At 30.6% G+C, this 140,993-nt stretch overlaps 11 protein-coding genes and 1 long non-coding RNA gene across 31 annotated transcripts; 7 read left to right on the top strand and 5 right to left on the bottom strand.

Moving 5' to 3' along the window:
* The first annotated feature begins 10,769 nt into the window (after nt 1–10,769).
* LOC114164379 (heparanase-like protein 3) lies at nt 10,770–14,974 on the top strand. The gene is made up of 9 exons (XM_028049030.1): nt 10,770–11,428; nt 11,938–11,974; nt 12,098–12,281; nt 12,389–12,534; nt 12,813–13,043; nt 13,136–13,325; nt 13,491–13,616; nt 13,969–14,068; nt 14,345–14,974. Exons 1-9 carry the CDS (start codon nt 11,183–11,185, stop codon nt 14,699–14,701), a joined length of 1,617 nt encoding a protein of 538 aa, XP_027904831.1. The 5' UTR covers nt 10,770–11,182; the 3' UTR covers nt 14,702–14,974.
* Nucleotides 14,975–17,219: 2,245 nt separating this feature from the next.
* LOC114164125 (putative ALA-interacting subunit 2) lies at nt 17,220–25,698 on the top strand. Of its 5 annotated transcripts, XM_028048658.1 has the most exons (10): nt 17,220–17,487; nt 18,354–18,403; nt 18,485–18,649; nt 20,612–20,673; nt 20,759–20,833; nt 20,941–21,057; nt 21,662–21,732; nt 23,364–23,661; nt 24,420–24,709; nt 25,224–25,698. In XM_028048658.1, exons 3-10 carry the CDS (start codon nt 18,571–18,573, stop codon nt 25,324–25,326), a joined length of 1,095 nt encoding a protein of 364 aa, XP_027904459.1. In that variant the 5' UTR covers nt 17,220–17,487; nt 18,354–18,403; nt 18,485–18,570; the 3' UTR covers nt 25,327–25,698. The 5 variants fall into 5 exon arrangements, with proteins under 5 accessions (XP_027904459.1, XP_027904456.1, XP_027904458.1 ...); XM_028048655.1 differs by lacking the exon at nt 18,354–18,403; XM_028048657.1 differs by lacking the exon at nt 18,354–18,403 and having other exon boundaries at nt 18,434–18,649.
* A 25,063-nt stretch (nt 25,699–50,761) lies between these two features.
* LOC114163317 (CBL-interacting serine/threonine-protein kinase 23) lies at nt 50,762–58,479 on the top strand. 3 transcript variants are annotated; one of them, XM_028047556.1, is made up of 15 exons: nt 50,771–51,522; nt 55,087–55,149; nt 55,266–55,337; nt 55,453–55,560; nt 55,784–55,864; nt 55,950–56,003; nt 56,094–56,219; nt 56,563–56,652; nt 56,756–56,875; nt 56,963–57,091; nt 57,289–57,405; nt 57,523–57,579; nt 57,670–57,744; nt 57,909–58,005; nt 58,115–58,479. In XM_028047556.1, the coding sequence occupies exons 1-15, from the start codon at nt 51,331–51,333 to the stop codon at nt 58,132–58,134; spliced, it is 1,401 nt and encodes a 466-aa protein (XP_027903357.1). In that variant the 5' UTR covers nt 50,771–51,330; the 3' UTR covers nt 58,135–58,479. The 3 variants fall into 3 exon arrangements, with proteins under 3 accessions (XP_027903359.1, XP_027903358.1, XP_027903357.1); XM_028047558.1 differs by lacking the exon at nt 58,115–58,479 and having other exon boundaries at nt 50,762–51,522; nt 57,906–57,980; XM_028047557.1 differs by lacking the exon at nt 55,087–55,149 and having other exon boundaries at nt 50,769–51,522.
* A 1,309-nt stretch (nt 58,480–59,788) lies between these two features.
* Nucleotides 59,789–61,064, top strand: LOC114163318 (transcription termination factor MTEF1, chloroplastic). Its single transcript, XM_028047559.1, has one exon. It carries the CDS (start codon nt 59,984–59,986, stop codon nt 60,890–60,892), a length of 909 nt encoding a protein of 302 aa, XP_027903360.1. The 5' UTR covers nt 59,789–59,983; the 3' UTR covers nt 60,893–61,064.
* Nucleotides 61,065–61,841: 777 nt separating this feature from the next.
* Nucleotides 61,842–66,688, bottom strand: LOC114163316. 5 transcript variants are annotated; one of them, XM_028047550.1, is made up of 8 exons: nt 65,745–66,566; nt 64,734–65,256; nt 63,809–64,338; nt 63,620–63,678; nt 62,996–63,091; nt 62,693–62,869; nt 62,534–62,582; nt 61,842–62,436 (listed from the first exon to the last, which is right to left on the bottom strand). In XM_028047550.1, exons 1-7 carry the CDS (start codon nt 65,791–65,793, stop codon nt 62,541–62,543), a joined length of 1,476 nt encoding a protein of 491 aa, XP_027903351.1. In that variant the 5' UTR covers nt 65,794–66,566; the 3' UTR covers nt 61,842–62,436; nt 62,534–62,540. The 5 variants fall into 5 exon arrangements, with proteins under 5 accessions (XP_027903351.1, XP_027903352.1, XP_027903353.1 ...); XM_028047551.1 differs by having other exon boundaries at nt 61,842–62,536; nt 65,745–66,688; XM_028047552.1 differs by having other exon boundaries at nt 61,842–62,582; nt 62,996–63,085; nt 65,745–66,688.
* A 7,816-nt stretch (nt 66,689–74,504) lies between these two features.
* On the bottom strand, nt 74,505–78,600 carry LOC114164293 (putative pentatricopeptide repeat-containing protein At1g19290). 2 transcript variants are annotated; one of them, XM_028048902.1, is made up of 2 exons: nt 75,255–78,600; nt 74,505–75,171 (listed from the first exon to the last, which is right to left on the bottom strand). In XM_028048902.1, exon 1 carries the CDS (start codon nt 78,329–78,331, stop codon nt 75,767–75,769), a length of 2,565 nt encoding a protein of 854 aa, XP_027904703.1. In that variant the 5' UTR covers nt 78,332–78,600; the 3' UTR covers nt 74,505–75,171; nt 75,255–75,766. The 2 variants fall into 2 exon arrangements, with proteins under 2 accessions (XP_027904703.1, XP_027904702.1); XM_028048901.1 differs by having other exon boundaries at nt 75,263–78,600.
* Nucleotides 78,601–82,269: 3,669 nt separating this feature from the next.
* LOC114195977 (phytochrome E) lies at nt 82,270–87,421 on the top strand. Of its 5 annotated transcripts, none has more exons than XM_028086433.1 (4): nt 82,281–84,703; nt 85,032–85,848; nt 86,030–86,326; nt 86,797–87,421. In XM_028086433.1, the coding sequence occupies exons 1-4, from the start codon at nt 82,684–82,686 to the stop codon at nt 87,038–87,040; spliced, it is 3,378 nt and encodes a 1,125-aa protein (XP_027942234.1). In that variant the 5' UTR covers nt 82,281–82,683; the 3' UTR covers nt 87,041–87,421. The 5 variants fall into 5 exon arrangements, with proteins under 5 accessions (XP_027942238.1, XP_027942234.1, XP_027942236.1 ...); XM_028086435.1 differs by having other exon boundaries at nt 82,285–84,703; nt 85,041–85,848; XM_028086434.1 differs by having other exon boundaries at nt 82,290–84,703; nt 86,033–86,326.
* A 1,277-nt stretch (nt 87,422–88,698) lies between these two features.
* On the bottom strand, nt 88,699–95,928 carry LOC114162403 (protein MEI2-like 5). Its single transcript, XM_028046273.1, has 13 exons — nt 95,561–95,928; nt 93,433–93,475; nt 93,200–93,343; nt 92,635–93,104; nt 92,298–92,456; nt 92,083–92,199; nt 91,833–91,984; nt 91,450–91,541; nt 90,352–91,303; nt 90,185–90,269; nt 90,020–90,088; nt 89,612–89,791; nt 88,699–89,386 (listed from the first exon to the last, which is right to left on the bottom strand). The coding sequence occupies exons 2-13, from the start codon at nt 93,461–93,463 to the stop codon at nt 89,252–89,254; spliced, it is 2,586 nt and encodes an 861-aa protein (XP_027902074.1). The 5' UTR covers nt 93,464–93,475; nt 95,561–95,928; the 3' UTR covers nt 88,699–89,251.
* Nucleotides 95,929–104,224: 8,296 nt separating this feature from the next.
* Nucleotides 104,225–106,410, bottom strand: LOC114162667 (PLASMODESMATA CALLOSE-BINDING PROTEIN 4-like). The gene is made up of 4 exons (XM_028046622.1): nt 106,205–106,410; nt 105,113–105,661; nt 104,905–104,944; nt 104,225–104,815 (listed from the first exon to the last, which is right to left on the bottom strand). Exons 1-4 carry the CDS (start codon nt 106,260–106,262, stop codon nt 104,500–104,502), a joined length of 963 nt encoding a protein of 320 aa, XP_027902423.1. The 5' UTR covers nt 106,263–106,410; the 3' UTR covers nt 104,225–104,499.
* Nucleotides 104,465–106,837, top strand: LOC114162668. The gene is made up of 3 exons (XR_003599276.1): nt 104,465–104,545; nt 106,274–106,351; nt 106,441–106,837. It is a non-coding gene; the product is annotated as an uncharacterized LOC114162668 (long non-coding RNA).
* Nucleotides 106,838–117,290: 10,453 nt separating this feature from the next.
* LOC114163769 (CTD small phosphatase-like protein 2) lies at nt 117,291–132,310 on the top strand. 5 transcript variants are annotated; one of them, XM_028048077.1, is made up of 10 exons: nt 117,291–117,379; nt 118,389–118,637; nt 119,911–120,038; nt 120,759–120,858; nt 123,771–124,286; nt 125,484–125,821; nt 126,516–126,660; nt 126,827–126,884; nt 130,989–131,046; nt 131,935–132,310. In XM_028048077.1, the coding sequence occupies exons 2-9, from the start codon at nt 118,478–118,480 to the stop codon at nt 131,026–131,028; spliced, it is 1,485 nt and encodes a 494-aa protein (XP_027903878.1). In that variant the 5' UTR covers nt 117,291–117,379; nt 118,389–118,477; the 3' UTR covers nt 131,029–131,046; nt 131,935–132,310. The 5 variants fall into 5 exon arrangements, with proteins under 5 accessions (XP_027903878.1, XP_027903874.1, XP_027903875.1 ...); XM_028048073.1 differs by lacking the exon at nt 126,827–126,884; XM_028048074.1 differs by lacking the exon at nt 130,989–131,046.
* A 2,320-nt stretch (nt 132,311–134,630) lies between these two features.
* On the bottom strand, nt 134,631–136,055 carry LOC114164831 (agamous-like MADS-box protein AGL82). The gene is made up of 2 exons (XM_028049605.1): nt 135,957–136,055; nt 134,631–135,797 (listed from the first exon to the last, which is right to left on the bottom strand). Exons 1-2 carry the CDS (start codon nt 135,987–135,989, stop codon nt 134,790–134,792), a joined length of 1,041 nt encoding a protein of 346 aa, XP_027905406.1. The 5' UTR covers nt 135,990–136,055; the 3' UTR covers nt 134,631–134,789.
* Between the last annotated feature and the right edge of the window lie 4,938 nt (nt 136,056–140,993).

The raw sequence follows: 140,993 nt of genomic DNA, 5'->3' as shown, positions 1-140,993 counted from the left end.
TAAGTTAAAATAATTATTAAATTTACATATTAAATTATTCAATTATAACTAATAATTCAAACTTAATTTGTAGGTGTTAATGATTTAAATTACAATACTATTATATATTTATACATTTAAAATATATAATCTAAAAAATTAATATTTTTAATTATTTTTTATTTTATTTTATTTTTTTAAAACGGGCCAACGGGCCAGGACGGGCTGACCCGTACTTTGGCCCGTCAAGTTGACGGGCTGGACGAGACGGGCCAGAACGGGCTGACAGGTTGAAATCTTCAACCCAGCCCGTTCTTTTTAGCACGGGCTGACGGGCTGGCCCGTTGGGCCCAGTCCGTTTTGCCATCCCTACTAATAAGTAAGCCGGGTTGGATTGACTCACTAAGTAATCAACCCAAGTTGGGTCGAGCTAGGCGGGTCGGGTTACCCGTTTTGATAGCTCTAGGAATATTAGCTTATTAAAAATTAATTTTAGAGAATCTTTAATAGCTTATTAACAAGTCCTTTAATAAAAAATGATTAATGACTACAATTTAACTACAAAGATTTTAGGCTTAAATACCTTTTTGATCCTCATTTTCGTAGTGTTTGTTGTAGATGGTATTTTGACAGAATGTTTAAAATGATTCTCATTTTTACCGAATGTTTAAAATGGTCCTCAATTTCGCAATTTGAGTTTTATTTGGTCCTTTTCTGTAACGTCGTTTAAATCATTAACGAAGCATTGTACAGGTGGCACAATTTGTATTAAGGTGTGTTACGTGTATTGTACAGGTGTGATAATTAGATATTTGAGGATAAATAAATGAGCTAGGGTTTTGGTAAGGAATGTTTGGGCAATTGGTGAGTTTTGACAATCTTGTTCCTCCATTCCCAATTGGTGTTGCTGCAATCTTCTTCTTCATGCAATTCCATTATATAGGTATGTTACGGTCCTAATCTTATTCCTTTACCTCTGGTTGTAATCGTTGGAGGCAACCGTGTTGTATCACTTCGTGCACTATTGGTGGTTCAACGAGAAATGGATTAACCCCGATTTGTAGCTGCAGAGAGATGACAACTTTGAGGATGACAAGATCTCCAAAGAATATTGGTAGAAAATTTTGGGTACAATATGCTTTTATTGTTGTGTTAATAATAAATTGGTTTTAATTTTTGGTTTATTGATTTACAGAGTAGTGGTTCCAATAATATGGACTGCAACTTTTTCAAATGTCACACCGGGTAAATCTTTAACCCTCCCCCCTCTTACTAGGACTACATAATGTTCTTGTAAATTATGGCCAATACCGAGTATATAAGAGTAATTTCAAATCCAAAGGTTAAGCGTACTCTGGCAACTTTACGTAAGGCAGAGTTTGGTTTTTTGGGTGTAATAGTGGAAAAGTTGACAGATAAGTCACCCTTACTGCCACTCTATAGAACCGTACATGAGATTTTCACTTCATATGGCTCCTTATTCAATTTTTTTTGAAGTCATTGGATCTGTTTCCTAGTTCGGTTTGAGAATCTCTCCCCTTCTTCTATTCCGTTTCGAAGAGTAACTAGGACCAATTCAGTCACGTTTTTATGTTCCAATTGAACACTTTCCTTTTTATTATTCTCAAAGAAGAAGATTTTTTCTTTCTTTTTACCAAACATATGTGGATCCAATCACGATCTTCTAATAAGAACAAGAAATCTTTCACGATCAATCCTTTTGCCCCATTCTTCAATAATCAGAAAGATCCTTTTCAATCAAGTTTTCATTTTTTTCGTGGTGGTGTTGATGAAAAGGATGTCATCATCATGACACAAATGAGGCAGATTAATGATTTGGAGAAGTCATTGAAGGTTGTTGAGAAGATACTACAATTAGTAACAGGGTTCACTTGTGTTATTATTTAATTATTCGTACTGTTATTGTGTGTAATCTTTTAAAGTCCAATGTGTTTTGTACTATTGTTAAATGAAGAAATGAATTAGTTTGATTATGTTAATATTAGTCCCAACATGTTCAAAATGACATTTTAATCTGAGCATTGAAGTAAGTGATATTGATCTAAGCTTGGGAAAAATTAAATTGATCTAAGTCTGGAAGAAGTTAAATTCATAACATTAATTCATCCTCATCAAAATGCACTACATCAATGTTTGGCAAACGTGAAATTGAACGAAGTTTAAGGAAAGTCAAAATGCAGTACATCAATAATGAATTCTACATTAGAAATTCCAAAAAATAACTAAGACGTTTGTAGTTGCTATCATAACCTCCTCCTAATCTGTAATTTCATCATAAACTGCTGAGATGGTTCTTCTGGTGTTGGTAGTGGTGCTACTTGACTCTCCACTTCATTCCTTGGTGGTTAAGTTGTTTGAGTTTCAGCAGTTGGTGAATTCTCAGCAGTTTGGACATCTGGTGCAGTCTCAGAAGGTGTTGTAGTCTGCTGTTATGTTCAATCTGACGACATATGCTACATTTTTTCTATGATCTCCTTTGCTCATTTGTGCGTTATCCTTTTTGTGCCCACCTACAAACACAAACTACACAAAATCATGGAAGTAATTTAGAAACCATGCAGAACATCACAACAATCGAAAGACAAACAAACCCCAAAATAGAATTACGAAAACCCTAACCACGAGCAAACACAACCCAGAAAACCATAAACCCATTTACCTCGTTGATGATGATTAACTGGAAAATTGAAATGAAGAGCGCAACTGCAATCCAATGATGAAATGACAAGTATTAGCTGCTTCCTCTGCAAATCCGGGCTCAAGAAAGACGAAGATGAAGAAATTTTCCTAATTGCAAAATTTTCCCTAAATTAAAAAATTAACATTAATTAGCCATATGTACAGTACACCTAACACACCCTAATACAAACCGTGTCACCTGTACAATGCTCCGTTAATGATTTAAACGACGTTACAGAAAATGACCAAATAAAACACGAATTGCGAAAATGAGGACCATTTTAAACATTCGGTAAAAATGATGACCATTTTAAATATTTTGTCAAAATGAAGACCATCTACAACAAACACTACGAAAATGAGGACCAAAAAAGTATTTAAGCCAAGATTTTAAAAGAGGATAAATTGTTAAACATCATGGTTAGGGATGTAAAAAAAAATTTGTACCCACAAGTATCTGCGGATAAAACTCGTAATAGGTAGGAAAATGATATTGTAAATAAATACCCGCGAGTAACGAGTATGAATATTTTTTATACACACATTTTAACGGAATATGTACGAATATCATAGTATTTATATCCGTAAATACTCGTACCCGCTATACTCTAATTTAAATTAAAAAATATTAAAAAAACATGAAAACATTAACACATTTATGTCGTATCATATTGAAATAGTTTTAAATCTAATTGATTAAAACTAAACCAAATCAATTATATCATTAACCTTAATTTTCAAATTAGTGTATTTTTCAAAAACCTTGATTTAGTATATTATTTCATCAACCTAATCAATTAATTGCGAAATCATCTTAGTTTCACTAATGATTATTTCAAAATCTAATTGATTATATTTCAAGAGTATTACATGTAATTTTTATTAATTGATCATCTGTTAACCAATTCAATTAAATTGTTCATAGAAAATATTTTATCTTTTAAAAAACAATGGAAAAAAGTTCGAAAATCTTTACACTCAAACTCTTCATTTACTTCATGTAACAAGATCCAAATAAATATAAACTACAATATTAAAAAATAACAATGAAATAAATCTAAGAACTAAAAATTCAAACAATACAAAAATAAAGAACTATTTTAGTGATCACTAACCTATTACCTATCACGTTTTGTAATAAATTTTCTAAAAATATGTTCTTACATTTTTTTTCTTATTCTTATACTTATATCATCATTTTTCAAACTATCATAAATATATATTTGTTTTCTAGTATACTTGCAATTGAAGAATTGATACTTGAAAAACACGTATAAAAAATGTTATCCAGTGAATAAAAAATAATATTAGGTTTCGTGGCTGGAAAACAAAACTGCTTCACTTTCAATAAGTATCCAATCACATACTAAGCCATCAATGGTGCATCATGCCGTAAGCCATCAAATATCATCATACACTCAAAAAATCTTAATCTTAATATCAAAAATTCATTCAAGAACTTTTTTTTGCATACTCTTAATGTGAATTTTTTTTATTTCATTACTATTATTTTTAATTAACTGAAATATATTTTTAGTATGTGTAAAATAAGTAAATTTTAATCTTAGTCTCCATAAAAAAAAAAAAGCCATTCCTATAAAATTTATACCCACTAATTTAATTGTAAAATTGAGCATTTTACAATTTAAATTGAAAATATATAATGAAAAAGCATGGAAATTGGAACAATTCAAGGGTAAAAGTAAAAAGCATGTTCATGAATCCTATAAAGTGGGATGGCAAATTGGTCCATCTGCCGTATTATTTCGGCCCGTTCTTCATTACGGTGACAAGGACAAGGTGATATTATTATCCAACATATTTTTAATTAAAATAATAAAAATTACTTGTTGTTTTAAATTAATCATAATACATTTTTTTGTTAACAATAAAATCTCACATCTTTAATACATAAAGACAAATAAATAAAGTAATTATATAAGATAATAACCATGTCTTACAATTAAAAAACAAAATCTCAATTGAGAAATAATAAAAATTTTAAAAAAGTCAATAAACAAAGAAAATTTATGATTCAATGTACAAATTTATGAAGGACTTCATACTTAACTAAACCATTGTTTTTTTATTTCAAATTTGAATATCGTATAAAACTAAAGATTTAATGCAGTTATAACAGCTGAAAGATTTTTCTTTTAAGGAAGTATAATAAAAAATACATTAAAATAAATCATGAAATAAAAGCTAAATTTATACTTGAAAAATATATGATATTAATGAGATCATAAATGGAAAATACACACTCAATACACAAACAATACTACACTAAAAAATTAAAGAGAAAAAAAAAATTACAAGTTACGGATCTATAATTTGCTTCACATTGTCCTATATGCAAAACGGATTATACAAAATGACAAATTTATTATTTAATCTTACACGCTTGAAAAGTTATGCAAAATCAGTTTACTAGTTTTTTTTTTTAATTCAGTAATAATATATTTTTTTTGGTTAGTTAAATTTCAACTTTTGTTAATTTTATTTAATTTAATTTCTTTTATTAACAATGTTTAAATAGTTTACGATAGAATGCACGATGTGGCGAATTAGTCTGACATTATCCGTTTTATTTATGTAATATTTGACGTGAATTTTTGTTTTCAAATGCAAAAAGTTTCTTCGTAGTCGAAAGCTTCTTTCTACCTTTCTTCCTTTTATCAAAAGCTTATCCGTGGTGGAACATTGATGTTGTTGTTGAAGTTGTGGATTCTGCACTAATGGTTCCAGATTTCACCAAATCACATTGGATTTGTGATCTTTCCAAATTTCATAAACCTCAATTTCATCTCAGATTTCATAAACAAATGGAAAGCTTGTAAAAACAGACAACATTAAAGATACTTGATTTGTTGGAAAGACAGACAACGTTAAAGATACTTGAGTCAAACTTATATAAACAATTGAATCATTTTAATATAAAACTTTAAAATGCTAAAAAATTTATTTATATACATCATCAACCTATTATAAATTACTATATTAACATATAATAAGTTAGTTAATTTTTTAATCTTTTTTAAAAAATCATAAAATTAAAAATAATTGATTTTTCCTCAAATTATACTTACAACAACGGTGTAAGACTTGGATCCAATTTTGACTCTATCTTCAACTCAGTTTTAAGATAATAAATTTATAGATCTTTATCATTTATATATATGGTGGTCAATTTTTTTTATTTTTAGTTAATATATGACTTAGATTGGTACTTGGAATTTCAACACTATTTATATAACTTCAAAATATTGAACTTGTATTGTAACTTATAACAAGAATTATTTTAAATTAGATTGATTTGGACTTTCAACTCAAAATCTTAAGATAATATATTTATACGTTTTCATTTTTATATCAACTCAACTTTCTTATTTTTATTTAATACAAGAATTAGACAAATACTTGAATTTTGAACACTATTTATATAATTTCAAAAACTGTATTACTAGTATAACTTATATAATTAGAGTTATTTCAAATTAGATAACAACTCAGCTAACTACACCTCGAATTGAGTCCTTTCAATTTCCAAAATTAAAAGTTTGGTTTAGATAATGAGAAAGGTGGTGGTTGAAGATCTTTATTATGAGTGGAAGTAGTGATGTTGGTGTTGTTATCCATTGGCCTGCAAAAGCTAAAAAGACAGTACCTTACTTCCTCCACAATCCCTTTTTTACGTTCCTTCAAGAAACCAAACTCTTACCCTTTCCACCAACCAACATCATCTTATACTTATATTCTAAACCTTCCTTTCATTCATATTTTTCATACATGGATAGGGAAAATATGTATTTAAAAAAGTTTAAGAGGTCTTTTATGGCATTAAAGATGGACCACTCGGTAAACTTTATCATGGAAAAATTTTTGGATGGTCTTTCATGTCATATAATGTGATCATAAAAGATTTTAAATATTTTCATAACCTCAATGATCTTTATAAATATTAAAGAGAGAGTAATATAGCAACAAAAGTTATTTTAAGTAGGTGAGATCTCTCGTATCAATAAAGTTATAATGTCCTAGCTAATAATCTAAGAAGTGATACTTAATGTCAAATCGTGAAAATTTAAACCATTTAACTTATTCAAGTTTTTTTTCTTTAGGGTGAAATATAATTTTAGTCTTAGAACTATAACGTGAAATTGAAATTGATCATTGTATGAAACTTTATTATATTTATATTTAAACTTTAAAAATGAATGAAAATAGTTCTTTTAACTCAATTACGTTAGATATTTTTGACGTTTCAAACATGTTTCATGCTAGTATTTGAGTTGTTTACACTATTTGACACGTTCTTATATTAATGTCAATTGAAAAACATGTTTGACATGTTAAAAAAATCTAATTAGGTTAAAAAGACTAAGTATTCATTTTTAAAGTTTGAGAACTAAAATATATCAAAGTTATAATCATTGACGAATTCCAATTTTATATTAAAGTTCAGATATTAAAAACATATTTAACTTTTTTTTTATCTATCCTTATCATAACGTCTTTATTATTTTATGATTTTTAATGTATTTTTATGTCATTTTTAAATTTTGAAAAAACTATATGATAATATACAGGTGTATATATAATTATCAATATGTAAAATATAGAAATATTTAAAATATGCAATGCTTAAAACATTTAGAAAATACATTTAAAATAAACAAGTTTGCACCGAGTATAAGTATATCATGATATATATATATATATATATATATATATATATATATATATATATATATATATATATATATATATATTTGTGAAGCATGTATTTTTCTGACATACCTCAGATCCCATAGGCCAAAGTTGTACTAATATCTTATGCTTACAAATGTCAAAGTATTTCACAAAGTAAATTACATAGAAAACGTAGTTTTGTGAATATTCATGATAAAAGTATCTAAGCTCGTTCAAAACTATCTATTGGACCTGTTTTTAAGTATGATTATAGAAGAAATTATAATCAAAATTGTTACGTTATTAAGAATTAGGGTCAATTAAACAAATGCATACAAGTAGATCATGATTTAAAACATCAACCATACAAAACACAAATCAATCGAACAAACTATATATAGATTAATTTCAAAGCACTATACAACAAACTTCATCTCCAATGGTAACTAATACGAAACAAATATATTTCTTCGAAAAAAAACTTTCTTACTAAAGACTAATACCTAATAAGATGGTGCTAAAACTCAATTGAAGTCATTAGGCAAGTGATTTCAACTTGTTAGGTGATACAAACAAGTAGTATTGCTTAAGCATTGGAATAACATTGAAATAGTTATCACTCAAATCTTATGTGAGCATTTGAGTAAGGGAGAGACAAAAACAATTCTTCTATTTGTGGTTTAATTGATTAAGCAATGTCATGTCACTCAAAATGAGAAGTTTTTCATAATTTTAGTAAACAAGATTATTCCAATGAAAAACCCTCAAGCAACATCTATTTGATAATGAGAAGATGTTGATGATTACTACAAGAATTTTCACAATTATTATAAATTTTTAATGACGAAAATAAATTCATCGATAAATCTAAATTTATTGACAAAATTTATCGACGAATTTTAGAATTTAAATTATCATCTGTAATTTAAATAAATAGGAGGAAGAGGAGGGGGAACCAAAAACGATAAAGGAGAGAAGAGTGAGGAGAGGAGGAGAGGAAGAGAAAGAATAAAACTAGATCACAATATTTATTAATGAATTTTACTTACAACTGAAATTTATCGACCATTTTACTAACATATATTTTATTGTTAGTAATCCATTAACAAACTTGAATTATTAACAAATATTTGCTATTATTGACAAATCGATCAGTAATACATGATTTATTCACACATAAAGGATGATACACACATGCACTCATCTAATAATCTAAAGTGACCATATGTCAATCCAATAAAAAAATTATCATAATTGATTTTTTTAATGTTTTTCTTAATTAATAAATGAGTTAATTATGTTATATGATTACAAAATACAATTATCTTAACTTATATATTCTTATCTATCTAAATTATGTTAATTAATATTTTTTTACGAGTTTAAAATAACTATGATCAATAAGAAAAACCAAAAAATTATGATTAGAAAATATCATATATTTAAAACTAAACATATACTTTTTTAAACGCATTATTGTGTACATCAATCCGTCGTGCATGCACAGCTGCCTCACTCTTTTTTAATAATAATAATAATAATAATAATAATATATAAATAAAAAGAGATATATACTATATTTGAGAAAAACAAAAGTGGATAAAGAAAAGTTAACTGTATGATTCAGATTTACTCATATACATAAAAACATATATGTTTTTATAGTTTCTGCAATTGATTCGCTGCCCACGTTTTTGTATTCAAAGTGTCATGTGATTTTGGTCCCCACTCTGTCTCTTAATCACATTCGCATCTTACTCTTAAGATGCTAAACTCTCAAATATTGTTAATCAATCAAATCTAAACCTAATTTCAAAACTTAACCATTACAATCATAACATTTCTTCAACGTAAAAACGTAAGTAATAATGGATATTTTAAATAAAACTAAACTTACATACATATATACACGTATGTATTAATATTAATAACGTTGTTAGTCTATTAAAAAAACAATCATGTTATGAAATAAAACGAATAACAGAGAAGAAACAATAGAGAATAGAGAATAAGGAGCAACTCATCTGTGTTTCTATGTTCTTCTCATTATTTGTAAGATGCGCTCTGGTGTACAATAAGTACAACTCAAATGGCCTTTAGCATCGTAATGATAATATATATATTCATAATATTTATTGCTGCATTCACTTCTGGGAATGAAGCAGATTAGGCGGATCTCATGATCAAAAGCTTTATTGCTTTGTCCAGCCAGCCATACATAGGCATGAAATAAATTCATAATATTTGTGAAATCTCTTTTCACAATATTTTTGTCGCATGAGCAAATTAATTGCTTAGATGCTTTATTTCTTTATTCAATGGTATCTCAATATCAATTGCATATAAATGTATTTCAACATTTAAAATTCCAATATAAGGAATTCTTCCTTGTAATATCCAGAGTCACAAATCCAAATTTTGCAACTTTTCGCGTGTTTAGAACTAGCATATAACTTAATAATAATAATAATAATCACCGTTATAATAAAAATAAAAATAATAAGACGAAGATGAAAATTGATAAAGTTAAATAATTCTTATCACAAGAGGAAGAATATAAAGTAAAATTATAATTTGAGAAAAGATTAGAAAGAGCCTGGATTGAGACACGCATAACACTGTCGTTATAAAGAAAAAGCTTCCACTAGTCCTTAATTGGTTGGAACATCGTGCTGAATGTCTGTTATTCCTTTTATTTCATAACAAGTCAAATATTATCTAACTGAAAAAAAAAATGAATGTTGTTACGATTACGGTTTATAGCAATAAAAGAATTATAAGTTTGATAAATTAATGAGCTTAATTACTATAATTAATAGAATGACAGTGCTTTATATTATAATGCTTTAAAATTATATGGGTATTGACCCACTTCAGCTACATCTATACTTTGTATATAAACAAATTTGTCTTTTTTGTTACATTTGTTTTTAATCTTACTTTTTAAATAATATTTTTTTAATTAAAATAATTAGTTGATCAATTTTATAACTATTTTATTAATTTGTTTTTCAATTTAATCATTTTTTTAACTATACAAATATCTACAAAATAAATAAATAAAAACACACATCACATACACATGTATTTTTACAATGTTATAATATTCATTCATTATTGAATAAGGTACACTTGCTTCAAATATATATATATATATATATATATATATATATATATATATATATATATATATATATTATAACTTTTATTGTATATAAAAAAATGCACTAGCAGAATATTTATCAATTGTCGTTGAAATTTGAGAATTTTTTTTCCTAATTCCATTTTTAATTTCTTCTCCTATTTTTACATCATACATTCAGACTCAGACAACACTTAATCTTAATCTTATCTTTTCTCCTATTAGCTCTTCATGCTACACCATTAATTCATATCTTTGCAGCATTAAGGTCTTAAAAGAACAAATACTGCAGATTATCATTACTTTAAATACCAAATAAAATTTCCAAGTGTTGTGTTTGTTTTTTTATGCAAAGATTTTGTGAAATTATCTTCATGTCTTTCTAAACTGATACTTTGAGCCGGCCACTGAATCTATAAGAGCCAAATCTCTGGATTAGCAATGTACAAATACATTAACTGTGTTTGCCCAATGCCTTTATAAACAGAAGCCTCTGCAGCATAGGAAAGTGGTGCCGCTAAGTTACCAATTTCCTTTACATTTTTTCAGTGTCTGTCAGTGTAGCACGTGACTCTGCAGTGAAATCTTCACTTCTCCCTCCCATGGCTTCCTCATTGTTCTTTGATGCATGAGCTTGGATAAAGATATTTACTTTGGCTGATTCTGGAAATGGGTTCTCGGATTCAGCTTCTGGGTCTCTGCTTTTGGTTTCACTTTGCATGCTTCAGCTTCAGTTTTGGTTCCAGAGTGGCTTTAGGAGGAGATGCAACTGTGAAAGGGACTGTTGCCATTGATGACAGAGCTGTGATTGGAACTATTGATGGTGATTTTGTCTGTGCAACTTTGGATTGGTGGCCTCCTGATAAATGTGATTATGGTAGATGCAGTTGGGGTCTTGCTTCTCTTCTCAATCTGGTATTTTTGCTTTCTTTTCTTCTTTTTCTGATGGCTGATGAATTTCTGGAAGATTGTATTTTTTTTTTTTTTGGCTACTTTCCTTTGTTAACATTCTCTGCTTAATGATTTTTTTTTGTTATTTTTGAAATGATGTTTGAATCTATCATGCATGTCTGCGATCTGCAAAGTAATTCCAGTAGAAAGAGAGAAATAATTATGTCTATGTTCTAAATGAATATTTCGTCAATTTGTGATTATTGTTTGTGGTGGTGAACAAGGTGATAAGATTCTCATCAAATCATGATGAGATTGTAGTATATACCTTTCTTTATTTGTTCTTAATAATCGATTTTTATTGACTCTGGCTTCCTCAAAGGTTTATGGAAATTCACATCTGGTTTGTGATTCTAGACTTCATTTTTTCAAAAGCGTGTTCATTTATTGATTAATTGTTTTAATGAGTTCACAAGCTTCCGCTTACAGTACCTTGCAAATCTTATACATCTTTTAATTATCATCTTTTTCAGGACCTCAACAACAAGATTTTTCTTAATGCAGTGAAAGGTAAGATATAATTTACATCTCTATTGTAATTGAATTTGGCAGGGATCCAATTCTTTCGTTGCTTTTTAATTTATTAGATGAATGCTTTGAGTTTTGAAAGCTTATCAAGGTACTGTTGTGCAGCCTTTTCACCTTTGAAACTCAGATTAGGTGGAAGTTTGCAAGACAAGGTAATATATGGCACTGAAGATTACCACCAACCTTGTACTCCTTTTGTTAAGAACACTTCTGAGATGTTTGGTTTCACGCAAGGGTGCCTCCCAATGAAAAGATGGGATGAACTCAACTACTTTTTTAAAAAAGCAGGGTAAAATTGAACTCTCACTGTGATATGCATGTGTGTTTTCAACCAACAAGATTCACCTTGTGGACAAAAAACACATTTCTAAAACATTTTTGAACTGTTTATTTCAGGGCTAAGATCATTTTTGGATTAAATGCTCTTGCTGGAAAATCAATTCACGGTAATTCTGCAACAGGACCTTGGAATTCCACCAATGCTGAGTCCTTCATCAGATACACGGTTCGAAATGGCTATACCATTTATGGATGGGAACTTGGTAAGCATATGCTGTTCTTATTACAATTTCCAAACCATAGTTACATAATTCTCTCAGTAACTATGTTTGCTGTGTACCGAATTCTCTGTACCACAATCTAAATACCAAGTTTTCTTTGAGGAAATTCTTATGGAAATCACTATCTTTATCAAAATTCTCAATGGCATGTTCTTCAATATTTTTATGTTGAAGGAAATAGATTTGACAGTTTCCCTAAAGAATGAATCATTCTGTTGTTCTATATTAAAGCATACTGAGCACTTGCCATTGATTGGCAGGCAATGAATTGAGTGGCAGTGGAGTTGGAACAAGCATTACAGCAGACCAATATGCTTCTGATTTTGCTGCTTTACGAGACATAGTTTACAATGCATATGCAAATACTGATTCTAAGCCACTAGTCATTGCACCTGGAGGGTTCTTTGATGCAACCTGGTTCAAGGAATTTATAACTAAATCTGGAAAAACTTTGGATGTGGTCACCCACCACATTTACAACCTTGGACCAGGTACTCCTCACCAAACAGGCAAATACTCATTATATCTTTCCACTTTCCATGACTTCGATTATATTTGAAGGCTGCTTTATCTCAATGTACAGGAGTTGATGAACACCTTGTGGAAAAAATTCTGGACCCTTCCTTTCTTGATAAGGAAGCTAGCACATTCAGTGGTCTCAAAAATATACTTGCAAGTACAGGTACCTCAGCAACAGCATGGGTTGGTGAGTCAGGAGGGGCCTACAATAGTGGTCATCATCTTGTATCAGATGCATTTGTTTACAGTTTCTGGTTAGTGACAAGCACCCTTTATTAATGAGGAACTAAAATCTCATGGAAGAAAAACTTACTAAATTTTTATGGTTACTAAAACTGAGTTTTGAGATATGTTAAAGAGATCAGAAACATATTTTAGCCTCAGAAATATTTTGGCTAATGTTATGATGTCACAAACAGGTATTTAGATCAGCTTGGCATGTCAGCTGCTTATGACACTAAAACATATTGCAGACAGAGTTTGATAGGAGGAAACTATGGTTTACTCAATACTACCAATTTCCTGCCAAATCCAGACTACTATAGGTACTAATAATTGACTTTCATAGTCTTGTTTATTTGCTCAAGTCATGAGATGGAAAAAAGGCCATATGACCACTTTGCAAGGGAGACATGCATTTTTCATGTCATAATTTCCATGTTCAAGAATGGGGAACATAATTGTGGACCCACATATGCATGGTTTACTTCATTATTATGAATAATTCTTCATGAGCTGAAATGAATCCACCAAATGTTCCATGCTTCATTAATTACTTGACACATAGTTTTTTGGCTTATACGGGAAGGACCCCACTATTCCAATAATACAATAGGTGATCCTTTTTCAAATAGATCCATACTATGTTTCTATGGTAATGTTCTTTTTTCTTTACAGTGCTCTTCTTTGGCATAGACTCATGGGAAGACATGTACTGTCAACTACCTTCTCTGGGACAAAAAAGATAAGAGCTTATGCACACTGTGCAAAGCAATCCGTGAGTAAATTTTTTATACACACACACATATACACTGGATAAACTTGTGAGTAAATACTTTGCAAGAGAAGAACAAGATTAAATAATGCAGAATTTAAGATGAACTTATGAACAAGTTCATTTAGATAAGTTGTATAAAAGTTGAAGTACAGAAGCTGGTTTTAATTTCTGTGATTGCTTTCTTATTTACGTATGTTTTGAGAATTTATCCCAAACAAAACCATAGAGACACAAACACACTATCTACGAAATGTTATTCATAGTTCTATCTTACAGAAGGGAATCACAGTACTGTTGATAAACCTAGACGGCAACACAAGTGTTGAAGCTGATGTAACCTTCGACAACAATGCAAAGAGTTTGAGGCTGAGAAAGATGTCTAGTCATTCAAACACGATGGAATTGCCTCTTGCAAGTGAAACTGCAAGAGAAGAGTACCATCTAACTCCACAGGATGGGAATATACATAGCCAAATCATGGTACTGAATGGAAAACCTCTGAGGGTAAACTCAGCTGGTGAAATTCCTCCTTTGGATCCTATATATGTGAACTCATCAGAACCAATAACTGTTGCACCTTTCTCTATTGTATTTGCCCATTTACCTGATGCTGTTGTTACTGCTTGCGGCTAGTTAGGTGGCACTAGGGGAAACCAAAATTGGTTTCACTTGGTGGTTTAGCAAATTACATGGAAAAAAATGTCTTAGTTTTCTTCATATGGCGGAGGAAGAGAAGCCAATTATTTAGGTTGAGAACTAGGATAATGATGATGGCTTTCTGCTATTACTCATTAAGTTCAATGTGATTACAGTTTGCAATTGTAAGTGACAAATTCAATTTCTTGCATCACTGAATGAGGCAAACCCTCTTTCACATGAATGATTGGTTTCTTTCTACAGCTATAATTCTCTTCTGACATGGAATAATATTTTGCTTTGCTTAATTACAGTTTTTACTACCTAAGCTTCTATTAAAAAAAATTTTGCTCAACAAAATTTCGTCCTGTTGTGTTCAAACTGTTTTTTATCTTCCTCTAATCAATGAAATTGCGTGAGTTGACGGACGAATTAAAAGATATTTGAGAAGAAAGAAGTAAATTGATTCATGAATTGGAAATGAGAAGATATAAGTGATCTTCAATGGCAGAATCTTTGGTTCATAGAGGTGTTATTCTGAGCTTGTTGATGGAAACAGACAGGATGTTTACTTGTAAAGACTAAGAGTCAATGAATAATGTGATATTTGTAAATAGTTGACTAAAAAAGTTTGATACATGTTAGGGGTGACAAAATGGGTCGGCCCGTCCGTTTTGGTCTGGCCCGTCTGTTGCCAGCCAAAATGGATCGGGCTGAGCTGGCCTGCCACCAATAAACGGGTTGGATATTGTAATCTGTTTTGTCTTAGAGCGGGCTAGCGGGCCGGCAGGCTAGCCCGTATCTTTTTTTTTAATTTTTGTTTATAAATCTATTATATATATATATAAATTTATTTATATAATATAAAAAAGTATTATTTTATAATTATTTTAAATTTTAAACATTAAAAAAGTTAAAAAAGTTAAAAAAAAGGGTTGGCGGGTCACGGTGGGCTGACCTGTTTTGGCCTACTAAAATGGTGGGCTAGGCGAGTCAAGTTACAGCAGGTTGACGAGTTGGAAATTTCAACCCGGTCCGTCCTTTTCTGGGCAGACTGGCAGGGCAGTCCAGTAGGCCGGCCCAACGTGTCTGGCCCGCTTTGACATTTTTACATGTGATGTAATTAAAGACCTATAAAAGATATATTATCAAATTTTATTTGTTAAATGATAATTGAAATATATATATATATATATATATATATATAAAATGAAAATTTGTTCAAAATTTAAGGTATTCTGAAGCACAATAATTTGGGTGTAGCACATATCCTTGTTATATATATAAATTCTTGCTACTACTTTAACATATAAGAAACCAAAAACACGTAACTTATAACAATCTTAGTTGATACATTTATTTAAAAGACTCGTTATGTAGAACCAAATAAAAATTCTATGCAAAATATGAACAAACTTGGCATGCACTATAACCTTAATATCATGTAATTGCTGGATCATAGAGTATCTTACAAATGATACAAAGAGTGTTTATCTTTGTAATTTTCGTACTTTGTGAAGTTATTTCTTAATAGGTGTTCAATTCTATATGTATTCTCTTAGAAGTTATCCTTGTAATTTTAAATAACTCTTTATTTAAGCCATAAAACGGTTAATTTTTTAGCAAAAACTATGACACTGACCATAATTTTTCAACTCTAGAAACACTTCAATAAAATAATGTGGAAAGAAAAAATAAATCATTATACCTTTCATGAATATTTAACTCACCTATTATTATAAGATAAATATAATCTAGAAAAGGATAAAAGATAAATAACAATTTTAGAAAAATAAGAGAAAGAAAACACTTAGGAAAAAATTAAATCAAATTACATGCATAAGAAAGAAGAGAGGACAAAAAAGAGACTTTTACATAACTCAATTCACTGAGTACTATTTTAGGATTTAAAAACTAATTAATTTGTAATTTAAGTAACATTAATTATTAAATTGTAGATTAAAAGAAAAGAAAAATTACGAGAACATCTTTAAACTTTTAAATTTCAAATTAAATGTTATCCCTTTATTATATAATACCAACACAACATTTTCAAACAATAAAAAATATCAAAATATTAAAAGACTATATTCCAGACATTTTATCACACAATAAAAGAATTCCAGACATTTTAATTTAAATTCATTGTAAATACATTTTACATAATCATTTAAAATAAGTAAAAATTACACGTATCTTGAAATATCAAGATGTCAAAATACATCTTAATATCTAACATGAGCTTTACATAAAATTAATTTTCCAAACCTACCTAATTACAAATTGGAAAGTAAATTTGTTGACTTTTATATTAACTTTTTAAAGTTATATTAATAATATTTGTTATTTTGTAACATTATAAAATAATTCACTCTTTATTTAATTATGAACTATCCATAATACTATATAATTATAATTTTTTCTAAGAACTAATCTAAAAATTTGTCATTAATTTATTGATTTGAAAATTGATGAAACATAATTCACGTGGTAGGTGTTAAGTTGATTTGGGGGTAAACCAAACCATTAGTTCCCGGAACCTTGACACTAACACAAACTCTAATCAAACAGAGGGATTTTGAGAAAAGTGAACAAAGCGAAACCGCGGAAGAAGAGATTCCTCACGCAGCGTTGGTTTTCTTCCCTTCTCTTGTGTTGCGCGTTCACATCACTTCCCTCTCTGCAAGCCAAGAATATATGCTCTTACATTCGTTCCTCTCTTTCTTTTTCTTCCGTTTTTTTTTTCTCTTTCGCTCCGCTCCGAGATCTACACAACGTTCTAGGTAATACCTACTATTTCTTCGTCGTTAATATTTCAATTTTTCGCTACGTTGTTAGCACGTGCAATTTTACGACGTCCTATATGCCTTTGTGTGTTTCTCCCTCTTTTTGATTAATTTTACTGCTGGTGTTGATCATCGTAATAATTGTGACTGTAATTACGAGAATCATAACGAGGTCGATAATTTAGTTCAGCTAGAAATTTTGAATGCTATAATTCGGGATTAAGTTGATGCATGGAAACAGTGGTAAAACGGTGTCGTTTGATTTGAGCTGGGGTCATTTTGGATTTTGTTGTTATTATGTGCAGTATCAACAGTTTGAGTTTCTCTGTTTTTGTTTTGTTTTGTTGTTCTGGTTGCTTTTTTCTTCCCCGGATTTCACTCAATGAGTCTGCTAGCATTATTATGCCTTTACTTTAAGAGCGGGTGTTCATTTTCTCTTGAAGACTTCACTCACCTACCAACATTTAGTTTGCACCTTAATCTAGACAATAGTTAGCCCTTTTTCTAGGCTGATTTTTCTTGAAAATATCAATTTGTTAGAACTTAAGTAGAGAACCCAACCCTAAAGACAATCCATTAAATAGGAGAGTCTCGGGACTTATTCACTTATCATAAGAAACTTCTTTTTTGCTTGGTGATGATGATGTTATTTTTGCAAATGAAATGTATTGCAAGTTACTTCTTGTTGTTGGTAAGCTCTTGTTAGAAGAGAATAAAATGATGCAGATTTGGGTTTCTAATCGTGCTATTTTATTTTAATTGGGATTGGGAAGTAGTAGTACCCTCTTTTTGTATGGATTGGTTACATGGATTAAAAGAGGCCATAATGTTCTATTGATGCCTTTTTGTTGTCCATTACTTAGTTCCGTGCAGCATGACAAATTGGAATGGAGACAGTATTAAAGATTAACTCGTTGTACTTTTATGCTTTTCAATTACTGAGGACAAGCTGTGGTATTCGCTATAACTAAGATGAGAATTGGAATGGATGCAGTATTGGGCAAATGCAACTGCTTGTGAAAATTGGGTAGCTAATTTGTGGAGTGACACACCCCTGGAACTTGGAAAGCTGTGCTAGTAATGGATCTTGATGGGGGGAGTTCGTCAACAGTTAGCACAGGAGTGCAGGAAATTCCAGGACGTTCAACACAACGTGGTGGTGAGTGTTACTTTCTTGGCAGATTTTCAACTATTTCTGACAGCTTAGACACTGCAAGCTTTTGCAATGCATTAATGGTTTTTCTAATAGATGATTTATATTTATATTTGGCAATTATATGATTAATGAATGAATCACTTTTTCTTTTGTTTAATTTGGACCTGTGTAATAATCTGGAAACTAAACAGGGTTTTGTCAGGAGAGTTCAGTTACTGGATTCTTTACATGAATTGAATGCTATTGAATATATATATATATATATATATATATATATTTTTTTTTTTTTTTTTTCTTTTTTTTTTATAATTTTGCCTCTTTTTGAAGCATGATATAAGAATGAAACTGTAACTTATTTCATCACTAGTAACAATAATCAAAATGCAGATATTGGTTATCACTATCAGCAGTTACGAAGAAGAATAGAAGATATTGTATTTACTTGTCCTCCTTAAAGCATAAGTTTTTGTTGTAGAGGGAGAGGAAGAGAGAGAGTGAGCTAATCTAGTGAGTTTTGAGAATGAAAAGGCTTATTCAATTGGTACGTATATTATACAAACAAATTTTCGTAATAAACTTAGGGCTTCTTTGGACAAGCTTCTCCATAAGCATTTCTAGGAGAAAAAGAAGAAACAGATGAATGAGCTTCTCCATCAGCTAAAATTAACTTATGCACAAGTTAAAAATAAAAATTTGGAGAAGTTATATGAAAGAAATTCTACAAATAAGCTTATGCACAAACTAATTTTAGCTCATGGAGAAACCCCCTTTCATTTTTTCCATCTTATTTTTCTCTTCCAGAAGTACTTATGGAGAAACCTATATGTTAAAATTGTGCTTGTTATTGTATTGTACTCCTCTCTTCTAGCCAAGAGTTGAGCAAGAAGTAGAAAATAGTTGCTAGATCCAGTGCTAAAGCTAAGTACCGAGTTATGGCAGCAATTACATGGCTGAAACAACTTCTTCATCTGTTAAAATCTGGAGATAAACAGGATACTTGACTATTATGTTGCAATGAAGTTGTTGTTTAAATTGCATCAAACCCAATCTTCCATGAGCGAACTAAAAACATAAAGATTTGATTGTCATTTTTGTGGGAGAGAAGGTGCTTTTTGGAGAAATCATCACTGACTTTGCCAACTGTAGTGACCAACATTAAGACATGCTCACTGAATCCATACTCTCGTATTGATCACATTTGTATAACAAGCTTGACTCATATGACATGTATGCTCTAACTTCAAGGGAGTGTAGAAGATATGATTTGGACTCAGTAGTTAAGGAAATATGAACAACTGATAATTAGTATATTCTCCATTATTAGTTTTCCCTATATTATGCTTTGAATGATTATATAAATAACGGATTTACATGTGCGTGATTAAATACAAAATTCGCAACCACAGAGAGACTCTGTATACAACTTTCATAAAGCTACTTTTTCGGTGTATGTAAGGGTTGAGTGTTATAGGATATAACTTTCCCTTGTATTGTACTCTTCTCTTTCCATATATATATATATATATAATAAACATCAGCTGAGCACAACTACCCACTGATTTTTTTATCATACATAAATTCAAAGGACCCTTAGTTGAAATTAGTTCCTAGGCTAATATTAATTGAGTGCAACTTCCTAGATACTAATACCCATAAACACTTAATACATATATAATCATGTGATTACATGAATCTTCTATTTACTAAGTACATTAAGTATCATTATTCCAACATTTTGACTGACTTTTTCAATCATATAGCTGTAATGGTGACAGAAAAATTGTTTTCATTTATTTCAACAAAAATAGTCTTTTACCAATTTATTTCAGTACTTTTTTTTTTCTATTTTAGCTATTGAACTGTTTTATTTCTTTGGTTCCTGATCGCCACCCCCCCAAACCCCCCTCTTTCTTCCCCTTTTTATTGTTGAAACTTGTACTGATTGCTATTTTGATGGTTTTGCAGCATTCTATCAGTTTACACAGCAGAACCTTCCAGCATGTAAACCTGTGCTTACACCTGCAGCAGTTAGTTCTTTGACAAAACTTGAATATTTCATGACACCTTATTCTATGAAATGCATGTACTAAGTCTTAATCAATTTCTATGCAGATCATCGCTACATTTCTATTGATGAGTTTCATTTTCATTCCTATTGGACTTGTTACACTTCGTGCCTCAAACAGTGTACGAATAATTTCTACTTTCTTGATATTAGAACCAATTTTTTTTCCTGTCTCCCCCTAAATCTTCCTGTTTTCTAAAATATATTTATTTGACCTATTTATTTGTAGGTTGTTGAAATTGTTGATAGGTATGACATGGATTGTGTACCTGAAGAATATAGAAATAACAAGGTCGCATATATTAAAGATGACTTAATCACCAAAAACTGTTCACGATTCTTAAAGGTGATAGTTCAATTTACGATTTATTACATCATATACTGATTGTTGCTTCAGTGTTCAGTAATTTTTAGTTAAATAGATCAGTGACACTTAGTTCTTAATTTTCCTTGACTGATTGGCTGGCTTCCTCTTAACATCTTTGACATAGGATTCACAAAACTCTTTAGTGACATTCCCATACCGTAGTTCTTTCAGAAGTTGCATTGCATGACCATGTAGAGTGGTTAAAACTTGTGTACTTAAAATTGAGCTAGTTATCTGTTTTCTGCATTTATCTTGTTATTACGATCTATGAAGAATCTTCCACCCTTCAAGAGAAAAGATTATACGTGCTGATGTAGATATTATGAATCGTGGAAATCATATCTGGTAGCACATGGTGATGGGTTTTGACATTGTTCAAAAGGACATGGTATAATACTATATTATATTTTCTTACATGTATTATTACTTCATTTTCATAACATTTTTGGTGTGCTTTTTGCTCCCTCATTTAATTGGGAAGAATAATTTGGGGCTGGAAGCTAAAATGCTAATATCTTGCCAAAAGAATTATCAATAAAGTTGATTTTTTACCACCTCTTGATTACGTTTATAATCTGTGTAGGTACTTAAGCCAATGAAAGCACCAATTTATATCTATTACCAGCTTGATAACTATTACCAAAACCACCGACGGTGAGGATTCTTTGTTTTCTTGTTTTCAAATACAATGATTAAGTCTTTAGAATAAGTACTATTTGTCAAGGTCTCCAAATCATCATTCAACTTCAGATCTTGTCTATTTATACTTTCTCTTTCACATTGATCTCCTTTTATTTATTTGTTTGTGTTTTGGTCAATACACCAGCCATTTTTTTTATCATTTGCTGGTTTCTCATTGTTGGAAATAGATTATTGTGCAACTGTATATATTAAATTGATCAAACCTGAATGTATGCCCTGCTATATTTTCTTGCTTTCGTCAAATCAATTTGCACTATTAATTTATATTTGAACATATTGACATTTCTCCAAAGCAATTCTGGATTTATTTTGAAGTTTCATTTTCTACCTCTACTAATTATTAGGAAAAAATGCATAATTATAGCTTCTGTGTATAGCCATATTCAACTCATAGGTTCAATTAGTCCTGGCAGTAAGTCCTTCCCTTAAGCGAACGTACTAAATCTTAAACCATTGAAGAATCATATTTTCTTTTTTGTTTTTCCCAATTCTTAAATGAAAAATTAATAAAATAACCTGCAGAACATAACATGTTCTATGTTTTCTGTACACAATAACTTCATGATCCAAGCAACATTACAAACCAAGCTTGTTGATTTCATGATTCATAGACTTTGAAAGTCTGAAGAATCCAGTTATTCTTTGGCGGCTCAATTTTCTTGTATGGATTCAGGAAAATCATAGCCTCTAGCCTAATATATTGACAAATTTAGGAAATCTTAAAAGTTCTTTAAATAAATCTAATCCAGGATGCTGGTAAGTGGGAATTTACTACTTTGATATTAACAATTGATGATCTCTTTAATCTTTTCCATCCAGATCATAAAAAATATCCAGTCATCCCCCCTAATATAAAATGTCTATCTTTGCATAATACTTTTTCTTTCAAAATTAATTGATGTTAATCAGTTTCAAAATGGTTGAGTAACTTGTATGTCTTGTACTGTAAGATCAGACATATAGTTGTGAGGCCTGTTGAAGTTCAGCAACTGATTGAACATAATACCAGTAACTGGATGATGTCTCTTTTTATGGCTTTTGTTCATGTTTCTTAACAGAACTTGGGTTTTGAGTACTTGTTTTCAAGATTCGAAATATGCTCTGTTCTGCCTATTTCTTACTTTTACTTTTTAAATTAAGCAATGATAAAAAATAATATTTTAGTTTGATGGTTTGGATTTAGTAACAATTAATGATCAAACCTTTTTGATATTGATTACTCACTTAATTGAAGGACCTTTGTAACATTAACTTGAGTTTAAGGATTAATTCGGCTTAAGTAAAAGTCAAAGATGCTTACATGCAAAGGGCACAGAATTTAACGTCTTTTTTGCACTATTTTCTTAGTTGTCTTTTAATTATTTGAGCAACAGGTCATCCCAACCATTGTTAATTTTTTAAATTATTTCTGTTTTAGTCATGTTTTTTATTTGTCTTTGAATTTAATCTAATGTACTCCAGCAGAAAGAATTTCAGGTTCAGTATAGATCTTTTAAGTTAGAGTCTATACCGTAAAATGTTATAAATTCAACTATGTAATTTTGTTTCTCCACTGTTCACTCAAACTTTCAAAATTTGTTCAGGTATGTCAAAAGTAGAAGTGACCTGCAGCTCTTACATGGACTTGGATACAATGACACCAGTTCTTGTAAACCTTTAGAGTCCTCCCATAATCTTCCAGTTGTACCTTGTGGGTTGATAGCGTGGAGTTTGTTCAATGATACATATAAATTCAGTCGTGGGCCATCAGAGTTGAAGGTCAATAGGAAGAATATTGCTTGGAAAAGTGATCGTGATCATAAATTTGGAAAACATGTTTACCCATTTAATTTTCAAAATGGGACTTTGATTGGAGGTGGAAAGCTGGATCCAAGTATTCCTGTGAGTTTGAAGCTTTTGAACTGCATATTGAGCTTTTCCTATTGACATCCTGTCTTGCTGTGACCAAGTTCCGTATTTGGATTTGAAATATCTTTTTTTGACCTGCATTTCAATGCATTTTTCCTTTTATTCATATATTTAACAGTGTTCTATAGGAGTTAAATGATAGGCTTAATTACACATTTTGGTCACCTTACTATCATCATTTTTCAAATTTGGTTCCTACATTTTTTTTTCTCCACAAATTTGATTCCTTTTTAATTATGTGATTTTGGTCCTTCCATTAACTTGACATCAATATTGATGTTGCAGTGCATGAGTGTCATGTTAGCACTTCTGTTTAATACTGAATGTCAAGTTAATAGATGTTGCATAACTAAAATAGTGGAAGGACTAAATTTGAGAAAGAGAATAAGGGAGGCCAAAAAGTCCGATTAAACCTAATAGAGATACTTATGCATTGTGCTGCTGATTTTCACTTTTTCTTGTGTGGAGTGAGGGAGGGTGGGCGTGGCGGTGATAAAATCAGTTTCACCTTCACCACCTTCACCCTCCTCTCTTTATTTTTTCCTTTTGGCCTGAAAACAGTCGCACTAATAGAGAGCATACGCACCAGTGAAATATTAATATTTAGTACCATATAGTTTGGTCAAACTATATGGTACTATTAATTTCTTCTTAATTTTCTATATGCACTTATTTTGGTGATATATTTTCTCGTGTTCTGATTCTAATGCATTCTGATTCCCATATATCAGCTTGGTGATCAAGAAGATCTCATTGTTTGGATGAGGACTGCTGCTCTCCCCAGCTTCAGAAAGTTATATGGTAGAATTGAAGAGGACTTGGATGTAGATGATGTTATAGTAGTCCACCTGCAAAATAACTATAACACTTACAGTTTTGGTGGAAAGAAGAAGCTTGTTCTGTCAACATCAAGCTGGTTGGGTGGAAAAAATGACTTCCTTGGAGTTGCAAATTTATTTGTTGGCGCCTTTTGCATATTCATCTCCATCGTCTTCCTGTTGCTTCATATGAAAAATCCTAGGTAATTTCTAGATGCTTTTTGATTATTTTGTTCACATGAAACCACTTATGCAGTTGCTTAGAGGATGTTGAACTCTGCTAGTTTTTTGTTTGTCTAATGCTTACTTACTGCATTAGAGCCTTTTACTTTTCTTTTTCTGTTGCCTTTTCATTTAAGATCTTTTGAGCTTTTCTTCACACATAATCATGCTAGGAATAGTAGTTTGACTTGTGTAAAGGTTAATAATATGTTTTAAGCCGGTGGTGTAATATGATTTACTACTTCTATACATTATTAGCAGATTAGACTAATATTCTGAGGCAGGACCGAGAGTCCTTTTAAATGAAATTGTGAGTAAATATTTATACAGTTTATTGTGAAGTCATGAAAATATTAGAAACTGAAGATTTGGAAACTTCTTACATAGATTATCCAAGAAAGCATGTTCTGATCATTCTGCTATTCTATATTTTGAAATAGATTGTCCCAACATTTTTTGAACTTGCTTTCACTTACCATTGATGCTTCTTTTTAGGACAGACCTTATGGGGACATGGCCTACCTATCTTGGAATAGGAAAAACATTGCTAGCTGATAAAGGACATGGTATGGTACACTGGTGGTTGTACTTTTCTTAATGCGATGCACAAGATACATACACTTGCTATTAAAAACTTCTGTATTTAATTGTAAATGATGAGGCAGAGCAAGCATCTTCTTTTGGTTTAACTATTATGGAAATGAGCCTTTAGGAATGGGATAGTTGAGAGCTTGGGTATTTGCATGAGGTCATGAATCAAACCTCAGCATTGCCATTGTACACAAAAGACAATATATTGAAATAGAAACCGTATATGGTCTTTTGTATTTTGCAGCATATTTTTACAGAACAGGACCTACCACTCTTACGTGGCAGTATTCTAAACTAGATAGGATCTTATAAAAGGATTGTTTAGCTTCTCAGAGCATTTTACCAATGGCAGAAACGGAAAGCTGGTATGTTTTCTTTAGATATTTTTCTTTATTTGATACAATCACTTGCTTGATTAATTGCTTGTTGAAACATAACATTCTTTAGAAATTCTTATACAGTCATTCTAATTCAACTGTGAGTGCATTAAGTACAAATCCGATCAAGCATTGTTTCCCGGTAATTAATAGCTGTGAACTGCATTCATAAATATGGTATGACCCTTTTATAGTTTTTTTTAATCAGTAAATTATATTTATATATTTATATATTGAAGTGCTTGGAAGTACTTGAATCCGTATAGAAAAGATATATACAATGATTTCATAATCTTAGGTCTCCATGGTCTTTGATAAGACCTACACATTTTAAAAGAAAAACCTATCTATATATCATTTCGGGTCATGACATTTTACACTAAAGAAACAAACAAAACATGTGGACATTTCATTTTTTTTTTTTTTTTTTTTGTGGTTGGTTTACCTTGCTAAACTCTTACATATAAATGGTTCCTTTTAAGTTATCAAGAAAGAAATTCGTGGAAAAGGCTGTTTTGTAGTAACATTACTTTTTTTTTTCCTTCATTTTATCACACCATAAACATCACAACTATATCACAAATTAAAAGAAAAAATGTTAATGATAGAAGGTAACTCATTTTTATTGAATAAGATTTAATAAAATTAACAACTGTGAATCTACTTATTCAAAAACTCACTTATGAATTATGGTATCTCGAATTGTTATTCAAAAACTCACTTACGAATTATGGTATCTCTAATTGAATGTGTTAAACGTAGTTCTCACATTCTTGATAAAAGTTCTCTTTCAAGCATGTCGGATCTCTTTTATCTATACACGTTAATACTGAAATTTTTAAGTAAATATTTCGATTTCCTTTTATCTCAATTTCTTTGTTGAATTTCAGTAGTTCTTTTAAAACAGATTGTCAATAGTTTAAAGTAAATCTTATTAACAATTTAATGTTTTATTATAAATAAACGATTTATACATTTAAAGATCACTTTTTAATTTTATTCAAGATATAACTAATTTAAATATATTTATTTTTTAAGAATTTTAATTTTAATTAAAATGTGAATTATATTTTTTATATTTTAAAATATTTATTTCTTATAAATTTCAATTAAACAAAACCAAACATATTCTATCTAACACATGCTAAAATATTAGTTTCTAAAATATTAATTCATTTGTGTTGAGAATTTAATCTTACACATTATTTGGTAAGCACCGTAATAAAAATCAAATAATAGAAAGTTACAATAGTGACGATGAGAGTAGTGAAAACAATAAAATTAATGACAATAAAAAAAATAATGATATTGATGTTGATGATGGTGACAATGTGACTACTATAACAATAACACTAACATGGTAAACAAGTAACAATAATGACAAAAGTGAAGATATTTATTACAAGGGTTAAATATTTATTTCATCCTTCGATTTCTGATAAAAATTAAAATTAGTTTATTTTTAAAATTTTAATTTAATTTAATTTTTTAATTTTAGAATTATTTGAATTTAATTTTTTTAATCAAATTTTGTTACGATCTTTATTATAAAAACAAAAGTTAAGAAAAAACAAACCATATTTAACTTTTGTTATAAAAATAATGATAAAAGTATGGAGTTTAATGGTGGGGAAAATGATGATCACAAAAGTTCTTATATTAATGGTGACAACAATTAGTAATAATTGGCACCATAGAGATAATTATGTTTGACAGTGACGTAACAATAATAATAATTTAGAAAAAAATAGTGGTTAGAGTGGTAACAATGACAATAACAAAATTAAAATTCTTAATTTAAACAATTATGAGACATAATTTTATTGATATTATATATATATTTTTAGATAACTTATTTATTACTAGTATTGTTATTATGTCGACATTGTTATTAAAAAAAATGGCCATTTAATTGATTAAAATCATTTCAAACTTAAAGTTGTGTATTTGATTTTTATTTCAATAAATTAAAACGAGTTTTTAATGTGATCTAGTTTTTTTAAACGCATGTGTATATCTATACATGGGAGAGAGGGAATTTGTTTTTCAAGTTGATATTATGATATTTTTTTTGTCTACTTGAAAAATTACTTTACTATTTCAATTTCTGATTGTATTTTGGTTAAATGGTGTTGAATTCTGAAGTTTTTTTTTTTTTTTTTTAGAAATATGATACTTTTTCGTGTGAGTAATTAAAAAAAATATCTTTCAAGAAATGAGTACTTTCCTTCTAGCATAATTGATTTCTTACTTAAATTAACATCATATGTATTTAAGTTATAATCACTTGTTTAAAGTTATAAGAGAATTAGGAGAGTTTAAATATTTTTTTTCCTAAAAAAGACATGTAAAAGAATAGTAAGATATTAGTAGAAATAATTTAGAAAGTAACAACCAAAACAAAATATTAGTAGAAATTACATATTTGCAAGCTAAATTAAAGCCTAGTTTCCCAAAAATATATATCAACCATTGAAAATTTAGGGCTACCTCCCTAAAATGTTGGACACCCATTGTTAAGTCCTTCTCTTTGGTGTTCAAACCAAAAATAGTTTCTTTTCACCTTATAAAAACTCATGTCAAGTGCATTATTCCTCAATCAAACATTTTGCATTCATAACATTCAAAAATCTCCCTCTCTCTCCACAATAATCTTTGTTTAGGTTTGAAGTTTCAATCACAATATGAACAACATGAAGGCCATTCACAATTGGGGTGAAGTTGCACCAACCCTCCTTCTACAATCAGCTTATAAGAGACCATCACGTTGCTTCACATTGGAACCTATCATGGAAGAAGAACAACCACATGGCTCAGGAATGTTGAACAACAGAGTTTTTGTTTCTATGCCTTTGTTACTATTCTGTGGCTTTCTATACATTTTCTTATATAGAGGATTGCTAATATGAAAGAATTTTGCCCATGTTCCTGGGAAAAAAATTAATAAACAAAAATCTTCATGTGACTTGAGATATCGAGCTGTGTTGCATTGTTAAAATTAAGAAGAATTTATTTTGTCTAATCACAAGTTTTCTCTCAAATGTGTGATTGCACTGAACCAAATATTTATCTCCTATAACCTTTTGATTAATATAATATGAAATGAATATTAAGTTAAGCATTTAAATTGATAAATAATAGTACTTAGTTCTTTTTTTTATTGGTGTAGATTTTGTTGGCACAGCTAGCTGACTCTATAAGAGCGGTTTAATAGAGTTTTAAACTCTTTTTGGAGATAATTAGGGTAAATCAGTCTAACATACAAGCATCACAAACAATACAAATAAATTTTAGGATGGTTCACCCAAACTCACGAATTATATTCAATTTTCCTTAAATAATTTGATCAAGAGGTTTCACACTAATCAAATCAATTATTATTCAAGTACACAAATAATTCTAGATTACACACTAGTACACAAACCACTTTTAGTTACATCGTCTTAACATGTTCCTGAAATTAAGACTTTATTAAAAAGGACAAGGAGAACTCTTAAAGAGAGAACATATTTAGCTCACTAGAATTACTTCACACGGTAAAGAGTTACAATAATTTCACTTTCCTACTAAAAACATTTAGCACTATATGATCAATAGAAAATAGAAAGAATGTAGAATGCTATAATAAAGCGTTGCTACAATTCTTTAATTAAGATATGATTTTTGTTTGACCTTCTCATTTATCCACCAACCTCTTGTAATTTTTCTTTGTCAATGTTTTGACCAGAAGTTTGATATAAAAAGTCTCTTTATGTTTCTCATTCAACCTTATTTCTTTTACTAATATAGAAAAAAATTTAAAAACAAATTACATATCTAAAAACTAATTATTGTTAATTTTGTATCGCACAATATATTATTTCCATAGACATTTTATTTCTTATATACTTGTTATGTAAAATCTTTTTAAATGTTGAATATATAATGTGAGACCCTTTTATTTTATTTTGTCCTAAGAAGGGGTCTGGGTTGGCCTTTCAAGAGGGCCCAAAGTCAGCCCATTTTGGGGACTCCTAAGACCCCTTCTAGCCCTAATGCTCTCATTTGTCTCCTTTTCTAAAAAACAGTTCCCTCCCTTCCGCCAACTCTTGAACAACAGCTCTGCTAAGGCACCAGTTTTTGCCTCCTTGAGTTAGTGAATCAACCTTGTTCGGAGTTGCTTGAACTCATATCTCTATGTAAGTAGACCTCAACTTTCTTTTTCCAGTTGTTTTGTTGTGGCCCTGCCTAGGGTTCGTACTAGTAACCCTGTTTTGATTCGGTATCAATATTTACAATTTCTAAATCTGTCGTGGTGCTGTGGTGAGCTTTTGTTAGGACTCTCTTTTCCTTTAGTCTTCTTTCTCCAGGTAAGGGAAGCTAGGGTTTAGGACTTTTAAGTTATTTTGCTTACTCCTTATCTGTTTTTTGTGTTTCTGATGCTTGAATGATGTTGATGGTTGCATGAATTTGTGTGGTTGTGTGTGTTTCTGGTTGAACAAGGTGTTGCATGTGCAAACAGGTGAGAAACCTGCTGATCTCGCCTAAACGGGTGACCCTTGCCTAAGCGAGAGTAGCAGGAACTCACCCTGGTTCCAGCTCAAATTGTCACTGAGGCAACTAATTGTCTTTTGAGCGAGAAGTAGTCTCACTTAGGCGAGACACTTTCGCCTGAGCGAGAACTTGCTAGAACCTTGCAGCACCCACTGTTGAGCTCTCGCCAAGGCGAGAAGGGCTCGCTTAGGCGAGAAGGGCTCGCTTGAGCGAAAGGACCCCTTTTGCTTGAGCGAGAACCTTAAGCTTGGGCGAAACACAGGCAGGAGGCGTTGTGTTGGCTGATGATTGTTCCATGTGTGTTTTATTTACTTTTCCTTGCTCAAAGTATGTGACCATATCAGTTTTGTATGCTTTAATGGGACTGAAAACGAAAGTGTTTGTATGGAAAACACGACTTGTTTGGTTGGTGGTGGATTAGCATGAAAATTGAATGTATTGAGATGGCATGTGGAATTTGCTGGTAAAAGAGTTTCAAGGGAAACTCTTGGTGATGGTGGTTAGTGTATACCTTGATATAGGAGATGTCTAGATAAATGAAGGTATCATGAACTCTAATAATCGTTCATGCTCACATAAAGCAGAATGATTTAGGTGGTGAGAGTGGCAGGAGGTCCTAGTCTTGGGACGTATTGAGCCCAGGACATTAGAGGACTAACCCTGTGTGTGGTTGGGTGATAACCCCTTGCGTATAGACTCTACAGAGTTTAGAAATCAGCACAAGTGCATACTTCCTTTAGAATTCTATATCAAGAGTATGATCCGGATATTGAGTCAAAGAGTCTTATATTTGTTTGCTTTCACATGATTTGGATGCCTATTGCTTTCTATAATTTTGACCTGAGGTAACTTTTATTTGCTCTATAACATGATTAAAAAAATTTTGCTCTATCTTACCCTTTCTTTTGGTGTATGTTTCGTTGTTTGGCTTTTCCTTTTTGCAATGATCACCAATACTATTGGTGTGAGCAAATGTGGAAACCCTTAGTGGTTCTCAGGATGGTGAAGATGCTGCTGTGTAAGGTGGTCCCCATCGTCTGGGTTGTGGCTCACTGTTGAACCCCTCTTGAAGAACTCTTAGTTTAGTTTAAATTCCTTGCTCTATGACCAGTCTTTTGCAAAAATAATTGTATTCCTAGTATTTTGTTTCTATGACATAGTGGTATGTCTTAACTTTATCCTAGTATAACTATGGGTGACTGTATTAGTAGATCTTCCTTACTTTCTGTCTTATGCTCTATTTCATATTATAATTATGTGATGTTTTAATTTTAGTAGATTTATTCTATTTAAATGGAATGTCACATGTAACTTCACATTTATTAAAAAATAATTATTTTTATATTTATAAAACTTTGATTATTACACCTTGATATACGAATTTAACTTAAATATGTAAACTTGTGAAAAGAATGTACTATCTGACATATACAGTCTTGTGAGATCTATCAATAAGACGATGTACAAATAAATTTTCCTTGTTCTTCTATAAGATAACTTCATAAACGTGAAAGGATTTAAAAATCAATGTGAGAATTCTGAGTTTCCACCAATGTCTCAAGAAATATTAGAAGAAGTTGAAAAACACTCTAATTGCATATTATATTTGATAATATATCACCAATCGAGGCATTTCTATGAAGTTGCCCCTTTACTTTTTGATTTTTATCTTTGGATATGCAACACTACTAGTCATATTCCATTGTAAATATTTTATTATATCTGCATAATATTTTTATTTTTTTAAAAATCAATTTTCTTACCTATTATTTAAAAAAAAATATCTAAAATTTTAAATTTTTGGAATATGAAACTTATCTGTAATTCTGAATATATTATAGGAATAGTTACTGACATAAAATGAGGACATTATTCTTCTAAATTTTGGCTATATATGCGACTTGTCAGTACAAATACGAAAAGCAATATTTGCATAGTAATTTCTTATTTAAAGAAGAAAATTAACAGTAGAACTAAAATTATTCGTCTAACTTTACAAATAAAAATTTACTCCAAAATAATTAAAATTCTTAAATTATAAATTATATAAGTTAAAAAATATGTTTTAAAATTTTAACAACATTTAATAGCTGGACCCATTCGCGACCTTTTTGCTTACCCTTAGAAGCGGGTTTTTCTTTTATTGTCAATGCACCAACCACAGGAAAAAAACACGTTGAAGGAACTTTTTCAGAAATATTTTTAAAAAACAAAAAATACTGATTTAATCTTTATCCATTCAAATTACTTTTTTATATAAATTTAAACTATTAATCTAGAATAATTATTTTAGAAAGGCATAATCTACTTTACACAAAAATCAACTTTAATCCATAAAAAAACATTTTTATTATTTTTCTTTTCCTAAATGAAAGTTTTGTAATTATATGAATTTCTGGCGAAGTTCCTGGAACCAAAAAGAATATGGATAATATTATAGCAAGACCCTACTTTCTTCAGTTGTCTCTGTCATTTTCTTTCTCCAACACTGGCCACCGATTTCATTACTAATGTGAACAATGTTTTTTTCTGGATAGAGATACGTTTAATAATCAACTAATTATCATCTTCCAAATAACTCAAAAAAAATGTCTTCATATAAAAGTTGACGTGGAGGTTGGTTTTAACAAATGAATGTTACAATTAATTGTAAATTTAGATTGATATGCAATTAAAATTATACTAAGACACTATTAGTCAAAAAGAACTGTGTAACTAATTTTTAAATAATTTATCTTTGAATTTTGAGTAACACAACACAAGTGATTAAGAAGAAGACAAATATTAATAATAAAATAGTTAAATATAGTTTTAGTTAATTATATGAAATAGATTTCGTCTTTGTTTAAAATTTTAACATATTATATTACACAAATTTTAAAAATAAATAGAGAAAATCTTTTTACTTTGATCACATTAAAATTTTTAAATGTATTTCATATTAATATTTGAGTGATTTATTTCATTTAACATGTTCTCGTTTCAATATTAATTAAAAAATGTGTTTGATATGTTAATAAAAATTTAAGTAATTGAATTAAAAAGATTATATTTATTCACTTTTAAAATTTTAGAACTCAAATATTTCAAAGTTTAAAACGAAAACTAATTCTAATTTTGCGTTAAAATTAAAGGTTAAAATCATATGTAAAACCTATAATAGAATGATTACGATGAAGTTATACCATACATGTTCATACCAAAATGAATGGAAGCATTAATGAGCAAATTAACGAGTATATAAGAAAAAGAACATAACATATAGCTATATGTATGTGACTAACTTATGTAGTCATCAAAGGTTAAAACATGAAGTTCCTATGAGATTTGAGTAGAAAAATTTGCTTCATACATGACTAAAAGGTATCTTCGTAGATGGATGAAAGAAGATATTTAAACTATTTTAAGTCTCGACTTCTAAACGATATAAGAATATTGAACGTGTAATAGCAAAATTCTAAACCTAATAATAATTTGGTTGATTAACTGCAGAAATCCATCGTGGGACCACTACATACATTATTCTGAGTGGAAGTTTGGACCAAGCAAAGAGTGAAGAGGGTTGAGGAGTTGGGATGAAGAAGTTGTTGCATGCATGGGGAAGAACGGTGGTGGCGGAAGGGGTTGCAGGAGTTTCAAGCTTTGTCTCCTTTTCATCATCTTCTTCTTCATAGATAGTTTCTAGGGTTATTTGGATCTGTAATTTGGTGACAGTGGCCAAAGAATGAGGAGACACTGCACAGAATGGGGTTAACAATGAAGTTATGTTGGACATGCTTACTCCTACTGATGATGACTTTGCTCAAAGAAAATTTGTGGTATTCCAATTTCCTCTTCTTCGTATCTCCTTTTATACAATTACTTACACAAATTGACCCTTATTTCTCCATGTAACTGCAATAATGCCATTATTAACATTGCTAAGGAATTAATATATATATTTTCTTTTTCAGTCGAGATGGTCAATTGTTCAATTTTTTCTTCTTCTATAATTAAGATGTCTTTTTTTCATTAATGCAACGGTGGTGGATTCAGATATCTGCTTAATAAATATCAATCTATTTAGATTTTTTTATGTGATTCTTTAATGAATATCTATTATGGGTTAATTTGTTGGCCAGAGACATACTCTGTTTTAAATATTGATGTTGTTATCGTTTTAGGTTTTCTATTTGTATTCAGATTTTGGAGGAAATGGCCTCAAATATATAGTAAATAATGACTAATACATCTCACTCATGAGATCTGATCCTTCACTTCTAAACTGATTCCGGGTGAAAATATTGGTTCATGCAGTCCGGTTCGACCAATCAAGTCGAAAATTGTGCCAATCAGTTTCCATATTTTAATGTTCACAAAACCAGTTCTAAATTTCAAAAAATTACATAAGTGCTAAATTAGAAAATTTTAAAGTCGTTGTAATAATTTTAGAAAATTAGTCCACCTAAACCTGTTTGACTCCGAAATAACCGGATGTAATTAGGATCTATTATAAGAATGTCAGCGGGTGGATAGAGTACGGTTAGTGACTCTCCTCGCTGAATAAATATTTGTCTCATACCCGTACTTATATTTATGTGGGTATTTATTATACGGGTATCTGTATATTTTTTTAATATCCATGAGTACCCGCAGTTTTTTATGAAAGAAAAATTTAATGTTTAACAACAAATTTTAATCATAAATTCAAATAAAAATACAATGAATAACATTTATAAAGTTCAAATAAAATGTAAATTACTTTGAATAGTATTGAATGACCATTTACAAATAAATGGAGATTTTTTAAAACTAATTGATAAAAAGTAGCATATTCAAAATCAACGTGTTAACGTTTTAATCATTTCATTTATTTTATTTTTCTTAATTTAAATTAGAGTATAGCGGGTATGAGTATCCTATCTACGGGTACGGATATTATGATACCTATACCCGCCACATTAACATACGAGTATACAAAATGTTTGTACCCGTTATTTGCAGATATCCATTTTTAATATTAATTTCCTACCCGTTATAGATTTTATCCGCGAATACTCGTGAGTACAAATTTTTTGTTATTCCTAAAATTATTTAGACTCAAACATTATTTTACCAGCTTTAATATGTATATAAAAGATAACATTTTAAATGTTAGATGGATAGAGATAAAAGATGTTATAAATAATAATTTAAATATATTTCTCTTACAAAATTAAAAACGTTAACTTTATAAGTAGGGGAATGAAAATAAAATATAGTTTGTGAAGCAAATGTTAAAATGTTTTATTATAATTAAAATAAACTATTTTAAAATACTATTTATCCTCTTTTTTCCAATGATTACCAGTACGTATAATATTCTTAAGTTGACATGAATACTTGAAAAGACTGTTGATCCTTTTTGTAACTACCGTACTAAATACCTATGGCACCTACGAATAAAAATCATAAAAAAAAAAAAAAGAAGACAAACTTAGTTTTCCATGTTTGCAGTATTATTATAATAATATACACGTAATACTTACGCACATTAATCTTATCTAAAAAATTTGTTTTATTAGTGGATATTTCCATATTTAAAGTTTTTTATATTAAATATTATAGATATTTTTATTTTTCATTTTTTCACTTTTAAATACAATTGTTTGAAATATAAACTCAAATAAAAATTAATTTTAAAGTAAAATTCAAATAAATTTATACCACAAATATGCACAAAAATAAATTTAATTTAAAAAAAATAAATTTAAATCATTTACACAGTAAAAAATAAGTCGAAAGAAATTAATTTTTTTAAAGATATATTAAATTCTATAGATTTGACTATAAAATTAAATTGGATTGATAATTCTTACACTAATATGAATATTTAAAATTTTTAAGAATATACAAATAATGTATATCTACTATGGTCATATAAAATTTTTGAATAATAATTAATTTTAATGACAAAAAATAATTAATCATTATAATAATTTATTTAGATACTAATTTATAAATTAACAAATTATTAGTAATTAAAATAATTTTAAAAAATTATAATTGATCTATAATTAAAATATTTCTTTTAGTATGAATTGGTCTTTAAAGTATTACTAACATTAGTTACAAAAAATTAGTATTTTTACATTAATTTTGAAACATATTTTTAATTATTAAAATTACTCATTGTTTAAGAATTCACTAACTAAAATAATTCTTACATTTATTTCGTGAACTTTTTCCTTTTGTATTTGGAATTAATCATTGTTAAGGGTTTCGATTGGAAATAATTATTTTTCTAATCATCATTAAATTAATAAAAAAATAGTGCTCAGATAATATTAAAAAGATAAAGATTAATATTGTAAGACAATCGAGAAATATATAAATAGTGTAATTTAAGATATTTAGTCATATTTTAATATAATTCAAATTTACTTTCTCAGTTTTTTTAATAGTTCTTTGAGGAACTCTAATATTTAATGTTTTTAAAATTTAAAATTTAAAATTAAATAATTAAAAGTTTATCGATTCATTACAATACAATATTAAATATTAACACAAATACTTTTATTTATAAAAAATTAAAAATAATAATTTTTATCATTAAATTGATTAAATCGACTCTAGTATCCAATATTAAATAGACTTTATTAATAATAAATAACTTAATGTTAATTAAAAAAACACAAGTATCTATTTATTAAAAATAGTTAAAAATAGATAGAGTCGTATCAGAAGTTCAACTCAGGTTTAACATTACACAAACTCAATTACCTAACAACTAAAATATTTATAAATAATTTTACATTTTTTAATCTTTTTAATAAAAAATTAACATTATGTATCACATTAGAGTCAACTAATTCTAATAAAATTGTAGTTTGACTACCACTAGTATTTAAAAAATAATTTGATATTTTCTTGTAATAAAATGAAAGTATATTTAAGAAGAATATTTTGTTTATCTTTCGGTTTCGTACAAACTACTTCTAAAACCAAATAGCTTAGTTAAAAATATCACTCCTCTGTATAATATTTTTCTAGTTTTAAATCAAGTGTAAGTTAATTAAATATCACTTTAAATATATTTTTTAAATAATTTATTATAAATTTAATTATTTTCTCATACATAATATATATATATATATATATATATATATATATATATATATATATTATATTATGAATAAAATAAAATAACAAGGTCTTTATGTAACATATTTCTTATATCTATTATATATCTCATATCTTTCATATTTTCATAACTCCTACAAATTTAATATTTATAATATTTTATAGTGTAATTATATGACTCCTAATAATAGTACTACAAGAAAATGTTTCATTAACAACCAATTTTATTAATCGAAAGTTGTTAGTCACTATAGTGACCAATTTAGATATCAATTTACAAAATAAAAAATTATTGGTTACTAAAATAGTCATTATTATGAATAAAAAATTATAATTTATTTCTAAATTGGTTTCATAAATTTAGCCACCAAAGAAAATTTGTCACTAAATATTAGCTACCATGCTTTTTGCTACCAAAGAAATTAATTTCTAAATTAGTCTCTAATTGATTAGTAACCAATTATAATTTTTTTATTTATAATAGTGACTATTTTAGTAACCAATAATGTTTTATTTTGTAAATTGATATCTAATTTGATCACTAAAATTTATTCTTAATATACATTTTCTTGTAGTGTATTCTATATATTACTTATATGACTCTTAAAATTTCGTAAGTCCACATCTTAAATTCACATCAAACTCTTCCAAATCAATGTACAGATTTAAACAAATGTTTAATATATATATATATATATATATATATATATATATATATATATATATATATATATATATATATATATATATATATATTCAAATTGTTGTGGTGCTCTTTTCTTCATGTTCATTGTCTTTAAATGTGTGTCTCCCCTCTCCTTAACTATTCTCTCTTTCTTAACAATGTCCTTTTCTCTTGCAACCTCCATTCTCATGACATCTTCCTTCTTATTTCTCACAATATTTTCCAAATGGTTAGTGGAGATACCTTGTATTTGTGGAATTGGATATTGGCATTGTGAGAATTAATTCAATCGTAAATTGTGTCATAATAGAACAAGTAGTGATAGGTGAGTGGCATATAACAAGAATATTCTACAAACATTTTATTAAAACTAACGTAGAATAAAAAGAAAATATTTCACATTAACTAAATGTATATTGAATGAAAAAGTGATGTATAATAGATGTTTCAATATTGACATATATGCAGGAATAAGATGTAATCGAAAATGAATAAATTTGTGAGAGAGGCAAAAAGTGATGCATTGTATTTGAGTAGTGTAATAATGAATAAAGATAATAGAAGAGTTGGCATGTGTGGGAGGCATAAAGAGAGAAATTGTCTGCATTCCTGAAATTGAACGGAAGTTGAACATTATCCCATTAGCCTCCTTTTCACCTTTTTTCTCCATTTCTGATTGATTGCAACCCTAAGCTTTTTCGCTGGCCCTATTTTGGAACTGCTCATTCCATTCTGCACTCATGCATAACCTCTCTAACACGGCAGGTATCTCATAATGCTTTTCGAAAGTGATTTTGCCTCTTATTTAATAATCTAATAAAAAGAATTTGCATACTCTTCTTCGCTGTTCAATCTTGTTATTTTTATCTAATGTTTATATTGATCGAATATTTTTCATATTAATATATTTTTTCTCAAGTCGAAGAATCATCTTCTACTCTCATATAACTTATCGTTGGGTTTATATATTTTTCATATAAGTTATGGTAATAGTCATTGAGACCACTTTTAAGACATTTGATATTAATCTTACACACATAAGATATTTAACATCACTTTTATCCTAAAACCTTAATACAATAAAGTCATGCGTTTTAACTCTTATATAGTGTTTAACTTTGTCTTTTCTATCCAATGTGGGACTTTGACTCACACTCAGACTATTTCCAACAATCTCTCTTCAATGATAAGTCCTTTTTTTTTCTCATATATGGTATATTTTCCCTCAAATGTATTCACACTCTGGTGACCCTTTTTTTGTTATGGTTATGCTATCAATCACTTTGAACCATCGACTCTGATATCACTGTTGGATTTATATAAATGACTAAACTCAGAGTATTTGTTGAAGATCCGCCACTAACCACCTCTAATCTTAAATCTCAGAACAATAGATTATGAATATTTTTCTTTATAAGATATTCAACTTTCTCATTTTTACTAGAACGATTAGATCACACTTAAATTTCCAAGAATCAATCATTTTTTCCTTAATCCTAATGCATGTAAAAGTAGTTAGAAAGAGTTTCCGTTAAAATTTAATTGAATGAACTTATTCCAATACATGGTATAGGAGTTGGGATCAAATACAACTTAAACACTTTTTTTCTTCTCATTTCTCTTATAATTAAATGGATTTATTTAATATGTTCAAATAGTCTTAGTTAAGAATCAAAGTCAAGAAAATTTAAAAAAGTGTCTTGTGTCTTAATTTTGGAAAAGCAGATAGGGAAAGAAAATATTATAATTTGATGAAAAATGGTTAACTTATGAGTGGGTGCAGTTACAGTATGGTGGAATTGTTGTTTGCATGAATAGATTGGAAAAGATGCATGTGGCTTATTACGTCGGTGATGCCGATGCTTCGCTAAAGGATGCATTTGCACTTTTGGCGTTGTCGAGACGGCGGATAAAAATATCGCTGCTCTCCGATTCCGATAACCCTTCAAAAAATGCCAATATTTTATCCATGCAACTTGCTTCACCTTATTAATACTTTTTTGTTTAATGTATATCATTTTTTTTAAAAAAATAGTTATTTCAAATTAATTCTAGAAATTATCTTATATATAACTTTTTCAAATTTTAATTTTAAACAAAGGTACAACCCAATTTTAAAAGAGTATTACTTTCTATTTAATTGTTATAGATAGCAAGCCAATAAGTCAAAGAGTATTATGTTTTAAACATTGTGATTAGTATTCGTCCAATTGAACGTCACCAGTATCTATATATAGGTTAATATTAGTTTCCATTTTATAAAACTATCTTTAGAAGGAGAAGTTAAAGTTTAATTTAACATTACAAAATACATATGTAAGTGAAATTTAGATCTATTTATATATAATATAAATTTACTTTATTTTTATTTGATCTCTAATACACTTTCTCACATTAATACATATATAGTTTTAAAGTGGAATTAAGTAAAATAATGATATTTTGACTATTAAATTTTAAAAATTTTCTCATGAGGTGACATCTTCTAAATGATTTTGAAATATTGAGAATGAGAAAATAAAAAAATAAAAAACCACTTAGAAAATGGCACTTAAGGTTGTAAAAGAAAATTGTCAAAATTTAGTAGTTAAAAAACCATTTTTCAACTAAATATTACTGGTGGTTTGATGTTAGGTGAAACAAATAAAAAATCCAATCTCACTAAGATATAGGTTTTTTTATAACTCTCATTTCATTTTAAGAAGTGGATTTTAAATCTAACACAACTTTATTTATCATAAATCTAAAATCTCTAACAATATAATGTAATGCATTGAAATTTTATTTTCATGATTTTTCTTAATTAAATTCTACTACACCTAGTAAGAATATTCTTTCAATTATAATTAGAGATAAAATATATATTAAGGAGTTACACAATATTTTGTACGTGATTCAATATTGATTAATGGTGATTTTGTTCCTGAAAGCAAAGATGGAAAAAAAAATATAGTAAATCCTTTAGGTGGTGTTAAGGATTTGTGGACACGATGGTCTCAGAGGAAAAGGGTTTTGATGGAATTATTGGGTAGCATGGAAAGATGCCATTCAACAGGTTATAGCAATGTCTTAGCTGCAATTTGACAACTATGTTGCACTTTTGGAGTTGTCTATTAATGAGATCATGACAAGTATATTGGATTCTAAGAAATCATTTTCAAACGAGAACAATCCACTAATGTTCTAACAAATCAATTTCTTCCTACTCAAATTATTTTAATTGAAACCTGTATGACCTATCGAGTTTCTTAATTAGACCTTCGGTTAGGTGGTTCAAAGATAAGCGGTCGAAGGCCGTCCACTACAAACGGATAATCTCGTGGGTTGTTGATGTGGCAATTTCTTCTGAGTGATTTTAGGGAATCCACAACCCGAGCGGCCATAGACGCTCATTCTAGTAGAACTTTGTCGTCATAATTATGAGAGTTTCGACAGCACGCACGACCCTTCGGTTGGGCGACTGCATCAAAACTAAACCTGTAAATTAAAGTAATACAAGTCAGTAATGAAGTTTAAAAAATAATTGTGTCATGATTAAGAAAGCTCTAATCACAGGCCCATGTCAAACCCTATAGATAGGAACCCAAAGTAAGTTGGTAAGGACTTTTACTTCGCATTTATTACAGCATTAATTGCATTCGTCCGAATATATTTGAACTGACTTAAGCATAGAAGCATTTATAGACAGGTACCCGGTCGTTTGGACAACCAAGCGTGAAAGAACAAAGAAGATCGAACGAGAGCTAAAAAAAGGAAAGCGAGCAGTAAAAACTGCAACGAAGGAAGAGTAAAGACTTGAGTGTTTTTAGATAGGTATTAGGTCCTATTTCCGAAACAAAATTAGTAGAAATTAATTTAATTCTTTGAGAGAACCATATAGATATTATATTGAATAATTATGAAACTAATAATATTTTCTACATCAGGTTTCTAAAGCATCTAATGTAGAAAATACACGTATGTTATATTTGTTCTTTACATAATCAATATTGAAATCACGTATACTCTATTAATTTTTTACATAATTGATGTAGTATATATAATTTGTTTGAGTAACTAAGTATTTTTATTCCATCGTTGAGTTATTCTCTTCCTTATTCCATTTTATTGTGTCAATTATACCCTTATTATCGTCAACAATTGCATCATCCTCATCTTCTTCATTATCATTGTTTTGGTGCTTATTTAACCGTTGTGTCTTTCTCTCCTCATAACATTTTGTTAATTATAATTGTTAAAAAATGTGTTAAAGTTAGAATCATATAATAATGTTTACTCATAAAATCAATCATATTAGGTAATTTTAAATTCGTCCAAATTAACTTAGTTTATACACTTAACATCGAAAACACTAATATTTATATATATATATATATATATATATATATATATATAAAAAAGGAAACTTGTGATTTCAACGATGTTCAAAAAGAACTATATTAAGAATAAATTTATTATATTGAACGTGAATAAATGTATTTTCGGTTGACATAGATGCAAAATATGTGTCATATATTCTTGCATATATTCTTGTTACATCATGGAAATATTAATAAGGTACTTAGTATCCAGTAAACTGAAGAAACCTAACACCCCCTTAAGAATGTCGAATTTGCTATAACTATGTGGTTTCTGCACGCCCATTTTTCAACCAAAACAACATATTATACTTTGTTCCCTCCCTTCATCTAAATTGAAATCAAACAAATTATGGTACCATTTAGATTAATATTTTAAAGTGCACAAACTAAAATATTTTTCTAAATCTAAAAGTATATACTAAATTATACATTTTAGAATACAAAATAAAAAATTCATTTTGAATTGTATATTTTAAAATATATATTTTTACTTCTAAATTGCACAATAAAAAAAATTATGGGGGTGCAGGAAGAAGTATAGGAGGTGCAGGAAGCTGCTGGTGTCCAGTGTTGACCTTGACCACTACTCTCCTTTAATTTTTTTCATCTTATAATATATTGGGCTTAACAAGCGCAAGCCCAGATGCATTTCAAGAATAAAGTGTTATCTTTCTGAAAAAAAAAAGAAATCTACTAACAGTTGTGAGAGAAAGAAGTGGCAAAATGTTTCTAATTTTATTTTTTTTCTGAAGAACAAAATCCACATAAAGTGGATTTTTCTATGAAGAAAAAACGACATGAATGTCATTGTAGATTTAAATTTGTAGGTAATATTTATCAATTTTTAATATATTAAGGGAACTCCTCAAGGTAAGTTCAAAGCTGTAGAAATAGCTAAAATAGAACATTTGTTGATTGTTTTTTTAGAACTTGTAAAATAAATTATACTTAATAAGTTATACTTAGTACTTGCAAAATTAATTATAAAACCTTTACACAACCCTATAAATATTTAATAGGTCTTTATTGTGAAAGTTTTCTAAAACAATTCTGAAGTTTTATTCATTTTCTTTCTTTTTTGTTACTTTCTTTTTTAAATTGAGCAGAGTAGTTGTTAATGCAAAAAAGGAAAAAAAAAATACATTGATTACCTAGCCATAATATCATCGTGCTAGTAAAATTTACTTCTCCAGATTAAGTTTTGTCTGAGGTTTTTAAAACCTTTTCAAATAAAGTATTTTCGAGAGACTTTAAACTCTGCGTTTCTAGAGAGAAAAAAAATTGAATTATATTTAAATTTAAATTATTTTATTTATTTCATAATAAGAAATTTATTATAGAATGTTAAGGAATAATCAATAAAAAAACATGTAATCTAATTTTGAAGTATGTATCCCAAGCGTTATCCAAGATCCTTATTCCAAAATATTAAAAAAAAAAACATGTAATCTAATTTTTTATAAATATATATATTTTTGGATCTTCTTTCCAAAATAATATAAAAAATTCAGCTTTAATCCATGACTATCTCTGTTTTACTTTATTTCTCACATTCAGGTCTCACCAGATTTTTTTCTATTTTCAGATAAAGAATAAAAAAAATTGTTAATATTTGATATTTCGGAAAACAACTACTTTCATTTTTTAATTGATTTTTAGCGAAAATATAAAAATCAAATCCTTCTTCTTCTTGTTGAAAATTTAATAATCTTGTACCAATAGCATGTGAACTTCTGGCATATTTAATTATTACCACCAACCATGATGATAAATAAGATATTGTTGTTTAATTTGACACGCTTTCCCCTAAAAGTTGAAAATAACATGTTACCATTCAAATCCATTATCAACCCAAACAGAAAAAAAAAAGTCAAAAATTAAAATTTCAATTCAGTGACGCTTTTCAATAAGAACTTCCACATCCATTCAAAGCACATCACACAACTCTAAGACGTGGATTGAGATTCCCAATTTTAGTGTACATCTTTTTTGTTATTTTACTCTTAATTATATTTTAAAGTTATAATTTATAACAAGACATTAAAAAATTATTCTTATTAAAATATACGTTATATATAATTTTCTTAAGGATTTTACTAAGGAGTGTCGTAAAGACATTAATTGAAGATAACTAATATACACCCGAATCTTAAAAAATATATAATTAAGTATGATATTAAATAAACTCTGACCTAATAATTATTAATGTAATTTTATTTTAATTAAAGGACAAAAATATTCATAAATGTTATATATTTGTGTTTAATATTTTATTTAATGCTTAACAATAAAAATTAAAAAATAATTAAATAATAAAAAAACTATATTTATTGTTACTAAAAATTAAATATAATTAAACATAAAAAAATTTAAATTAATAGAAAAATCATAAAAAAAATTGTGTTAAATATCTAAAATTACAAAAAAAAAGAAACAATTACGGTATCAATTTGAATAAAAGCTTTAAAAACTCCAAAATTCTTGTTTTGTATCATAAATTATTCTCTAAAAATTAAAAAGGTATTTTCATCTTTAAAAATATATTATATGGTTTTATACTATTGTAATTAATATACTTAATTATTTCAATTTTTAATGCAAAAATAATGGTACCAATGCATATTAATTATTCCTTAATCAGTGTCTTATTTTTAATTATATTTTAGAACTAAATAAAGTTACAACAACATATAAAAGATTATATATATATATATATATATATATATATATATATATATTACATTCTTATTTCATCTTTAATTATATTATAAAATAAAGAAATAAAAGTAAATGTGCATTGTTCAACATTATAACTATTTATTATCCATTATGTATCTATATAATCATTGTTATTAATATTATTTTTCTTAAACATATATAATGACACTAAATAATTGTTTCTCACTCGGTAATATATAATAGAGATTCTCTATTTAAATATAAATATTTTATATTAATAATTTATCTTTTAATTATATTTAAAAAATATAAGAAAAAGTTAATATATAGTGATGATTTATTAAAAATAACTAAACATTATAAACCACTTAATAAGCTTCTTTATTAATACTATAAAACAGTTTTATACAATCTTCTATTTATAAACTTTGTGTATGATAAGTTTATTAGTTAAAAAATGTTTATAACACATTTTTATTAGTTAATAATACAAAATATTTCACCTTGAAAATAATAATTTGAAAGCTATTAGATAAATAATTATCAAAAGTTTTATAATATGCATATGCATCCAAAGACAAGGAAACATTGAATTGACTTGTGAAACGGTAAAGTAGTTACATGACTTGTGAAACGGTAAAGTAGTTACAAATAACTGATTCTTCGGGAATGACCATCTTTTAATATTAGTTTTCATATTTAAAAAAAAGTTTCAGTTTTTGTTTTTTCAAGTATCATAGTAACTCTCAGTGTCGGAAGGAGATTAAGCTCCTCTTTTCTTTAATTTTTATTTATATATTATATTTTTTTATTTTTTAAATTATATGAAATATTGAAAACTAATGAAAATTAGATTATATATATTTTTATTTTGGAAGAAGAAGTAACGTGATCCGTATTTTTTTATAGTTAGTTTTTAATTGTGATCTTTATTATTATATCTTTGAATTTTTTATTAGATTACGATAAACTCTAAACCATAAATTACTTTTGAATATTAATTTTAAAAAAATTAATTGATGAAAAAAATAAAAAGATAAATTTATTTTTTAAAAATAATATAAGAAAAGCTATCCATCATATCCATCAGTATAAAAGTAAAATAAATTTAATTTTTTTCATAATCTAAAATATCATACTATTAATCTAATTGATTAATTAGAAGAATCATTCTTAATATTCATAGGATTACATATGATAAGTTTGATATTAATATTTTAAAAGGTTAAATAACAAATCAAATTATGAGTAAAACAATAAAATTAGGAAAGTTTATTTAAAATAGTATTCATAAGAAATACAATTTATAAACTCTCAGTGTATTACTTTTTCTCCCCAAAATTATTTGTGAACATCCGTTGTTGTAACTCTCATGTCATAGTAGGACCTTCAAATTTACCCATCAAATATGTTAAAAAAATATTATTATTAAAAGAAATGGAGATAAAAAGAAATATGAGGAGGACAACCTAAATAAAATATATGTAACTACAAATATCTATATTTACATAATCCAAACCATTTTAAAAATATATATATTTAATATAAATAAATAAGTGTTAACATTATGCATAACCTTTTTAAGTCAACTTCTAAATTTATTAATTTATTAATATACTCATTATAGTTAGTATGAGTTGAAAGCATGCAAAATCTTTTTTAAAGTCAATATCTAAATTTATTAGTTTATCAGCACGCTTCTTGTAATAATTAGTGTTGAGATTATGTTAAATATTTTCTAAAATCAATCTCTACATTTATTAGTTTATTAGCACACTCATTATGGTATGTGTATTTGTATGCATGCATATTTATATCTGTGTGCAAATTTTAGTAATAATATAATTATAAATGGATCTTATATATTATTAAATGAATTAAAAACTAAAACACTTAAAAGTGGAGAATACTTTGCGTGTAATTGACATAAATGTATACGTGTTTGTAAGGTGAAAAAAATAAGTGAGATCAGCTTATATTAAAAATCACATTTAGTCTTGTAAATATTTTATATTTTTTAATTAATTAGTAATCAATATTTTTAATTAGATAAATTAAATAATTATTACTTTTATATATTAAATTGTTGTATTACAATTAATAATTATAACTTAACTTTTAATAGTAGTTATTTAAATTATAATATTACATGTATCATTTAAATGATACAAAATAAAAAATAATAATCTTTTAAACTATTTTTCTATTTTAACTTTTAATTCAAAAGTTGGGTTGATAGGTTAATCCCTCCTACCCTGTCTTTGACCTTTAAGGTTGTCAACCAAGTGGGTAGGACAAACTGAATTGGTGGATTTGACATGTCAAACCGTCCAACCAAAAAATATTAACATGTTAATAGACAAGTCCACGTGGTTGTGGTTTTACCATCCTTATTCATTTCATTAGCCTTAATTGCATAAAGAAGTTGTTTTTCTTATAGGTTGAAACTTTTTGTTTGTGACTTGTCACTAAATCAACACCTTTTCAAAGTGGTGTTTAACTTTATACTAACACTTTTTTAGTTGTTGCACCTAGTATCGTGTAAATGATAACATTTTTATTATAGATGTGAAAATAATTAGAACTTGTGAACTAATTCAATTCATCATGAGTTTTGATCGAGTTAAGTTAACTTTTTTTATAATTTTAATATATGTTAATTTTTTATCTGGATCACCAACCCATAAATAAAGGTTACAAAAATAATTTTTATTGTGTTTACATTTAAGTTGGGTTGGACTATTTTTTTTATAACCAACATATTGATAATTTGTATTTTGGTTTGTATTAGGAGTTTAACATTATTTTGTATTACTATTTATATTTGGATTATATTGAAGTTTGTTTATATTTTAATTAAAATTATAGTTTAGTTTGGTTGAGACTAGAAAAAAAATTGTTTTTTTAATTAAGTGAGTCAACTCATTTAATTAACCAATTTGTGGTCGGTTAGGCCAAATTCAATTTTTTTTTACTCGCTAATTAGTTAGTCTGGTTGGTTTGACACACTAAGTAGTCAACTCATGATGGGTCAGGTTGGGCTAGGTTGGGTGGTCCGTTTTGACAACTTTAATTTTTCTCTTGTATATTTAATAAGTGTTAAACATGTCTCTTAATTATTAGTGAAAATTGAATTAGTTTCTCTTCAAAATTTTAGACTAATTTATTTCTCCAATTTTAGAAATGTGTGGATTTAGTTATTTAAACCAAATTTTGTTAAATTTATTTTACATTTCAAATGTGTTTTCTCAATTAACATTGAAGCGAAGATGTGTTAAACGGTCTAAACAACTAAAATGCTATAATGAAACATGTTTGAAATGTCAAATAAACTTAACAAAATTTGATAAAAATTACTAAATTCACGTATTTCTATAGTTGAGAGATTAAATTGGGCCTATGTTTCATAGATAGACTAATTTCAATTTTCACCAATGGTGTATTTGGATGAGACAATTTGAGAAAGTAATTGATTTGTTTGGAGAATTTTAAATTCTTTCAAAGAAAATTATATGTTTGGATGATGAAACTAAAAAGAAATTTAAGATTTAAGATTTAAGAAAGTATTTCAAATAACTAAAATAGTAGAATATGAAATTCACTCAAAAAATAAGAAAATTAAAATTTCTCAAGTTGTGAAATTGCTCACTAGCTAAAAATAAATAAATCTACAAGTCCAAGAAGTCGAGTTAGTCCGGGAGAAGGTCGAGTTGAGCTGACCTAGGCCCAAGGTCGAGTCAGGTTAGGCTGGGTCAAAGGTCAAACTAGGCAGAAGGTTAAGTCAAACCAGTCTAAAACGAATGTTGAGTTGGGCCGAACCAGACTGAAGGTCAGGCAAATCGGCCTGGAGGTTGAGCCAGGTCGGGCGAGTCAAAGGTCAAACTTGATCGAAGTTTGAGTTTGGTCGACCCAAGTTGGACCAAAGGTCGAGTTAGGCGGGTTGGGTCAGGCCAAAGATCGAGTCGGACCGAAGGTCGAGCAAGGTCGACTTAGACTGAAGATTGAGAAGAGCCGACCCAATTCGAAGGTTGAGTCAGGTCTGCTAAGGCTGAAGGTCGAGTTGCGTCGAAGATTGACTTGAACCAAAAGTCAAGATGAGTCATATTGAACTGAAGTTCAAAATTAAGTTAATATAATATTTCTATAACCAAATTTAGGTTTTTACACTATTTTTCTTATATATTGGATAAATTATATTTTTTTATATGGTGTTTCAGTCCGAAGTCTAATAAGATACTTCCAATAAAGTACTAAGGAAAATTATTCTTCGTTTGGCTTTAATGTTTTGATCATAAATTCAATGAGACAACACCTATGGTTAATCATGACATCCGAGATATTATTCGTTTTGGAGTTTCATTATGATTTTGTTTTTAAAAAACATGTATGAGACATGAAAATAAGAGGGATGTGTAAACCATTCATAGTCTTAACTTTAAAATGATATGAGCGTGTACCATGTGGTATTATATATTATTCAATTAATATTTTTGTTTCAACTTTATGTTATTTATTATTTTATATAAGTTGAAACGATTTCTTTGAGTATAAATATATATTTATTTATTTCGCATTAAAACTTTTTTAAAAGCTAAACAATTGTAATAAATACTATCATATTATTGTTCTAAAAAAGTAAAAAGAATATTATGAAATTTCAATGCGTATCCAATTTTGCTAAATTATAAAAAGTAAAGATTTTTTTTTTCATATATTATGATCTATTATACATAGATACGATACGTGTATCGGATACAACACGTATATGATACATCAATACGTTTATTTTAAAAATAATACGATACGATACGTGATAAATACGTAATTATAAATATTGACAAAAAGTGAACATTAATTCTTAAAAACATAATAAATATATGATCGATACTGTGTGAATCCAAAATTAAACTATATGCACTAACATAAAAAATATAAATCAATGTTATCATCAAAGTACCATTACAAGAAAATTTTTAAATAATGATCAATTTTAGTAATTAAAAATAGGTTAGAGACCAATTTTCTAATTGAAGACTAATATAGAGACCAATTATTTTGGTAGTCAAAACCTGATAGCTAATGCTAGTGACCAATTTAGAAACCACTTATTTTGGTAGTCAAAATCTTGGTAGCTAATATTAGTAACTAATTTAAAAACCAATTCACAATAAAAACTATTTTAATTATCAGTTTAGAGACCAATTATAACTTTTTGAAATTATTTTAATTATTTTAGTTGCTAATAATTTTTAATTTTTAAATTAGTATCTAAATTTGTCGTTATATAATGACTAATTAATTTTTGTTATTAAAATTGATTATTATTTAAATTTTTTTTTATAATATACTATAATATTATAAATTAATTTAGATATTTTTCATTTAATAAGTATCGGTAAAATATCCTAAATACATCTTAAATTGAAGTGTGAGAGCATCATAATTATGATTGATCCTTCAATTAAGCCAAGTATAACTGCTATTTTTTGAAATATTTAATCATCGTTATTATTGACATTTCTTTCAATAATAAATATTTTTTTCAATGAAATCTAACGTTACTCATAATAACATAATAATTTAATAATGACATATAATATTCAATCTAATACCGATTCACGAGTTCATTGTTATAAAAGACAAATAATGGGGGATTTCTTTTCGTACAATAGTTTTCGTCATTTTCATGGAAAATAATTATATTTAAGCAGACTCACATGAGCACCAACGTAATCGTTCATAAAATCATAGTCAGAGAGAGAACCATTCCTCATTCGCGCTTTCATTCACCGCTAACATTCATTCCTTTCTTCTTCAGATTCAAACCAGCCAAACCAAACACCAACGAAGAAAATTCGAAATCCACATCTTCGATTCGTTCCGTTATCAGCAAGAGGGGAAAATCTTTTATCAAAAAGGCTTCTGGTTTCCCCCGAAGCTTCATTTGATTTTCCTCTTTCCGAAATTTTCCGTTCCTCTGATTCTGATTCTCCGCAAATGATGGAGTCCTCCATCGATCCAACGGTCAACGAGTCACCGACTTTTTTCCTCCCGAACCGCCGCGATTGAATTGCTCAGATCCAACGGTCAACGGTTCCGCCGGTTGATTGCGAAGAGACAGAAGAGAAAGAAGATGAAGGTGGCAAAGTCTCGCGTGTGGCAGCCACTGAAGAAGAAGAGGAGTTGATATTAGAGAGAGCGAGGGAAGGAGAGGAGAGAGAATAAGGATTGTCGCAGAGAGAGAGGGGAAAAGCGAGAGGAAGAGGAAGAGAGAGATGACGTCACGTTCGGGTCAGGGCAGCAGCGGGAGCAGCAGGACCCGTGTGGGGAAGTATGAGTTGGGTCGGACCCTGGGTGAGGGCAATTTCGCCAAGGTAAAGTTCGCGAGACACGTGGAAACCAGAGAGAACGTCGCCATCAAGATTCTCGACAAGGAGAAAGTTCTCAAGCACAAAATGATTGACCAGGTACCACTAATTTACGATTGATTTTCTTAGTTACGCTTTCTTATTATCATTATTGTTGTTAATAGGGTTTGTTTTGGTTTGTGATCCCTCTATTTATTCTAAATAGTGATGCCGCATTTCATTGTGTGAAAATAAATACGAAACAAATTAAACAAAAATGATAAATTGAATATTTGACAGAGAAGACAAGAATAATAAGAAACATAAAGAATGTTTTAAAATTTGTACGATATAAAGAAAAATAAGACGAGAGATAAAGAAGGAGATAATGATATTTTAATTATTATTATTTTTTTACTTTTAATTTATTATTTCTGTGATTTTTTTTAATGATATGATGTGATTATTTAATAGTGATTAAAATAATAGATTAAAATTAAATAAAAAAATAACAAATGAAAGGAAGTAAATAAATTTATTTTAAATCGATAAAATATTTCACGTAGTTTTGAACCTGCTGACTTTGTATTAGTCAGATAAGACCTTACGGGACTCAGATAAAGCCTGCAATCCACCAACTTTGGGAAGGCAGATACATATCAGAAAAAAAAAATGTTAATTTATTAGACTTATCTGACCTGTGTAGAGTGTAGGCTTTGCTGACGAGTGTGAAATGAGTTGGACTCCACATAGTTGCCCAGAGGAAGGATTAAAAATACAAAAATTATAAGGATAAATGCATGGAGATAAGATTGACTACTAGTATTTTTAATGCATACTCAGAAAAAATGGATATTTTAATTATGTACCCACTAACGGGATATACCCTACCCAACTTATGTTGCTATTTGTAACTAGTAATTTTTGTTTAAATATTTATTGACTTAAAAGTTTTTACAAAAAGTGTTAACAGAAGAAATAATTTTTTATTATTTAATTTTATAGATTTTTGTTTTTTATTTGAATGTTGAAAACTAACATCATTTTTGAAGAACTTACATTGTATGGACAAGTAATTTAATTCTTCTAGAAAGATTACATTTATTTGTAATAATATTTTATTTTATTATTAAAAGTAATTTTTGAATATTTTAATCTTTCTTTTCTTACAAGAATTCAGAATATTTATAAATTATTCGCCAATAACCCACTTATGACATTGATCTCCTTACCAACCCCTACCGAGATGCTCCCAGCTTTGGTGAGTACTCTCGAAGGTGCGTGACTAAGGTTACATGGTTAAATGATTTTTTTTTTTCAATTTTAAAAGTTTAAGTTTTGAATTTTTTAAATTTATTGTCCATCTTTTTATATTTTTCAGAATTAATTATGAGTCATTAAAAATAATCGAGAGATTTAAGTAAACAAAATTTGAAATTTTTTGAAGTTCTTATATAAAATAATCGAGATATTTAAAATGTCTATTTTTGAAATTCTTATAATACAAATTTTATTTAAAATCGAATTTTAAATTTTATACTATATTAACCTACTCTAATAAAGAGATTTTGTAATAAACATATATCAAAGTTTTCAACCGTTTTACACATTTTCTTAATCCTTATTATATTACTGTGGATGAGGTCGTTTGACATAATATGAGATCATTTATGGGTTTCTGTTAGTTTTTTTGTTCGGGAGTTTCCGTCGGTTTGTTTTCTGTTGTTGGTTTCTCTCGTTTAGAACGTGGAAATCAATTCAGCATATTTATTAAAGGAAATTTTGTCGTCTTCTGAGAGGGTAAGAGTTTTTAATTTGTTGGGTGTTTGGATTCTGTTGTCGTTGACGTGTATGAAGAAAACAGAACAAAACATGCAGTAAACTAAATGAACGTGAAACTTGTTTATTTATTATTTTTAAAAAGTAGAATTTGCTTTTCTATAAATAATTTGGATAATTAAATAAAATTAGCATGATTTAAATTAATTATACACATTATACGCATACTATTTATTTTGAAATTGTATTAATAAAAAATAAGCAGGATAGGGAAAGAAACTAGGAAAATACTATCCTATTAACTAGAAGGAAAGTGAAAAAGGGAAAACACAATAAAACTGTCTAATTTGAATAATAAACAGCTTGAAACAATGACAAATTTTGACTTTAGAGTAAGTATTCTTGGGTATTATTTTTATTATTATTTATCATTACTATTTTGTTTTTATATATATTTCTTATTATCATGTATATGTGGGACGGGTGTTAGCAGCACTAGGGATGGAAGATTTTTGAAGGCTAATATGTTAAATTGGAGATAAAGACTAAATTAATTATGAAAAGAACTTAGTGCACTAAGGCATGGTCCTACTTATTGTAGATCTTTGTTCTGGTTTTTTATTTTTTGTGTGTGTGGGTCTTATTTTCATTTTGATACCGTTAATTTTATCTATTTATTTCTATATTTTATTTTCAAATTTAACATAAAGAAAAATCCTTGGAGACAAAGGGGACAGATACTTAGAGAAATACGAGGAGAGAAGATATATAACCTGGTGATTGATTATGCATGTGTTTGACTTTATGATCTAGCTGGTAAAAATAACTTAGTTTCTAACTTACAAGTTAATTGCTAGTTAATAAATTACTAATATATAAACTTTGTAATAATAAGCTTATTTATTAGATTAAAAGTTTTTGGTAGAATTAACTCATAAATTAATTGTTAAATATAAGTGACATAACTATATAAATTTTATTTTATAAATAAAATTTATATTTTTTTAGAAAAAAACATATTGTGATATAATTATAATTTTAGATTTATTATAAAATACTTAAATTTTTATTATCCTTTGTAATGCTTTTATTTCTTATTTTTTATGTTATATATGTTTCTTACTTAGACAAGACCTCTTATTTAAACTATTTCTTCTAATAAGTAGTAATCAAATTTATTTTTTATCTATTCTCATAAATTTATATTTTTATTTCTTAACTTAAACTACTATTTTTTTTTTCAATTTTCATCGTGCAATATTTATATAATATTATGTAAAAAAAATTGATTACTTTTGGAAAATAGATAATGATAGACAAAATAAATTATGAACAATGCAAAAAAAAATACAATATAAAAGATAATAATGTAAAAAAATTAAATAACTTACATCCTAGTTGAATTAGTAAAGCTTATAAATTAGAAACTCTCACCAGTAATGTTAAGAGTTGAAATTTTATTCAAAAAAACTTGTGTTATAATATTACACAAAACAGAGTTAAATCATGACCTCCATAATTGTTACCATAACACTTTAATTTTAATTATTTTAGGACTGTTATCGTTAGACCATAAATTCGTCAGCAAAACTAACAGTTTTGGTTGAGTTTGAAGTCGGAATAAAAACTGTTTTAAGAGTTTTGCTTTCATTCTCTTGAGCTAGTTCTTCAGTGGCCAAAGAATCTCTTTCGAGTTTAGTTACACTCTTAGAGTTCAGTTTCTGACGTAGATAGTTTGATCAGTAGCCAAACATCGAGATTACAGAATCCTCACCTCAATCTAAAAGACGGTTTTGTAGAGGTATCTTTGAGCCAAAATAGGTAGCTTGACCATAATAGGTCCTGGTGTGAACTGTTGGAATTTTCCGGGGAGATTTACATTTACCACTTTTCACTGATATGCAGATAAAACGAGAAATATCGACGATGAAACTTGTTAGACACCCAAATGTCATACGTATGTACGAGGTTAGAATGCAGTAGACGATTCCTTCCAGTTACTTTAAATTTTGTATCATTTATTTCTGTTTTCATATTTTCCCTGTCTTTCCTAACTTCATTATAAATGACTAATCGTCGCGTAGGTGATGGCTAGCAGAACAAAGATATACATTGTATTGGAATTTGTGACTGGTGGAGAGCTGTTTGATAAAATTGTAAGGCAGTTTTTATCTTTACCGCAAGCTTCTGAAGGCCTGAGTCCTGCGAATTATCTCGTCGGTCTTTATATAACTCTACTATTGTGTTTTTGTTGCTATTAACTTGAGTCAGGCACGCAGCGGGAGGTTGAAAGAAGATGAAGCAAGAAAATATTTTCAACAGCTTATATGTGCTGTGGATTACTGCCATAGCAGAGGTGTTTTTCATAGAGACCTAAAGGTGTGTAACTCTTGCATCCTTTACATTTTTCCTCTGATCCCCTTTTCAAAGAGGGAATGCCACTGCATGCTCAAAAATATGGATTTCTGAATTCAGAGAACATTCAGTGCAGTGCAAGAATTTATATTTACAAGAAAGATGTATGTGTGTGTGAAGAAAGGGGAGAGGGAAGGAGAGAAAAAGAATATAAAATTAACGTGTTCCTTTGTTTTATCTGCTAAAGCCTGAGAATTTGTTGCTGGATGCTAATGGAGTGCTTAAAGTATCAGATTTTGGATTGAGTGCATTGCCTCAACAAGTTCGGGTGAGTAGCACATTGAGTAATTTAAAAAAAAAAAGTGATAATGTAATTACGTGTAACTGGAAACTGATTATCTTAATGATAATAGGAAGATGGGCTACTTCACACAACATGTGGTACGCCAAATTATGTTGCTCCAGAGGTAGATTGGCTTTTGCTGCTTGTTACCATTACATTTTATCTCATAAACTTTTATTTTTTCTTCTTTTATCACTGCTTCCTTATCGTCTAGGTGATTAACAACAAAGGTTATGATGGTGCAAAGGCAGATCTGTGGTCATGTGGTGTTATTCTCTTTGTTTTAATGGCAGGCTATTTGCCCTTTGAAGAAACCAATCTAACGGCTTTATATAAAAAGGTGATTTTGATTACTCCATGTTCGTTTCTTTCTGCTCACCTGACTGAACTCGATTCACATTATTCTGATCTTTCTCGATACAACCTAATTTTTCTCAAAATTTATTATCTTTGTGATTAGAATCTGTAAGAATTGAAGCAGTTTACGAACTAATTACTAGATGAATTGGTACCTTTTATATGAATTAGATAATTAGCTTGATTTATTTAATGTCGTGAAGCTGTCTAGAAAACTCATCATATTGAATTTTGTGAATTAGAATGACCTTACATATTTTCTGTTTCATGACAGTCCTCGTGTGCTTCTTTTTCGTTTATTTTGTTTTTCCTATTTCCCGCGACAGATTTACAAGGCTGAGTTCACGTGTCCTCCATGGTTCTCTTCAAGTGCAAAGAAACTAATCAACAGAATACTTGATCCAAATCCTGCCACTGTATGCCACTGGTGTCTAGCAAATATTCTTATTTTTTTTCCGCCATCTTACCAAATATGTGAAAAAATCTTTATCTGTTTTTTTATTTAATGATACGCAACAGAGGATTACATTATCTGAGGTGGTTGAGAATGATTGGTTCAAGAAGGGATATAAGCCTCCCGTATTTGAACAGCCTAGTGTTAGTCTTGATGATGTAAATTGTATTTTCAGCGAATCTTTGGTAAGTGTTTGGTTTTTTTGTGAAGCCTAATTAATTTTTTTTCACCAAAGCTTGGATTCTAACTTCTATATTGAGTGCGGTACACAGGATTCTCAAAATCTCGTAGTTGAGAGGCGTGAAGAGGAGGGGCATGTGGCACCAGCAACAATGAATGCCTTTGAGCTTATATCTAAATCTCAAGGTCTCAACCTTAGTAGTCTGTTTGAGAAGCAAATGGTATGTGTATCTTCATAACTAAATGATTTGTATACTTTTCTCTTATTACAACTATGCATCACAGAAACCTGTAAAATAAGAATTGTCCTGTGAGGGCAAGGGATCACAACTACTCTTTTCTTTTCTTTTTACTTTCTGTTGCACATGCTATTTGATTATTATCATGGTTAAGGCTAGTTGTATTTTTTGACAACCAGGGACTTGTTAAAAGGGAAACACGATTCACATCCAAATGTTCAGCAGATGAAATAATTTCAGAAATTGAGAAAGCTGCAGGACCCCTGGGTTTTGATGTTAAGAAGAACAACTGTAAGGTAGAAAAATGTATTTAGTTGATAACGTGATATACATATCGAAGCTAATTTTTACTTTCTAGCACTAATAACTTGATATACATATCTGATTGTTTATCTTATTCTGCTGCACCTCAGTTAAAGATTCAAGGGGAAAAGACTGGACGGAAAGGTCATCTATCTGTGGCCACCGAGGTATATGTTTTCAAAGTATTCTTTCATGTTAGTTTATTTGTATTCAGGAGTCGTCACTATTTTTCTAATGCTTTAAGAGCCGGTTTTCAGATCTTAGAGGTAGCCCCTTCGCTATACATGGTTGAGCTGCGTAAGTCTCAAGGAGATACACTGGAATTTCACAAGGTAAGTTTGATGCAAAAAATATGTATGTATTTGTTTATTTACAGGAGTGCAATTAACACTTCTTCATTATTATCACTACTTGACTTGTGGTTACAGATCACCGAGTAAAACAAATTTTCATTTTCATTACCTTTGCTTGGACTAACTTATCTCTTTCTTAGTAGTTCTACAAAAATCTTGCCACTGGGCTGAAAGACATTGTTTGGAAAGCAGAGCCTATCGATGGAGGAAAGGAAGGAGGAAAAGATGGAGGAAAAGATGGTTCGTTTTCTATGAATCTTGATATTTGGAGTTATAGAAATATGTTTTATAGTACTTGTTTTGAGCAATGAACTTGTAATGTAATATCGTTTTGAATTTGTATGAGCAGGTGCTAAACCATCAAAATAAGTGTCATCCAAAATGTGATCTCCGTACGAAGTGCAATGAGTGGTTGTGTTATTAGCTAAGGGTGCTCATTGAGGATTCTGTCATGGACTCTTTTCCTCGTCAGTTAAAATTCCCTTTACTTGAATTGTATACGAGTAACTTTAATTTTTGTGCTGTTACAAACTTTGCATATCCAAAAGGGAAAACTAGTCTAGCTAAACATTCCTAATGTTTGTTTATATGACCGTTTGCTTATGGAAATTAGCTTTTATTTGAACCGTATATTCATGACTTTTTCATTTTTGTGCTGTCACAAATGTAAAAGCCAAATCTAGGCCAACTAAACATTTCTGTCATTTGTTTCCATCTCCAATTCCTTATCATTTTAAAAGGAAATGATCGATTGATCCATCTTTTTAATCGTAAAATAGCCTCTTTATATAAAGTGTTGTTGAGCTTAGAATTGCTTCAATTAAATTATTTCAGTAATTAGTTATTGAATTCGTTTTCTATAGTTGGAAGAATATATGATCATCAACAAGGAGAGTTAAATTGGTGGCAATTCACATTTCGCAAACTTTTCGTCCCAATATCGTGTGTTTATGAAAAGGTTAACAAAAACCTTTTTTTTTTTCTAATGAATTACTAATTTGAAAGAAATAGAAAAAACCCTTTAAAGAAGCTTTAGAAGATAATTACGATTGTGATAAAAATCATTTAGCCATTTAAAAGAATCGTGAACAGTAAGGAAGAAAAATCACACTTCTATTTTATCGGTTCACTAGGAGCTACATTCAATTTTCTATTATCAATTTGCTTTTAGGATTTTACTATTAATAAAATTCTATTAACTTGTACCTTAATTCCTCAATGAGACTCTAACACCTATTAAAGTTGTTTTTTCTATTTGAAAAAAAAAACATTTAGAAGGCCAAGGCCTAATGAAAATTACAAAAAATATGTACCGAAAATGAGATAATAGGCCCACTACAAAAGATACCCTATCACCAATGCCTGAACTAAAAATTACAATTAAAATCTAAAGTGCAATTATGGCCCAAAAAAGAATATTTAGCCCAAAGCTTAGCTCTCCCCAAGAAAAACTAGAATAATCTGTAAATATATATATATATATATATATATATATATATGAAAAGAAAAATGAAAATATATTTTTAATTTATGAAATTTAATGCAAAATTAGAATTTTTTCTTATTTAAAACTTTGATGTATTTTGACCTCAAACTTTAAAAATGAGTAAATATAATCTTTTCAATCTATATATTAAATTTTTTCTTTTTACATATCAAATCCTTTTCATTTTAATGTTTGAATTATTTACATTATATGATGCATGATACGTTCACATTTCAATGTGAATTAAAAAACACATTTTTTACAGGAGTGCATGAAGAAACACCCATGAAAATATAGTAGTAGTGGCATAGGCAAAACAAATGAATACAATAGTCCATCTTTTTAACACGTGACCATATTAGTTATTTTGATTTAGTCCTTAAGAAAGTATTACACATCAAGAGACAATGGGAAAATAGTTTTGAGAAGAAATAGATACGCAAGAGAATTCATACACAAATAAATAAGAAGAAAGATGATTTAGCTTATTACAATGTTCCTAAAGTTCGTGAGGGATGTGTATAATGTTTCAAACAATATATGAAAATCAATAAGATTTTCAGCCATCTCCCATGAAGTGATATCCATTTTCAGCCAATCAAATTCCCAACATATGCATACGTGTCATGCCGTAATGGTACGACATCTCCATAATACCACACCCTTTACCCTATCCCTTCTTCTCTCTCTCTGTATGCCTCACTCTCTGTTTCTCTCTCTTCAATCTCCGTCATGCCCCCAGCCGCCGGAGCCGTCGCGTTACATTCTTCCCTTTGCTCCACCGCTTCTGAGAAACCGTACTCTCCTCTAAGATCAACCGTTCTGCATGTGGCACCGAAACCCAAAAGCCTTCTCCAAAACCACCCACTTTATCCTCCAACCCACGCCAAACTCTCCCTTGAATTCAAAGAGAAAATTCTGTGTCTCGAGGTAATGGGTGTTGATGCTGGCAAAGCACTCTCCCAAAACCCTGATCTTCGCACAGCCACCATGGAATCCATACAGTCCATCATCACCTTCCTTTTCTCCAATGGCATTCTTGAGAAGGACCTGCCCAGAATCTTTGGCATGTGCCCCAAGATTCTCACCTCTGACATCAAAACTGATCTCACCCCAGTTTTTGATTTCATCTTGAATGAACTCAAAGTCCCTGAAAATAGTTTCAGAAGGGTGATCAATAAGTGCCCAAGATTGCTTACATCCAGTGTGAAAGACCAGCTCAGGCCAGCTTTGGTTTACCTAAGGAGACTTGGATTCAAGGATTTGGGGGCCTTGGCTTATCAAGATTCTGTTCTCTTGGTGTCTAGTGTGGAACACACCCTCATCCCTAAACTTAGATTTTTGGAGACTTTGGGACTTTCCAAGGATGAGATCAGGAGTATGGTGTTGAGATGTCCAGCACTGCTCACTTTCAGTATAGAGAATAATTTTCAACCAAAGTATGGCTATTTTGCTGGGGAAATGGGAAGAAAAGTGGAGGAGCTTAAAGAGTTTCCTCAGTACTTTGCTTTTAGTTTGGAAAACAGGATAAAACCTAGACACACTGAGGTTGTGCAGAGTGGGATCACTTTACCTTTGTCAGTGATGCTTAAAAGCACTGATGAAGAATTTGGGGAGTTGTTAAAGCAGGGGGGTGGGTGACTATAGTGGATGCATTCCATTGTGTCTATTTACTTCTGTGAATGCATAGTTTTCCAATGAAGCTGAACTGTTTGATAAATTGTCTATATGCCTTGTATGTTTTCCTTTCTTAGTACAGATTGCTCATGCGAAGTTACTGATATATATACTAGTTAAGTTGCCGTTTCAAATCTCTGGTTGCGTTTTTATTGTATTGAATATATTGATGATAGTGAGAAGCAAAGCTGAATTAAGTTCTAAGTATAGTAATTTCATATTTTATCAATGGAACTTTGGAACTTTATCATCTAGGTTAGCAGTTAGAAAAGCAGTTTCTGCAAGAATAGAATTTAAATAAACTCTCAAAAGATTTAAGATCATCCACAATGAAAATATGACATGATGTAGGTGTTGTAGCTTTCATATTTTCCTGCCAGTAGCCAGTAGGTGTAAGAGTGGAAATTTAAGTGCAGAAATATGCAATTTTATAATTTGACAGGATCTAGACAAAGCAAGAAATCTATGAAGTAGGGAAAAAGGCTAAGGAAATGTGTGCACTAAGGATAAGATTATCTAGCCCAAAGAGTTCAAATGCAAATGGATTGCAGTTGATAAGATCTGAATGGAATAAGATTCCAAAATAATTAAAAAGTGCTTATTTCTTGATTTCATGATACTGGGAACAAAAGGTGAAAAGGTAGTAATTTCATATTTATCAATGGAACTTCAAAGGACATGTTTGGATTAATTTGCAAATTGGAATTAAAGTTGTAACTATGCAAAAGTAATTCCAACTTTTATTTGTACAAAAATTATGTTCAGCCAAATATTGATGTCTATATATTTTAAAGATGATCAAACATGCTACAAATCTAAATTTTTTATCTAAACTGAATTTGAATTGGAACACTCCAAACCAAAAACCAAATATGGTGGAAATTTTATCATCTAGGTCAAAAGTCAGAAAAAAAAAAGAGAAAAATCTCTGCAAGAATGGAATTCAATCAAGAGACCAACGACATAGAAATTACATGTATACATGATGTAGGTGTAAGAGATTACATATTTTCCTGAGAAGCCAATATCTGTAAACATGGAAATTTAGTCGTAGGTAGCAGTTGGAACCAGGCCTTGTTCACTGCTGTAACCTGATACATGATACTGGAAATATTTCAATTTTACAATTTGACCATGTGTAGACACACCAAGAAATCTCTGCCGTAGGAGAAGGGGCTAAAGGAATCTAAGAGCATGGGATGATAACTGATAAGCTTATCCAGCAGAAAGAGCTGAAAAGGTTGATGGGCTGCTGTTGATGAGATCTGAATGGAACAAGGTTCCAAAAGAATAACAAAAGCTAAGTTCTTGGTTTCATGTCATCATATACAAATCAAGTACTGAAACCAACCAAATAACTTCCTGTTAACTACTTCCAAAATAATACCTACAAAAGCGTCAAACAACTTATGATACAAGCACAAAACAGTAGATCCATGATCCATCAGTCAACAGTTTGTACAAATGGACATGCTGCTTTCAAATTTCATGTACATCTTGTGTATATGCTGCATGGACATGATCACTTCAGTCATTCAAAATGTTCATCTCGATGTTTTCCCACGACCTTTAAACCAAAACTGAGTTATCAGGAATTGGAGTCACCTGCTGTTTAGAAGGAAACGTCTTCAGATATGAATGCAGTCCATGCATCCTGTTCCAAAGTAGATATGAACTTAATTTCTGTGTTGATCTTTAGCCTATATTTATTGTCTCTGAAACAAATAGTAGGTTTTATACATATATGACACATATTTCACATACCTGAAGAATGGAGAAAGCCTTCTCTGCTATATACTTTTGTAGGAGTGTTGCTCCTCTTTGCTGCAGTTTGTCAGGGTGGAGGCATAATCTTGCTTTCTGATAGGCCTTCTTCACTTGTGAACTTTCTATTAAGTTCGGAAGAGGAACAGCATACCAGCCACTCTCGGGCCATAAAATCTTTTATTGAAAACATAAAATAATGTCAATTCTCCAGTTGTCTTCATGCTTGGAAAGGGGTATAAAACTACAGAAGATTCAATAAATTTGTCAATATTGAAATATCAACAACAAATAAAACGTTACATGATGAAGTGTTGAAAGGAGTAGCCGAATGTCAGTTTCCTTGCCAGATGACCACAATCTTATATCTCTGTCCAACTTTTCTGTTTCTGTCTGTCCCTTCATAGAAACAACAGAACAATCCATATAAATTTGTGTTCTAAGATAAAAGGAATGGAAGTAAAGGAAAATCCTAGTAATAGTCATAGTCACGTATTTTACAAAGTAGAAAGTTTCAGCTGCTTTAAAATATAAGAAGACAAGTTAATTGTGAGAGGAAGGGAATTGCAGCCTGATTAGCCTGAATAAACTCTTACTCATTTCTAATCACAGATACTTGGTTCCTTTCCTTGCATTTATTTTATTATGGACTCTTTTGATCACAACCTGTAAATAAAATATATTATACAACTTGAGCGAATATTTATCATTTCTTTCTATGACCATGTATTTTTATCAATTCCTGAAATGATTATGTCTGAATGGAATTGATTTCATCAATATTTCAAGTAGTTTTTTATATTTTTCTAATTCAAAATTTCTATCCAAAACTATAGGCAATACGGACAAATCTTAAAACTGAGGTAGTGTCATTACAAGCTTTGTATCATACTCATAAGCAATGCTTTTTCCAATATATCATACTACCTTGGAAGATTGAATGTTTCCCGTTTCATCACTATGGCATTCACCTGCATCAGACGTTCCTGCATTATATCATGCAGGTTTGAATTAGTTTGTTTCAGAGATGATTTTTCTAAAAATACTGAAATCACTCTTTTAAAGATAAGCTGAAGAAAATAAGCACAAAATTTTATTTCCAGTTAAGACAATCACCTTCCACCGCTGTATTTTGTTCACTGCTTTCATTTCTCAAGCTTGATTCTTCATCAGAATTTCGTGACTGAAACTTCTCCTTGGCCCATGCTATTGCTTCATCAATGTCTGCTGTTCCACAACTTTCCTCTCTGAAGTTGGAGTTGACCTCTATGACATAGGAGCTCATCACTTCATCATCGTCCTGGTCTATAACCAGTTCTGGAAGAACATAATCATGAACTGAAGATTTTGCCTCATGTTCATGGCAAAGGCCAGAGACAGCAGAAAACGGGGAACTGAGTTCCCAGTCATCGGCAGATACCTTCATGCTTTGGTATGAATTGGATTCAAGACTAATTGTCTCTGGTGAAGAGACTCTTCGTGAGAATCCGAAATGAGGACTCTTGAAGCTCTCCTTGAACTCATTATCCTGACAATGAACTTCAAATAACTGATTATTGAATGGAAAAAGTGGTCCCCCTTGTTTAATCGGGTGTTCCCCAGGCATCATAGTGGTTGAGTTCCATCTGCATGGCACATTTATTGGCCTGAAACAATCACCCAGAAAGAAACCTCAGACTTCCCATAACAATAACTGTTTCAATCATATTAGTTTTTAGTTTTTCACAATATTAAGGAATGCTACAGTTGTTGCCCCAACTGTAAATAAAAAACTTTGCATAACCTCAGTTTCATAAATCAGTGAAGTTTATTTTCCAGAAAAGATATTTCGTCTACTTTGGAAATCATATTTATTTCAAAGTTTAGCTCCCAAATTTACTGAAAGAAAAATCCTAGCAATACATTTTCTATACTACACTCCTTTTTACTCTTTCAATTCAAAACCGCAAATAGAGGCAATCACAGAGGGCAAAATGGTCAATTCAGAACGTAACAGAAGGACTCTCGAAACAGTTAGTTGGTTGGGATTTCATTTCAGTACCTGAGTTTAGAAGCAAAGGCCGATAATGCCACGTCATCACCGATAGGCGGCCGGAGAGGGCTCAGCTCCTCGGAGCTCAGCGCCGACGACGAATTCGACTTCGATTTAGCCTTCGACTGCGGCCCCGACCGCTCCCGCGACCGCCGGTCATCGTCCGACCCGAATATGTCGCTGTAAAACGCCTCGTTCTTGGCTGGAATCCGGAACACCGGCAGGCTCCGGCCGCCCTTCGACTTTGCCGGAGACGCGAACTCCGGCGGTCGGAAAATCTCCTCGTAGAAGGAATTGGACCTGGAGAACTTGTGCGCGAGGAGGCTCCTGGGCGGGCCTCCGAAGACATCGGCAAAGTCGTCGGGGTCGAGGGTTTCCGCCTCGGCGGTGGCGGCGAAGAAGACGGAGCGGCGCGTGCGGGAGGCGGAGCGGTCCTCCATGGATCGGCGGCGAGGGAGCCCCGGCGTGAGTCCCATTCGCATTCTCCACGACTCGTCCATTTTCCGGCGAGGTTGTTTGACCGGAATATTGACTAGAAGAAACAAAGTGTGGGTTATGCTTATATATAGAGCTGAGGAACATAAAACAAAAGGTAATGAAAAAAATAAAAAGAAAAACAGTTTTTGTGAAAAAAGCCATTGATTGACTTTTACCCTTTTTCTTTGAGCTTTAGTTATTTTCTAGTAATCAAGAAGCTCATCATCTACAGTTACTGCCATTGATTGCGTTGCTCTAATCACAGGTTAAATCTTACAACATTCTTTGAGCTTCCATTGTTAAACCTAGATTTTGCATAGATGGTAGCTAAATAAGTTGTGGAGAGAGTGATTAAGTAGGTTGGGATTAATGAAGATAAAAGCATTGGTCCATAGTGGGTTAAGTAATGGTTAAGAAAGGATGGTATTATTGTGGTGTTGTTTGTTGAATGATAAATTTTTGGTTTGTGTGAATGATTAGTGATAAGTGATGGGAAATGCATAGTGGAATAATGTGCAATAGAGCTAGAGTTGCTTTGATTACCTGGAAAGATGCATAGGCTGGAATTGGAAGTCCCCACAGACATCATCATGCTGCTGCTGGCTATGTTTGATTTTGGTACCTCCTTTTCATTATGCTTTTAATTTTCTTTTTGGGTGGGGGCAAGTGGTTTTGTTCTATGCCAGTGTCCACCCTTTTGCTTGTCCTCATGCAATGTGGGTTTGTAGAGCCATTTTTCAGGATTCAGGAAAAGAATAAGAGGATAAAATTCATTTATGGAATGTACTGTGTGTATGTATGTATCTGGGGATACCGTCACTCTCTAATACTTTGCTTTCATATGAGGGAATTAGATCAAAGTGTCAGAACCATGGAATTACGTGTATGGCTCAAGATAAAGTTGCCAACGGGGCAGGTGAGGGAAGGGATGATTGGTACCTCACAAGGGGACACTGCATCCCTTAAATTCATTTCTCATCACACCCTTTTCTGCCTTACTCTTACTTTAAACTTCCATTTAGAGATCATAATCAATGCACCAACACACAGGCCTAATCATTCTCAGCTCTTTCCCTTCTATATAATATGCAATTTGTCTTTGTGTTTTAATTCATTTGGCTGAAATAACCACAGGGAAACATATATAGATAGTCTTGTGCTGCTGCTATGCTAAGAACAAACAAACAACCAACAAGGTTAAGTATTGATAAAGCTGTACTCAGGAAGAACACCAATTTGTTAATTGTTTTATTATGAAATGAGTTAGCCAATTAATTGGAATTTGGACCACAAAACATGGTTTGCCTCCCATATTATGTGGTGGTCCAAAAGCATAATTCAGAGGTGAAGTGAGTTAACTCTACTGTTTAGTGTGGTAGGTGAAGAGGAACAAGTGTAATTAAAAACTCATGATTTTTGATAATCATGGGTCCATCAGATATTGCTGTTCACTGATAGAGTGCTTTTGTCAATCTGTCCTGCAGTGCGTTCCATTCATAAGAAGCTATCAGGTGCTGTTTTTCCAGCCTATTCAGCAACACATTCACAGGTTAATAATAATTATAATATATGGGTATTTTGCACGTCAATTTTTTAGATCACTTTATTACACCACTTTTTCAATACTTACAATTAGATTGATTACAAATTAAGGTGACCCCGTGCAAGTATAATAATGTTAAAGGTGATATAACACAAAGTAAGCAATGTGGTGCACCTGTCAATTCGAGCAACACTAATTCTTCCGCAAACCGTGTTTGTTCCCTTCCTCATTGTATTCAGATTTGGAAGAAGTTGTTTCTCTTCATTTTGTAATCATCCCACTTGTTCTATCTTCACAATCTGTTTCACTTTTCCCAGGAAATTCAGCATGCTCAATTCCAATCTCAGGGCACTAAACTCTTCTCTAAACATTGCTCACAAAGCCAAAGCATCTATCACTCAACATGTGGGTTAACTGATGTTAAATTATTTCAACCTAACCATTGAGTTCTCAGTCTTAAATATAAAAAGCTTTTGTTGTTTATAATTGTTAGGTATTATCTGCTTTGAACTTCCAGAGTTTTGTTCTTAAAAGACATATCAAAAAAGAAAAATACATTTAAATTATTTTTGACCTCGATTTTTAAATGATATGTAACTATCGGGTATATCAATCAGACACTAAATCAAAAGCTAACCTCGATAAATGATGTGTAACTATCGGGCATATCAATCAGACACTAAATCAAAAGCTAAGGTAGTTTTCATCTCCACAAACAAAAAAATAAACATAAAGAAAATATTTGTAGTCTATACCAAAATGACCATTGTAGTTCAACAGAATTTATAATGTATATATGTTTATGTTTTGAATTTGAAAAAGACTAGCAAAAGAGTTTAAAAGGTATTGAAGTATTATAATTAGATTTATTGTATGTTGTATTTGTTTGTTGTGTTTGTGTGGGTACTAGCTATGTTATTACATAGTATATCCCTAGCTTAGTCTAAACACTGTAAAAGAGCATGGAAATATACTGACAGAACACTAATGTCTGTATTCTATGAAGACAAGGAAGAAATGCCAGAAGGAATAAAAACAAAGACATGCATGTTTTGTATAAATAGTCTTTTCACAAAACACACCTTTCATCTCCACCTATTTTTCAATGCAACTGATCTTATGAATGTGCATATATCTTTGAAAAATTATATCTTCAAAAGTGGACACGTGTTGATAACAAGTAAAATATCATTTTTTTTAATATAAGTGCGTGGCAATAGATTATGACAATAGAGAGAAAATATCATAATAACTTTCTCCAGTTAACAAATTATAATTGTAAAATGTTTTGGGTGTATAAATTAATTAAAAATGAAAAGTACTAAAATGCAAGGTTATATTTACTAGGCTAGGTCCACTTCACCAACAATTTCAAGAGTATATCTTTAATTCCATGTATGAGAAACTAAGTTACAGATACAAGGAAAACCTAAGAGAGGAAAACTATAAAATCAAAAATTATTTGTAAGTTTTAATACCAAATCATGAGAAAATAATGGTATAGTTTACTCTGAGGATAAGAAGAGAGTAAGACGGTGAGAGAGATGTGATATAATTTTTTTTTATTTAAAATATATGATTAATGAAAGAGGGAAATATATAGAAAGAAAACAAAAAAGGAAAAAGACATGTAATAAAAATAATTGTATAAAATTATTATTGAAAAATTATGGTATATAATAGTTGTGTGTATACTTATTTTTTTCTTTTAGGAGAAGATTTTATGTACAAATATTTGTGTGTAATATATTTTAAGGTTTATTAAATGTATATTACTCGTTTGAGGTAAGGGAATTTTTATTAATTATTTCACCCTAGACAATAAGATATCATAAAACACCAATTGGTTTACTTCTATTATGATCTGTTTGGTTGAAGGGGAAAAAATGGAAGTAGATAATAAATTTAATTTGGTTTTTCAATAAAAAAAATATTTTCACTTAACTTTTGTTTTTTTTTACTTATTTTCGTTCTTCTTTGTTTATATTCAGCTAAACGAATTCTCATCTACTTCTATTACCTTTTTATTTACTTATTTCATCTTTATTTTTCTCCATTTTACTACATAGAATCCAAAACATGAGTGTTCAATTTTAAAATATGCAAGTCCTTCTACTTAAATATATACAAACAAAAAATTTGGCACTTAGAGAAGAACTTAAATATAAATAAATTTAACTAATTTTATATATTGTTAAATAATATTATTTCTAAAACATCCTTTAGCTAATTAATTTATTTTAATAAATTTTGTATTCTTGATGTGAAATACCTTTATTTAACATTAATTAGTTAAACTAAATTATGTAATATAAAATTATTCATTCTTGTTTATATCTAAAATAATTAGGTATTTGATGTGCTATGAATCTTACATTAAAAATAAGTAAAATAATGTGATTAGGGTTTGTTAAAGGAGAAGAAATATTACACATGATACTACCAAAAGGTGCACACATGCAACCGTATTACTTGCACACTTGTATTCAATTCATACAAACAATTGACTGATTAATATGTTTGACCTTGTTGTGTCAACGTCTTTCTTTTGTTTTTTAGAATAAATATATATTTTAAATAAATAAAATATATATTAAAAGCAATATTACAAAATAGTTTGCCTTTTTTTGGTTATATGTAATTTCCAAGTATTATAAAATATTTTTATAAATTTATTTATTTTCGTTTATGTTTTCCCTGGTTTATATAACGTGAGTAAAATCATTGTTTCTTTTATTTATCTCACTTCATTCATTTAACAATTTTTCTTCATTTATTTTTACTCTTATATTTTTATTTATAATTCAAAAACAATCTAACAATTTTTCCGCCTAAACTAGGGTAACCTTCTCAGAATTGTTAAAAATAAGCTAAACAAATAATCCTCTTTTGTTATTAATGGAGAAAATAGTTATTTGAGAAATGCAAGGCCTTCTAACTTTTGTGAAATAATCAAAAACACTTTTGCATGTTTACACAGATCTAAGTTAACAATATATATGATAACAAATAATTAATTATTTTCCAACCTATATAAATTAATAATTGGATAATATAATGTTATAGATGCTATATTATGTCTTCATGGTCAACTTTCAATATTATTTCTTGTTAGCCAATGGCGCATGACTCCTTTTCTCATGTGTGATATATCTCATTAAAAAATTATAAGAACGATGATCAACCAGTAATTTATTTTATCATTTATTTTTTAATGTGATTTAGTGTGAATTATTACTTTAAATAAAATAATGATATATTAATTAATGACTTATATTAAATCACACTAAAAAATAAATAATTGAATTATATTAACATTTTCGGATATATATATATATATATATATATATATATATATATATATATAATATTGCGATCTCTATTCCGTATCTTAGCCGTATTTATTTGATATTTGTACAGCGTACGTAGGAGAAAAGTATAATTATTTGATTAGATATGGTGGTGCAGAATATTACAATGATGTCTAGTCATAGCACCACGTAAGGGGGGAAAAGAGTAGAATATTATTACATAGGAAAAACAAATTTCTGTCTGTATATACACTCAAAACCTATATATAATACAATCAACAAATCAATGTACGTATTTCATCCAAAATATACGTCTCATCGTTCTAATATGTGTCCATTCAATAATTATCAACTCCAACTAGTCTCCTTTTCATTTTTTTTTTCTAATTTGATATAATATATATATATATATATATATATATATATATATATATATATATTAATGTAATATCAATTTTCTTATAATAGGATTCATATGGGAACACATATTGTATCTTTTGAACCATTATGCTTTTCATATACAGATAGAAATTTAACTGACTCAAAATTTTTTGTCGGATACAAAATAAAAAAGTTGAGTATTATTTTTAAAATAAAGACTAAAAATTTATTGTCTTAAAATTTTTGGATTAAAATAGTATTAATCTGTATGTAATTTTACTAAAATTATATATACTTGTTTTTCTTGTATATCATTTTAACTTTTTTATTTTTATTTAATAAAAGTTTTTCGATTTATATTTGAATTTCTCATTGATGATAACATGCATGATTTTTGGTTCCTAAGTTTGAAAGGTAGTTGTGATATGAAATGAGTTGATTGCATGAACTTGATGATAGTACAAGTGTGAGTGTGGGGTACCATTTGACCTATTCATCATCTCATCAATTTTCTTTTCTTTCTTTTCGATTCGATGAGATCGACGTGATTCATTGTGCTTTATAAATGCAATGAAGGTGTTACTTTTTTTTTTTTCATTCTTTTTACTGTGCCTATTTGGTCTCATCTTCAGTTACAAGCAATTTCTAACTTCTTTTTTTTTTCTTTTTCTTCTAATGAATGGAGAATCAATGTTAAGTTTTACTACAGAGTGGTCTCTAAAATAGAATTATCCAAATTGCATCGAAAGCAATTTAATCATAATTATTTTGATGAAAACAATATCTTTCAAAATCAAAATTTTTAATTCACTTAACACATGAGTCATCATAATTTTGAAAAATCATATCCACTTGATGTAGCTTTAAGTAACTTCCACTCTTCTTAAGTCTTTGAATTTGGAAAGAGAATGCGATTCTTTTAAAACTTGGTTCCAACCAAATGTGAAATATTTATATGAAATGAGTTAATAATTAATTTATCTTAAAGAATGTACATAAATGTTATTTTTTATTTCTGGTGAATTATTAAGTTTTTTGTTTCATTCTCTACTTTTTTTTCTTTAATCCTTTTATCTCTAATACATTTTTAATTTTGTTTTCAGTTCAAAAGGAATTTAGGTGATATTTAAAAAACATAAATAAAATAAAAATTTCATCAAAAAAGAGAAATAATAATAAATATATGATAACTAATATATATATATATATATATATATATATATATATATATATATATATATATATATATATATAAAACCTCAGAGAATACAATTGATTATCTTTGAGTGAATAAGCTTAAATGTTTTTTACCCTCTTTTAGTTTGAATTTGCAAAAGAGGCTGTGAATCTTGTTTTAAATTTGGTTCCAATGAAATATAAAATATTAATAAAAACTCAATTATTTATATATTTTATTTTAAAAACTCAAACATGGGCATTAGTTAAGAGTTAGGTCGTCTTTTTTTTTTCTCTAACATGTATATATTATATTGATGCAATGAACGTAACTTATATAATATTTTATTTGTGAAAAATTATCTAAAATAAAGAATTTAGTCTATAATATCATTACTATATAAATCAATTTTACATAAGCATCCCATAGAAATTTATTTTATTTTGCTTTCCAAAAAAAATATGCTATTCATAATTAAAATAATAAAATTTTTAAAATATATATATATAAATTGAATTTCGTCTTTTGTAAAATCCCGTTACTATCTCATCAGTTTCTTAATGGTTGCATTTAAACTGTGCAATCTTATGAAACCTCAGAGACTATGTTTACAAATTTAATTATAATGTATTAATAATATAATTTTTTTTAAATAAAAAGTAAAGGTTATAATTACTCTAATTTAAAAATAAATTTTCATTTATATTAATTTATTAAGTTAAAAATACGATTTATGTGCCTTCATTTCTTCATGCACCCATGGCTAGATCCAAAGAAAGCATTAATATTTCAAATTAATTTTTAATAATTATTTCAAATTAAATATCACCATATATTTTGTAATGCTTTTAATCATTTAAAAAATTAATTATCATCATAATTAATAAAATAGTTATAATAATGACCGTGTATATTACTTTTACTTACACAGCCAAAATTAATATTTATTTGATTTAAATTACTTTATTCTATTATTTATTTTACTATTCACAAATCTATAAGTTAAATTACACAGCCAAAATTAATATTTATTTGATTTAAATTACTTTATTTTATTATTTATTTTACTATTCACAAATCTATAAGTTAAATTATATAAGGCTTAAATACATTTTTTTTTTGCAGTGTTTGTTGTGAATGGTTCTCATTTTTACTAAATGTTTAAAATGGTCTTTATGTTCATAGTAGCTCCCACTTACCCTGAATAAATATTCGCCTCGTACCCGTACCCATATTCGTCGGGTATCCGTTATGCGAATACCCGTCTATTTTTTTCATATCCGCGGGTATCCACGGGTACCCGCGGGTATTTACAAAAATATTTAAAAAAATAAATATTTAACCATAATTAGTGCTTGGATCAAGAAGTCTCTGTTCTCCGATTGATTCTTGAGAAACAAACAAATAAAAAATCACGACCAATTTATATTGTAGTTTATTTTTGAATAAAATATTAAAAAAATTACTAACTTCATCAATGTACACCTCTTACAACATTTTATAAAGTTTCATGTTGTCCAATTTTAATCTAGAAGGGCCTGAAAACATAAGAAGTTCATTAAAAATTTCTAACAATCACTTAATTAAAATATCTAAGTAAAAGTGTTAATTTCATTACCTTCCATGTTGGTCCATAAACCAGTCTTGGAGACACATTAATGTCTCCACAGTATCTGAAAGTAATTTACTCAGTTGTGGGATAAGAATCTGACCACCATTATTGAATGAAGACTCATAATGTTTTTTGCTAATATATATATATATATATATATATATATATATATATATATATATATATATATATATATAAGGGTATTTTTCTAAATTAAAGTTTAGCGGGTACGGGTATCCACGGGTACGGATACTATGATACCTATACCCGCCCCGTTAACATGCGGGTATCAAAAATACTCGTACCCGCGGGTATCCATTTTTAATATTCGTTTCTTACCCGTTGCAGGTTTTATCCACGGATACCCGCGGGTACAGATTTTTTTGACATCCCTAGTTGCGGATGGTCCTCATTTTTACCAAATGTTTAAAATGATCCTCATTTTTGCAATTCGTGTTTAATTTAGTCATTTTCTATGACGCCATTTAAATCAGTAACGGAATACTGTACATGTAACACTGTTTGTATTACATTGTACTGGGGTGTATTACATATACTGTATGTGTATTGTACAAGTGTAGTAATTAGATATTTGGGGATAAATAGGTGAGCTAGGATTTTGAAAATGAATTGTTGGGCAGTTGGTCAGTTGTTGCAATCTTCTTCCTCCATTCTCAATTTGTTGTTGCAATCTTCTTCTTCCTGCAATCCTATGTCATGGTCCATGCAATCCCATGTCACGGTCCAATCTTCTACCTTTACCTCTGGTTGTAATCATTGGAGACATCAGTGTTGTAGCAATTTGTGCAATGTTGGTGGTTCAGCTTGCAATGTTAGTGGTTCAGCGATAAACCCTAGCTCACTTATTTATCTCCCAACTATCTAATTACTATACCTGTACAATACACGTAATATACCCCAATACAATGTAATACAAACAATGTCATCTGTACTCCATTACTAATTTAAACGGTGTCACAGAAAAGGACTAAATTAAACACAAATTGCGAAAATGAGAACCATTTTAAACATTTGGTAGAAATGAAGATCATCCGCAACAAACACTACGAAAATGGAGACCATTTTAAACATTTGGTCAAAATAAGGACCATCCGCAACAAACGAAAATAAGGACGAAAAATGTATTTAAGCCATTATATAACTAAACACTTTTTATTAAAAAAAAAAGGTATAGAATATGCAAAAGTCAGTCAATCAACTGTATATCTGTGTAACTATTCGACAGCAGAGTATGTAAAAAGAAGGAACAGTGCCATCATGGAAAAAAAAAACACTCTCATTGGTAAAGCTGTTTCTATGTGGTTTAGCTTAATTATTTCAGGCCAAACCTATCAGAAGAATGAAAACAAATGTTTTAGGTTACACGAAAAAGTTTAAGGAAAAGCAGGCTCTTCCAACTCTAATGTCAGGGAAAAAAAAACGGCAATCTGAGTATTTACAATGGGATTACAAATTACCTACTAATGGGGGTTTCTGGATTCAATCTCTAGTCTCATTTGTCACTATCAGAGCATAAGGTCAACCAAGTGACCCTCAAACCCTAATGACGAAATGACAAGGAATTCATGAACTGGTGGCAAGCTTATTGACTCTGATGAATGAATGATTTGTCTGTCATTTTATCTAATCCAACAATCACCCATAATCTAGCTTTTACCTTTTGGAGTATGTAGCATAACTCTTTGAACTAATTTATGTTGTTAGAATCTTCAATGCAGAAAACCGTGTGATCCAGATATTGTGAAGTCCTGAAGGGTGCTTGACCTGGCCTTTTACACCACACTTTGCATAATCTCCCAACATAAATGAGGTGTTTTCCCTTTCGACTGGATGAGATGCTGATGCAGAGTTCATGAGATGTAGGCTTTCAGCCACATTACAAGCCACAGCTTGACATACGCCATCTAGGTTCTTCAATATCTGACCTGAGTTGCACAACATAAACAACTCAGCGTATTGATAAGGTAACCTATTCATGTAGTTGTCTTATGCGCAAGAAAGTTAGCACCTTCTAACCTGCAAAACCTCCATGGTGAGGTTTTAAGTAACATCAAACAATGTGACTTCGTGAACCAATCCATACAAGCATCCAAGTCAACCAAATCTTCCAAATCCTCTAGATAAGCTGTGGGATTTTATTATTGTATGAAGAAAAACACTTCACATTCATTGACCACTGGAATAAAAACTTAATCACAAATCACATCTTGCCTCCACAAGAAAGAGAATGAAACTCCGGAATTTGAAATATGATGCTTGTGGATGAATAGGATGGGAAAATGACCATTGCCACCAATAAATCATTAGTACGATATACTTTTGTGTATGAAAATTTGGTTGGAAATTGATGCATAAGAGATATGGCTGCAGGTGAGCATTAATTGAGTCTTGAGCTAGCAGCTCAACTTTACGTTTAGCAAAATGTATGAGCAAGTATCAAGCAAAATATGATTCGATAATTTGATTAGAACACTTTAAAGAGTCTTCCAAAAAGACCAGTGATCATGGCCGAGTATGGGTTCAAGAAATTCCTTCTTCAATCATCTTCTCTCTCAAGTTAGAGGCTTCATTAAGGTCCCCACTCCTACAGTAACCACTGATTAGTATATTATAGGTAACGACATTTGGAACTAAGCCTTTTTGAGGAAGTTTATGGAAAAGTCTCTGTGCTCGTTCCATATTTCCCAATTTGCATAACCCACTTATTAAAGCATTATATGTAGTAATATTTGGAATAAGACCTCTCGCCAGCATCTCATTCCTTAATTTGAAAGCACCATCTACATCACCAGCAGCTGAACAGGCATGAATTAAGGCACCGTATGTGAAATTATCTGGAAGAAAACCTCTAGATAACAAAATTGACAGAACACTTCTTGCTTCATCAATCTTCCCAGATTTGCCAAGACCATAGATAGCTATGTTGTACACAATATTGCTAGGAAGAGAATTACATATAGCAATTTTATCAAGAGAATCAGCAATTCTCTGAGCTTCTTGACTTATGGAATCATTCTTAACAGACTTATCAGAACATTTATGAACTGTAAGAAGATCAAAATCCACCATCTTGCTTAGGATCACAGTTGCTTCATTGATTCTATCATTCTTATAAAGACTGCTGACTATTTTGCTACAGATGAAAAAATTAGGAGAGAACCCTCTTTCGATCATCTCAAAATATAAATTAAAAGCTTTATCCAGCTTCCCTTCATTGCACCAACCGTAAATAAGGGTACCATAGGTAACAGTATCTGGTGATAGTCCTCTCGTCCGCAACTCAACTAGAAGATCAGCAACATCACTTGACTTCCTAGACTTAAATAGTCCATAAATAAGGGAATTGTACATTTCAATGGAAGGGGAAATTGTTTGTCTTTCCATCATATCTTTGATTCTAAAAGCTTCGATAACACTACCAGTTTTACAATATCCATCACTCAATGTCCTATATGTTATTTCATCGGGCGAGCATCCAAGTTCCTTCATCCTATCAAAAACAACCTTTGCCTCCACCACTTTCCCCATCTTACACAGCCCACCGATCATTGTATTGAATGCAACAGTGCTATTAGTAAAACCCCGACTCAAAATCTCTTTCCAAAGCTTCATGGCCCCATCATAATCTCCCATTTTGAAAAAACAATCAAGCAGAGTACAGCAGCTGACTTCATTCGGCACCACATCTCCTTCCACCATCGAATGCCAAAGGCTCAAAGCATCGCCGTAAGACCCCACATCAACCAACCCTTTGAGAACCGTATTATAGGTCACAACCGAAGGATCAATTCCCTCCCTTAACATCTCCTCACAAAGCATCAAAGCCTCACTCATTCTCCCTTCCCTGCAGTACCCATCCAACAACGTATTATAGCTATAACAATCCGGTCTTACATTCCAATCCAACATCCCCCTAAACACCTCTTCGGCCTTTCTTATCCAACCCTGCTTACAGTAGCCATTAACCAACGCATTACAAACAAACACATTCACCTTCAACCCCACCCTTGCCATCTCATCTCGAACCCTAACCGCATCATCCATCTTCCCAACATGACAATACCCATCCACCAGCAAGCCATACACTCGATCATCCACAAAAATCACCTCATCCTCCTCCATTCTCCGAAGCAACCCCTCGGCCTCATCCACCCTTCCCTGCCTGCAGTAACCTTTCATCAACAAAGTCCAAGTGACCACATTTCTCTCCACCCCTTTCCTAGACATTAAATGCAGCACCCTCTCAGCTTCTCCCACATCACCCTTACAAGCATACCCTCCAACCAAAGCATTGTACACCACAACATTAACCTCAAACCCCATCCCCACCATCTTCTCCACAAACCTCTCAGCGCAATCCACATTCCCTTCCCGACAATGCGCGTTCACAACAATACTAATCATGAAAACGTCAGGCACAATCCCCATCTTCAAAACCTGCTCAAAAACAGTCAGCGCCGGGCCTCCTTCACCGGCACGCACCAGCCTAGCGAGGAGGCAATTGCAGGACCTGAGGCTGGGGGTCCTGCCGAGCCTGCCCATTTCGTCGAACACGTTGAGTGCGTGGCGCGTCATGCCGCGTTCAGCGAACGCGTTGAGAAGCATGTCGAAGACAGTGGGGGAAAAGCCAAATTCCTTGTAGATGGAAACGACGTCGCGGCAGACGGCGAAGGCGCGGAAGTTGTTGGTGCAGTGGAGGGAGAGGAGCTGGTGGAGGAGGGAGCGGGCTTCGGAGAAGAGTTTGGCGCGGGCGAGAATGTGGAGGAGGAGGCAGAAGGAGGTGGCGTGGGGGCGGTAGTGGGGGTCTTGTGCGGCGAGTTGGAAGAATTCGAGGGCGGCGGCGGGGTGGAGGCGGAGGCGGCGTAGGAGGGCATCGGTGAGGGGGTCTGAGAGGGGGAAGCGGAGGCGGTTGAGGGAGGCGGGGCGGCGGAGGAGGAGGAGACGGGAGATGCGGTCGAGGAGGTCGAGGGAGGGAGCTTTGGAATTGGAATGTTGAGGAAAGTTCCGGAGAAGGAAGGTAGAGATATGGAATGTTCTATGTGAGGGGAAGGAAAGGGTAATGGGTTTGCGGCGGAGAGGGAACATTTGAGTGGCGGCGACTTCCGCGAAAGCATGAGTTGCTAATGTTGGAAGTTAAATTGGTGATCTGGTTCTTGTTGGGTGTGTGTGGTGGTTGAAGAAGAAGGAAAAAGAAGAGTTGGTGAAGGTGAAGGTTCGGTGAAGGTTCGGTGAAGAGGTGAACGGTGATGATTGATTGGAGGGAAGAAGAAGCACCGCCGCCGCCGCGACCACCACCACCACTGAACAGGGAAAATATAGCAGAGACTTGTGTTGTTGAAGAGTGTGGCGAGAGGGTAGGCGAAAATTTTTCAAATTTAAACCAACAAAAATTTATAATACATATTTGGGAAAAAAATTTTGATATTTTTCCATGACATTTTGTAATTTATATAAATATTAAATGTACTATTTTTATTAAATATGTATTTTTCTTGCTAAATATTTTTTTTAAAATTATATAAGCCTCGGATAATAAGGATAATAAATTGATCACCATGGTAATAATTTAAAAAATATATATATTAATAACAGCATATAGGGTTTTATGCAACTTATCCAATATTAAAGAAATTACCATATAATTATGCAACTTATCCAATATTAAAGAAATTACCATATAATTTTTCAAAGGAAGAAACATTATTAAGAAAATAACAGGAGTAGAAATAAAATCTATCGTATATGCAACATAATACCAATCTTCTCATTGGTCTTGATATCCTAAATAACACAAGATTTTGAATAGAAAACGATGCGTTTGGATTTGGATATGAAATCATAATAAGAAAAGGAGGGTATGAAAAGAACAACATTGAGAGTTTGTTTATCATTAACCTTTATAGTTTCCTTATAGTGCATATATGTGATTTCCATTAGGCAAATTCTCAATAACTGAAACTAATAATAGAATGAAAGTTACCCTTATTTTTAGCTTTGATACTCATGCTCATAAATTATATTTTTTTTATACTTTAAAATGGAAATGATGGTAAATAATTCTTTTTAATTAAGATTAGAATTTGCTGTTTACAAGAATGGTATTATACTAAAATGACGAAGAAATCATTTTTAATATTTTTTATTTATTTTTAGTTTATGGATTACGGAGAACTTAAAAGAAATTCACTAAATATATACTTCTAAGAATTTTAAACAATATTTGATGAATTAAATATTATATATGAGAGTAAATTTTTGTCAGATACAAAGTATATTAATAAATTATTTGATCAACACAAATTACGTTCTACATTAAAATTTGATCTTGTGCAATTAATAAATTATAAAAAATAATAAAAACTTACTTGTTAACTTTCTTTAATTCCCTTTTACCAAAAAATATTAGTCTACTCATCCTTCACAAACATTTATAATTTATTTTGTATCTCTTTTTATCTTTATATGTCTTTCTTTTTTCATGTTCTATTAAAAGATTTGATTAACTAAATATTGTGTTTTTCTTATTCGATTATATTAAAAGATTTGATTATGGAAAGATACCACAAATTTAACCATTAAACTTCACACTAAGTCTTGCAAAAATCATTTTACTAAAAGGACTTTCAACGTTGGAAATTAAAGTATACATTAATTACAGAAACATAGGTGGTGGTGCTAAAAAAATATACCTATTCGTATATATTCGCGGATAAAATTCATATAAAGATATTTATGGGGATAAAACCCATATATAGATATTTATGGGTAATAAATGCAGATATTTTTAATATCCACATGTTAAAATGGAAGGTATAGTATATAATATTCGTACTCGTGCATAACTGTACCCACTATATTTTAATTTAAATTTAAAAAGAATTAAAAAAACATGATTAAAACGTTAACACATTGAAATTGAATGGATTATTTTTTAATCAATTGGTTCTTTGTAAACTATCGTAGAACACTATTTAAATGGATTATTTGCATTTTGTTTGAAATTTATAAATGTCATACGTTATATTTTTATTTGAATTTATGGTTAAAATATATTGTTAAATATTAATTTTTTCTTTTGTAAATATCCATGAATACCATAGATATTCATGGATATTAAAAAAATATACAAATACCCAATACCCACACATATAAATATGAAGGGAATAAAATATAGAAAATTATTATCCATACCTTATCCGACCCGTTGAAATTCTTAACACATATTCTAATATTATAAACCACACAGCAGTCACGAAATTAAGATATACCCAACTAATCTAAGTTCATGAACGAAATTGTTTGAGACCAAAAACAAAAAAAAAAAACAGATAATATGTTTGCAAGTTTACATAATCTCCCTTTAAAACAGAGAGTTACCTCCAGATCTTTTCTCTAAAAAAGTTAAAAGAAAATATTGAACTATTTATCTTTACAACAAATTCATAAACTACTTCTTCCTCGTTCAATTGATATAAATTAATTAAATAAAATGGGAATAATAGATACGTAACCACGAAAAAAATTATAAAATATAAACTAATATGAACGTAATTTTAACTCCACATACTTTAAAATAGCATTTTCTTAAATGTTTGTTTTAACTTGTAGTTATAATCAAAATATATCTTAAACCCTTCTCTCGTCAATATAAATTTATTTATGAAATTTAAAAGTATTTATTAATTAAAATATATTTTCCATCAGTTAATATTTCAACTTTAAAATTAAAATTATTTTTCATACAATTAATTAATTAATTTAATATTTTATTGTTTATCTTATTTTAAAGATAAGTAAAAATCAAAACTCAGAAATGTAACTCCTCTGTGATCTAATTCTTATTGATTCTTCAGAACCTATATATCAAACAAAACAAATACCAGAAACCAAATTTCTTGGCACTGAATTCCAACTTAAAAATCTGTACTATTTCAATAAATATATAAATAAAAGTTGGAATAATTTTCTCTGCTGTTGGGAAAAAAGAAAACCTAGAAGATAACCTTAGTTTAACCTATTGCATGACCACCATGTTGGTGGAATACGCTATAAATAGATAAGTCCAAAGTAGATTCATGGATTCTAAATAAGCAACAAAAAAAAGTGGATGCAAAAACCTCAATTCTCAACCACTTAAATAAATCTGTCAAGTCAATTCAACTTTTGATTACTTAGTGTGTAAAGAACATTTCAAACACTCTTCAAGATAATCAGATAAAATATATTTAGTAAAAAAATGTTGTGAAAAAAGTTTTCTTATTTGTTTTAGAAATGAATCAAGTAAAAAGCATATCATAACACAAATAAAATTGTATCTAATTGGGTATTTTACATCTCCGACCATGAATAATAAAACATCTTTTCACAATGAAAACATGTGTGGTCATATTCGGAAAACCATGAAACAAAGACAGAAGGACCGCATTGGCATTTCTTATCTCAGTTTTTTGTGGTTCACACTTCATCTTATGTCCATTCAGTTTTCACTTCACCATTTCATTGTCCTTCAAATCACCGACACAAATTTATTTACACAACCTCCAACCAATGATGAAGTTTAGTGCTTCATAGTATTTTTAACTGGATCGCATTGATTGAAGCAAAATGTGATAACATAATTTTATCCATTCATGGTGCATCTCAATCATTCTGTGCATGAGGAAGTTCATAAAGATAAAGTTCTTAATCTCTTCAAGTAAATACAGAAGGGTAGAATATCACTGTGGTTTATAATCTCCATTATCAAGGACAAATATTGTAGTTGGAATAAAAGAGAAAATAACTTTAAAAGCTGTTAAATTTTAAGTAACAGTGATTACAAGCTGAAAACTGTTTCTAGAATTTGAATCTGTGAATGGAGAAGAAGCAATGTTATGCAGTGAGTAAGCATTAAAAGAATGATTTTTCTCCAAAAGCAAACACAATATTGCAAGAGTACACCATGTGTCTGAGTCTGTCCCCTACTCCATACTCTGTTGTTTTCTTGGAATTATAGGATCTTGTCTTTTTGACAAATAAACTAAGTGAAGGTTTCCAAGTTAACCAATTTGAGAATGTTCTCCTAGAATTACTGTCGAAACTGGCTGGGTAAGGAATTTGTGCTTAGTTATTATGTCTTTGGCAGTAAAAGTAAGAGAGGGTAGAAATTTATTTGCATGAGTTGGACTGAACGAAAACAACATAGGAGAGACATTAAGTGGGGTGAGTTGAGGTGCACATCATAGGACAACTCATTGTCGGTTTAACACAACAGAAGAACAATGCACTTTGAATAAAAACTATCTTCTCAATTTTTCGTGTAAAGGGTATCTAACATGTTTGTGTATATATCTCCTTCAGAAACCACACAAGTAAAAAGCTAGAACCAAAGTGGTTTCATAGAAGGTGCAATACAAGGTAAGCAAACGCATTTGGCTTTTTGTTAAACAGGCTTGAAAATGAGCTTTGAAAGCAGAGGGAAGGTGAAAGACACAAGCTTGAGCACATCAGCTGAAAGCAACATGAACAGCAGGAGGGACAAGATACTGGCTCAGTACAGTGCGGATGCTGAGATTCTGGCCGAGTTTGAGCAGTCTGGTGTGTCTGGTAAATCATTTGACTACTCCAGGATGGTCCTTGATCCTCCCAGGTTAGTGTCTGGAGAAAAAATGACTGCATATCTGTCAAAAATCCAAAGGGGTGGCCTTATCCAACCCTTTGGTTGTATGCTTGCAATTGAGGAACCCACTTTTAGGATCATTGGGTACAGTGAGAATTGTTTTCAGTTGTTGGGTTTGGAGAGGCAAATTGACTCTAAGATGTTTGTAAATTTGATTGGGGTTGATGCAACAACCCTTTTCACTCCACCTTCTGGGGCTTCCCTAGCTAAAGCTGTGGCTTCCAGAGAAATTTCTCTTCTGAACCCGATTTGGGTCTATGCAAGGATGACCCAGAAGCCGTTTTATGCCATACTGCATAGGATCGATGTTGGGGTTGTGATTGATTTGGAGCCTGCGCGGTTGAGTGATCCAGCATTGTCACTAGCCGGGGCAGTTCAATCACAGAAGCTGGCTGTGAGGGCTATTTCAAGGCTGCAATCTCTTCCCGGCGAAGATATTGGCTTGTTGTGTGACACAGTTGTTGAGGAAGTGCAGAAGCTTACTGGATATGACAGGGTTATGGTTTATAAGTTTCATGAGGATGATCATGGTGAGGTTGTAGCTGAGATTAGGAGGTCAGATTTGGAGCCTTACTTGGGTTTACATTATCCTGCCACAGATATCCCTCAAGCTTCTCGCTTCTTGTTCAAGCAAAACCGGGTTAGGATGATATGTGATTGCCATGCAAAGCCAGTTAAGGTCATTCAGAGTGAAGAATTAGGGCAACCTCTTTGCTTGGTGAATTCAACCCTTAGGTTACCACATGGTTGTCATACACAGTACATGGCCAACATGGGATCAATTGCCTCTCTGGTGATGGCAATTATAGTCAATGGAAAAGATGCAACAAGGCTTTGGGGTTTGCTAGTTTGTCACCACACTTCACCACGCTATGTTTCTTTCCCGGTTCGCTATGCTTGTGAGTTCCTAATGCAGGCTTTTGGACTGCAACTTTACATGGAGATTCAATTGGCATCACAAATGGCAGAAAAGAGAATGCTTAAAACTCAAACCTTACTGTGTGACATGCTCCTTCGTGATGCACCATTCGGCATTGTGACTCAGTCTCCAAGTATCATGGATCTTGTGAAGTGTGATGGTGCTGCCTTGTTTTATGATGGAAACTGCTGGTTGTTAGGCACATCCCCAACTGAAGCACAGGTAAAAGACATTGCAGAATGGCTACTTAGTAATCATGGGGACTCAACAGGTTTGACAACAGATAGTTTGGCTGATGCTGGTTATCCAGGTGCTGCTTCACTGGGTGATGCTGTTTGTGGCATGGCCACTGCAAGAATCAATTCAAAACATTTTTTGTTCTGGTTCAGGTCTCACACTGCTAAGGAAGTCAAATGGGGTGGAGCCAAGCATCATCCAGAGGATAGGGATGATGGAGGAAAAATGAACCCAAGATCATCTTTCAAAGCTTTTCTTGAAGTAGTCAAAAGCAAAAGTTTGCCTTGGGAAGTGTCAGAAATCAATGCTATTCACTCATTACAACTAATAATAAGAGATTCCTTCCAAGACACTGAGATCACAGATTCAAAGACTTCAAACTATGTGCAGAAAACTGACACTGCAGCTGGAAAGATGGATGAACTCAGTTCAGTAGCACTTGAAATGGTGAGATTAATCGAGACTGCAACAGTTCCAATTTTTGGGGTTGATTCAGGTGGCATAATCAATGGATGGAATTCAAAGATTGCTGAATTGACAGGTCTACAAGGCAGTGAAGCTATGGGAAAATCCATGGTAAATGAAATTATACATGCGGACTCATGTGACACTTTTAGAAATACTCTAAGCAGAGCCTTGCAAGGTAAATCAGTTGTTGTAGAAAATATAGTAGTTTTAACTTAATTAACAAATGTTATTAGCATTTCATTGTGGGGGGAAAAACGTTCTGTACAAGTCTTTCAGAATTTGATTCCACACGTTGGTCTGAAATATTCAATTCATGTACTATATAAAGCTCTGGACAATCAAATATTCATGTTTTTTAGGTTGTGCTATTATTTTCACCCATTGGAGTGTAAGATTTAATGACTGGCGTTATATAATTGAATATGTATGATAGTGTTTAAATTGCAGTCTTATTTTGATTCCTTCTCCCTGAAAGTTAAGTACTCGTAGGAATGAATTGATAGTTTTTGCAGGAGAGGAGGACAAAAGTGTTGAGTTGAAAATAAAGCACTTTGGGCTTCAACAGCAAAAGAAAGATGTATATCTTATGGTGAATGCTTGCACTAGTAGGGACTACACAGATTCTGTTGTTGGGGTATGCTTTGTAGGTCAAGACATCACTTATGAGAAAGTGGTCCAAGATAAATTCATCAAGTTGGAAGGTGATTACAAAGCAATCGTGCAGAGTCTGAGCCCACTCATTCCACCCATATTTTCTTCTGATGAGAGTGCATGCTGTTCTGAATGGAATGCAGCCATGGAAAGGCTAACTGGTTGGAAAAGAGATGAAGTCATAGGAAAGTTGCTTCCTGGTGAAATATTTGGAAGTTTTTGTCGACTAAAAGGTCAAGATACACTGACTAATTTTATGATTTTACTATACCGTGGAATAAGTGGTCAAGATTCTGAGAAGTTACCATTTGGATTTTTTGATAGAAATGGAGAATTTGTGGAGACTTATATAACAGCAAACAAGAGAATTGATGCTGGTGGGAATATGCTTGGCTGTTTTTGCTTCTTGCAGGTTGTAACGCCAGACCTGAATCAGTCCTCTGAAGAACACAAGCCAAGAGGCAGAGAAAACATTTCTGAATCTAAAGAATTGGCTTATATACTGCAAGAGATGAAGAAACCTTTAAATGGCATACGATTCACTCACAAACTTTTGGAAAGTACAACTGTTTCAGAAAACCAAAAACAATTTCTTGACACCAGTGATGCATGTGAAAGACAGATCATGGCAATTATTGAGGATACCAATTTAGGAAGTATTAATGAAGGGTAAGAGTTCTTGTTGTGTTTTTGGCAGGCTGAAATTCTCTCTTGGAGTAGTACTTTCCTTTTTAGTCTGTTAAACATTCCATGCATACTTATTATTTGCCTACATACAGTCATGTCTTCTGATTATACACTGATATTCAATAACACTGACATTATGTTTCATATCTTATGCTAATGCTAGCAGCACTTTGCAGCTAAACATGGAAGAATTTGTTCTGGGAAATATTTTAGATGCCATTGTCAGTCAAGTGATGATGTTGATAAGAGAAAAGAACTTGCAACTGTTTCATGAAATTCCTGATGAAATAAAAGTGCTTTCTTTATATGGTGACCAAATTAGGCTTCAGGTGGTCTTGTCTGACTTTTTGCTTAATGTAGTCAGCCATACACCATCTCCAAATGGCTGGGTAGAAATCAAGATTTCACCTGGTTTAAAGATAATACAGGATGGCAATGAGTTTATCCATCTCAAGTTCAGGTACAAAAACCAAGAATTTATCACTGTTATCTTCTGGGAATTTGTTTACCAATTTGGATTCTTTGTTTAGGTTTTTTGCATTGTTTCTCTGTTTTGCCTTCAAACTACATTGATCGACACTGATTTTGAGATTTTAAAACATTAGTGTATTTTAATGTTCAAAAGAGGACAACATAAAATAATTCGGTAAAGAATCTGAACTCATTTTATACTTTCTACATGGAATAGTTGATTTCTCCCATTTTTGTTATACTTGAAATTTACGCCTGAGTAGCTGTTGTTTTATGTTTAACACCTTTTGACAAGTGAGACAAACTTTGAAGATATACAAGTGGTGTCACAAACTTTGAGTACGTTTTAGAAACTGTCATAGTTTTAGGCTATAAGTTTGTGATGGTTACTTTGAAGATGTCACCTATGTTAGATTACAATGTAGACTAGAGGCTCATATGATCATATTGTTCTTGCAGAATGACCCATTCTGGTCAAGGTCTTCCTTCAGATCTTCTTCATGATATGTTTGAAGGAGGGAATCAATGGAATACACAGGAAGGTCTAGGACTATACATGTCCAGAAAAATCCTGAGTAGGATGAGTGGTCATGTCCACTACGTAAGAGAACAAAATAAGTGTTATTTTCTCATTGATCTTGACATTAGAACAAGAAAAGAAAGGCAAAAGAATTTGCATGCAGAGACAAGCATGTTAAGTTAGCTTTATTCTCTTGATGCTCTTACTAGTGAAAGGGGTGTGAAGAGTGAGAGGTCTCTAATCTTGCTTTGAAGCTTGGCAGATATATTGCAACTGCTCATGTCAACACTGGTATTCATCTTATGATACTACAACCAAGTTTATGCTTATATATATATATAGATAGATAGATACACACACCCCTTTTTAGTTTGGCTTAAAAATGTTACAGTAACACAGTAGAATGCTGAGAGGAATTTTGAACATTGTATGACCCTTCCTCCAAGGATAAGCATGGCTAATGATTGCTTGTAATACTAATATTTTATGTATAAATAAGAAGCAATCTTGCAGTATTGCCCTGCAGAATTGGTTACTGCATGCAGATGCACTTTATTTTGTTTTCCTTTTTTTTTGGAGCTTAGAAATTCATAGAAAAAACAGAAGTCAATACATTAATTGGATAAATAATGGAATAAGTATTGACAAAAAAATTGCTTGTTCTTATACAGTAATTGATTTTGGTACAAAGATTCCTGCAGTTCTTTCATGTTTAAATAGTTGAAATTTACTTATACTTCAAACCATCCAATTTAGCATTTTTTTTTCCTTGTATTAAATCCAGAAGAAGTAAGATATAAAAGTTGCCCAAAAGCACTTTTGAGCAAATAAATACCTAAACTCATCAATAAAGAAACTCAAAATGTTTACTTGGTGTGTATTTTGGATAATTGATTTTGCTTACTGCATCTACTCTGGTGTGAATGATTATAATTTCTGAAATATATTCTGAACCGACAATATTTTACGATGACGCATGAGTGGTGAATTATTTTAATTCATTTTTAATATTTATTTAAATTAATATTGGTTACATTAATATTAGTCTAATTTATTTTTAGTATTTATATTTATTTAAGCTAATATCAATTAAATTGATGTTAATTTTATTTATTTTAATATTTATTTAAACAAATATAATTATTTAGTACTTACTTAAGTTAGTGGCTGATAAATTGACGTTAATTTTTTTATATTTTATAAATTTGTTTGCATATATAAGTTAGAAGAGGATTGTAGATCAGTCTCAATCAAAAGTCACAAATTTAAGCGTGAGAAATGTTATGTTTGGTATAAGTCTAATTTGCACCAATAAGTGCTGGTCAAATCACTCCAATCAACATGTACTTTTGATCAACACTAAATGTTATATTTTTATTGTAGTATTTTATTGTAGTATTTTATTACATAACTTTTTATAGATGATGTTTAACGAGGAAAATTAAAAACCATTGTAAACAATAGTTTAAAGACTAGGTCTAGTTAAAAAAATTTGAAAGGAATAGAATTGGATTTCATGAAAATGAGAAATTAAAGACAGTTTTATCCACATAATTGTTTAGTGAAATTAGTAATCAATAATTTATACATTCTTGGCTTTAAATGGAATTCATGGGAAGGGAAAACTTGCAAAAAGTGGACATAGGAAACTAATATTGATTATGTGCATTTCGGAAAGTACTACTAATAATGCATTGCTGAATTGATTAATTTTGTCCCATGAATTTTTTAAATTGATAGAAAAAATAAGTTCGAATTTAGTCTTAGCTCAAATTATGAGTAAGGGTGAAAATAAGTTGAACACTTTGTCATGAAAGCCATATTAAGATAGATGCAACAACTATGTCCTGATTCAGATAGTGAGCAACTTGAACAGCATCATATTTAAATATGCGTTTTACACTTGTTCTTTCCAATAGTGCTAATACATCATTAGAGGAAACATAGAAACAAGTCTTTATTTCTCTCTATACAATCTGTACCCCACCAGAACTTCCCAACTTTCAACTCCAACCAAACTTAACTCTACCCCATATTAACATTTTTCAGAAAGGAAAAAAAAATGCTCCATGACAAGACACCAAAAAGCAAAAATGAGCAAAATCTGGAGAGAAACAAACCCCTTCTTTGCTCAACTCTTCTTCAGCCTTTGCTCCCACCACCTTTCCCATTGTGTACATAATCAGATCAGCTACCTGTGCAGCAAATCAATCAAAATGCTCCAAGCTTCTAAAGCTTGCTGGCAAAATACTTGGGAAAATATCTATGGTACAAAATCTACATCCTTATGTTATCCTTCCTAAATATATGCAGCACCAGACACATATTTGCAAATGTTAACATTTAACACCAACCCATTTGGACTAAGCAACTCTGCTTCTAATATAAATTACGTTATTTTGCATCCAAGCTTGCAGAAGGGTCTGCGTTGGGAGGGCTGCCTGCAAAATCACTTGAATGTAACTCACTTGACCTTAGTCCCTGAATGTTTACATTGTTGGGGTTGGCGGGAAGATGCTCTTGTACAATCTACAGGAAAGTATGAACAAAGTTGTAGCAGTTAGACTATTTCTGAAGCAGAAGAAAAGAGAGAACAAAAGATTCATAGACATTTAGTACATTATTATATATCTTACTTTCATGATAAGAATATAATGGAGGGAATAGTAACAAACGTCATTTTGGTATTTCTGGAGTGAATGCTAAATCAGTCAACATATATTTATTCAAAAGCAACAAATGTATTATAATTACCAGATCACCAGCTTCAGAACCCTCTGAGTGGAAAAGAATAGGACGACATCGCTTATCTTCATTCATCAAACTTGAATTTTGAAAGTGGCTCACAAGGGCAGACTTTCCTTGAATTCGAGCATATGCCAAAGAAGCAACTTTTTCGCTGTTAAATTTCTCCCATTTCTTCCCGTTGAATGTCTGCAAAATCAACCGTGTTGCCAATAATGCGTCATTTAACAAAGGGGATATATCATAAAGCTTTTCTAATAACTCTATCTTGATTAACTAAATGTCAAGATATCCGGCTAAATTAATTTTAACAAAGAAAATATCAGAAACCGTGACCTTATTTGTAGAAAACTTTCACTCACTAAAATAACAGAAACATTCAAAAGAAAAATGAGCAAAAGAAATTCCCATAAAAACCTCGTAGAATGGAATAATAAGAGAGGGTGACAGCATATTGATAAATGCATAGCCCACATTGCATTTATTCTGCAGTTAGAAGAAAAAAGACATAATCAGCCTCACAAGTTTGAAAAACAAGTTACAGGAATAATAAACGAACTACTGGAAGAACAAACAATTTACCTTAAAGTCAATTGGCAGATAGAGAAAATCATAAGTACCCCTGTGATTTTCATCAATGGCGGCTAATAACATTTTTGAGGTGTATCTGCAGGTAATGAACAATTAATATACCATCTTAGCATCTAATAAAAAAATATGGTTGATAAACACTTCAGACTTAATCATACTTGTTTGGAATATTCTTTATCATTAATGTAGTCCTGGTATCTTCACCACTTTTAATTTTATCCAAATCAAGCTGAAATTGCTTTTTGCTATCAGCCTGGCTCACATTGTTCTCCATCCATCTACTCCGAGCACGGTCAGCCAAACCCTCCAAAGTGGAAGGTAAAAGTCCTGGATAAGGACCATTTCCCAAGTACACAGGGCTAAGCCTCGGAGATCTCATTCTGAAGTTTGATGACCCATTATCAGATATATTTCTCGGGATAGTGATGTTAGCATTAACAGATCCACCCACATTAACCATGTAATTTCCATCAGTGTGCCCTAGACTCATGCCTCCATAACCAACATTATTCATGAATGAAGTTTCAGATGACTCTGGATGGAAACCAAAGTGTCTCTCAAAAGGCAAACCTGATGGGGCAGAGCCAACGTGATGATTGTGATGATGCTGGGATGAACCAACAAAAGAGCTATTCTGAGTAGAAAAGGGGAAGGCATGGCTTTTTCCATTCGATGTAAATGGATGCCCCACAGATGATCTTGGCCAAGCTGCTGAAGGTTTGGTATGCTCCGAGTAGAGGGTTGGGCTTCCCCATAGAAACTGTGGCCCTGACAAAGTCTCCACTGAGGATCCATTTGATGTTGATGGAGCAAATGAGGACAACGCTCCACGATACTGGCTGAATTTTGGCTCTGGGAGCGAATGTGATTGAAAACTAGCTCCTTCTGAAGAATTCAAGCCGGTAAATATGTGCTCTCCTTGACCGCTTCTTCCCAAGTCATTGCCAATAGCAGCAGCCTTCACAGTATTAGATACTTGTGGTTGCAAAATTGAAGCTAATCCAGGTAAATGATTGCCTGTTGTTGGGCTCAGGATTCTAGAACCAGGAGAGTGACTGATATTTTGCATTGAATTCTGCTCAACAGGGCTATTGAACTGTAACCAGTTACCTGTTAATGAAAAAAATTAGTAACTTACGAAGAGAGAACATATACAAGGGGAACAAGGTTATGTACTCAGTAACAAAATGCTATGCTGCTTATAGATGCTAGTGACACAAGGGATATGTGGATATGTAGTATCTCAAAGAACCAACCTGGAGGAGAGTTAGCTACAGGTGAACCCACTTGATATCGAAAACTCCGAGATTCATCTTGATCAAGCTCTTGGTTCAATTGGAGCATCAAACTAAAAGTTGCAAAGAATTAATGGTTATATGTCTATGTTTAGTGTATGATGCCAGAAAGCAAGTGCGGCAAATATGGAAGTTATGTATGCACAGCTATCAACGGTAATTTGCCCACCCTCAACATAATGAGAATGAGAATCTTTGTTACAAAACACCTTAATTTTAAGGTTAATTTGGCGAAACTCATTTTAAAATGACTACCAGTCAACAATAACTCATTTCACCGGTTTTGTCTTATATTTACACCATGCACAAAACAAAGGTAACAAGAACATTATTAATGTACTCACTTTCTTCGAGCTCCTCCAGGCCGACTAGGTTCAAGCTTTATGCGTTTACCAGCTATGTCACTCCTGTTCAATGATTTAAGAGCTGCTTCTGCAGCTCTGACGTCATAAAATTCAATGAACTTGTGATGCCTCTTGTGAGGAGTTTCCCTTATCTGCAGAAACATAGATAAGTAATCTTAAGTCTAAAAAATACAACACATACACAAATGTCGCAGGGATACAAAGCAACAAGAAAAGATAAAATAATCACCTCTTTGACCTCTCCATAAGCCCCAAATATTTGGCGTAGGTCTTCATTTGAAACAGATGGATCCAGATTGAAAACTACCAATGTTCCTTGGTTTATATCCTTGTCTGATGGATTATCCTGGGATGTGGAAGAAAAGAAAGCCAAATGATTATAATGTCTAGGCATTCAATTAAGGAAAAAAATATACCAAAGCAACTATGAGAGGTGAAAATAACCTTTGGTATTGAGAAGTGAATATCTAGTTTCCGGCGCCGCAGAGGTTTGTTTTGTAATGCTCGCATAGCTGTTCTAGCAGCACGGATGTCATAATAGGATATCATAACAAAACCCCGATGTTTGCATGCAGTATATAGGGTTCTAATATCACCATATAGCTGAAAAAAATTGAAACACAATTAATAATTTGTCTTGCTACAAATGGATTTCTTCTAAACAAACATCTGCAGTGAAGAATCACGAGCACCATAAGGTGTAATTGTATTCTGGGAGCATATTTAGAAAACTAAAATATCAAAGAAAAAAAGTTTACACTAGCTTTCTAGTCTGCATTACCTCAAAAAGGGCTCTCAGCTCCGAGTCCTCCACATTACTGTTAATATTACGAACAAATAATGTTCGAGAAGGATGCTCTCCATATGGATGTTCTCCAGCAACAGTTCCCACACCATTAGGAAAAGAATAATGAGGCAAACCATTGCCAACAGTACTATCAGCAAAGCTTAACTTAGAAATACCCACAGAAAGACTTTCCTGCGGATCAGTTTCTAGTTCCATACCTCCACCACTACCAAACAGATCATACTCTTCCAAGTCCTCAAGGGATCCAGGCAAACCACTAAGGTCAAAATCATCCATTATGCCGGCTAAGAGCTCCTCTTCATCATCAGGAAGCACGGGTCCAACAGCATGAGTACCACCATCTTCAAGTGAACCATCTCCCTCTGCATCTTGATGGAGCTTCTTAAATTCAGATGAGATGTCATCAATAGATTGATAACCATTTTCAGTTTCATTCAAGTTCACTGCAGATGAATAAGCCAAAACAACAGATTTTAGTAAAAATGGAGTAAAAACGGAGCATACAAATGACACAACAGTTGGGAAAACAAGCACATACATTTTTCATGCGGAAGTACAGGTAATGAGCTAGAAAAGAGGCTAGCATCAGATGAAGCATGGTAGGAATCAGATCCAGACAAAGCCTCCCACGTACCATTCCCCAATTTTCCAGGTATTTTTATAGATGGAATCTTGGAAGGACCTATTGGTGATAAAAGGGTTATAATTAATTCCAATTTCAATATAGTAACAACATAATGAAAAAAAAAATTAAACAATTAAGAGAATTACCCAGAGAAGAAGGATCAAAAGCCTGCCTCATTGCATCACCCTTCTGCCTCATTCACAAAAAAAAAAACAGCAATAAATTGAGTATTACCATTTTATTATCACAAATAAAATTTTAAAATATTCAAAAGATTTTTCAACAATCGTAACACTTAGGGAATGCTAATTACACAGGAATAAAGAATAATTACGAAAAATCTACAAATTCAACATCTAGAAGAACAGTGAGCTTTTGGTAATATCTGCAGTAACCAATTCCACTGGTAGTGATAGGAGCAGAATACTTTCTGTTTTATATTATTCTTAATTTAACTCCGCTGGACAAAGGGGAACCAATGCATTAATAAATAACTTTGAATCAGACAACTACACCCCTAAAAAGTCCGCAAAATAGCATAAAGATTCTGCCAGAAAGTGTCAAGGCACTTATTATGGAATCACAAAAATTAATCAATGAAGCACTTACTAGTAATACATTAGGAATTAATAAAGCTTGACTTTTATCTCCAAAATTGGGAACTGACTTCACGAGACCAAAATGAACAGATTCAATACAAAGTGCAACCAGTAATCAGAGAGTACAAGCTAACAAATCCAACTCCTAAAAGCTCCAGATTGCCCACCCAAATTTGGCATTGTTAAAGCACTGACAATTGAGTTCTTATGATGAAATATTAGACGCAGTTATACCCAGTTTCCAATATGCAGGATCAACATTATCACCGTCTTGAGTTTCTGCACAGTCAAAGTGGCAGGAAACAGTCTCACCATAAAGGAAGAGGCGATATACAGATACATTGTTATTAATCTTCCCAAGAATGTGAGAAGATCCTTGTCATTAACCACAGATCCTAAATCTCCCGCTAGACCCCTTCACCGTTGTGTTCTTTCACATCTTCACAGGTCAGGAAAGTTCCAATTCCACAGATTTGGATGTCCTATACAACTAAATTCGGACCCAACAAAGAAGCCTCTGATGCACCAGTTCTTGAATTTGCGTCACGTATTCATGCATATATCAGATACTCAAGAATACTTCGTCGATCCTCATTGATGAAGTATCTAATATATGAAGCACTAATACTATTATGATGAGAATCAGTTATAATTTTTTTATTTTGACAATGTCTAAGAAATGTAATTTTAATTTGGGCCCACACAGCTGCAATTATTTATTTATTATGTTTTAAGAAAAATTATATATTTTTAAACATTGTCACGAATTGTATAATGTTGTTTTCAAAATAATTGTATTTCATCATATCATACAGTATCAGTGCATCACAGCTTGAAACCCAAGACAAAATTTCAAAGAGAAAAAATAAATTAAAGCATCCGATGCAGGATACCGTAACAGTGTCCTTGTTGCAAGTACAGACAAATAAGTTAATATCAAACCAATCACACAAGTTAATTACAGAGCAAACCCATGTGCAAAAGCCAGTTCTTTCCAACGGTTACTCCACTTTCAACAGATTCTATTCATCATCAGAGAAACATCACAATCGACTTCAACCATGTTCAGACAAAAAGAAAACTTGTTCTGGAACTCCATGAATACAAGGTATCAAGATTTAGATTAAGCTCAACAGGTATTCCACAACCATAATCGGTACAAAGAGAAAAACTAAAAACCAAGACACCAACTTTTCCACAATTTCGCAGCATCCAAAGCAGGAGCAGCTTCCATCTAACGAAGAAGAGCAATGATAGTGACCAAATTGAAAAAAAAAAAAAATCCCTTTTAGTTAGACTACTGAACGGACCGTGATAACATCACCCAACGCCCAAAGCACGAAAAAAAGAGCATAAAATACTTACGGTTATGATCGACCAAAGCAAGTTATGAACTTATGATCATAACTATAAAAACCAACCCCGTTTCCCGTGACCGATTGCCACAACCACCTTACAACCCAAAACCACAAATTTAAAAGCACTTCCAGGTTTCAGCAACATCGCACTGCAGAGAAATCATAACCGAAACCCCACAATCCCCATAACCGCCACACTCAAAGCAAATTCCAGTGGAGAACTCGGGTCATCAATTCGATCAACCCCGGAAGGGAAAACGTTAAAAAAAATTTAGAAAATCCATAAACAGTGAATCAAGAGAAAACCCAGGAAATACCTGAAAAGGGGTCAGAAAACCCTAGAGCTTGAAGGGAAGGAGACCGAAAGGAGGGGCTTCAACGGCAGCAATTCGGTCCTTCGGCACCTAAAACCAAATGGGTAGGCAACAAATCGAAGAGAAAGGTGTTGCAATCAAGCAAGTGGAGAAAAGATGAGTGTGTATGTGTGTACGTGTGTGCTTGCAATGTCTGTGATGAAAACAAAATGAGGAATCTTTAGGGAGAAGGAGAAAAGGGTGCAGAGCAAGAGCGTGGCGATGATTGGCCCTGACCCCAGAGAGTGAAAAGGAGCAGAGAATGATTGAGAGAAGGAAGAGAGAGAAAATGGGCTTCAATGGTTTGGGACTTTGAGAAGGTGGAGGATTCAACTGTATTTAAAGGTCATTTGGTGTCCATAAAACAATGTGTTTTTTGCTTTTATTAAACTAAAAACTTGCCTAAAACAAATGTTTAATAATTTTATCTGAGGAGGATAATGATAGATACAACGTAGTTTAATGTAGCAATGAAACATCGAACCCTGTGCCCTACTTTGAACTAGTTTCACTTGCATAAGATAAGAAGAACCGTGTTAAGTGCATCTCAGTTTTCCAAAAAATAATTTTCATTTCTTTTAATGCACACGTATGTGCATAACAATTTTATTAAATAACTTTAAAATCTTTAGAATCAGTATTAAATATATTTTTTTCATTTATAATGAATTTTTGTAGTTTCTTTGTACCAGTAAAAAATTAATATGTTTTCTGATAAATTATTCCAAACATGCACGCGAATATCTTATGTGTGAAATTGTTCCCGCATGATTCCAGGTTTAGTTCTGTAGCACAAGTATCTTATACTTATATATTCTCTTTAATATAAAGGTGTTTGACCATAGTTCAATGAATTGAAAATTGTCTAAAAACCAATTACTTTTCTGCAAAGTTTGGAAACCTATTAATAGAATAATTATGAGTAATTTAATTTATAAATTGTGTTAAGGTGATTTTTCCACCTCAATAACAATTTGAATGTTGACTGCTAAGGAAAAGGTAGTCTCGAAAGTTTAAGTTGTTTAAAACAACTATTCTAAAGAAAAAAGTTTAAAATTAAATTGATTGAATTTTAGAAAGAAAAGTCATTTAATAAACCTATAATGTTCCGTATGTTATACAATTAGATATTTCGGAAACTAAGTAGAGAAGGTGTTTTTTTTTTATTTGACATATTTTTGAATTGACTAATTGAGGATGTTAAGTGCTCCTTTCAACAAAAAGACATCTTACAATTATATAAAATTAGTTTGTTTTTTTTTTTTAATGTCTTCTGATATGAGTGGTCAAATTATTTAGTGGTTAGATAAAAGAAAATGGAGGAAAAATTGTAGATTCGATCTCTGAGTGAGTTTTGAGCTCAAATTTCTAATAAGTTTGTCATCATGGTCTATAAAGAGAGTAAATTCAAATGGCTATCTGGTAGGAAAGACAAATGATTTTTAAAATACTAAACACTTGTTTTACCTTTTAAGTGACATATTCTATATGAAAAATCATTCCAAAAAGTTATAAAGATCATAGGAAGAAAAAGGAACTCAATAAAATTATAAGAATATATAAAAAGAAAAAGAAAGGAAGAAACTATATGTAAGTATAATATTTAACAAAAAACATAATACAAAATTAAATTATTATAAAATATGTAAATTCTAAACTATAATAAATAAATATATTAAAACCAACTTTATCTTATTATTATTATTAAAATTAATTGTTAATTTTGTAAACATTTATATAATTATTACGTGTGTGTCAGATATACCGTAGTTGAGTACCCTTGTAGAAAGTAATAGAGACTTGCATGGTCCTATACATTTTTAATACTTACATAAACATAAAACTATCATGGTGTCACCAAACACTAGGTTGACTTGAGCGTCAGATTAACTTATATAAGTAGAACAACTGTCGATTTTGAAGTGGATAAGTAATTAATATATCTTGGAGTTGGAGTTTGAAGTGCTTGAAGCCTATTAGAGTCTTTACATATAAGTAAAACTATCATGGTGTCACCAAACACTAGACTGACTTGAGTGTCAGATTGACTTCTATAAGGAGACAACTGTCGATTTTAAAGTGGAAAAGTAATTAATATATCTTGGAGTTGGAGTCTGAAGTGCTTGAAGCCTATTAGAGTCTTTACATATAAGTAAAACTATCATGGTGTCACCAAACACTAAACTCACTTGAGCATCAGATTAACTTCTATAAGAAGACAACTGTCGATTTTGAAGTGGACAAGTAATTAATATATCTTGGAGTTGGAGTCTGAAGTGCTTGAAGCCTATTAGAGTCTTTACATATAAGTAAAACTATCATGGTGTCACCAAATACTAGACTGACTTGAGCGTCAGATTGAATTCTCTAAGGAGACAACTGTCGATTTTGAAGTGGACAAGTACTTAAGATATCTTGGAGTTAGAGGTCTGAAGTGCTTGAAGCATGGTCTATTAGAGTCTTTACGTATAAGTAAAACTATAATAGTGTCACCAAACACTAGACTGACTTGAGCGTCAGATTGACTTCTATAAATAGACAACTATCGATTTTGAAGTGGACAAATACTTAAGATATTTTGGAGTTGGAGGTCTGAAGTGCTTGATGTATGGTCTATTAGAGTCTTTATATATACAGTTGACCTTATAATAATACTATGGCATGAATTTTTTTTTCTTGTTCACAAATATATATATATATATATATATATATATATATATATGTTGGATCTCTTTAAATATGTAAAAAACCTTTTTTTTTCTTGTCTAGTATCTCCTCCGATGCAAAACCAATTTTTTTTACAGTTTTGACTTCAATATAATTTTAATTTTAGTGCCTTAAATTTAGCAGTCATTTCTTCAAGAAATCTCTTTAAAAAGATAAATTATGAAGTAAAAGGATATCAGTGGTACATATATTAAACTTTATGATTTCTTTATATTTTATATAATTTTAAGTGTTACAAGTTCATAGTATAAAATTATAAAAAGACAAACCACAAAGAGACACACATTTGTGTTTTGAGGCATCATAAGTAGTTTGAATAGGTTTATGGCGGAAGACAAAGAGGACAAAACATGGAAATGTGGATTCACATCACTCCATAAAATATTGCAAGTGGGTTAACTTTCCACAAACAAGGGTGCCATTAGGAATTCATTTTTAGAAATCTTTATACTATTCTAGTACTTTTCTAATCATGTTCTAAATGAAAAACAAAAAAAAAAAATCTTAAGCAAAAACGTGGAAGTTCATTGAATTAAGAAAAAAATTTAAAAATGAAAACTTAAATTTAATTAAATTTTTTTAAAAAATAACTTTTATAGGATGATTATTTTATATGTTTAATATTGAAGTTAGAGATAACTTTAATATTTTTTTAACATTCTAATTTATTTTTTTAAATAAAACATGTTTTTATGTTGGGCTATCCAACACAATTTCTCATATTACATCTACTCATCTTAAATAAGAAAATAGACCGTGTTGGATAATTATTCACTCGCATCGCATCATAAACTTAATAAATTTTAAATTTATCTTTATTTAATGAAATTGACATTAATTAATAATTGGAGATATGATATAAAATAAATTGTGCTTTTAACAACTTTGAAAATATTAGGAATTTCAACTTATGATGCTAGTTTGGGTGATTGTCATAGAATTTCGCATTCAGGTAATAAAAAAAAAAAGTTTTGGAAGACATTAAAACTGAGACTTTTAAAAAATAAATTAATTCCTTAAATGTGCCGGTATGTTTTAATTATTAGGGTGTATATATATGTTTGGACTAAGACAGTTATCCATTCCAATCAAAAGAAATAATTTTGGGCACAATTAAACTGAATTTATGTATTTATAGTAAAAATACATGTGATATATGGGTGTTCACTTTTCTATTATAAAAAAATAATTTATAAAATATATAATTACTGAAATAAAATATATTGTATAATTTTTTAATGTATTTATCTTTTAAAAATGTCTCAGCTTGTGTATTACTTTAATGTATTCCCAAACTTTTGTCTTAAAATCTCTTATAAGTATCTTTTTATAACTTTTATCTTAAAATCTTTTATAAAGAAACTCATTCTAACACATTTAATTGGAATTAGTTCCAACTCAATTACAAGTAAAATTCAAACTAATATATATATATATATATATATATATATATATTAAAAAAATGTTTTTCTGTTACTGAAATTTAAATAATAATAATAATATAACATTTTTGTTTTGCATAATATTATTTTAATGACACATTAATCTACAAAATTGCAAATATTAATCATATTTTATGCCCTCTTTATATTAATAAAATATTAATGGCAGTAAATTATGAACATTACATTACAAGTTTTGTATATTATAATATTATAAAAAAAAAAGTAAATAGGGGTGGGGTATCAAAGATTGTGAAGAGAGGAATATTCTAAGCATCCACCACCACACGATTACGTAAAATTTTCAAAGTTCATTCAAACGTTACAGTATCGTGATAACTACACATATAGATACTATATAATGGATAATGTATAATATTAATGTCCATAAAGAACATAAAAATTACATAAAATTAAATGCAAAGAATGTTCATAGTATACATCTGAACATGCAATTTGACATTATGTACATATGAGGTGTAAGTAAGTTAAGTTTGAAACTCGGTGCTCTTGCATACGTGTCAATTCAATCCAAATGATTGAAATTGCATGAACCAATTCTATACAAGGTAGGTGAGGTTTAAAATTTAATAAAATGGACGTTTAATTATTTTATAATTTCACATATATCTTTAATTGAGTTTTCCATTAAGAACAACTATTTATTTTCTTGTAAAAAATATCTTTTTTAAATAATTCACAATTTTTTTTTTAACTTTTTTTGTGTAATGTAAGAAAATATTTTGTCTGTGTATCGTGAATAAATAAAGTAAGATGAGTCATTATAGAAGAAGATGGTTGATGAAATTTTAAATTTAAAAATAGAAAATAACCACTATTACGCAAGATAACATCATCTCTTTATGATGACGTCCAAAGCTTCGAATTTCCACTTCTTGCTGTGCATCATCCCAACCTCTTTTAGATTTATACAATTTTTTTAATACTTAATGGAGTATAATATGATTGCACAAACGTTTTCACACGAGATTTCTTTTAAATTAAAAATGTGAAAAAAATATAAAATTAGCTTCTTTTAAACTAACGTTAATTACGAATAAACAAAGAATTGAAAATGATATATGAAGTACATAAGTTCATAAGTTTATTTTCATGGTATGTCTTCTCTTAAAAATACTTATAAAGAAATTTGATTTTAAAGACTATAAATTACATGACTACAATGTTCTTAAATAATTGTTTTAAGCAATTTTAATCAAGATAACTTTAAAAAACAATTTTTACCATATCAGTGAACTAAATTTAATCATCCATTTCACATATTTTAGTCAACTTTTATCTTAATAGAATGTACCAAATTGATGATGTGCATTAATATTAAGAACAGATTTATTTTGTTGTTTTCGATTGTTAAAGCTTAAATTTCTAGTAAACTCTTTTTGATGTAATTGTGCAATTGGTTTCAACTTAATGAGAAGAAGTTAATGATTTACCTGGTGAGCTTAATTGTAGTAGTGATGACTAGTAGTTAAAATCGATATTATATTTAAAATATTAAAAAATTCATATAATCATAGAGTAGTTAAAATCGATATTATATTTAAAATATTAAAAAATTCATATAATCATAGAGTGTGAGATCATAATATCATATATTTTGTAGATTTTACTTTTTGTATAAACATAATATATATATATATATATATATATATATATATATATATATATTCATAAAAATAATTAATCGCTCTTCGATATTTAATTAAATTTAAAGTTTACAAAATTTATTACTTTCTCAGTGTAATGTTACTATGAACATTCTCTCCCTATAAGTGGGATAACAAGAACATCTCCTTCACCATTATGAGAGTTTGGATTTTCTACTAGTTTTTCTTTGTTGTTCCTCTATTGTACCTTTAAAATTTACTGATGGCCATTAATTTTAAAATTTTAAAATATATTAAAATTATTTTTAAAATACAAAAATAATATGTTCTTAATACTTAACAGAGGATAACACAAAAAAAACTCAGCTGAAAAACCAGACTTCTACCACCTTAGGTTTGACCTTTAACCAGGTAAATCTTTTTTCTACTCGATTAACAAACATTTAATCAATAAAACAATTATTGGGTTTAAGTGAAAATAGAAATTAATCTTAGAATTTAAATAATAAAGTATGGGAAAAAAGAATTGAAATAAAATGATAGAGGTAAAATAAAAGTTTGGTGTGTATACAATATGTGTGGATGAGGAAGAAAAGAAGAAAATTGAAGTTATATTAATTTTTAGTTTGATGACAACTTTGTATTAATTTTTAATTAAAAAATAAATTTTAATAATCATTGTGTTAATTTTTAATTTGATAAGATGGGGTGATAACACACTAATAATGAATTTTTAGTTACATTAACTTGTAGTTAGGTTTAAGTTTAATTTAAATTAAATTCATTTAATCAATAAAGTAAAGAGATGAGGAACAATTTTACGATGAACTTATCAATTTTACTATTTACTATATATACGTGGAATCTATCTCATAAATATTATATAATATCATCAAATTTTACAATTTTACGGTTTAAATCTTGATTATGTTACACTTTGTCAATACAGAAAAAGAAAATACTATAAATTCAATGTTTAATGTGTAGCATTTCTTTTCATTGTTTGGTTTTCAGTGCTTTTATTTATATAATTCTCAAACAGGTAAGACTTCTCCCTACACTTCAAATAATTTATCCTGTTCTCCAAATAATAACATTAATTACATTAATCCCTACCAACTATAGTAGTTGACGGTAATTAAAAATTTATTGAGCTCCCATGTTAACTAAAAACCTCTACACCTCCAAATTCACTTAAAGTTTTGAAAAATACTGTAACGTATCCTCTCCCTCCTCCTCCAACGATATACTGCAGATATATGTTGTTTTATAATAACATTTTTTTATACCAGATATCAATATCTGATATGATAATGTATCCGATATAACGATTGAATATATTTTTTTATCAAATATAGACATCTAATATAATTGAACTTTTCTAGACTTTTAATTTATCGGAACTAATTTAACTATTTTGAAAATTTTAATTTAATTTTAAACTTGAGCTTACATGAAATCTAATGACTTTATGTGGACTATCTAAAGTTCATAAATCATTTTGATACTTAGGGATAATAAAAAATAAAACCCGTATTTATGAAAATTTGTAACGAATATTAAATATTTTTAATGGGTACTTGAACATAATAGACATGAATGTTATAATTATCCTCTCGTTGATAGATACTTCTACAAAATAGACATGTATTATAATATTAATACACTGATAACTTTACTTCAAAAATTTAATAAATTCAACTGAATTAATTATTATCTTAGATATCTGAATCTTGAGTTTCCATTTTTTTTTCAAAGGTTCTGTAAGAAATAATTGCAGAAAAGACGTACTTAATTACATTATCACGCACTGTTGATTGATGACATGTTACTAATGAAAGTCTGAGTTATTTTGTAGTGTATTTATGTCGACAAAAATTCTAGCAAACGAATAGACTATGTAGATGATTTTTTTTCCAGCATTTAGACTTTTTATTTTGTATTGGTTTTAATTTAAATTTATACTTTACATTGTCTTGAACATATGTTTGTGTCTACAATTTTTCCTTTTGTTGGAATCGGTTTTTAAACTATGATAAAATAAAACAATATTACATGAGTATTGAATGAACACATCGATTGTTAACAAGACCAACACCTTTAATTCAAAATATTTTAAGCTGAAATTATGCTATCCTTGTACGATTTTTACTAAAACTGAATTGAAATCGTGCTATAGCTACACACTATTTAATCTTAAAATTGTTTTGCAACAGAATCTTGTCACCCTAACTTCCCCATGTTCATAAGCTTTTATAAAAATTGCCAATTTTGATAATTAAAAAATAAAAAGGCTAGTTTGATAGAAACAAATTGGTCCTTATTTTTGTTAACAAAGATCAAATTAGTTTTTCGAATTTTTTTTTTAATTTGGTCTTAATTTTTTTAAAAATAATAATATGTTGAATAACTAAATTTTGATAACTTTTTTCTATAAAAAATAAGAGTGATTCAATTTGATTTTTATTGTTAGTTTTTCACGAAAGATGTTAAATTAAAACAAACCACAAATTAATAGGTGAGATTGACTTTAACTCCATTATAAAAAATTAAATTAACGATAAAGATCAAATTGAATAACTCTTAACAAAATTTAAAATTAACGATAAAGATCAAATTGAATAACTCTTAACAAAATTTAAAACCAAATTGAAAAAAAGAAAACAATTTTGACACTTTTTAACAAGAATAAGGAACAAAAAGTAATTTAGTCTACAAATTTTCTATGTTTCCATCAATTTACTGATATAGCAATGTTACTTACTGCATGGCCATGTTAAGATAGATTCATCTGAATTAGTCTTCTGAGTATAATTGATATCAGTTTAAGGAGAAGAAGTTGTGAATGGAAGCGGATAATATAAGCTAATAATTTATTCTTCTCTGCTAATACCGTAAAATATCTGTCTACAAGCCTATCAGTTTCTCATGGTTTATGATCTATGAGAGATACATTTGATGTAAGGTAGTACTAATTTTAATGGAGAGAATTCATATGACAAATAGGCCATGTTGACTCTGGCACCTTGCAGTCTTGCAACAGCTGCTGAAGACAGAGTGATTTCTGGTGTATCACAGAAAGAAAGAATGCCCTTTTGTTCATCATCTAGGTGTAGTTTTGTACATGAAGTGAAGCCCACAAGCCTAATAAGGTAAATAACAGAAGTTCAGAGTGTGAAACAGATGTGGCTTTATTGGGGCTTCCCGTTGGGCCTGAACCATACACTGATGCTCCACCAGGAATTGTTGTGATACCTGGTGCAGTTGGAGTCATAATACCTGGTGCAGTTGGTGTCATAATAGATGGTGTAGTTGGGGTCATAGTACTTGGGGTGGTTGGAGTCATGGTACTTGGTGTGGTTGGAGTCATAGTGCTTGGTGGAGTTGGGGGGCTTACATAAGTTGGTGTTGGTGGACTCATGCTGCATCAACAATACATGTATCAGGAATTCAGAGGGTATAAAGTCACATTTGATGTTTTTGAATAAGATATAGTTTAAGAAATTCTCACCTTGGTGTTTTGGATGATGTATAGCGGCAGTTCCCATTACCTGAAATGATGTGGAGAAGAGCATGTTATGGTTTATTTATATGTTGTAGCTTTGAAAACATTGAATGCAAAGTTTCTCATGTGTATTTTGAAGACATCAAAGTGTTAATCTAAAGTTTTTTTATCATGTTGAGATAATGAGGGTATAATGTTTGATGAAAAGTCTTACTGGGATCCTTGTTTGTAAGTACAGCAGTTCCTCCGAATGCACAGCTTGTAGGAGCTGGATTCTTCTGGTAGTAGTCATTAAATGCATAAGAAGCATGGTCTTTGAGAGTATTTGGGTTGTAACAACCTGCTCCAGGTTGAATGGCTGAACAGTCTGCACCATAGCCACAAGCATAGTCAAGAGCCACCTTCAGAGTGCTCTCTGCAGCTGATTGGCTGGCAACACACCACTGACCACCTGCTGATGCAGTAGCAGGAGTGGGAGTAGTGGTTGTAGTAGGGCTAGGTGGGACCATAGTTGGATTTGTAGGACTTGTTTTTGGGGTTGTGGGGTTTGTGTATGGGTTTATGGGGGTCATGTATGGGGTTGTAGGAGGGGTTTGTCCTATTGTGCCAGGTGCTTGAGGAGTTGTTGGGTTTAGTGTAGGATATGGATTTGCTGTGCCTGGAGTTGTAGGGTTGACTACAGGAACTGCATCCAACTTGGTACCAAATTCATATGAGATTTCTTGGTTTTCTTCCTCTCCTAATCTTATGCCTTTACCTAGACCTGTAAAAGAAACCAAGGATCTTTCAACTTTTCAACAGTACAAATGAAAATAAATAGCTGAAATTGAACTAGTAAACTTGAATAAATTAGCCTAATAAAGTGCTTCTGTGATTGCTCCGAATGTGTTTTATGAGCTCAGTAATGGATGTACCTATATATTGCCTTTCTACAGCTACCCTTATTACTTTTGTTTGTTTAGATTCCAGTAGAACTAGACTTGAGCCAAGTGAACCAATTTAAGGCAGAAAAACACCCTCAATTCTATTTTGTCTGTTCACAAAAAGTTAAATTCGAGACTCTATGTAAATACATCAAACTTCATGTTCAGATTTTTGCTATTGATGAATTCTGTCGACAGCTTTTCATGCCTTCAGTATTGTACTTTTCTAGTTAAACACCAGTACTCTATTTATATACAGCTTCTTAGGCTTTGTAGTTATGCCAAGCAAAACAAAAAATACATGATGATACAACATACATGCACTTGTCACTTGTCTGTGATTTTGTTAAAACGATGGAAGTTCCAACAAAAAGTTAAGTTACCTAAACTGAAGAGAAGACACAAAGAGAACAACACATGGCGCCAACTTCTAACTCCCATGTCTGCTGCAGGTTGGCTTGTATTTGTCTTGATCCTGATTTTTCCTTCTGGGTTTGGAGCAATGCTCAAGAGATGCAGATTTATGTGAGGTAGAACTTTTTTCTTTTAGCCCCCATCTTCATATTTATATATATATGTAAAACAAAAACCTGAGAATCATTGCTTTCTTGGATCAAAGAGAGAAGGAAGAATATAGAAAACTTGGGAAATGAGGCATTGGATATTTGAATTTAGCAAGCAAGAGAAGGTTCAAAAGGGAGAAAAAGGAGAATGATGGTAAAAGGCAAAAGGGAGATCTAGTATTGTATTAATCTGACACTTGGGAACTGAAATATGCATAATTTAATTGGATGGTGATATGTGTGGTACAATGTCATAGCTCTTTTATGCTTTTTCTGCCACTGTTTATGGGACTGAACCAAAAGCTAAAGTTGATACACTAATTTTGCACTCGGTGCCTTTCAGGGTAGTGATGAAGAATGTTGTCTGCATTGTATTCTGCTTTTTGTTTCAATGAATACTTAGGAATCACGATTTCTTTTATCAGAATTGTCTACTAGGTCATTGCTACCTTCTCTCACAAGAACTTCAATTGAATATGTTATTCTTATGCTTCCTTGTCCCATGCTTTAATGTTATCTCACACATTCTACATGTTTAAGGTTTTTGCTTCCTGTTTTTTTTAGAACAAGATCTCTTGAATCAAGAATATTAGGTGTCCTATGATGCCATTTGATTATATATATCTTAGATTTTCAACTTTTGGATGTCTAGATCTTGTACTAGTTGCTTTCACTTCAAAATAAGAAAGTAAAAAAAAAATACAAGGATTATTTTTGTTTATGTTACAACAAATCTAAGAGAAAAATATATGGGTCCAAAATTAAAGAAATAAAAATTATATGGTTAAAAAGTTATGAGAATCAAAATGATATAACTTATATCGGATATGATTAGGAATACAAGTATAAATTTAAATCGTTTCGTTAGAAAAAAGTGTTTTTAATAAAATAATCACATTAAAATTTTTAATACATTTTTGGTAAATTTATTTAAAAATCAAAAATGATTTTTTGACAAATATTTGGATAACAAAATTACTAAATAGAGTAATTTTTTATTTTTTTTATGAAAGTTACAAAATTAAATAATAAAATCTTAAGACTTTTTTACCAAAAATAATTATTTTTCAAAATTAGTCAAATAAAACTTTGTTAAAACGCATAAAGATGTGTTTATGACTTTTTATTTGACAAAACATTATTGTCGAAGTTTCATAGGGTTTTATAGTATTATTTTTCAATCTTTCTTTTTGTTGTACAAAATCTAATATTATTATTTTTTATTACTGTACCATACTTTATAAACTGTGTCCTTTCTCTTTCATTTTCCCTTTGAGATTAATTTTGTTTTTTCTGCACACTTTCTATTAAAACATTTTTTTTACAGTAAATTAACACAAACTTATGGGCACTTACATACACATTAATGTATGAATCACTTAAAAAGTAATTTATTTTAATTTTATATATATATATATATATATATATATATATTTAACACAAATAAACGAATAGACTCAATATTACATGAAACATTTTAATTTTCTCGTGTATGACACATGTTATATGATAATGTAGTGTCTACTTTGATTGAAAAACCAATTATCATTTTGTGCATGTTTCTTTTATCTTATTATATGACAAAACTTTTTCAACATGTTTGTCTTTCTATATTATTTGGACGTGTTGTTCGAAATGAATTAGTTGTCATCCAATTATGGTTTTTCTCAATTGTAAATGTAACTTTAATCTTCTTCTCACTTATAAATGTATAACTTAAATTTTTTTTATATATTTATATATGTTCAAGATGACGAAAGAATGATTAAAAAATAGTAAAGGATGTTAAATATTTTGTGATTTTATTCTCTTTCGTTAGTAACAAATATTTATGTGAGTAATATCTTTTCTTTCTTGGTATATATTTCTTCCTCCTCTTCTAGTCCTATAAATATGAATATATTCTTCATTGTTTTGGTATCTTAATATAGAGTCCTTCTTCTTCTATGTTTTTTATAAGCATATTTTTATTCTACGTTATCTTTCTTCTTATCTTTATAAGATAATTTGTGTGTTGAAAATTTTCTATGTAAATTATTTTACTTTAACATAAATTTGAGTTTATTGTAGAGACAAGGTAGAAGAATTATATTGACTCATCATTTTTCCTTAAAAAAAGGTTAACAAAAACAATAACTAAACAAAGAAAATGGTTAGATTAAAGCAAAAAGTTCAATGAAATAATTTCTATATAGTCTTTATAAATGATGTTCAAGATCACAAAAATTCTCTCAACCACTCAACAATACAAAAGGAATACAAGGTCAAATAACTTTTTTACTCAAATTCTTAAAGTTAGTTCAACATTTCAAAGAAATTATGGATCTAAGTAACCAATTCAAGTGAAATATGAAATGTTTTTCCAGATGCAATTAGAAGTTCAAGAATATTATGACAACTTCAAATAAAATGATGATGGTTTAAGAAAGATAAACTAAAAGGGTTAAAACAAGAACAAATATATAAAAAAACTAACAAAATGTAACAAAACTAAGAAGTAAGACAAAGGAAAAACACCAAATAAATTAAAAAAAGTAAAATGATAAAGTTTCTTGTCAAAATCAATTAATAAAATAATATCAAGACAAGCTACAATGTTGGAATTATTTTTTCAAACTAATGATGAAAACAATCAATATTACATGGTAGTAAGGATGCACAAATTCTTGGCACTTTCTGATTCATATAGCATTTGACAAAGATTATTTTGTTTTGGCTATCTGATTTTATTTTTATTTTAATGCACCTCTGTGATCCAAAATTTAAATATAATACGGGTTGATCTACACAAGGTTTGAATACTTAATCTCTATGTTTAAAATTTAATGTATCTTCATACCTTTTATCATAAAATTGGCTAATATTAAATAAATTGTGTTTGAAGTATTTTACTAACAAACACATTTTCAGTGGTAATAGATAAGGAATTTTTAATATTTTTAACACCAAGATATTTTATGCATGACTTTTTTCTTATTTTTTTTTTCTTTTGAAATGAAAAACCAATTCTAACTTTGTCCATAACATACCTTTTATGAACTTAGAAGTACATACAAATTTGATCTTCCTAATGCGATTTTTAGCAATGGTTTTCAAAACATGTTATACTTTTGTTACATGTTTCTTGTAATCTTCGATATAAATTCTCTCTTAGACTTTGATTTACAATTGCTTGATGAGTTTTCATAAGTCATTTATTAAACATCAATATCAGTTTATTGATTGTAATTCTTCTCTTTCAATTGAGTTAATATATTCTCTCTTTTAAGTATATTGTTTGAATAAAAGATATTTTTTGCTTTTTGATGTAATTCATTAAATCCATCAAAAATTGATTATAGTTTTCCGCAATTTCAAATTCAAAACTACTCACACTACTGTTTATTGATTCAACATTTCAACATCTTCCATTAAGCAAAGATTAAATTCTTTTTCAGTTTCACTTGAACTACTTGAGGTGCAGGGAATATTAATTTTTCATGCAATGTAGACTCTTTTCTTTTTGGGTATCTCAAACTCTTGTTTTTGCTTTTAACAAATGAAAACAAGGCTTTCTATGACATTGCTTACCACAATCATAGAAAACAAGGCTTTCTATCTCAAACTCTTGTTCCTGTTTCTTGAAACTTTTCCTTTACATGCTTGCTATGTTTGTTAAAAAAATTTAAAATTTCTTAAGCAAAGTTCAAATTTTCACTAACTAGATTATCCACCTCTTTCCATTGTTCATATCCTAGTTTTTTTTTTTATGCTGCTTTTTGAAATCTATTATGTTCTTCATCTCTCATTCTTATTTCAATTTTCAAAATTCTAACTCATGTTCTCTCATCTTGCCAAACAAAACAAAATAGTCATATTCATAATAATAAGATAATTTGATTTAGAGATAACAGTAACCTTGTGTTGCTCTTAACGTCCAAATTTTTAAGAATTTTAGTATTGATTTCTTCTTTATAAAAATCTTTTATATATATATATATATATATATATATATATATAATTTTGTGAAAAAAAAATTCTTGAAGAACTATTCACTGCAACTTGTCCAAAAAGATTTGTTCAAGATTAATTAAAGGGTTGAACATGTTACACTTTTTTTATTGTTTTTTATTTATCATAAGTTAGTATAGTAATATCTCATGCATTGGGTAATATCTTTCTTTTTTCTTGTAATCTTTCCAGTTATTTTGCATCAGTGTGTGGTGTATTTTGTAGGTAATTGAAAGTTTTCATTACTGTGTAGTTCTTTTTGAATGGTATTTCAAGTAGTATTTGTTTTAGTTACATATGAGTGTAACTAATCATTCAAAAATTTAATAAAATTCAAATAAGGTTGTTTGAATTAATTAGATGTAATTTTATGCAAAATCGAACTAGTATAAAAATTTGTGTATTTTACTTTCTCTTCATCTTATTTATATTATCTTGAATTTTAATGTTTCATTGTAATCATTATTCCGGCATTGATTTATCCTTTTAAACACGATTTTAAGAAGAAAGTTTTTAAAGGTTAAGAGGTCCATTTGAAAACTATAAGGCATTTGGTTGTGATTTTAGCAATACTTTCTTTCATAATCGGTGTTAAGAGCCTATAATTGAAAGTTATTCATTTTTTTATCCTAAAATGGCTAGTCATTCACAACATCGAGGGTGCATATATAAAAACATAATTTATTTTTGCTAAAGAAAACTATTTTTTATGAAATGTAAGGATGAAAATATTTCCTGACTATTGATAAGGGGATTTGGGTTTTGTGGTAAATGGTTCTTTGCATCAAATAAAGTTGGTTAAGACATATTGTTCCTAAGGAATTTTCTTTATGGGCTCTTGATGAAAACAAAAAAAGTATATTATGATATAATAGCAAAAAAATATAATGTTTTTTTTAACTCTTGATTAATTTTATAGAGTTTTTGTGTGTTTTTCAATTGAAGAAACGTGGATGAGCCATAAGTCACTTATAAAGGTACTAAAGAGGTTAAGAGTGCAAGGAAAAAAATGAAAATATTTTATACAAAAGTATGAGATGTTAAAAATGTTACAAGGAGAAAACATATATGATGTATAAAAAAGGTTCACTTAGGTAGTGAATCATCTTCTTGCTTTTGAGAAAACTTTTGACAAAAAAGAACTCAATATCAAAATTCTTAAAAGTTTAAATAGTTAATGACAACACAAGGTTACTACTGTCTCTAAATCAAATTATCTTATTATTATTAAGAAACAAGACCAAGGATCCAATATTGGTCCTTTAATCCTCTAGGTCATGACTATTCCATATTGGTCCCACAGATCAGGAACCTGTTAAGTCCTAAATTTCATTCTATATGAATTTGTGAGTTAGGTAGAGTTATTATGATTTCACATCGGACCTCCTATCTAATAGATACCCTAACACTAGACAATATGGCAAATCCCATTATAGATAACCACATCAACAAATCTACATATAAGATACAACAATTTCAACTCAATAGATTTATAGCACAAAATCTACTCATCCTCACCCTCAATTCATACTGCATAACCATAATTTTTCTCAAAAACTATGTTTTCTCACCTAGCCACCACACAATTTGTCCAACAACTTTATTGTGTTATTCCTTCAAAATCATACTCACTCAATGAATTGTCTCCTCACTTAGTGAGACATCCCTAGAGTATAAACTCATGTCTTAGAGCTAAATTCCTTTAAATTCACCTAGTGAGGCCAAGCTCACTCAATGACCATGCCTCTCCTGCCTCTCTACAATATTCCAAAATCATTTTTACCTAGCGAATCTAGTCATTGTCTAACGATCCAAAATCACCCTAAGCTTTTAGATGTTTTAGAATGATTTCACCTATTGACCATTATGGTTGCCTAGTGATTCCCCCCCCCCCAAGAGCTTGTTTCACCAAACTTGCTCAACAAGCCCTAACTCACCTTACGAGTGGAAGTTTTGGAGCTCCATGTGTTTTTAATTTTTCACTCTGACTTAGCAGTGGTTTGGATTGTCAGACGAGTCTACATAAAATCATAATCATGACAGGTATATCAATTTGCTTAATTGACTCTATGAGGTGTTCTTATTTATTTTACAAACCACAATGGCTATAATTCACTTGGAAATAAGTTACCAAAGGGCTAATTTGATCCAAACTGATATACCTTATTCTCACATATAGTCATTATTACATACAATTCAACCCATTTACATCAAAAGACAATAACATAACAATAACACCACCAACAATACTACTTTTATGATCTCATCACGATCATCTTACAACTAACCATTTATCCATTCATAGCAAAATCATACAACTTATTTAAATAATTAGCTCTCTTACCTAGAGCAAAAAAACTTTTGACTCAAAAGTTACTCTTAAAGGCTCTAGTTATCACATGATGCTCTAACAAGCAAATCTCAATAAAAGATCAAAACACACCTTCATGACCACAAACAAACAGATTCAGCTTGATTTATTTTGAGTCCTATACACATACTAGAGGCCACATGTTACTCAAAACGGTAAAAATACTAAAAAAAAAACAAAAATTAAACTAATATATTTGTAACTCTAATCGGTTGGATGTGTATAACTTTTTGCAAAGATTACTCTTAGTGTCTTTGTCTTTGAACTTCAAACAAATAAATGAAGTTAGAAATTTAAAGAGATGGCATAAGGAAGTTATATCAAAAGGTTTAAAGAGATAATGACTTTTATAAAATGAAAATTGATAAAAATTCTATTTATATTTTAACATTTTAAATAATAAAATATCATCTTTTACAAGTTACTATTACTTCTTACTCTTTTTTAAGTCCTTACACCATCAATATACCATACTTTATGAATGACAAATAATTTTAAAGATTTTCCTTTTTCACAAAAAACTTTCTCTGACTATTTAATTTTATACAATAATAATGTTTGAGTTTCATTTCTTACACAAATTATATGCCTTTTCAATGTATAATATTATTTTAATTAAATTAAACATAATGAATAGTTACGCTTGAAAATATTAATTTTTGTGATGATTATTTTCTAAAATTGTATAATAAGAAATATTGTAAATACTTTAACTTTATAATGCCTGTTGTTAAAATGTTCAAAAATTCTTGATTAGTTCATATTCTATACATGTTGTAACGCTCCATTTAATTTAAAGCGCAAAATTAAAGGAAACGTCACACAGAGATAACAATGTAGCGTAGTCTTTGGGTCCTTGACACAACCCCTACAAACTGGGCACACCACGATATCAAAGGAAAACCAAATACAAGTCTAACAAAGAGTGTAGGGTAGAGATACATAAGGTGATACATGGGCCGTAGCCCTAAAGAAAACATGAAGAAAGTAACTCCAGCCCAGATGACTAAGCAGCGGAATCACCATTCCCTTGTTGGCCACGAGAACCTCGTCCATCTGCTCCCATAAATCAAATTGATGATCATCACAAGAAAGAAGAACCACATACAAGACAACCATACAACAAACAGGGTAAGCTAGAGCCAACAATATTCTCATCATACAGTCAAATATACTTTCACCATCCAATATTCATACGACAACCAAGCATGTTATGACTTTTCAATCAATACACTACGACTCGAATCGACTCATCTGGATACGTATAACCTGGTCGGATTCAGCGGATGCTTGCACTTGTGGTGGATACCTCTGCTCACCCCCGAGCTATGTGTTACAAGTGTTACGATGGATTAATTTTCACTCACCACAAGGTTAGCCCTTAGTGAATTTCAGGCCTCCTACTACTCTCACCACAGGAGTCAGTCCGCTCTAGGTGAGACTAACTGACCCCTTAGAGTGTCAGGATGCAACCTTACCTTGAATCCTTAACTAGTTATACCGATGGGGCACCACCATGGACACCCACTACCAGGGGCCATGGGATTACGTCCCGACCACTGAAGCGCAACCCCGGAGGTCTCACCTAGAGACCCCAAGGAATTTACACGCTGACACGGACCAACATTCATAAATCGGCAATAAAAGAACATTAAATCATATTTACAATTCCATACCAACCCCTGAGATTAATTCCTCATACGTATCACATTTCAAATCCATACCTCTGATCATCACCACCCCATGAGTCTAGGGCCTCATCTCATATCAACATTATGTTCCTTTAGTTCCAAACCACTCATTCATTTCACATGTCAAGTTCCCACAACACCCATCATTCATCATTTATGAATCATGTCACGCATTTATAGCAATCCATCAGGCATATATCCATACATATGTACACGTATCTCATAATGGCAGTCATACCCAAACAATTCCAATCATAAGAGAGCAACACACAACCAAACATCACCTTGTCTCGCCCAATCCCTCGCTCAGGCTGAAGGGTCTCGCTCAGGCGAGTCCCCTTCGCCTAGGCGAGGGCTCGAAAAGAGCATCAGGAAGCAATGTGGGATCTCGCTTAGGCGAGACCCCTCTCGCCTGGGCGAGATGCTCGCTCGCTCAAAAATTTGAGCGGGTCGCCTGGACGACCTCTCGCGCAAACTGGCTTGGGTGAATCCCCGTTTGTCTCGCCTAGGCGAGACTGGCTCGCTTGGGCGAGATTAACAGATCTCGCCACTATTTCACCTGCAACAGCCATGTTTTTCAAACCAACCAAACATACAAAGTATTCTCACGCATCAAATCGAAGGATTAAACCATACAATCAACAACCAACTCAAACACAGACCAAAACGACTGGAAACTAGAAACCCTAACTTCCAGTACTTGGAAAAGGGCTAACAGAACTTCGACACGGGACCTCGGAGCACAGCATCTTGAAAGACGGAACTTGCAGAACTGGCGGAACAGCGGAAGACACGATTATTTTCGAACTTTAATCGGTGGAAATACGAATGTAAAGCTTTAGAAAGTAAGTACAGTAGGTTTAGAGTCACTTACATGGAGTAGAAATCGTTACTTGAGCTCTTGGGACTGACTGGTTCGAGACAGGAACAAACCCTAGCAGAGCTCTAGCGTACCAGTTAGGGAAACGGCTGAAGGTTCTGTGAATTCAAGGAAAATGGAGGCATTAGGGTAACTGAAGTAAGTTTTATCAGTTTGGCCAGCTCTAGACCCAAACACAACGGACAGACCTTTACTTTAGGGCAGAAAGTAATGAGCCAAAATTATTGGGCCTTACACATGTTACATACAAATTTTAAAAGGCATAATTATTAAAACTTTGTAATATATTTACTAACAATGTCAAAATATTTTAATTAACTAATATTTGGCTTGTGAAACTCAAGAGAATCAAACCTAATATATCTGTTCTAGTAAAAGGGATAAAAACCTTGTTGTAAGTAAAGCTTTAGAAAGTAAGTACAGTAGGTTTAGAGTCACTTACATGGAGTAGAAATCGTTACTTGAGCTCTTGGGACTGACTGGTTCGAGACAGGAACAAACCCTAGCAGAGCTCTAGCGTACCAGTTAGGGAAACGGCTGAAGGTTCTGTGAATTCAAGGAAAATGGAGGCATTAGGGTAACTGAAGTAAGTTTTATCAGTTTGGCCAGCTCTAGACCCAAACACAACGGACAGACCTTTACTTTAGGGCAGAAAGTAATGAGCCAAAATTATTGGGCCTTACACATGTTACATACAAATTTTAAAAGGCATAATTATTAAAACTTTGTAATATATTTACTAACAATGTCAAAATATTTTAATTAACTAATATTTGGCTTGTGAAACTCAAGAGAATCAAACCTAATATATCTGTTCTAGTAAAAGGGATAAAAACCTTGTTGTCTCTTGAATGGTTGAAAGGAGACATGAATTTCCGTCTTTTTATAAAGTTTTATTGTAATTTATAGAAATTCTTAGGAAAAAAAAATGAAAAAGAATCTTCTTCTGACTATTCATATTCTAAAATGACAATGATCTTTTTTGAATATTCATTTATGCACGTTTCCATAAAATAATTCAGAACTCTAACTCTATTTGTGTCATAGGTACCCAATAGACAGTTTAATGGATAAAATATAAATTTTATTTATTTATATATGAGAATTATTAGAAAACCATAATTACCAAATGTTTGGGATAACATAACTTAAAAAATTGTACTATAGACAATTGTAGTATTATTATAAATGCTAAATATGATATAAAGTAATATAGTAATTTAGATAACATATTCCATTAATTAAAATATCAAATTTAAATAACTATTATTCAAATATTTTAAAAGATACATATTTGAATACTAATCATAATTTTAAAAATCATATTTTTCTCATAAATTTAAGAATATAATCCCTTAAATAAAAATACAACTCCTATATATTTAGTTAAAACTATATTACTTGAGTAAAGAAATATAGATTTTGTTTGACTAACCTACATCGAGACTAATCTACTTCAGAAGTGTTTGTCTTAATATGTTATTAAATTTCACTTCTCTTGAATAAATGGAGTTAATTTAACATAATAGAACTCATGATCAAATCATTGTTTACAATAACTTTTTTCTAAATAATTATAGTTTAAATTGCAATAATTGATAACCACATCCAGTTTTCATTTATATATATATATATATATATATATATATATATATATATATATATATATGACTCATTTGTAATTGACAAAGTTGACCTCAGACTTGAACTGCACAACTCTGCACAAGTGAGGAAAATTGACCATTCACATAAGAGACGCGTGATTGACACGCTCTACATAGTGGGAGTGGGAATTGTTTAGCCTGCTGCATTAAGTCCTCTCTTTCCGCGAAACAGCACGTGTCAACGCGTCATGCTGAGCTGGTTTCATTGTGCTACGTGGCGTACTCCTAGCGGTTGAATGCACAGATCCCATCCCAGCCGTCAGAACCATCATCCAACAACACATATACTACTTGAAGGTTCACGCTGTCCATTCTCTTTCTCTCTCTTTTCTCACTCTGACCCAAATGGAATTTTAGAGAGAGAAACTAAGGGTTGGTTCGGTTGCCACCACCACACAGGTAATAATCCCCTTTCCAATTTCACTCTTTAACATTTTTTTTTTCTCAGGTAAATTATTTTTGTCTTTTTCTGTTCATAAAAAAAAAAATTCAGAAACTGTTTCTTGTTGTTGCAGTTGTTGTTAGTCATGCTAGTGTGTAAGTGGAAGCTGATACTTGGTTGCTATGTTTTGAATTTGTGTTGAAAATTTTGTGGTTCGGGTTTTTGGGGTCTGCATGTGTGACAATTGGTTTTTGGGGTCTGCATGTGTGACAATTGCGATTTGGTTGGTTTTCGCTGGGAATATTTTGGGTTGACTTCCGATTTGAGGCGTCAATTCATGAGTTTCTTTAGTGTTTTGAGACTTGGGGTTTTGGGTTTTGACTTTTTAGCGGCTTTTGGTTTTGGAGGTTATGGATTGTGTTGAAGGTAAATTCTTTTGATGATTCGAAAATAACTGGAAACATGCAACCATAGAAAATGATCAAAGAGATTTTTCTTTAGTACTAAAAAAAGGATTTACTAATCAGGTTTTAGAACTGAGGAAGAAATGATGTTTTTGATTTCTTTGATTAAAGTAATTTTAGTTTGTATAAATTAGGCTATTTTGGTGTGAGTAATGATTATTGTAAAAGCTAAAAAATGGATATGGATGAAATTTGAGCTTCCTCTAGATGACCGCCTCAAGGGTGGAGCCTGAGAAATTATGAATATAGACTAGACTAATTAATTCAAACTTGAATCTAATATTTTGTAAATTTGTTTTGTTTTTTAAGTTGTGCATGCAATTTTACACAACTATTGTGATCTCCTTTAGGCTTGTTTGCTTCTTGGTGAATAATTGTTTGGTGAGAGATTTTATTGTTTTTGTACTCTATGTTTTGAAAGTCTTGTATGCTTCTAAATTTTGATATAAAAAGCTGTTTGCTTTCTGTGTAACTTCTTTTTATTAAAAATTCTTTATGTTTTTTTTCTACTGACTATTATATAATTGGAAATTTAGATTTTTATTCTCTTTTTGTGCAACAGCCTCTGCTGCTTTGACTGTGTAGAGGGACCTTGGTTCCCACAGATGTGCCCAGAGCAAGATTGTTGCACCTACTGTAAGCACAAATCAAATGCCATCCCTAAAAATGAAGAGCAAAGTAAGCGTGAGCTGTTTAACAGAAACAAAGGATCTTCATGTGTGTTCGAAGTCAAAAGTTATATCCAAAAGCCCATGTTCTAAAATCATGGTCTCTACACAGAAGACTGAAATAGAGACTACTTACCTAGATGGTAGGAGCCAGTTCCCAATCTGTCTCCGAGACTACTTTCTTAGTATCTATTTAATTTCATTTTTATTTTGCTAATCAGTGTCTTATCAATGATTTCTGCATTTTTAACTTTGTTCTTCTTCTTTCAGCTTACCTTTTGCTATTTTTAACATAATATTATATAATACGCTACTGACTTAATCTTTCATGTGAGGACAAATCGAAGCATCACATGAATTTATGATATTGAGATTTTCTTTATTATGAATAAGTAGTGACTTTGTATTGCTCATAATTTAAGTTACTGCACAATTCTTGCTGATCCATCTGATCAATTATTATCTTCACTTGTTTCTTAATTAAGAAAACAAATGATGTGTGAAATACACGAGTTTTGACATTCTACTAGGAAAGAAAAATTTAAGAACATCTCAATATTTCCTTGGGATGTAGATCCTCATGTTAGTTTTTCAATTGACCATGTCATGTGAGAAAATTGAAGACGTTAAGGCCCTCCTGCAATGGGTGCTACACCCCTACACAGGGACTAAAAAATTGTCTTATATAATGTTAACCATCACATGGCATAGTCATGTGGAAAATTCCGGTGAGAATATCTAAATCCTTGCCACAGACGAAAAATGGGAAAAAGAACGATATGACAAAAGCAGAGAGACCCAAAAGTGAAGCTACTTTTCCCATAAGGTAGTCTTTACCTAGATAATATGGATTACCACTCTTTCCCTTGGTCATCTGAGTCATTCTTCTGAGCCACATAAACGAGGATGTACGAAAGATTGTTCTCTGTCATACTAATATGGATTTATGATCTGAGATTAATCTTAAAATTTGGCTTCTGATAAGCCCTTTTATGAATTCTGAACTGTAAGCTTCAGGACTCTTCTTTGTCATAAATTCTTTCTATTTGTAATGTGTTGGAATCTTTGATCATAGTTTCCATAGTGCAGCTGTACTGCATCATTAATGTACAGCTAATTAAACCATTATTTGGGAGCTTTCTAAAAGTTTTAATGTTAGATTATGGAACAGATAAAATTGTTATGGTGAGATTCATTTGGTATAACAGAACTAGTTCTTGATCTTTTGACTGAGTAGAGTGGGTCAACTATAGAACTTTGTATCCATTTCTTCCTGTTGTTTTTTACACAATCCGTTCTTGTGCTGCAATAATGTGATTATTTTCTGACTACGTACAATCTCAATCTCCTGATTCATGGGATTGTGCTTAAATTATTTCAATTATTCACATTTGATAGTTCTTACGCTTTCTGTAGTTTCCTCAAGGACACAGCCGAAAGACATTGCATGCGATCAATCTATTGACAGCAAAGAATTTCTGGATACAGAAAAGTCTGAATCCGAGCACCAATTTTCTGTTTGTTCTTCTGTCCTGGAAAAAATGGTAGAGTTTGATTTATTGGCTTTAGACAATTGTTTTTTGAAAGTTCACTTCTTGTTTAATACTTACTTTTTTTGTCAATGCTTTGTGTATCTTTCTTATATATTCTAGTTTAGTAGACAAATGAGAAACAGGGAGAGGAATAAAGTAAAACCATACACTTGTTTGGAACTAGTTTGGACTTAAAAAAATGAGCTAAATTAGAATAAGTTTATTGAATTACTGTGGAATATTAAACACGTCTAGGATTGTAGAAGTGTTATCTGACTTTTGATGGTTGGCAAGCACCTCGTGGACAACTTAATTTGGTATGTACAGTAACTAGATATATCCGTGCTATATTATGTATATCATTCTCTCCCAGATAATTAAATTATGCCTTTTCCTAACTATTGGATATTTCTAGGAGCTCTAGTTTTGGTTACAGTGAGAGCATGGAGAAACTACTTCTAGAAGCTTTGATTGTAACTTGACTTTCCTGTTTAAAATTTATGTTATGCATGTGATATCTGAACACACTGAGAGGAGAATAAAGGATGATTGGTCCGGGATGTGATGCTTCAACTCAATATGGAAGCTAAATACTTTTCCTTGACATTTTAAAAATAATAGTAGATTTTTATGCTAATGTTCATATCTTGTCAATCATTACTCTATACCTGTATCCATGAAATTCGAACTTTTTTATAATGCCCAACTGACAATTCGTTCTCTTTTTTCTAGGAACTAACCAACCCCTGTACAGCAAGCTTAGAAACAATCTTTTCTCCTGCTTTTGAGCCCATTGAAGACCAGTCACAACATTATACTGAAAAAGATGCAGGTATGAGACATGAGAATTGTGACTTTCTTATGTGGTCACTGACTAACTTTTGATCTTGACCGTCCATGTACATTATGTGATCTAAATTTATAGTTCTCACATTTTCAAAATGGGAATGTACTTGTTGTGTATGCTCTTATACATATTTGAATGGGAGTAAAGGGATGAAAGCATAAAGGGAGCGAATCTCAACCCTCACAGGATAGTAATAACATAAACATCCATCATTTTTTGTAAATAAAGTTGTTCGAAATGAATAAAACTTTTGTAGGGACTAAAGAAAACATTGCATTGTTTTAAGAGAATAAAAACAAATTTAAACCTTGAAACAATCTTCGGTGTGTGTGTATATATATATACACACACACACATAGATAAATAGATAGATAGATAGATAGATAGGTATGAATGGGAGTTATTCAAGAATGATAAACTAGAACAATAAATATCAACGTTCTTAAAGTGGACTGGTTATTGACCCGGTAAAAACCTTGATTCAAGATTCAATGCTTGAACTGGTACTAATAAAATTTATATTTGTGGTATTTTTTGTAATAAAATAGCATAAAAAGTTAAAGAAATAAGGATTTTCAATTTTAAGTTAATATGAATGACTACATTACATTTTAAAATAATTGAAAATAATTTATACTCATGTGAAATTGTTAAATATACCTGTTTATTTATCTTAAAATGTTACAGATTAAAAATAAAACTTAAAAATTGAAAAAAAAATGAAAAACCGGTTTAAAATGTTTTTGGAGCTGTTTGACTGGTTCTTTTCCGGTTATGTGATGCTTCGATTTTTCTTCAGACCATTCTGGGTTGTTTCAATTAGAACAATTTCCACTGTTTAAACAAAAATTGATAAATTAAATATAGATCATTTGCTAATATTTAAATAGTCTAAGATTCAAAATATATCCACAAGACCTTTTAAGTGGTCATGTGACCACTTATGAATTTTTAGTCTCGACCATCCCTGCATGTTTTTACACTTCATTTGCCCATGTTTTGTAGTTCTTACATTCTTCTAATAAGAACTGCTTTCGTTTTATCTCGAAGTGTGTATTTATATATTTGTTTATAGGGTAGGAACCCTGAATCTTCATCCTCAATTGATTGCACCATTATAGAATCTGCCACCTTCTTCACTATTGGCTAGGTCATTTGGGTATAAAAGAAGTCAAAGAAAATGATTCCTTATCAGTCCTCATGTATAGTACTTGGAGTGTTGAGCATGTTAGCTTCGAAACATGTATGCTTTGTTTTCCCCGAAAGTGTCAAGTCACAAGCTCATGTTCCTTTGGATGTTTTTCTTCCTAATATATGGGTTCCAAGTCATATCACTTTTGTTTTGGGACTTAGGTATTTTTCTACCTTCATTGATGAATTTTCTAGATGCATGTATAAATATAGAAATATCAGGATTATTTGGTTTGAATATTTTTATTAAGGAAACTTCAAATTAGTTTTGGTGGTTCTGTTTGTGTTGTGCATAGAGTGATAATGCTAAAAAGCACTCCTTTTAATTCTTTTATGTTTAGCAATGAAGTGATACATCTTTCTTCTTGTCTTCATACCCCTCAAAGAAATGGTATCATTGAATCTAAACTCCTTTATTATGGAAATTGTGTATATTTTTTTGTAAGTAACAATTATCCCTTGAAAATTTTAGTAATATTTATATATTATTTTAGTAATATATGTAAAGAATATCTTCCGCTATTCATGACCAGATACCACATTCTGTACTGTTTCCTAACGAACCCTTGTTATATTACTCCTTGGGTTTTTGTCACTTGCTTTGCATATGATCTTACTCTTGGGTTTTTTGTGAGTTAATGTCCTATATATGACCCAATTCTGTATTTGATGCTGCTTAAGAATTTATGTAACTGTGAGATAAGGCCTTCATATTCTTACAGGTTTTATTATTTAAGATAGACAGGTTATACAAAATCCAGTTTTTCAATTTCCCTTTAGTCCAGTAAACTCAAATAGTTAGGATTGATTACTATTAAATTATCAATTTCTCTTTTGGCCACCAAATCTGTAGCTATTTTCTGCATCGAATAACTTATTGATTTACTGTCTACCAGTCATTTTGTTATTTAGTTTCAGGGACATGTACGGGCAATAATATATAGGAATGATTTTTTAAAATTTCCCAGACAATCGACAAACAGTTTGCCATAATCCAAAGTCTGTTACCTGGGACTCCAGTCACAAAATACGATATAATTTAAATTATTAAATCGTTCCATAAGAAATTTTCCCTATGCTATGCCAACAATTTCTGTTGCATCCATACACCAACACTCTGCATTTGCTTACATATCATGCAATTATGGCAGGGTGTTGGAAGCTTTGAATTCAACATTTCAAGATTTTTTTGTCGGGAAAATTGAATATAGGAGTTAGTGGTGTTTGTAGGTCATAGTTTTAAATCTGAAGTAGTCATAGTAACAAAAGAAGATATGCATGATAGTCATAGCATACTGGTTAGGGACCTTTACGACTGTTACAAAATTTAAAATAAGATACATAAAAAAACAAACAGAAAGTCTTGCAAAGACATGAATGGCAGCCCAAATACTGGCACCAGTTAAAGAATGCCCACAAAACCAAAGTCTGTGCACCTGACTAAAACAAGAATTTGAGGCCCTAAAAAGAAAGTGGTGAAATACCCCTATGATTGAACTTGCAATATTTTGGCTTAAAATTTCTACATTGTAAATTAGTGAGATTTACAGTCCAACACAATTTCCTAGTGGACCAAATTAGTTAGATGTCTTTGATTCTTAAGTTTCTCTTTTAGATTGCACTGCCTGCATCACAATGTATGGGTCTTACCTCCTGATTATTTGATTGTTATCATTTATGGGCTAACTACCTTGGTTCTATTTTAGGGAGCATTAGTGATCCAAACTTGGAAGGACTGGGAGCTGATGAGGGAAGAACCATATGTGGTTATGAAACATGTGATGTGTCTGACTTTTACATTTCTGACATGATCATTACAAGCTTACCCTTTGGTGGAAATTCCTTTGATGATGATATCAGTGAAACCAACTGTCTATCTGATTATGCATCTGCTGAGCCTTCCATGTTTACTGCATCTGAACAGTACATGATCCTGCCTGCTCTTGAAGATGATATTAAAGTTGGCTGTACTTCTGATCTCATATCATTTGAAGAAACTGTGATGGTTCGAGAAAGTGCCAGTTTGTATTCGGCAATGGGTCAGATCTGCAACCAGGAGTCAGATGTTAAAAGTGACTTGGATAAATCAGAGTGCTTTGATCCACAATCATTTATCAAGAATCTACCAGATCTATCAGAAATAGAAGTGAATGGGCAGCCAACCCTAATTCCTAAGCAATCTCCAAGAAGAAAATCAATAACTCTAGTGCTTGATTTAGATGGTAAGAAAATAAATTGGCATTTCTCCCACAGAATTAATAATCAATAATTATTAATATAGCATTGAGGTAAATTGACATCATTAATTTAAATGATGTTTATGATCAATTCACCATTCCTTATTCATTATGATTATAAGTTGCTTTTGATGCATGACACCTTTTTTCACTTTATAATTGTTATTTATACAGATTGGCCTCTATCATAAAAATGTCACTTTACTTTTGCTTAAGAATAAAATTTAGATGATTTATCTTCGGACTTTTTAATGCTTTAGCTCAAAAAAGGTATCCATGTGAATATATTTCTGTCCATGACATGGTAAAGCTTATTATTTTCATCTAAGTTGTCAAAAATAATAATTTTTTCTAGAAAAACAATTTGCAAATATCAGATGCATATGTAAATATGGATATATGTTATACATTTATTGGCAAGGAATAACATGGATATATGTTATACATTTATTGGCAAGGAATTTCTTTCGTTGTTGAAATCATAGTCACAGGATATAGGTAAGAAGTAAAAGAGAATAAAAAAATAGAAAAATGTAATCCCAAATTGATAGGTGTGTTGTAAAATACAACTTACTAGCAGCTTAAAATAGTATGATCCATGATTGATAAGGTGTGATGCAAAATACTAACTAATACATATATTACTATATTTAGGTTAAGTGCTAAAGCCCAAGCCTACTCTAATACAATTATACACTAAGACTCCTAATTCTAATTGAATAAGGAAATAAATTATGAAATAACATCGGAATTTCTTTCTTTAATTGCTCAATTAACTGACTATTAAACATACTTTTCGAAACTCTGGGATAGAAATAGTTGGTTGAATAGAATTAATGTAGAAATTAAAAGGTGTTTGATTAAAGAAGAATGAAGATGAGCTGAGGAGAGAGATAGAGAGATGAGTAAAAATAGGTGACAAATAGTATAATGTCTCAAATAAAATTATTTCTTCTCTTCTCTTCCAGCAAACACACCATATCATTTTTATCCTCCAATGTCCTTACCTTTCCTCTCAACCAAACAGGGGCATATTTGACTGATTTCTTTAAGCATCTCTACTGGGATATTTATCTGTTTCATTCATACAAAGCAGATTTATCATTTTTCTGAATGTTTTTGAAATATTTACGGTTGAAAATGCTTTTTACCTAGCCATCTGTTATGTTTTCTTGTATCCAGAAACGCTTGTTCATTCTACACTGGAACACTGTGATGATGCGGATTTCACTTTTGGTGTTTTCTTCAATATGAAAGAATACACGGTGTATGTGAAACAGAGGCCTTATCTCCATGCATTCTTGGAGAGAGTATCAGAGATGTTTGAAGTAGTTATTTTTACTGCCAGCCAGAGCATATATGCAAAGCAACTACTTGATATATTGGATCCTGATGGACGATTTATCTCTCGTCGCATGTATCGAGAATCATGCCTTTTCTCAGATGGAAATTACACAAAAGATCTTACTATATTAGGTGTTGATCTTGCAAAAGTTGCTATAATTGATAATTCACCTCAGGTATGTAATCCGTTCCTCACTTTTGTTGGTTCAACTATTTTCTTCAGTTCCCAAGTTTTAAGTAGTTTGCAATATCTGTTTAATATTCAACTCTGACCACAATGTTATTTTGTCTCTGAGGGTAATTAAAAATATTTCACTTTTCTAATTGTTGTAAATATTAGAAGATTTTCCAAAAGGCACATATAAAGTAGGTATGTTAAAAGCTTCACAAGTTATCATTTGGGCTCCTTCAGCGAGCACTAGATGAGCATTGGGCTTTAACATTTGCCAAGACAATAATACAATAGAAGAAATTTGAGATTACTTACAATGAGTTTATAATAACTTAATAACCTTGTGTTGGGTGTTTGGATGTAAGGTAAAAGAAGGGAAATTTAGTCGGACCTTGTTTGGAAGTTTTTTAATAAGAGAAGGGTGGAGGAAGTCTTCTTCTTTCCCCCGCATAATTGGGCTGGGGTTGAAGGCTTTATTTTAAAGAGAAAAATAGTCCTCATTCTCTCCTTTAAATCCCTAAACATCCATACAAGAGGAAATAATTCTCTTCCATCTCCTTCTCTTAACTCTCCATCTCTTTCCCTACTTAGAAACGCATAGAGGCTCGCATCACCCCATGGGGTGATGGGGAGATATTATTTTCTTTAATGAATATTCTTGGGTGTTAATCCTTCTATTCTTATATAATGCATTTCAGGTTTTCCGGTTGCAAGTGAATAATGGTATTCCTATAAAGAGTTGGTTTGATGATCCATTAGATTGCGCACTGATGTCACTACTTCCCTTTCTTGAGACCTTGGCTGATGCTGATGATGTCCGTCCTATCATTGCAAAGAGATATGGTAACAAAGAATAAGGTTTCTCATTAGACCAAATTTAGCTGATCTTCTTTCTTCTAGGATTAAGAAAAATTGGCCTCTAATTAGATGCTAAAGCCTCCTTTCTATTTGAGTTTGAGATGAATTAACCTATAAAATAAACTATTGGTTATCTTATTGTTGAGTCCAGAATTGGTTCCCCTTTCTTCTCAGTTGACAAATGTGGAGTTCTGTGTTTCTCTCAAAAGGTAGTTGTAGCAACCATCTCTTTGTCTTCACTTCCTCATGTTAGTCTTTGTACAGTAAAAGTTTGAATATTCCGTGGGGGTGTACATGAAGTTTATCATATTAAGGAATATAGTTCTGAAAGTTACATATTTCATTTGTGTTTGATATGCAAGGCCAATCAATTTTCATGCGTGCTGTTAGAAATGGAACCTTTTATTAATCTTTTAATCTTTTTATTATTGTCATATTCTCCTTTAATATTATGATTCAAGTATTTTCTTATGGATATTGATTGATGAAGTGTGTAATTTGTCGTCTAAAGAGACAATTTTAGTTTGATATATTAAGAAATACTGAACTATTTGTCCAGGAACAGTTAAAATAGTAGGAAAAACTGAGAAAGTACAATAAATTGAAAAGGGGTAAATTTTAGAGCTGAATTTATAAAATCAAGTTAACAGTTCTATGAATGAGATTGAATAGTATTTATTTATTAATCTTTCAAACAATAATTATCATCCATTGCCAACAAATTTGAAACATACAAATATATGATCATAGATATGAAACATCAACAAGTTCGTGAGAATAATTGGATAGTATAGTTGTGAGGATAATAATGTATGATGATAATCTTGTTTCATTTATGGTTTCAGTTACTTTAATAGTATAGTTTTGAGGATAATTATGTATGATGATAACCTTGTTTCATTTAAGGTTTCGGTTGCATTTTGAAACTAATTGCAATATACGAATGCCAAAATAATCCCTTTCATCATCTAAACATCCAGATAATTAAGTATTTAGTTCATCGTCCTACTGTTTATGATTCAATAAAAAAGTTTTCCTGCATCCGCTTTTCCTTTGTTTAAATATTAAGTAGATTGCAATGCTAGCCCAGGAGATATGATATACATCTTTGATTTAGGTAGTATTTAGACCAACTCTTTTATTTTATCTTCTCTTTGAATTAAGTTTGGAACATTTTCTTTAAAGAGCTCTCAATAGTTATTTTATTTTTAAAAAGCTAGGTGAAGGTATTTTCAAAACAAGTTGTCATTTCCTCTCTCTCCCTCTCCTATCAATTTCTCTGTACCCACTTTCTATCTCGTCTACTCCCCTGTCTTTCTCTCTCTTCCTCTGCTCTTCTGCCATCCCTCTCTTGAGGCCTCTTTTAAGCTATAAAAAAATTGAAAATTTCCAAACAACTAATTTATTTTTAGAGCTCTTATTTTGAGCTTTAACATTAAAGTAGTTCTTAAGCTTTAATATAAAGAAGAATGTTGGTTTAAACACAGCCTTAGTTGACTTTGTTTCAATTTATAACCTTTAATTTGATTTTATGTAAATAAATAGCTTTCCTTTAGGAGATTTCCGTACATAATGTAATCCGGACCTTATCTGTAGATTCAGCTCAATTTTTTCTTATTTTGAATTCTCTTTGTATCTATATATATTCATGTATCCTGTGCAGTTTAATAGATCAGAAATGTACATATTCTTTAGTCCTTTCCTCTATTCTGAAGGCTAGCTACACATCTGTGCCAATTTATGTCATCTAAATATTCATATGACCCAAGTTACTTGCTGAATATATTGAAAATCAAGTCGTGGTTTCATATTTCTCGATTTTTCAGTTCCATCCTGGGTTAAATATCCATATTATGATAGGCATAGATATGTATTTGTTAAATGTGTCGGGCCCATCCCTTTATTGTTTCTGTTCAATCTTATGATGCCATCTGGCTGGGTTGTGAAAATAATAAAAAAATAGATAAGGATGAGGAATGAGAAAATCTTTAGTCTGGGCTTTCACTTAAGGGTACAAGTTCGGACTATATTAAGTATATTCTTTAAAACTTTTTATTAAATGGTTTTGTTAGGTAACCACCTTAGCAGTATGGTAGGTTAGTTACTAAGTAGTTAGTTAGATTCAATAGTTTGAATATGTCATGTTGCCCATAAATAAGAAGGAAGAGAGAGAAATAGATCATATTGTTGCCTGGGAGAGGAGGGCCTATTGGCGTTGGTAAATTTGATGTAGTTCTTTCCTGTTCTTTTCAGTACCTATTGGAACTGTGGGTATGAAAATTTTGAAAATGATTCCAACTTTTGATGGAAAAGAGACCTATTGTTGGCCAATAAATGTCTAGAGAATATTTTGAGGCCATGGTGCTAGAAAAGGAGTTATCTTAGGCTGCAATGACATTACTGTGCTCAATCCGAAGAAACAGAGTAATTAAAAGGGAAATTTGCTTTACATTTATGAAGGCAGCAGTCAAAAGACTTCATCCATCCAGGGAGTGCTTTTGATTAATAGGATTGAGTTTGGGTGGAGGAGAACCATGGGAGCCAAGAAACGGATTCAAGAATGTAGATACAAGGGTGAAAATCAGGAACGAGAAGAGGCAAGCTATGGTGAATTAGAACCAGCAGCAAAATCAGAGTTCTATAACTTTAGTCAAGGTTGTTGGTAGAACATCAATGGGGAGGAAGCAAAAAGAACAAAGAACAAGAGTCATTTAGCAAATCAGTTAATTGAGAATAAAAGAAACCTTAGTAAGAGCATGGACGAAGAAGATTTGAGAGATAGTAAATCCCTAAGAGTACTAGTTAACCTATCATCAGCTTGTAGGAGCTCAGGCACTAGTGCGTAAACCACTGCTTCAACCACCAGACTCAAAAAGCTTCCGTTTAGGAGGATGGGTTGTCATTCTGTCACATGCCCAGATTCCATCATCAGAATGGCAAAGGACACATACGGTGACTGAAATAGACGGAGAGATTGGATTTGTCTTGCTTATCCAAAGCATTGATATGTGGGGATATGGTCTATGTTACCTTGGAAATGAAGAAGAGGGTTGAGAAGGAAGTGTTTCTGGTGGCCCGAACATTAACTCCATTCATGAGGTAACAAGAGTTAAAGGCTTAGGTAATCTCTAGCTCATTGACCAAGCTGTACTACCATAACTGTACTATCAAAAGACGGGGGTGGTTGCTGTCGCACAACCTCATACCAGTAGAACACACTGGAAGAGCTAACCCCAATTCATTAGCCTGATTAGTCAAGCCCATATTTATATGATATATTTGTTCTATTGTTCCAAGCCCAGTACAGTTGCATTGGTTTCTTTTTGGCTGTGTGTGCAAATGGAGCTTGTAAGCTGAGCTCTTTTTCTGATTTAATGGGCCAGATCCAACAAAAGAAAGTAAAGGGTTGCTATAGTTATCATCTTGTGCCACTTGCCTTGGTGCAATTCGGAAGGGAGTCAGAATCTCAGTCCTGTGCTGGGCCATTGATACTTAGTTTCACTGCCAATGATATTACAAAAACAGATCATTGGAGAAGAATAGAGGTATTCAACTATTTGTATTTGACGAAGAATGGTTTGATTTGATGATATGTATTTTGGGGCTGCTGCAGGGGTGGGATTTGGCTTGGTTGTCGTACTTCAAATAATTGGTTACCCTGCTGGAACTTGCAGCTGTAAGCGATTTCATCTTGAAGACAATGTGAATGCTTTTATTTTTGGATGGGAGTATTGTTAGATGACCCGGATTTGCAGTTAGTTACAATAGATTAGTTACCCATTAGTTAATTACAAGAGTTAGTTAGATTGTCTGAATAAGGCATGTTGCCTATATATGATGGGATGGTTAGAAATAGATCATCTTGTCATATGAGAGGAAATTATGGCCTTTGTCATTGGGAGGTGCTGACCCAAGAAGTTCGATAGTTTGTCTTTTATTCTGTTAATTGGGGAGTGGGGAGTTCTTCCTTATTCTTTCCATTAAAAATACCAGGACTCAAGACCAAGATCATTCACTAAATAAAAAGGTTGACTGTGCAAGAAATGGCTGAATACACTTTTTGAGACTTCAATGCTTGAAATATTTTGGTAATCAGATGGAAGAAAGATAGAGAATTGCTCTTAACCTGATAATGTTATTACACTTGCATTTAACTATTAACTGGTTAATAAAAATTATTCATTTGGTTTCTGAAACTTATGGAAAAATTAATTGTCAAGAATGGTATATCAAAATTTTGAATGAGGGATGCTTATACTGTCTTTAATTTTGAATGTGCATCATCATTGTAAACATATTTTGGCCACTATCAGGTCTGAGTTGGAAGTCATCATCCTTGATAATTTCAATTGAGTTGTCAAGATTTGAGAGGTAACAAACTAACTTCCCCGCATTTTCCATTATTTCTTTAAACTTCAAACTAACTTGTTATAAATTTCCATTCAAGATTATCCTGTAATGCTTATCTTGATAACTAGACCATTTCCTTCATATGTAGAAAGACATTTATTGTCATAGAGGAAAACAGTTGGCATAGGTGGAAGGAGAACAATATAATTTTGTAAACATCCTTAGTATCACACACTTGACTGTACTGCTATATACTTACTAGAAATGAATTTGCTTTTATCATCCTCTATGATGGTTCACGGGTGATATAAGAAGTGTCATTTATTAGGATTGCCATTGGTGTATATTAGAAAAACGTAAGTTAAGATTGAATTACCTGTGTGACAATGAGTTTGCTTCAATGGTTTACAAAAGGATAAGATATCCCGAATGCTGACAGCTGGAGGATGTTGAATGTTGCTTGTAGTTTTGTATCTTACGATATAGTCTATTAAGCTTAAATGTTTCAGGCAACCGTATAGTGTAAGCCTCTCTAGAATATCAACCTATAAGCCAACCTTAGTAAAGAGGACTTGTTTGAGGTAATCTGATATAACAACAACAGGAGGTGATATATTTTAAAAGGACTAATATATTATTTATCATTATACCATCTGTATGTGATCAGAATGGAAATACTTGAAGTATCTGTTTCTGTGCATATGATATGATATATATGCTTATGTTGTTTATTCTAAAAGAGAGCTGATTTTATGACAGTTTTTAATCTGTCCTACAGTCCTTTAGGTTTGGATTAAAAGTTCATAGACTTGGCCTGTCTTAAATAGCTGACTATCACTGTTTTAATGATTGTCTGCTATTCCTTGCTATCTTCATATGCTTTCATGATTTTGCATCCATTGCCTGCAGGTATGTGAAGAAAATTTTATTAGATTATCCCTCTAATGGCTGTTTAATAGGTATGTAAATTTTGATTACACAAGGGACCAGAAGATATATATGTTAATTATCTTGCCATAATATTTTAACCATGTTTCACCTTTGTTATCTGAAGCAAGGTGGTGTGTAAAGGTGTAAAATCTAAATTGGAAATTTTAGGACATTGTTATTTCCCTGTCCATTTTTCATTCTTGTCTCTACAATTGGCTGTAAACCTATGTAAATCCTAGGAAGAAGGTTGTTAAAAGTTTTTTGTTTTTTTTATTCTTTTGATCTTTAGTTGAATTAGAATATGGTCACTTAATGTGATATTTAACATACTACGTTAGCATGGTTTGTTTATTTATTTCATGGGTACTTGAAATGGTTTATTATGTATTAAACATTTAAAGAATTTGAACTTTGGGACCAAGAATTATGATAAAAGTTGATACTGTTATTCAAGAATTATCAAGACTGTTTTTATGTATCAAATTTAGATGATGTAGCAACCACAAGAGATAAAAGAAAGTAAAGTACTCAAAGAGATATAGGCTGTAGCTCTAACACAAAATGAGTCTTACAACAAACGAGTTTTCAAGGAAGTTGAATTTCACTGAAAAATAGTCGTTCAAAATGTTGGTAGTTGAAGGACTAAATATCATGCGTGCAGGGTATCTCTGTTGCATCTACATATGAGGTGGTAAAATTTTTTTGAACTCTATTACTATGATTGGCTTGGTTTCCGTGTTGTAGTATTATTTTAGTTTGGAGAGTGTTGGATTGATTTTGCATTGCTGTGTTTGGATATAATGATTATTTAGGTTTAGTGTGGAGAGGAAATGAGTAAGTACTCATTCAATTCGTTTGTTTTTTTTATCAGTTATTGAAATTAATAAACTATAAAATGATTTTTTAATTTTATAATTCTATATTTTTATAATTTTAAATATTCAAATCTCTAAAAGATCTAAATATTTAAATTAATTTTAATTTTTAATGAAATGACTTGGATGTATATATTTTAAAGGAAATGTGACGAAAAAGACTTCGCTCATTTTAAAAGACTAAAAAACCAAATTTAATCAAATAAAATTTAAATTTTCTATAAGAATCAGAAGATCAAGAAAATTTTAGTCTATTCATTATTTTCCAAATAATGTACACTAATTTGTCTCGAAACAAAATCTTTGAATAATAAGTTTATTTCAAGTACCTGTGTATAGGAGTGATTCATCTTAAAATTAACACCAAAACTTTTCAAATCACTGTTCTTGATTTTACAATAAATAAAATGTTAGTAAGGATTAAATATATATATAAGATTTTTAGTGCACCTATAACCCTTTAAAACAATTTTAAATCCTTATTAAGGCTGTGTTTCTTTTGTTGGATGTACAGAGAATGAAAAAGATGATTAGAAGGAGAGTAGCATGTTCTTATGAAAGTGATATAAAGTGATGAGAGAAGATGATTAGAAGGATTAATTGAAAATTTAATTTTACCATCTATAGTAAAATCAGAAGGTGATATAGTTGGATTTACTAATTATCCTTCCTTATTTAATTTTTGTTACATGTGATGTGATTTAGTGATTAAAATCAATATATGTGATTTTAATTCATTTTCTTAATTCTATGTTAACGATAATAATAATTTATTATAGTTATAATAAAAAATTAGTATTTCTAAAATTATTATTAAAAAGAAAAAAAAAAGTTTCCATGCAAGTTAATTATTTTTTACCTTATATGTTAAATTAATTTTTATACAAAATGTATTGTATCATTTATTTTTTATATATTTTCAAACATTTAATAAAATAATTTTAAATTATTTATATATAATTTTATATTACTTATAATAATAGAAATATTTTGATAATCTAACTTTTATTTTATTAAATGTTTTTTTAATATATTACATCAGTCAATTCAGTCACAAATTTTACTCTCTAATCTATTCTAAAATCACCTTTAAATCATCTTTGAATTACTTAAGAAAACAACATTAACTTCGCCCTTTGGTCATTCCTTTCAAAAGAACAAAGTCTAAATCTCAAGCAATTACAGAGATAATGATATAATTACATGTAATTCTAATCAAGTTATTATAACATAGATATAATTATATAATAACTATTATAATATAAATATATAATTAAAAATTATAACATACATCCTTACATCAAATCAAATAATTTAAGAAACAAAATCACAAAATCAATACTTATTTTTTACCTATATTTCTATTATAAGAAATGGGAATAGGTATTGTGGTGAGGAAAAAAAATCTTAAATCATTTAATTTACATTTCAATTTTAAAACATTATGTTATAGAATTTTCTTCAAAGATTTGTGTATCAAATTGCAAATAATTTATTCTCCTCGTCCGAATAAAACTCTTAACTTTAATTTGTAAAAGTCTTACATTAATTCATGATTAGCAAAATATCTTACATTAATTTTTCAAAAAAAATCATTGACTTTATATCATACAATGTAATCAGCTATCTTGGATATGCTTCTTTAAATTCTTTTCAGAATTCTTTTTGAATAATCATTTAATATAATTTTAGTATAAGTGAACTTTTTGTTAGTGGATATTGAAAGTACTTTTTTATACAACTAAACTCAATATGTAAAATAAGTATGAATTACATAAGGTACCCCATGAGTACATAACATAACACAAAGATGGATGAAAACAGAAGAAATATGAACAAATATTATCTAAGTGATGTGTTAGGATAACAGATTTTGAAGCTATCTGATGTTGTGATCTATATGATATTTATCTACTCATAGTTGAAGTGAGGCAAAATTACCATTTGCTGCAGATTCTGTTACTGAAAACCAATATTCTGCAATGATGCATCATAGTTATAGAATTGCATAACTCCATTGTAATTGCAAAGAGAGGACTCTGGATTGCATTGATTTCCATTCATTGTTGTGATACTTCCTCCAATCATATGTGCATCATGTTGAATATTCCCCCAATGTTGATTCAAACTTTGTATTTCACCAAATTGGTCAAAAAGATTCATAGACTCATCAAGTAGATCAGAAGGCACATCAAATTTATTTGAAGGATTTTCAAGCCCATCAATTTGGCATGCATTGGCTGTATCCACCATCCCTCTGTTCTCTGCCTTCAATCGCATGAGATTTGGATCAAAATTCAGCTTTAGGGATTGAGAACTAGAGCCTTTTTCAAGATTGAATTGGAAAGATGGTGCAAGGTTACAATTAAGTGTGTTCATTGGAGCAAGAAGAAGTTGGTTTTGGAAGATATCCTGCATGAAACTCGGTTGGATTGGGTTTGGAGCAACACAATCTGGTTGAATCAGACATTGCTTGAAATTGATGAATTGTGCTTCATTTTGTTTCTTGCATTTGAACATCATTGTTCGTTGATTACAAGCTTCAAGCTTAGTGTCCAATCCAGCTATGAAATTCTTCAATTCTTCAGCACCAAGGTTGTTGAAGCATGGATGCCAAGTGGGATATTTGATGTCAAGGATCTCTCTTTGAACTTTGGAAATCTCAGTGTCAACCGTGTTCTTCCTAATCTCAAAAAAATTATTGAGATCAAAGTTCTTGGGAATTTTCTCAAACATTATACGCTCATACCTCTGGATGATGGAGTGCATCTCAATGGGGTCTTGGGGCCAAGTCAATGGCGGAGAATCACCTTTGCCATCATATATAATCAAACAAGCTTTCACTCCACACACACTACAAAATTCAGATATTGTCTTCATTAATGCCTTCTTTCTCTTCATCAAAGCTAAATCACGATCTTTCTTATTTGTGATGGGTTTCAAGATCAATTTTGGACGACCCATATTCTGAAACATCAACAAACCAAAACTTGGAATCACAGATTAATTCATGAATTGAATTTTATCACAGATTATAAGGAAAAGTTAGTGAAAATGATTATTATAAACAATAAAGAAAAACGCACCAAAGATTTTCTTGAAGAAAAAGAGAAGAAAGTTCCTTACTTTCGATTTTTGATCTTGGAAACTTCCAACCATGAAACTTGAAAAGAAGCAAATGTAAGGGTTCAATTGGATTGGTACTCATCTCCTTATAAAACAGTGTTAAATCATCATTAAATCTCAAATAATATTATAGACATAATTATATACGTCTTATGTGACTCTGATTACGTATTATTACATAAATATGATTATATATTAACTATTATTTTATAAATATATAATTTCAAATTATAGCACAAATATGATGCATCAAATCTAATAATTTAAGAAACAAAATCCATACTTTTTTTTTGTGTGCAGATACTTCTGTTGTAAGAAACAAAATTCATACTTTGCCTTCCCTTTGGATAGAAAATTTTCCCATCAAACTATTTTCTTTTTTTAAATATTTTTTTTGAAAAAATCCATTTAAATTTATTAAATTCTATTTCTTTTTCTTTTGGATAGAATATTTCAAATATAACTTAGTGGAAAAAATTATTTGACTGGAAATTTTCTCAATCATTATGTTAAAGAAAATCTAAACAAACTATTGACAAATATTTAAGAAGATAATCACTATGAATATTGGCAAAAAAAAATCATAACAAATGTTAATTAAAGAATGTAATTTAAATTTGTCGAAAGATACTCTCCTTGACATTTATCAAAATATAATTCCTTTCTAGTGAACCAATTAAATCTTAGTTTATACGGAACAAAATATATTAGTGATTTACAAAATAAAAGAAATAATCTTAACAACTTAAATAAAATTGAACTCGTATCAATATAAATAAAAAAAAATCCTTAATTGACATTAATAAAAAAAAAATCATCATGCTACCAATATTTTAGTCTTAATTTGGGATGTCAAAAATATCCATACCCGCGGGTATTCGCGGATAAAACCCGTAATGGATAGAAAACGGATATTAAAAATGGATACCCGCTACCCACGGGTACGGGTATTTTTGATACCCGCATGTTAACGAGGCGGGTACAGGTATCATAGTATCCGTACTCGTGGATACCCGTACCCGCTCAACTTTAATTCACAAAAATATCTTATATATATATATATATATATATATATATATATAAACATTCTAATCTAATATTTTATAAACTGCACATCTTATGTTCTTCTGTCTTCATTCTTTCATCAGTATTGGTACGTTATCTTATCCCAAATATACCCCTTGACATTCTTCTCTTTTCCTTCTTTAAAATTAGGCATATACATCAAACCCTATATAGACAGTGAACATTTATGGTATGCTTTTGTCAAATGATGAAATTAAAATAAGAATACTTGGCACGTGACAGTTGGGGTTTATTATTTCTCAGGAATTAACCGGAGAAAGTGGGCTTGTTGATGAAAACACTAATTAAAGGATTTTCATTGTATTGAACGTCATTTTATATTTATTTTTATAATTATTTAGATTTGTATGGATTTGAGTTTGTTTGAACTTTATTTAAAATTTATGATAGTGATGTATTTTATTTTATTTTATTTGAATTTATGATTAAATATTTATTTTTAAATAATTTTGTAAATACCCGCAAGTACCCGTGGATACCCGCAGATATGAAAAAAATAGACGGGTACCCGCATAACGGATATCCGACGGATATGGGTACGGGTACGGGACGAATATTTATCCAGCGGATAGGGTACGTGGGAGCTATTACTCGTACCCTACCCGTCCCGTTAACATCCCTAGTCTTAATCATGTCGACAAAATTGAAGAGAATATAAGGAAAAACACGAGTTTGAAAATATGAATAATTTTAAAAATTTTATCTTTTAATTAAACTTTAAAATCTTTATTTGAAGTAATTAAATTACTTTAATATGTTTTTTTTTTTGAAATTCTTTATTAGAACATGATATTTTTCTTAAAAATCATTTCAAAAATTTCATACTAATGAATTATTCTCTTCAAATTCTTCATCTAAATCAATAACTCTAGTGCTTAATTTAGATGGTAAGAAATTAAGTTGGCATTTCTACCACAGAATATTAATAATCAATAATTATTAATATAGCATTGACGTAATTTGACACCATTAACTTAAATTATGTTTATGATCCATTCATCATTCCTTATTCATTATGATTATAAGTTGCTTTTTATGCATGACACCCTTTTTTCACTTTATAATTGTTATTTACACATATTGGCCTCTATCATGAAAATGTCACTTTACTTTTGCTTAAGAATAAAATTTGGATGATTTATCTTCGGACTTTTTAATGCTTTAGCTCAAAAAAAGGTATCCATGTGAATATATTTCTGTTCATGACATGGTAAAGCTTATTATTTTCACCTAAATTCTTAAAAATAATAATTTTGCCTAGAAAAACAATTTGTAAATATCAGATGCATATGTAAACATGGATATGTGTTATACATTTATTGGTAAGGAACAAACGCTCGTAAAGGATGGTTTTTTGCTTTCGTTGTTGAAATCATAGTCACATGATATAGGTAAGAAGTAAAAGAGAATATAAAAATAGAAAAATGTAATCTCAAATTGATATTGTGTGATATGGTTTGCTGTAAAATACAACATACCAGCATCTTAAAATAGTATGATCCATGATCGATAAGGTGTGATGCAAAATACTAACTAACATATATTACTATAATTAGGTTAAGTGTAAAGCCCAAGCCTACTCTAATACAATTATACAATAAGATTAGGGATGACAACAGGTCGGACGAGACGAGTTTCGCTACCCCATATTCATTCTTATTTCTGTAGAAAAAATTTATCCTCATATCTAAATCCAACAAGTTTCAAAATTTTGTCTCATCCTTATCCCCATCCCAACAAGATTAGGTATAATTTTGTATCCATACCCGTACACGTTATTTTACTACTTCAATTACTTAAATAGTATAGTTTTTAGGATAGTTATGTATGATGATAACCTTGTTTCATTTAAGGTTTCGGTTGCCTTTTGAAACTAATTGCACCATAAGAATGCCAAAATAATCCCTTTCATCATCTAAACATCCAGATAATTGAGTATTTAGTTCATCATCCTACTGTTTATGATTCAATGGAAAATTGCTCTTGCATCCGCTTTTTCTTTGTTTAAATATTAAGTAGATTGCAATGCTAGCCCAGGAGATATAATATATATATATATATATATATATATATATATATATATATGATTTTGGTAGTATTCAGACCAACTCTTTTATTTTATCTTTTTCTTGAATTAAGTTTGGAACATTTTCTTTAAAGAGTTATAAAAGGACAACGATATTTTAATTTACTTTTTTTGACTCATTTTTAACTCATACTTTAATCACTATTAAATTATCACATCACATTATTTGAAAAAATCAAAATAAATAATTTAATAATAATTAAAGGAGTGAATTAAAAATAGGTCAAAAAAAATTAGTTAAATTATCTTTATTCTTTTTAATATGCTAGGTGAAAGTGTTTTCAAAACAAGTTGTCATTTACTCTCTCTCCCTCTCCTCTAAATTTCTCTGTACCTACTTCCTATCTTTTCAACTCCCATGTCTTTCTCTCTCTTCTTCTGCTCTTCTGCCATCACTCTCTTGAGTCCTCTTTTAAGCTTTAAAAAAATTGAAAATTTCCAAACAACTAATTTATTTTTAGAGCTCTTATTTTGAGCTTTAGCATTAAAGTAGTTCTTAGTTGACTTTGTTTCAATTTATAGCATATTAATATAAAGAAGAGTGTTGGTCCAAACATAGCCTTAGTAGACTTTGTTTCAATTTATAGCATATTTAATTTGATTTTATGTGAACAAATAGCTTTCCTTTAGGAGATTTCCTGTACATAATGTAATCCGGACCTTATTGTAGATTCAGCTCAATTTTTTCTTATTTTGAATTCTCCTTATATATATATATATATATATATATATATATATATATATTCATGTAACCCGTGCAGTTTAATAAATCAGAAATGTACATATTCTTTAGTTCTTTCCTCTGGTCTGAAGGCTAGCTACACATTTGTGCCAATTTATGTCATCTAAATATTCATATGACCCAAGTTACTTGCTGAATATATTCAAAATCAAGTTGTGGCTCATGTTTTTCGATTTTTCAGTTCCATCCTAGGTTAAATATCCATATTATGAGGGAACTTCTCCCTACACCTCCGAATCCTTTCTCCATCCGCAACATAACCTGACACCGTTGAAATTGTATTGCAGATGTTAACATCCCTAATGCATTTTTTAATTACCATCGTTTTTCAATTTTTTTAATAAAAACATACTCAAATAAATGAAAACAAATTATCAAACCAATATATTAATCTTTATACATATTATATAATTTTTACTGGAACTTATGAATTATAAATTTTATCCCAAAAAATTACATATGAAAAGACCAAAAAAAAGTATGTTACGGATGTCGACATCGGAACATAACCTAACATCCGTTGAAATTGTATTGTGGATGTCGATATCCGCAATGCATTTTTTAATTACCATCGTTTTTCAATTTTTTTAAATACAAACATATTCAAATAAATGAAAAAAAAATTATCAAACCACTATATTAATCTTTATATATATTATACAATTTTTACTGGAATTTATGGATTATAAATTTTATCCAAAAAAAATGAAAAGAAAAAATTACATATCTCTGCTAAGGCCTTACTGTCTTGTGTAAGAACTACCCCTACTCCTTTGCCTAAAGCTTCATGCTCAATTGAAAACGGCCTGGAGAAATCTAGAAAAGCTAAAACCAAGGTTGTATAGCTTGAGCCCCCACCAAAAAATAACCCATCAATTGGTCTTCTGAATTTTTCCCTGCACAACCAAGAGCTCAAATTCTTGTATGTATTCTTCTACTCTTCCCTTTTGTCTAAATGATGCCAATCCCTCACACACCAACCCGCCTTTATTTTCAAATCTCCTCATCGAGGGTTTTGCAAACCCTTTCCAAGGGGTCTTGGAATTCCAGCACCAATATTGGAACCAGTGAACAACATTCCATTCCATACCAATCAATGCCAGCTTTAACATTTCATGAGGCT

This window comes from Vigna unguiculata, chromosome 9, assembly GCF_004118075.2.
Source record: "Vigna unguiculata cultivar IT97K-499-35 chromosome 9, ASM411807v1, whole genome shotgun sequence".
NCBI classification, from domain to species: Eukaryota; Viridiplantae; Streptophyta; class Magnoliopsida; order Fabales; family Fabaceae; genus Vigna; species Vigna unguiculata.
This window is presented reverse-complemented; position numbering and strand designations above follow the sequence as displayed.

What these genes read in the sequence shown, in the direction of transcription:
- LOC114164379 (XM_028049030.1), top strand. Translation starts at nt 11,183, where the DNA reads ATGGGTTCTCGGATTCAGCTTCTGGGTCTCTGCTTTTGGTTTCACTTT. An exon ending in CATTTACAACCTTGGACCAG is followed by an intron (nt 13,044 to 13,135) that starts GTACTCCTCACC and finishes CTCAATGTACAG; the next exon opens with GAGTTGATGAACACCTTGTG. An exon ending in CACACTGTGCAAAGCAATCC is followed by an intron (nt 14,069 to 14,344) that starts GTGAGTAAATTT and finishes TCTATCTTACAG; the next exon opens with AAGGGAATCACAGTACTGTT.
- LOC114164125 (XM_028048655.1), top strand. Translation starts at nt 18,571, where the DNA reads ATGGATCTTGATGGGGGGAGTTCGTCAACAGTTAGCACAGGAGTGCAG. An exon ending in CACTTCGTGCCTCAAACAGT is followed by an intron (nt 20,834 to 20,940) that starts GTACGAATAATT and finishes ATTTATTTGTAG; the next exon opens with GTTGTTGAAATTGTTGATAG. An exon ending in CTTCATATGAAAAATCCTAG is followed by an intron (nt 24,710 to 25,223) that starts GTAATTTCTAGA and finishes GCTTCTTTTTAG; the next exon opens with GACAGACCTTATGGGGACAT.
- LOC114163317 (XM_028047556.1), top strand. Translation starts at nt 51,331, where the DNA reads ATGACGTCACGTTCGGGTCAGGGCAGCAGCGGGAGCAGCAGGACCCGT. An exon ending in TTGATCCAAATCCTGCCACT is followed by an intron (nt 56,653 to 56,755) that starts GTATGCCACTGG and finishes GATACGCAACAG; the next exon opens with AGGATTACATTATCTGAGGT. An exon ending in ATCTATCTGTGGCCACCGAG is followed by an intron (nt 57,580 to 57,669) that starts GTATATGTTTTC and finishes GCCGGTTTTCAG; the next exon opens with ATCTTAGAGGTAGCCCCTTC.
- LOC114163318 (XM_028047559.1), top strand. Translation starts at nt 59,984, where the DNA reads ATGCCCCCAGCCGCCGGAGCCGTCGCGTTACATTCTTCCCTTTGCTCC.
- LOC114163316 (XM_028047550.1), bottom strand. Translation starts at nt 65,793, where the DNA reads ATGATGATGTCTGTGGGGACTTCCAATTCCAGCCTATGCATCTTTCCA. An exon ending in CAGCCTATGCATCTTTCCAG is followed by an intron (nt 65,257 to 65,744) that starts GTAATCAAAGCA and finishes TGTTTCTTCTAG; the next exon opens with TCAATATTCCGGTCAAACAA. An exon ending in AGGCTTTCTCCATTCTTCAG is followed by an intron (nt 62,583 to 62,692) that starts GTATGTGAAATA and finishes ACTTTGGAACAG; the next exon opens with GATGCATGGACTGCATTCAT.
- LOC114164293 (XM_028048902.1), bottom strand. Translation starts at nt 78,331, where the DNA reads ATGTTCCCTCTCCGCCGCAAACCCATTACCCTTTCCTTCCCCTCACAT.
- LOC114195977 (XM_028086433.1), top strand. Translation starts at nt 82,684, where the DNA reads ATGAGCTTTGAAAGCAGAGGGAAGGTGAAAGACACAAGCTTGAGCACA. An exon ending in TTAGGAAGTATTAATGAAGG is followed by an intron (nt 85,849 to 86,029) that starts GTAAGAGTTCTT and finishes TGCTAATGCTAG; the next exon opens with CAGCACTTTGCAGCTAAACA. An exon ending in TTTATCCATCTCAAGTTCAG is followed by an intron (nt 86,327 to 86,796) that starts GTACAAAAACCA and finishes TTGTTCTTGCAG; the next exon opens with AATGACCCATTCTGGTCAAG.
- LOC114162403 (XM_028046273.1), bottom strand. Translation starts at nt 93,463, where the DNA reads ATGAGGCAGGCTTTTGATCCTTCTTCTCTGG. An exon ending in CTTATGGAGAGGTCAAAGAG is followed by an intron (nt 91,985 to 92,082) that starts GTGATTATTTTA and finishes ATGTTTCTGCAG; the next exon opens with ATAAGGGAAACTCCTCACAA. An exon ending in ATCTGCCAATTGACTTTAAG is followed by an intron (nt 90,089 to 90,184) that starts GTAAATTGTTTG and finishes TTCTAACTGCAG; the next exon opens with AATAAATGCAATGTGGGCTA.
- LOC114162667 (XM_028046622.1), bottom strand. Translation starts at nt 106,262, where the DNA reads ATGGGAGTTAGAAGTTGGCGCCATGTGTTGTTCTCTTTGTGTCTTCTC. An exon ending in GTGTCTTCTCTTCAGTTTAG is followed by an intron (nt 105,662 to 106,204) that starts GTAACTTAACTT and finishes TTTCTTTTACAG; the next exon opens with GTCTAGGTAAAGGCATAAGA. An exon ending in ACTTACAAACAAGGATCCCA is followed by an intron (nt 104,945 to 105,112) that starts GTAAGACTTTTC and finishes ACATCATTTCAG; the next exon opens with GTAATGGGAACTGCCGCTAT.
- LOC114163769 (XM_028048073.1), top strand. Translation starts at nt 118,478, where the DNA reads ATGCCATCCCTAAAAATGAAGAGCAAAGTAAGCGTGAGCTGTTTAACA. An exon ending in AGAGACTACTTACCTAGATG is followed by an intron (nt 118,638 to 119,910) that starts GTAGGAGCCAGT and finishes CGCTTTCTGTAG; the next exon opens with TTTCCTCAAGGACACAGCCG. An exon ending in GAGTTGTCAAGATTTGAGAG is followed by an intron (nt 131,047 to 131,934) that starts GTAACAAACTAA and finishes CATTGCCTGCAG; the next exon opens with GTATGTGAAGAAAATTTTAT.
- LOC114164831 (XM_028049605.1), bottom strand. Translation starts at nt 135,989, where the DNA reads ATGGTTGGAAGTTTCCAAGATCAAAAATCGAAA. An exon ending in TCCAAGATCAAAAATCGAAA is followed by an intron (nt 135,798 to 135,956) that starts GTAAGGAACTTT and finishes TTGATGTTTCAG; the next exon opens with AATATGGGTCGTCCAAAATT.